At 47.8% G+C, this 113,231-nt stretch overlaps 5 protein-coding genes and 2 long non-coding RNA genes across 24 annotated transcripts; 1 reads left to right on the top strand and 6 right to left on the bottom strand.

The window, feature by feature from the left end:
• Positions 1-22,075: 22,075 nt before the first annotated feature.
• LOC147257978 (uncharacterized) lies at positions 22,076-23,529 on the bottom strand. The gene is made up of 3 exons (XR_015117655.1): positions 23,242-23,529; positions 22,423-22,561; positions 22,076-22,200 (listed from the first exon to the last, which is right to left on the bottom strand). It is a non-coding gene; the product is annotated as an uncharacterized LOC147257978 (long non-coding RNA).
• Positions 23,530-26,926: 3,397 nt separating this feature from the next.
• ncf4 (neutrophil cytosolic factor 4) lies at positions 26,927-52,143 on the bottom strand. Of its 3 annotated transcripts, none has more exons than XM_086212265.1 (11): positions 52,012-52,143; positions 50,412-50,496; positions 50,144-50,303; positions 43,878-43,948; positions 43,090-43,217; positions 39,987-40,035; positions 32,645-32,743; positions 29,825-29,976; positions 29,318-29,416; positions 28,649-28,714; positions 26,927-27,485 (listed from the first exon to the last, which is right to left on the bottom strand). In XM_086212265.1, exons 1-11 carry the CDS (start codon positions 52,014-52,016, stop codon positions 27,278-27,280), a joined length of 1,122 nt encoding a protein of 373 aa, XP_086068391.1. In that variant the 5' UTR covers positions 52,017-52,143; the 3' UTR covers positions 26,927-27,277. The 3 variants fall into 3 exon arrangements, with proteins under 3 accessions (XP_086068391.1, XP_086068393.1, XP_086068392.1); XM_086212267.1 differs by lacking the exon at positions 52,012-52,143 and adding an exon at positions 51,765-51,927 and having other exon boundaries at positions 26,928-27,485; XM_086212266.1 differs by lacking the exons at positions 29,318-29,416; positions 52,012-52,143 and adding an exon at positions 51,765-51,964 and having other exon boundaries at positions 26,930-27,485.
• On the top strand, positions 32,666-59,075 carry LOC147257975 (parvalbumin alpha-like). Of its 5 annotated transcripts, none has more exons than XM_086212269.1 (5): positions 32,666-32,850; positions 56,236-56,304; positions 56,590-56,719; positions 57,342-57,451; positions 58,495-59,075. In XM_086212269.1, the coding sequence occupies exons 2-5, from the start codon at positions 56,244-56,246 to the stop codon at positions 58,518-58,520; spliced, it is 327 nt and encodes a 108-aa protein (XP_086068395.1). In that variant the 5' UTR covers positions 32,666-32,850; positions 56,236-56,243; the 3' UTR covers positions 58,521-59,075. The 5 variants fall into 5 exon arrangements, with proteins under 5 accessions (XP_086068395.1, XP_086068394.1, XP_086068396.1 ...); XM_086212268.1 differs by lacking the exon at positions 32,666-32,850 and adding an exon at positions 34,715-35,048; XM_086212270.1 differs by lacking the exon at positions 32,666-32,850 and adding an exon at positions 50,552-50,635.
• LOC147257976 (uncharacterized) lies at positions 54,942-55,879 on the bottom strand. Its single transcript, XR_015117656.1, has 3 exons — positions 55,863-55,879; positions 55,105-55,185; positions 54,942-54,992 (listed from the first exon to the last, which is right to left on the bottom strand). It is a non-coding gene; the product is annotated as an uncharacterized LOC147257976 (long non-coding RNA).
• On the bottom strand, positions 59,074-70,861 carry baiap2l2b (BAR/IMD domain containing adaptor protein 2 like 2b). Of its 4 annotated transcripts, none has more exons than XM_086212262.1 (16): positions 70,627-70,861; positions 70,121-70,388; positions 68,687-69,602; positions 68,293-68,368; positions 67,445-67,531; positions 65,655-65,716; positions 65,278-65,334; positions 64,868-64,957; positions 64,436-64,567; positions 63,579-63,683; positions 63,233-63,335; positions 61,998-62,211; positions 61,668-61,733; positions 61,191-61,533; positions 61,041-61,084; positions 59,074-59,817 (listed from the first exon to the last, which is right to left on the bottom strand). In XM_086212262.1, exons 3-16 carry the CDS (start codon positions 68,738-68,740, stop codon positions 59,742-59,744), a joined length of 1,509 nt encoding a protein of 502 aa, XP_086068388.1. In that variant the 5' UTR covers positions 68,741-69,602; positions 70,121-70,388; positions 70,627-70,861; the 3' UTR covers positions 59,074-59,741. The 4 variants fall into 4 exon arrangements, with proteins under 4 accessions (XP_086068388.1, XP_086068390.1, XP_086068387.1 ...); XM_086212261.1 differs by having other exon boundaries at positions 59,075-59,817; positions 65,278-65,349; positions 70,627-70,859; XM_086212264.1 differs by lacking the exon at positions 65,278-65,334.
• Positions 70,627-99,665, bottom strand: dnhd1 (dynein heavy chain domain 1). Of its 9 annotated transcripts, XM_086212255.1 has the most exons (48): positions 99,611-99,665; positions 98,012-98,450; positions 97,324-97,485; positions 97,050-97,253; positions 96,863-96,973; positions 96,182-96,338; positions 95,701-95,955; positions 94,992-95,135; positions 94,553-94,652; positions 93,837-94,066; positions 93,508-93,751; positions 92,144-92,301; positions 91,537-91,662; positions 90,925-91,201; positions 90,474-90,601; positions 89,235-89,433; positions 89,056-89,147; positions 88,711-88,927; positions 88,161-88,286; positions 87,959-88,056; positions 84,793-87,868; positions 84,536-84,641; positions 84,256-84,415; positions 83,885-84,170; positions 82,351-83,800; positions 81,944-82,037; positions 81,568-81,682; positions 81,293-81,470; positions 80,712-80,814; positions 80,430-80,558; positions 80,064-80,255; positions 79,461-79,880; positions 78,941-79,364; positions 78,747-78,845; positions 78,469-78,645; positions 78,104-78,282; positions 76,170-77,186; positions 75,199-75,364; positions 74,945-75,028; positions 74,309-74,522; positions 73,434-73,525; positions 73,202-73,351; positions 72,011-72,621; positions 71,543-71,902; positions 71,276-71,336; positions 71,104-71,160; positions 70,878-70,959; positions 70,627-70,686 (listed from the first exon to the last, which is right to left on the bottom strand). In XM_086212255.1, exons 2-45 carry the CDS (start codon positions 98,359-98,361, stop codon positions 71,304-71,306), a joined length of 13,293 nt encoding a protein of 4,430 aa, XP_086068381.1. In that variant the 5' UTR covers positions 98,362-98,450; positions 99,611-99,665; the 3' UTR covers positions 70,627-70,686; positions 70,878-70,959; positions 71,104-71,160; positions 71,276-71,303. The 9 variants fall into 9 exon arrangements, with proteins under 9 accessions (XP_086068381.1, XP_086068378.1, XP_086068379.1 ...); XM_086212252.1 differs by having other exon boundaries at positions 71,104-71,902; XM_086212253.1 differs by lacking the exons at positions 70,627-70,686; positions 71,104-71,160; positions 71,276-71,336 and having other exon boundaries at positions 70,897-70,959; positions 71,469-71,902.
• Positions 99,666-100,740: 1,075 nt separating this feature from the next.
• Positions 100,741-107,071, bottom strand: LOC147257972 (uncharacterized). The gene is made up of 4 exons (XM_086210338.1): positions 106,976-107,071; positions 106,281-106,733; positions 105,467-105,642; positions 100,741-100,775 (listed from the first exon to the last, which is right to left on the bottom strand). The coding sequence occupies exons 2-4, from the start codon at positions 106,727-106,729 to the stop codon at positions 100,741-100,743; spliced, it is 660 nt and encodes a 219-aa protein (XP_086066464.1). The 5' UTR covers positions 106,730-106,733; positions 106,976-107,071.
• Between the last annotated feature and the right edge of the window lie 6,160 nt (positions 107,072-113,231).

Genomic DNA, 113,231 nt, shown 5'->3' with positions numbered 1-113,231 from the left:
GGCTCTACAAAGTTTGCATTTGGGGCATTACGGTTAAAAATGAATGTGAGCTCTCACAAGGAGCTGGCGGTTGGCGGCGAGAGCAGCGGTAGAGTCATGTGATCTCCCCTCTTTGTTCCGGCGATGAGTCAAGCAGCAGCAGCTTGACTTGACTGGAGACGGTGTGCAGTTTCAAGTCGGGGTTTGAGGTAGGTGTCGCACGAGAAAACATCTCAACGGTAATCAGGAGAAGCTCGATCGCTTACGTCCAGCGGCGCGGCCGGGTTTGGGAGCGAGAGGCGAGCGTTTGACACGACGCCTGGAGAGTAACTCACCTCACCCAAATCAAAACAGCTGTAAAGAAATGGCAACCTTGTCAGGGTCCGTTATCTCATACCGCCAACAAAGTCGTACCAAATGGTTGACTTGGCTCTCTCAAGGTGCAAATCAGGTAAGAATGGTGTTGAGCAGTAAACAGAGTGATTGAACCCCAGGGCGACTATAAAAAGTTCAGTTGCTCACCGAGGGAGGGGTAAAAATGTGTTTTGCTGACTGTTACATCACTTGGATGTTCGAGCTGCACTGCGCAGGACGATTCACCGCAAGTGCCAAGTTTGAGACCAGAAGGCTGTTTTCACATTCGTCTGCTGAACGTGGGAAGTTTTCTCAGGTTGAAGCCTTTGGCTTTCATGACATCACAACCAGTTAGGAAGGCAATCGTGGCTCCGGTGGAAAAACACCAGACTTTTAAAGAGGAGCCACCTTGCGTCCAGCAGTTTAGCTTAAACCACCAGCTCAGGCATCATTGTGATGATACAGACTTATGACACGTGGGATGGCGCCTCCTTTATGCTTCCGCGCTCTCAGAGTCTGGTTTTCCACTGTGCGATCTAAACTACTTGCGCACAAAACTAGAGAGGCCTTCACGTTCCTGAGGTGAGCTCAAAATTCTTGGTACAAATAGTGACAAGAGGTTCATAGAGGCGACTCAGAAGAGCAGAATGACCCCGAGCGCCTGTGCATGGAGACGGCGACGGCCACAATAACGCGGTAAGTTCATGAGTATGAAAAACGTCCCAGTCGGACCAAACGGCCTTTCACCGTAAAATGAAAGCCTGGGGATTGTTCCTCTCCGGGCCAGGAGGCTTGCTGTCAAGAAAACATCCAGTGAATTTCTCTTCAAATCATGTGACAACAGTGCAGAGCTCTGCATCTGGTTCAAAACTAGACGCTGCAGCTTCACGCTTTTGAAACGTCCCAGAAAGAGTCGAGGCGATCTTGAGGATTCATCTTACTTTTCTGCAGTTAAAAAAAGATCATTCAGAGCCTAGTATTTCATGTCTTAGAATATGTCTTTCTTTATTTTTGATGAGCAAACTACATCCTCCGGGACAGAGTCGAAATGATGAGGTCATCACACACACACACACACACAAAAACAAAAAAGAGAGAGATCGTCAGTTTCTCTTGGTTCCTCTCTCGGTGCTTCTGCAACTCCCATCTATTTGGACTCAAACTGATTCATTTGCTTTGTTTTATTTTGGACTGGTTCAGTTTTACGGGGCACAAATTCCAGGCGACCAAATTGTAGGGGAAAAATATCATTCAAAAAAGTTTGCACTGGGAAATGTGAGTTCTGGGGCCGGGATATCCAGCAAACGTCAGATCTGAGCGGCTTCCTTTCCTGACGGGTTGTGTCGTTCTCTCGGTAGTGGGATGGAAACACGACTATTCAAAAGGTTCGTTATAGGAGAGATTTACTGGAATTCCTGACATAAATTAATCCTTCCAGCTTTTCACATAGCAGCAACGGCGTCTCTCTCATTTATTCTCCTTTCAACAAGCGTATTTTTAATTTTTTCTCTCCTCTCCTCGGTGTCATGACCCTGTCGCTGCTCCGCCAGCCAGGAGGCATCTAGGTGTGAGGTTGTGCGGTGTAATGAACCGTCGAGGGTGAGCCAAAGTTCAGCCGGGTCACTGAGGCCAGACGGGGTCTTTGCTGCCACTCCACTGTCTATAAATGCGTGTGTGTGTGTGTGTGTGTGTGGCTGCCTGCCATACCTGTGGTGTCCATCTGACGAGGGTGCGACTATGCCCGTGTGTTGTGAAACAAATGGAGAGTGTGTCCTCTGGCATGATGTCCCCATGCTAGCTGCTTAATGAGCTGGTAGCTGGCAGCCAATCACGGTCACCGGCAACCTCCAGGGTCACACCATGGCGTCGTGTGTAAACAGTGGGGTAGTCCCGCCTACATTTGACACACACCTGACAAGACGCACACACACACACACTCACGCTTGCAGGACAGGTCATGGTGGTTAGGGCGAAGTTTTAGCAGGTAACGCACACAGATGCTTATGCACAAATGCAGACAGACAAACAGACACGCCTTCATGACTCAACATTGTCTGTGTTTGTGTTTATATGTGTGTGTGTGTGTGTGTGTGAGAGAGAGAGAGAGAGAGAGAGAGATCCCTTTCACCTGAGGGGAGACACATGATTTCCCTGAGAATGACTCATCATGAGCTGACTCCTGCTGAACATGCACTCGCAGCACACACACACACACACACACACACACACACACACACACACACACACACACACACACACACACACACACACACACACACCCTGTTCTGGGTTATAACATTAAAAAAAAAAAGTAATGGAAGATGAAATGTAATCAAACTGATCAGACGCAAGGATAACGTTCCAATGAAGGCACATCCAGAGCAGCTCAAGCAGAGATGAAACCTGTCACATCAAGAGTGTTGTGATGAACATTTGAAATATTAAATTAGATAATAATCAAAAAACAACACAGGAATGATACAATTTACCTCCTCTGAAATACGTGTGGTGCATTATTTTGATTGCGAGCGACGACATTTTACATTGAGTTGCTGGTGAAAACAATTTGAAATTAGAGCCTGAGAGTTTCCCGGCCCAGTCAGTCAAGCGAATTGACGAATTTATGTCAAAATGGGAGAAGAACCATAAAATTCAATAAAAGTTTTAAGATTGAAAAGAGACACAAGCAGCCAGCGGAGAAGTTAGAATAGGAGTACGAATAACTGCAATATTCATAATAAAAGTGATCACTCAAACAAGTCGGGTTGTTTAGACATGACCGACTCAGTTCAGGTCTGATATAATTTAACAGTTATAATAATCAATCAAGGGGTGTTAAAAATTTGAAGTTTGTTTGTCTTTGCGCCAAAATCACGTCCCTGTAAAGACCTGCATGAGCCTGAAAATCACGAAAGATGGTGGCGCAAACATGAGGGTGTCATCAGCATACAGTCGCAGAAACTGCTGCAAACCGTCATCTGGCACGAAGTAGACATTACATTTAAAGTTTTCTTTTCTCAGTTTGATTCCATCTATCATTCTAATAACTAATTATTTAATTATTCATGGATTTGTTTATTCATTACGAGCAAAAAAGAAAAGAAAAGAAAAAGCATCGCCGGTACACGCACTGACACTTGGGTCAAATGAGTTTCCGTAAACCCACCGTCCTTGGCGGGTCAAAGATTCTGACCAAGTCTGCCTCTTATTGTGAAAGACTGTGTCAATATTATCCGTCTCTCCCAGTGGGGAAGTGAATCTGCCTCAGTCTATTTGTTTCACTTACTGGAGGAAACCCAGCTGACCACCCCCCTCTGCTGAAACCACACACATGCACAGGCACCGACTCCCAGTACCACAATGGTGTTGTCATGTGGCGAGGGTGTGTTTGTATGGGCTTGCGTGGTAGTTTGGTCTCTCAGTTGTTTGTTGAGGGGGAGTTGTGGCTCCACAAGAGGCTCCGTCAAACCCTCTACGCTTTGTCCTCAGTCCGCGCTCCGTCTCCGGGCCCAAACACACGCACACCCGTGTGTGCCTGCCAGTTAGAGCCTCAAACGCTGAAGCAATTTGGGGAGAAAAGCAGCAATCATTTGGGCTTTGCTGTGGACCCTGGCTGGAGTTGACCGCATGTCTCAATCCAAGTGTCCGTGGACGTCAAGCTGATACCACCTGACCACAACAGAGCTGTTTATGATCCAATAAAGTTACACGGTTTATTGAAGTGAGTCTCGGGTCAAGTCCATGCAGCTGGAGGACTGCCAGGCTTCTAAATTGTCTGGGAGACCTCATAAGGAGCTTTCATTCTTACTTCTACCCAAATCAAGTGGCTTTACAGGTGAACACTTTTGGAGGGCAAAGGTTTCCCTTACAGATGTCAGAAGAGAAAGTGCTCTTACGTGTACTTTCCAATCCAAACTCATCGGGACCTCCCAAAGATTCTACACACACATTCAAAAGCGCTCGCACATTTTTTAGCTCTTACTTTTGCCCTTATTTGTCAGCGTTCTCCTTCCACACACAATAGTGTGCTGCGTGGCCTTCCCGTACATCGTCCTGCTCAATTTCCTGTTATTATCTTACGACGAACTGAAGACATAATTACTGGATTTTGTGTGTGCGCGTGTGTGTGTGTATGCATGTGTGTGCGTGTGTGTGAGACAGAGAGTAATATGACAGATGGAAGGATAATTTTTGCTTTCATCTACCTGCCATTCTCAGAGTCAGTTTTCTTCCTCCGTTTGACTGTCTTGCCCACATTTCTGCACATTGTTAGTTTTCATCAAAGTGTGACTTTGCTGTGAGGAGTCCGTGTTCACCCTCTCACTCCTCTCTCTCTCACTCGTCTCGACTTTTTTTCAACCAGTTCCAGATCGCACATCAATACTTGAAGTGACAGATTTTGTTCCCTCCTGAACTACTTTCCTGAAGAATAACCTTATATTCTTTAAAACTGGGAAAAGATGTGCAGGATGTGACACAAAAAGACTTTCTTCCCCAGCACAGGCTCATCTTTTTTCCAATAGTTTAGCAGTTCAGCATGCATATTTTTATAGAAACGACAATAATGATAGAAACAAGAGGGCCCTCGCACTGTCGAGTGCTCGGGCCCTTAAAACGTTCATTTTTTTCCCTAAGAAAAACGATGAGATTTGTCACAAAGACGTCAACAAACAGCTGCCGTTTGTTTGCTTCCAGTCTCCGACCCCGCGTTCAAGAACACGACTGAATGAGGATTAAATACCACGAGTGTCCCTGGGATTCTAGTGGAACCGCCACTGCACCTTCAAGCATTACTCCACCCAAAAAATGTCATTTTGATCTCACAGTCACATCCGCCCCCCCAGCACCTCCAGTCTGGCACAAGCGCAGATCAGCGTGACTCGCTGACACGTTCACACTCATCCTCAGAAGTGTTCTAGTTTATTTGCTTTTATCTCAAACAAAGTGTGGAGACCAAAGCTTTGGGCAGGATAAAGCAGAACTGGATTACACTCAAGGTGGAAGAGTTTTTGCTGTTGTTAGTTGTCATCCTCTTTTAGCTTCAAGCTAATGATGTCTCTCACGTTTTCACCGAGTACTGCAGGAGGGAAAAACATCTTTGTGAGTTCGTGACACCTAAATGCGAGTCCTTGAAGGGCAAATTATTCTTTTTGAGTGAAGTAACAGTTTAAATCAAGTCTTCCCCTAATTTTGTGTCACACCTTATTATTCTTTACGTGCTCACTGGAATCCCTCAGTCCGCCAGTGCTCTTGGAAGGGTATGATGCACAGTGGATAATAAAAAGATTTATGACCCGAAAAAAATGGCATGAATAATCCAAGTCCAGGCACTCAAGAAGGTATGAAAAGGGTGTAATGACCCTGAAGAGGGTGCAGGAGGACACGCGTTCTGGGTTCTAAGCCCATTGAATTAAAGACCTTTTATATTTTTCATACCTCCTTGAGTGCCTGGATCTGGATTATTCATGCCATGTTTTTGGGTCATATGTCCCTTTTCTGTTCAGTGATTTGTAACAGTTCCGAAAGGCACAAAAGCTCGACGCGAGTCACATGACAAGGTGTGAATAAACAGCCGCTGAAAATGACATTAAACACCAGCTGAAAATGTGGAAACTCACTCAGCCTCACACGTTTATATGCCGCTTCCTTCTCATACGTGTTATAAAGGCTAATATGTATGAATATTTTGTTTTCCCACTGCACAGAAGTCATCTGTTGCTGATTCGCAGCAGTCTGGTGTCACTTGCCGTCCTGCAGAGCTCAGGCCACAGGGTGTTGACCGTGTCCTCGTTTTAGTCTGAAAATACTTGAAGGGAGTTTATTTGCACTGGGATCCTAAATCAGTTACTCATTAACCCTGGATTTCAGTCTTTGGAATAAAAAGGTAAAGCCCCCAGGACAGCTAGTATTTTAGGAGTGAGTTTAGTTGCCCCTGGGCCCTTGGCTACAGTAACTAGCCACTACCTAATGTCCACATATCCAAGAATAACAGAAATGAAACAAGAAGTGGACGATTGGTGATTCCTTCTTCTTGCCCTGCCGTTCATGAAAAGATCGGAGACAGTTCACCGCGCTCCCCTCATCACGCTGCTCTGCACTTTTCCTTCACATGCAAACGAGAGAAGGAAGCAACACGGAAAGAGGAACAGTTCCTTTTTTTTCCCTGCGCACGTCTATATTTATCTTGTTCTTTGGAAGTGTGGCGTAACGTGGCACCGGCGTTGCAACATTTCATATACTCACATCCTCAAAACACATCATTCCCAATGTTCTGCTGTGAAAATGTGTAATCATTGAAAAGTTTTTGTGACTTATTAACTGAAAACATCCCCGAATAGTGATTCTGTCAGTTAATTGGCTTCCCTCTACAGAAGCAGCATGGAACCTGGCACGTCAGCCGTGGGACTGAGCCTGGACGTTGGCTACAGCCTTGAGTCTCCAGGATTACTGGCCACAGGTTGAGTCCAGGAGCTCCATCACATGAACCCCTGAAAGCTTTAAACTCAGAACTCGGTCGATGTATTTGAGCACGATAAGCAATAAATTAAACACCTTATTCCTCTGATCCAAGAGGAAGTGGACACACTGGGGGCACCTCGCTTCTCAGCCCCTGATTGGCTTGTGCTTTGTGCTTGGAGTGAAATCCAATCAGAGGAGAAACAGGAGCAGGTCAGAATGTAGGCGGGGAAAACTCGAGACGCTTAATCATTCGTAGTTGTTTGGAGCTGCGCCCGCTGGCGTAACTGCGTACCCCTGAGGGAACACCTACCCCAGTCAGGGAGTCACGGCAGGAGAGTGATTCTTTAATGATGCGTGACGCGTTGGTGAAAAAGCCACACCAGCCCAAGGCTGAGAGCCAATCCAGGCAAACCCGTCTTCTGTGTGACTTTCTTTTAACATTCCACCTTCATAGTTTTGTAATGAATGAGAAAAAAAGGTAGGAGGAGTTGAAAACAAGCTGAACTCGAATTGGTGAGTCATTTTTTCCCGGGTGGCCTCTCTGCCCTGTACCCAGAGCAGCAAGGGACAAGTAGCGCCCCCGTCAGGTTGAGCAGAGTAGCTCTTAGTGTCCGATCAGCGGCTGGAGCCTGCTCGTTTCCTCAGCTGGCAGCTCGCTGGAGAAGACAAAAAAAAACAAAACATCCACGTCAGCGGGGCTCCTTGCATGTCATCCCAGGAGCCGTTGCTTCTTTGGCTCTTGTGCCCTCATAAAACACCACAACAGAGAAACAGGGATTAGCATCACAAAAGCTGCCGCTCTCAACGAGCTCCACCCCACAGAGAACAACGTATTTCAACTGTCCATCAATCAATTCGTGGAGCATTTTGCACAAACAAATTCTTGATGTTTCATGTCCTCCAGTGTGACCTGGAGGGCTCGTTCTCATGTTTGTTTCAACCAGACGTCCGAAGCACGCGCACGAGCCCGCCTGCAGCATGTTGTCATGGTTTGGGTTTACGAGACACACAAACGGCACCGCTGTGCTCAAGGAGAGGTCCACGGAGACCTGGACAGTCCTGCTCAGGGCCGTGACCTCCTGGGGATGAACAGGACCGATGAGGGCGAGCTGGGCCTGACCGCCAAACATCAGCTCACTAATACGCTTACGGCCTGGCGGGAGTAAATCCTTGCAGCCGAGGCCCAACGTCTTCCAAGGAGAGGAAGTTGTGCTTGTTGTTGTTTCTGTTCTTTATCTTAATATCAAAAAATAAAACCGTGTGCAGGTGGAGACAAGAGGCCCCGAGGAGCGAAACGAGGACTCTGACCTGAAACGCAGTAAAAGTATTACAGTAAACACGAGAGTACATGCAGAGTACAACATAAAAACAGCCTTAAGACAGTGAGCGATCACAGAACATCAGGATGACACGAGGAAATAATAATATTAATAGCAGATACACATCAGAGGAACAAAACATTAAAGCATCATGTATGTGGTTCTGGGGTGAAATAATCAACACTAGTTCCAAGGATCATGTGACCAGACGCACTGGCGATGCAGCGGGCGTCCGTCAGTACCAGGAGACGCGTTTAAAATCTCTCCTAAACCTCGACAGCACTCTCACTTCTTCAGTGCCTCCCTGCTCTCGCCTTCATTGGTCACTCTTTGCTTTGTTTTGAGTCACTCAGCACTCTCACTCATAATGACCCTGATCTCGCTCGCCCGCCCCCCCCCCCCCCTCTAATCCGTCGCTGTCCTCACTGCCTCTCTGGTTATTATGCTGTACCAGCAGCCATGTCCTACGGAGTCCATACAGGACGTGTGTGTGTGTGCGTGTGTGTGTGCGCGCGTGTGCATATGGTGTCCCATTTTCCCGTGAATGTGTGTGTTTTAACGTGATTAAAGAGTGCTCAGTGCTGACTCAGCACGCCTATTTGGTTAAACCGTCAACTATGAAGTCACACACAGTTTAACAGAAAAAGTAACAAGCGTATCTGACGAACAAGGGACCAGACCAGGCTCTGTATGTCACCAACACCATGGGTTCTCAAGGGGTGTGCGGGGGCCTCCGCTGGTCCGCGAGGGTCTTCCAGAGGGTCCCGAGCCGAATGAGGAAAAGTTCAAGACTGTTTTCTTGCTCTGAATTCCTTGAAGATTTTCAGGTATTTTCTCAAGACATTTTCACAAATCAAGTGAATTTGATGGAGAAAAACACTAAAGATGAAAAGTGAAGGAAAACAGTTGCAACACCCAAAAGAAAAATACCTCCAAATGAAGTTTTTGCCACAAAAAAAGAATTTGCAAACAAAAATAAAAAAGAAGTAGAGAAAACACATTAGTATCATAGTTGTATTGATATATTTGTCAACATAAATTATAGATATTTGTGATATACTCGTGTGTGTGTGTGTGTGTGTGTGTGTGTGTGTGTGTGTGTGTGTGTGTGTGTGTGCACCTGATTGCATGGACTGTAAGATAAAGATAAACTTTATTGTCCGTTCCAAATAGAAAAACAGAAATTCATCTGTAAGGAATCTGTGTGTGTGTGCTTGGTCGTATAAACATTAATATACTTGTGTGTGTGTGTGTGTGTGTGTGTGTGTGTGTGTGTGTGTGCATATTTGCATGTGCCGGCATATCAAGAGTGTGAGGTCACTGCAGTGGAAAGTCTGACAGTGGAGGTGTGCCGCAGCCTTGGAGGCTTTAGCTTATGTAAGAGGCCAGGTGTACTTGTTTATCACACACACCCAACGTGCAAACACACACATACACAAACGCCGATGGGATGAACACACACAGTCAAAAGGCACCCAAACTAGATGAAGACATCAAGGCGTTTTTATGGTTCTTCTGATGTGTGCGGCCTGAGAAAAGCAGCCTGCCTGTCTTCACCCCCCAGCGAGGACGCGATCGTCTGAGTTCCTTCATCAGTGGATCGTTTCTTCAGGAGGATTTCAGTTCAGCATAGAACTGCTCGGGAACCCCGGGTTCTTGGTGCAACACGAGTCCTCGGCTTCCTCCGTTAACCACGTCTGACGGTGATATTTTGGTCGACAAGTTTCCTTCTGCTGTGCACAAAACAATTGAAATGAAAATGAGTGACGTGGCTGCGGCCAACACCACAGGTGTGGAATGACAGCGTGTGTCTCAGTGGCATTATTGCAGTATTATGATGCAATAATTCATCTCACTACATCCCGAATCTGTGAAACTGAAGCTAAACTCCTCAGTGCCCATGTCATTGAATCAGAACTTGACACCTGAGATCAAACGGTGATGACAGCAGGCGGGTCTGTTCCTCCAACCAGGAAATAAAATGTAACGTTGTTTCCTCTGTCTCCTTCCTCGGACGGAGCGCGGGCCATCTGACCCTCGACACCGGACTTATCAGTCCTTCACTTGTTATCTCTCTGTCGCTCTCCATCGCCGACAGTTAAAAAATACGAGGACAGGCTTTTTTTTCACAAAGTCACAAGTCAACACTCAACATCCTCTCTTTCTTCTGCCCCCCCCCCCCTCCTTCAGTACCACTTCGCCCCCCTCGTCTGTTACTCTGGATGTTGACAATGGCATTTGCTGTGACCAAGTGACTCAGACTCAAAGAATGTGAGTCTGTGTGGGACTTTGTGTGTGTCCCTCTCCGTACTGTCACAGGCTGTCGGGGCCAGAAAGAGATGAGTCTGACAAGATGACAGCGGGACTGTATATCAGCCTCCCATTGTGGCCACGTTGGGGTCACGAACTGAGTGTGACTGGCAAAAAAACCCAAGATCACTAAGCAAAGCAAAGCCATTGTGAATCTTTAAGTGTTTGTGAGGGAAAGAACTGCAGGAGGGACATTCACAACACACATCTGACCAACGCTCACCGCGAACATTCCCACATTCTTCTTTCACGTTTTCTGGCCGACGCCAGCTCAGAGGTGCAAGGAGACACGTCAGTTCCTTTAGATTTTTGTCTGCGGAAGAACAAACTGCACCGAGAGGAGAGGGATGGCCAGGGGTTGTGGTGACGAGGGGATCAATGGGGATCAAGCAGAATTTAGAGCCCCCAGAGGTGGATTCATGTGTGCTGGACGCCCTCATTGATGGTAAAAACTCGTGCAAACACAAGAATAACATGTAGACTCGGAGAGGAGCCTGGACGACCTGCTGCTTGCTAACGGGGCTAACCACTGTCCCACCCACCTGCCAGGTGAGAGGGAAGTGAAGGCTGCTGCCAGCTGGGTGATCTGTTGGAGGCTGGACAGAGAGAAGATGGCTGCTCTTGGTCCTGACACATTTTAGGTGTAGAGAAAGGTGCTTCAGCTTGTGTGCATTTGTTCCATTTACTGCTAAAATCCATACCTCAGCAGCTAAAGTATCGGCGTGTGTGTTTTGGCACACATGTTTTATGTATCAGACCCGTGTTTTCCAGCTCCTGAGACAGGAAGTACTACCTTAGCAACATGAGGAAAACACAGGAAGTGAGAACTGCGTGCCTCAAATTCCAGTCTTACACCAGTGATGGGGAAAGAGAAAACAATGAGCAGCACACACAGCTTCACCACACAAGGGTTCAAACTGGAGCGCTGCTGTCACACAGATGGCCAGACACACATAAAAGGTCAATTATGATGCTGTAGAAAGGAAAGACAACTATGGAGGCTAAAATATGCTCGTATCACCAGAAACAGTTGCAGCAAGAATGTCCCTGCGCCCGACCTCGACCACGAACCAGAGCGTGCACATGCACACACATACACGCACGCACATACACACACCTGAAACTCTGCTATTATCTTGACTTCTCTACACCAGGAGAATATTAGATACCCTAAAGATCAGTTTATGATAATCTCCGTGTAGGATAAGAAAGTGTAACAAAGATGAATCTGAGGGTGGGACAGGAAACGCATTTTAGCTCTGATTCCAGGTATTTTTGCAGGTCGACCCGGAAGTTAGCATCCCCATGGTTTCCCTCCAGCAAAAACCAATGAGACTGTGACAGAAAACCTGTGGCAAACTGAAGTTTACAAGTCCCACGTGTTCTTTTGTAAGATATCACAATGAATAGGAAATAAACACGACTTCTCAGATTGTTTTGCAAGTGCGGTCGTAGCATTTTCGCTTACTATTGAAATAATTCAGCAATTTCAGTCCTTATGAATGAGTTAACCCCGATTTTAAATGCTGCAAAACGACAGGAACTAGAAGAAAACAGCAGCATTAGTGTGTGTGTGTTTGTGTGCGTGTGCACTCGTGTGGTGAACAGGGCCTGGTGTTTGTAGAGACGCTAACAACAACCTGCAAGTACACATTTCTCATCGCGTGCGTCCTCCATGTGGTGCCTCTGGTACGTCTCCATGTGTGTCTACGTCAGCGCTGCGACTCAGATAAGTGCATTCCCAGTGAGAGGCGTGGCACAAAGCAGCGAGTTCACTCAAGAAGTTCCAAAAGCTGGAACCAACTTTTCAAACTGTAAATGCTGCAGGGGCGTTTGAACGTCTGAGCGCCTGTGGTTGGGTATCAGCCATCAGTACAGAATTTTAGCATTTTACAAATGCTAACGCTGGCGCGCTAACATTTTTGAGCATGTTATAGGGATGACATCATGCGACAGAAGTCTGAACAGCGGCTGCGCTCACCTAAGTTGTCTTTTTCATGACCTTTTTATATCCGCGCTGTCTCATCCAGCCTCCTCCTCTCCCTCCTCCTCTCAGTGACCTTGCATCACTTGTCTTCTGTCTTTTCCTCCACTGCTTGTTCTCTTTCTCTCCTCCTCTTTCTGCTCTCTCAGCCTTGCCAGACCAGCTTTTCAGAGACGTAATTATTTTTGTGTACAGATTAATAACATTGCATCCGTCTATTCTGTCTTTCAGGATTCTCTCTTTGTGTTCCTCTCTCTACCTTCAACCTTTTCTATTTCTTCCTCTTTTTCTTCTCACCAGCACTCCCTCTCTCTTAAGATCTCACCCCTCCCAACATATTTCTTTCTATTCTGACATTCCCTGCCCTTGCCTCTGTATCCGTCTCTGCACAACGTAGCGACGACAGACAGAATGAACGAGTGAATGTTACGTTCACCCTCCACTCCTCTGGGAAACCTTCACACCAGGGTACCTGGCTGCGGGGATGTGCTCCCAGCCCGTCTTCATCCCAGTTCTGTTGGATGGGGTTAATGAATAGAACTATTCAAACAGGAGACATTCCAGTCTGTTGCCACAAAGATATGATTGTACGCTACATGATTCAGATTTTTCTTCACTGAAAAGAGGAGGCCCGGAGCTCTCCAGGAAGAAGATGCACCCCATTTTAGCTACATGTCTTTATCTTTGGAGAACACGCCAACTATTTAGGAGCTACACTTATTATTCACCGGCCTTACAGTCATCAGCTGACTGCTAGTTAGCTCTGTACAGTGACTGATAGTGAAAGGGAAATGCTAGCTCACCTATTTCTGTAACTTACTCCATTTACCAGATAGTCCCTGCACCGTGCACTCCAGAAGAAGTTTCCAAGTTTGTCTCTGCACCTGCACCCGCCTCTCCTCACACTTCCCTCCCTCCCTTTCTCTCCCTCTCTGTTCTGACAGTGTGATCCATGGGGGCATTATCTTTCCATTATCTGTCCATCCCATAATCGTTTCCCTCACCTCGCCCAGCATCTCTGGAGAATATTAATCAGCTCTCAGACAGGTCTAATCACTGCTCTGAGGCTATAACAGGAGCTGCAGTCCATCAGGCAGAAACCACACACACACACACACACACACACACACACACACACACACACACACACACTGCAGACTCGCAAGAACAGTTTCCAATTAGTTTTGTACTGTCTTCGTCTTACACTTCCTCTCTTAGTACACTCACAGCTGTCATACACAACGTACACACAAGCACTAGTGAGTTGAACACCTGACCTTCACACACACACACACACACACACACACACACACACACACACACACACACACACACACCGGTGCTGTGGTGTGTGTTGTATAAATCAGGCAGCAGACAAACACTTTGAACATGAGGTATATTTGCTCTTAACCACTCATGATAATCCTACATCTGGTCGGAGCGCTGACTGTGCGCGTCCTCACAGATGAACACCATGCAGACTCAAAATTCAATCCTTGCATGAACAGTAGGGGGCAGTGCAAAGGTGACGGGGAGTTTCATGAACGCCCAGTTAGAAAGCAAGTTAGTCTCTGACCCTACAAGCTGCAGTGATGTCAGCCTGACCTTTGACCCTTCAGACATTAAATGCATCAATAATTGGCACTAGATCTTGTGAACGGCTGCCATGTTTTTTGGGGGGCTTTTCATACTGGTTTAATATCTTTATCTGCATTATTAATGTCTTACAACACATCTGCACGTATAAATCCCCAGAAGCACCGCTGGTGTTACAGAACAAGCCACTGGTCTTTTATAGTGTCTCCTTTGTATTTGTGGATGTGAAGGGCTGAGGGTGGAGAGGTGAAGGGCTGAGGGTGGGGAGGTGGGGGTCTGGGTGGGGTCACCATCCAAACGGGTCGACACGTATGCACCAAAAAGAAATTCATTCCATAAATCCAAGTGCGGTGCACCACTGATGAAACGCTTTTAAAAGATGAAAGAATAGAGGGTTTCCTTGTTTCTTCCAGAATGATCCTGATTATGAATGGCTACCCTGAGGAGGAGGAGGAGGAGGAGGAGGAGGAGGAGGAGGAGGAGAGCAGCAAAGAGGCGAAGGAAGGGATGAAAGGAGGAGAAGAGTGGAAGATCAGAGGCCGAGGAATGTTTGCCACGGGGGTGCACGAGTGCTAAACACACAGTCGTGTCTGTGGCGCTGCATACAAACCCGTGAACGGGCACGAAAGACGCTGCTGCTGTTTACCCTCGACTTTATAGAAGCGAGAGGGGTGGAGGACAGGCTGGGGAGGGCTGTAGCGTGAGGTGGGGTGATGTGGGAAGATAAGGGATGAGGGGTTGTGTGTGTGTGTGTGTGTGTGTGTGTAATAAATCCTACGGGGGACTGCAGCAGACACAGCTGTTTCACACTCGTCCAGATGTCAGAGGAGAAGGAGAGACGGCGCAGCGTAGAGAAGTCAGAGACAAGCACAGACCCATGCTGTACACATCAAAGACGCCACAGCAACTCACACCTACACACAAACACACTGGCGTGTACACACTACAGATGGTGTGAGGACTCATTGAGAGCATCAGAAAAAGCTTTGAACTCAGTGAGCGAGTCATTCATCCCGGCTGCAGGAAGCTGGAGGGTAATGATGGAGGACGGAGCGGTTGGCTGTTAGCCAGCGGCCGGCCAGGCGATATCAACGCTAACCAAACTCGAAACGAGTGGAATTCAGGCCGAGTTGGGCAAATCGAGTCGTTCCACTGTTGAAGACGTGAAAACACTCCCCTGGGAACACCAGAGGTCAAATGTTCACTCCGACGACGGTGCGAATTTCCGATACCGTAATACTTCTGTGACTTCCGCCATCCTGTGGTTTGTGGTCTGCTCACACACTGGGAACGGATGGCGGCGACTTTTCCCTGCAACAGAAAGAAAGAGTATCAGAGGAAGAAGACTTGATACTGACGGAAGGCAAAGATGTAGAACTGTGATCAGGCACTGCTCTTGTTGATGTAGAGGTTACAGGGTTTCAGATCAAATCGCTCACACCTGCAGAAAATTCCCAATGCAGTTTACCGATCTAATTATTGCCTTCATAAATGTATTGAATGAGGACAACGGACATTAATCATAAATACCGGAATGATGCGTTGACATACTGTTGGTCGGATTTGCCGCAATTTTATCTGCAGTCCTGAGGAAAGAACTCGCCAACAAAAAAACCTGAAAGAGAATAAACAGTGATGCAGCGCAGCTCGTAGGACGGATGACAAACGAGAACTACAGAAAGTCTTATTCTTTTTTAATTAAATCAACTTAACCTCACTAACAAATCACACGGAGGCCTCGGTGATCCACAGTTCAACGAGAACAACCTTCCTACAAGCACTTCCTGGTTTGTGTTTGGTCAAACAACACGTTCAGTCCTTCATTTGTCTCTTCAAACCACGTCAGTCAACATGGCGGTCGCAGGTCACGCTGGGACCGGGGCCCCGCAGTTGAAAGCCGTGCTGGAAGCGGTGGAAGTGAAAGCGGATCTTCCTCCCGTCAAGTCGACTTGTTGATGGGGGAGCGATGCACTTTGGCTAACGTCTATCCTTCACTCTCTCTGAGCGTGGCTCTTTCTCTTTGCAGGATGTTTTGAAAGTGGAAGTGGAGCCTCTTTTGACTTTTATCTTGTGTGTGCATAGGGGCACAACCGCGCGCGCGCACACACACACACACACACACACGCAGCAGCATCTTCAACTGCATCTGTCGCCTCTTTAAATGGAAATGTGTAAGAGCGGTGCAGGCGCAGCTGCCTGTGGAGAGTTTTGGGCCGACGCTGACAGCTCAGAGGAGCCTCCTGGAATCGTATCCCGCACTTCTGAAGAAGCTCCACTCATATTTGATTTAAAAGACAGAAAAAAGTTCATTTGGAATTTTCTGGTGCAAAGAGCAGAAGATTCTCCAGGCTCCACTTCCAACTTCTCCGTCAAGAAGTTATTAATGTTTACCAAGAGGCAACCCGAGCACGCCACAAAATGAAGAATGTCAAACGAGGAAGGGAGACATTAAAAGGCCTTTCTTAAATCAGTACATTGTTTCCAAAAAATGGCTGAAATACGTTCATCTTCACACAACATCTGGATATTCTGAAGCTCCTGGATGCCTCTTGTTTTTTATTCATTGTCTCTTTTCCAGAACCCGACACAAAAAAAAAAATCAAACATTTCCTAACGTGGAGCAGCCGGTCTTCTGTCTCTCAAGTTACTGAATCAGTATTGAATATGAGAACGTGTTGACAGCAGGATGGTTCGGAGCTAAAGCGGCTCCTGCGGAGGTTAGCGGTGGCGTCACCTCGTTTCCTCGCCAGCAACCACAACAGGAAAAGATGCTCACTGTTCACCAAGTTGTGCGGTTACACGGAGGAAGGAGAAGAAGACGTCTTCAACGACTGGAATAGCGATGAGAGCAGAGGAGAACGCGGTTGTGACCGCTGCTCTCAGTCTGGATGCAGGAACACAATCAGGACTGGTGGGAGAGGATCGCCATGGCGACCTTCGTGGACAAAGACTCTCTCTACACATTCACTTTCACTTTGCAAGCTACATATTTCAGCCCACGGAGTTGCTTGAGTGCACTGGAGACAAATTTCCATTTTAGGGTTTTAGGGTTGCAATCCAATCACAAATGTCAGCTGTAAAAGGGGCCGTTACAAACTCTGCTTATGCGTTGTTTCTGTCTGTCTGTCTGTCTGTTACAAGAGTTTTTAGGAAGTCCTTTTCTTTGTTTGTCTCAAACGTGGTCAAATACTGAACAAAGAGCGTGCCACATTTACAGCGAACGCACCAGAGAGCCGTTTGATGAACGAGGCCGTGAATTCAGCTGCCGCTGTTTGGGAAACCACGAAACCCAAATGAGATACTTGTGGTCTGGCGTGCAGTTTGTCAGCCGCCCAAAAACACAACGCTGGAACTGAGTCTCAGTAGTTTATCCAGTCAAGGCCCATCAAGGGCACCAGCGCATTGTACGGGCAAACCCTAATTACAGTTTGGACTGTCATGAAAAAGCTTCCGCTCTGACATCAAACACAAAGTCACTGAAGTACAAAAGCTTTCATTTGGTGCTTTGTTTCAGATGCCAGCGCAGCAGAAGGACCGAAGGACAGACGCAGCGAGATAATGAGATTTAGAAAGAGCCAGCAGAGGAATGGAATCGGACAATAGCAGAGACAAAGACGGCGCTGCGAGACAAAGAGACAGACGCGACGAACAAAAAATGGAAACGTGATAAGAATGATGGATGGGGGGGCGGGGGGGCGGCATCAGAACAGTGGAATTGTTTTTTAAAGTTTGTGGATGTGGACGAAGCGTGAAGACATGAAGCAGGAGAGAACAATGACATGTAGATACGTCTGCAACTTTCATGGGGAAATTGTCCCAGTTTCTACTCAAAACGTGTGTGTGTGTGTGTGTGTGTGTGTGTGTGTGTGTGTGTGTGTGTGTGTGAGGGACTTTTCCTAATTGTTTTCCTTTCTCTGTCACTTCAGGTTAACAATGGTCTATTCTGTGTTGGACTGGACAGGAGTGTAACACACCCACATCAGAGCGCCGTCCCTGTGTCTGTGTATGTGTGTGTGTGTGTGTGTGTGTGTGTGTGTTTGTGTGTGTGTGTGTCTTTCAGGGGTTATTCTGATGACAGTGAGGGCATCCAATGACGATAACAGTGTATTCTTATGAGTGTGTATCTGTGTTCCTGTTTGTCAGAAGATGGACAGTCAGTTTACACTGCGGATCCTGGGGAGGTGAGGGGTGTGTGTGTGTGCGTGTGTGTGTGCGTGTGTTTTCTTGTACTTGCTACATATTAAGGACTAGAATACGTATTTAACCACCAGAGTGAGGACATTTTAGCAGGTCCTCAGTTCTTCAAGGGGCCATTTGAAGGTCAAGACTTGGTTTTAGGGTGGAGGTTAGAATCAGGTTCTGGTTAGGTTTAGGGTCAGGCAGTCAGTTGAGATGGTGAGGGTGGAATGTGTTACGTCAATGAAAGTCCTCACAAAGATATAAGTACAAGGGTGTGTGTGTGTGTGTGTCTGTGTGTGTGTGTGTGTGTATCTCATATCTGCCTCTAACTTTGCCTCCGTTTCTGTTTTGACTCCAAAACTGGACGAGGACGGAAGCTGATTAACGTCTCATTGTTGAGCTCCGACCGACGATCTTGTGTCCTTTTTATCTCGGAATATTTCTGTTCATTATCATCAAATACAAAATCTCATAATGTCATTTGAAACACACACACACACACACACACACACACACACACACACACACACACACACGACAAATGAATACATGCGAAGCAAAGATTGTGTTAATCTCTAATCCCGTATTAATCACTCTCAACTAATTTGACAGTTAAACTGAAATTGTGAGTGAGAGCAGTCAGATGTCTGCTGAGTCGCTCCTCTGATCGGCCGCTGGTCACTGAGCTCTATCAGGATTTTTCCTTCTTTTTCGTTCAGGTTGCAAGAAAATAAACCTTGCCCAGAGGTCCAGTTCTAATCCAGGCTTCAGAAACTGACATCGTAGGGAAGAAGCAGTCCGGACGGCGGCGCTACAGCCACCATCCAGAGTTAAAAGATTTCAGCATTCATAACAAATCTGTCACATTCCGAGGAACCGACTACTTAGAGACGAAACCTGACCTGAAGTGGCAGAACCTGGCACCAGACCTTTAAACTCCCCTCGACTCTCCTCTTCATGCGATTCAAGCCCAAAAAGTTCTGATTAGACCAATCAGTGTGTCACTCATGGAGCCATCCCTCTTTGCCAAAGCAGAGTCCAGGCGTACGGGGTTGTCCGTAGATGAGCTCCACGCAGGATTTTCTCTTGGCAGCTGAATTTTTGAGTTTGAATTCTGCAGTTACATGCAGCATGACAGAGGGAAACTACAATACCCACAATCCCTCGGCGTGGCTCACCACTCAGGCGGTGCAACAGCACGGCGCATTTATTTACACAGCATCTCATCCTGCACATGGCAACCTGATCATAACAACTCATAACAGGTGGGGGGGTGGAGGTGGCTGCTTTAACCTGCTATGACATCAACACAGTGTGGAACAAGGACTATGATCATGTGACATGATGTGGGACGTGCTACCGTCACGATAGGGTAGAATATAAATATAGAAGTATGTTATTATACTCCCTGACGTCGGCTCCCCCAGTTACCAGCGGCTTCTCGGTCCGGCTGCATTCTTTGGTGTAGTTTCTTTCATATTCCGTGTGAACCAGCGCGGCGTTCCCCGCTGGGCGTCAGCGGAGCCTGTGACAAGTTAACCTGCGTTTGACCCATGTGGGTGCAGCCAACGGTGGCAACCTTCCCTCCATGGCAGCAGGCGTCTCTGCTGGAGTAGTTTTTGGATACCAGAGCCAATCAAAGCGCAGCACATTGTCTCAATAAGTGGGACATTAAGTGGGACACCTGGTCAGCCTACCTGGGGTCCTCAAGGGATTCTGCAGACACACTTTCTTCTACTGGATTTGTAGACTTCAATCATTTCGCCTTTTATTTCCCGGCAGACGTTGATCTTTGATCTGTTTTATGAAAATCCTCAACAACTCATCGACTCACAACACACACATACACACAAACAATTTTCCTGGCTTAGTGTAATCCAGGAGAACCGATTTACTGCTGGGAATCTTCTGGCGCAGCCTTTTTTCATTGTTGTCATCAAAGTACCCCCCCCCCCCGCCATCCTCTCTCTCACACACAACTTCTCTTTTTCTGACTTCTCCCCCTCCGCCCACCTTTCTCGACCTCTCACTAACTCCTCATTCACGTCTTTCATATCTAAGAAACAGATTTAACTCCGTGCAGACACAAACACGCCCCCTGAGTGTCCTCACACCAGCGTCTCAGGCCAAGTTCTTTGACAACAGACTCCCAGCAGTCTCGGCCTCCTCCACACCTTCATCCTTGACCTTCTGTGTGACTCCTGCCGCCCTGTTTGAACATTTCCACTCCGGCTGCTGCTCACTGGACCGTCTCTTTTCTCTCCGTCTTCCGGTCCCCTCCAACCCTGCAAGCATAAATGGAGATGACAGCATCGATCAATTTCGCCCTCAAAACTCCCCCCTTCTCCTCCGTTCTCCCCTGACGGAAAATTACTGCAGCGTCATGCAGTCTTGGCAAGTCATGCCTCTCTTCTGACTGCAATATGACATCAATCATACCCAACCTGGCGTTAAACAGGCTGGACAAAACACAGAAGACAGAAAGAATAAAAAGTGTCAGCTTCAGTTCTTTTATTGCAAGCTGAAGCGAATGAGGCAGGGCTGTCAAAGCTTCTCGCTGCTGAATGAATGGAAGACTCACGATGGCTCGTGATGCTGAGGGATGCTGCTAAATGTCATCACCACAAAGCTCCTGATGCTGATGACCTTGATAATGATGATGATGATGATGATGATGATGATGGACATGCTGGTGTGTCTGCAGCATGCAGTGATGCCACCACAAATCAACAGTGCCCCTCAGTGGTGAAAACACAGAAGTGAAGCAAAATATTGAGGGAAGGTTCTAAAACTGGGCAGCACGGTGGAGCAGTGGTCCTCACGGTGGCCCCCCAGCAAGAAGGTTGTGGGTGGAGCCCCGGCTGCAGCACGGGGTCTTTCTGGGTGAGTCTCCATGTTCTCCCTGTTCCTGCTGGGTTCTCTCTGGTACTCCAGCTTCCTCCACAGTCCAAAGACATCAAGAGGGGACCAGGTTAATCCAGACTCTAAATTGACCGTAGGCGTGGCTGGGAGAGCCAATGGTTGTCTGTCTCTATGTGTTGGCCCTGCCATGGACTGGTGACCTGTCCAGGGGGAAGGCTGCTGGGATAGGCTCCACCCCCACCACCCTCAACAGGAGAAGAGGGAGAACATGGATGGATGGATGGTTCCAAAACTGGAGTTGAAAGAACAAAGGGTCAAAGGTCATCATGTGGAGGAGCCTGGATGAGCTGCGAGATGATGAGCAGATTCAGAAGTTTACCTGGAGTTGAACTTTTTCCCTCCAAGACACAGAAATGAATGAGGGCTCGTTTCCACTGGCTCACTTCAGCTTGGTTCGGTTTGTCCCCGTGTCCACTGGCCCCAACACGGTACTAACCGTTACCATTTTGGTCCCTGCTCCGCTGGGGTTCCAAGCGAGCAGAGCAGGGACTGAAATGTGACTTAAACACAGAGGGGGGCGCTGATTGGGTAACTTCTAGTTTAAGCAAAAACCACTGACTGAGCAACAGGATAATGCTGCCTCCATGTCCTCCATTGTTGTTGTGTCACACAAATTACGCAGCAGATGTTTCTGTCACCTGCTGTCTCCTAGAGCGGTGCAACAGTGCCCCCTTGTGTCCAGTGCTGTTAGTGACACTAACCAGACGAAGCAGGACAAAAATGAAAATCCACCAAGCAAATTTCAGGTTCTGTTCTTACCACCGTGATTCTCTGCAGGCTCACCGGTCCACGCGTCATCCTTGTGTGTGTGTGTGTGTGTGTGTGTGTGTGTGTGTCCGTCTCATAGCCTCCTGCACGATCATAAATGAAGATGAGGAGGAGACACAGGTGGATGGGCTCGTCTCTCTCCTGCCAGCGTGTGGTTTACACACACAGAGAGTGAAACAAGAGAAAACAGATGTCAAAGTCCGATGGGCTCTTCCTCACCATTTAGTGTCTTAAATCCCATCAGCAGAACGTCTCCTCACAGGTTCCCACGGCAACAACCTGAAGTCTATAGGCCGGCAGGGACACGGCGACCAGGGGAGCCCCAACTTCCTGTCTCAAGAAGACCAAACCTGAAACGTAACCCTTCCCACTACAACTCCTCTCGCTTCAAGCGTTGCATCTCACACGCCTTCAACACAGGATATTAACCATACAACCCAGTATCTTCATCGTCTCCACAACACTTTTGTCTTTCCACCATGAAGTGATGCTTTCTACTGCACATCCAAAACCTGAAACTACCACCAACAACAAAAAACAACTTAATTTCACCTGAATGTGTTGCTGGAGTCGTGTATCCACACGAGTCGAGACGTCCCACTGAACTCAGACGTGAATGATTCCACAGGAGCATTGGCATTTCACACCACATCCTTTACACGCTCAACGACGACCTTCCTCCTCAACATCCCTGGAAAATAAATGGTGCTCTTAATTCTTTTAATTCAGGCGTACACTCATCAAAGCCTTTCAACCAGCACACGTGCACGTGTGTGTGTTCAGCGATGTTTTGCCTGCCTCATAAAAAAAGTCCCTTAAGCTGTTTTTCAAAAGCAGCAGAACTCAGATTAATGGCAGGATTTAAGTCATCAAGAAATGGAAATCCTTCTCACCGCAAAGCTCCTCCAGGAGCCATTTGGAACAGAGAGTAATGGGATTTTGGGGGGGCAAAAAATAATCCCCCAAACCAGCTGCAGTAACCTGGTGAGGTTTACGTGCCTGCTGTAGGACTGCTGTTCCAGTAAGAGAGAGGTTTTATTTCAGAAAGCAGGAGAGAAAATATGGCAAGTTTACAAGAAGGTCAGGGAGGTGAAGGAGAAACCAGCGCGGCGCTAAACTGGACGACCAGCATCTCCACGCTTCCCTCTGCTGGAAGCTGATGGGATTTCTCCCACTGGATTGTGAATTACTTCTAACAATGAAGTCCTTAATGTTGAGGAGACTCGCATTCTTTATTAAATAAAATGATCTTTATTACGAAACTCCACTGTGACGACTGCTGAAGTGTAAATGCGGGGACTGGAAGTAGAGACGCACGACATTATCGGCCGTAGGCTTTCTGCATTCACGTCACGTGTTCTGAATCGTTACCTGAGCAGGTAAACATCCTCATGTCTTTGTTAGGTGTGCGATGACACGTTCATCCGCAGCACTGAACACGAACCCGCGCTCGCCCACCGACTGCCTGGACTCCTCGCGGGCTGCTCTCTTGGGCAAACAACTGATCTCCGGTCCCATCACCAGTCACCACGGCACCAGACTGCCCCTCGGACCTCATCAGGACTCCCCCCTCTGCCTTCACCTCCTGAGGCTGTACTGCTGAGGGCTGGGTGTCAGAGGGCCCAGCTCCTGGTCTGGTAGTCTGGCATTCTTCCAGTTTGGGCTCCAAAAAAGGCCTGCAGAGTCTCTGTCACAAGCCCACCCAGACTGGAGCCAAGAGAGAAGAACACCACAGGCGACTCGTGGGAGGGCGTTCAAATGATGAATAACTCAAACTGTAATGGCCAGATTGAAACTTCTCCACTCAGTGATTGTTAATCCAACACTGAGAGGAAAGTTACCCTCAAATGATTTATTGAAAAAACCTGCCAAAGTTCCTGCGTGTGTCTGAGGTCACGATCTGGACTCTGAGCTCACGCTTGCATCACTGATGCGTCAAAACAGGTCAACAAGCTCAGAGCTGTACACTGAGAGGCAATGAGGGGGTTTTGGTTTTGGGGCCTTGAAGGTCTGTGGACCCTCAATTAGCAATGATTGATCAGCATCAGTCAAACCAAGATGAGCCAAGAGACGCCGTCCCGACCAGAGATGGTCTGAAAATAAACCAGGGCCTGGGGAGACCGTGCATATCCGGTGGATGAACCTCCGCAGAGGCCTCCTCGCCGCTCCTGGAGAACTCCTCTCAACTGCTGCGGCATTCAAGGCTCCTCTGATGGAGGGTTCTGATATTGTTCTGACAAGCTGCAAGGACATGTGCAGCATGCTAACCTTAGCTTGTTCTGTTAGCATGGCCTCCACGGTCGTCTAAAGTTCTTTTTCTTTTTTCATTGTCCTGCTGATAAAGGCTCTGGGTTTATGACTCATTCAACAAACCAGCCAAAGTGCAGGCGGCCAACGACGGCTCCATGTTGGACCCCAGCACCCTTCTCCCTCACCCACCTGCTCAAGACAACAACAACAAAAACCTAATTAAAATGTTAAACGTTTGTCCATCTCTCTCCTAGTGCACGCGCTTCACTGACATCCATGACAAACGGCTGGGTCACAGGCCGACTTGACTCCGGCCCCGGCGGTATTCATTAGGAGCTTAGCAGCCAAGACAAATGCCCCGTCAGTCAGTCAGCCCTTTCAAAGAGTCACGAAAGTGACAGGAGGTCAAACATGGACCTGGAAGTAACAAGATTAATGCTTTTTTTCAATCTAAATCAAACTGGAAACACCATCACGAGCATCTCTGACTTGTCAAGAACATCCACTTTGTTCCAAATGTTCCAGAGTGTGCACAGAACAACTTATTACCGTTTGGTTTGCCAATGTTTTCATGCCTCCTACAGATCAATGCAATGTTCACTCTTGAGAACACAAAGCACAGCAACATAACGCGATCTGGAGAGTGAATTTCAGAGCAACGCATCAACCCAAGAGCGATGCAGGCTGATGTCCTGTGCCTCTCAGGATCAGACCATCACCAAAAAAAGAAAACCATTAACACCTGAAACGGCAGCATTTCCACCTCCGTGTGTCCAGGGACTCCAGCTGTAACTGGGCTAGAGGATTAGCCGCCTTAAAATAAAACTTGTTTTGGTTTCCAGTCGAAAATAAGCTTCTCGGGTCCGAGTATATCTGTCCCAGGGGACCATGTGTGTCCCGCAGGCTGGAGCTGAAGTGGATGAAGGCTCAGGTCAAATCAGAGCTCTGACAAAATCTAAAGAACATTTTATAGATTTGATCAAAATGATGTTTTCAAGAGGGCTGCACGGTGGTGCAGTGGTCAGCACTGTGGCCTCACAGCAAGAAGGTTCTGGGTTCGAGTCTCGGCTCGGGCGCGGGATCTTTCTGTGTGAGTCTCCATGTTCTCCCTGTTCCTGCTGGGTTCTCTCTGGTACTCTGGCTTCCTCCCACAGTCCAAAGACATCGATTTGGGGACGAGGCTGATTGATTCTCTAAATTGACCGTAGGTATGAATGTGAGTGTGAATGGTTGTTTGTCTCTGTATGTTGGCCCTGCGATGGACTGGCGACCTGTCCAGGGTGAACCCCGCCTCTCGCCCGTTGACGCTGGGATAGGCTCCACCCCCCCGCGACCCTTAATGTGTAGGAATAAGCGGACGATGGGATGGATGTTTTCAAGAAATAAATAAATCAGACAAAAAGCATACGTTACCTCTGTAGAACGAGTGAGCATCAGTCCGCAGGTGGGTCGTCTCCACGGTAACGAGGGGAGGTTGTCCGGTCAGAGTGAGGAGGAATAATTTGGCATTAAACACAAGGAGAAAAACTGTCCTGCCAGCACCTGAAGCGCCCGAGGTGAAGGAAGCGCGGGCACAGCCATGGAGGGCGCGGTCACTCTTCATCAAACACACCCAACATTAGAAGTTTGTAGCTCATCATCATTACTTTAAAGTAGTAGTAGAAGTAGTAGTAGTAGTAGTAGTGGTGGTGGTAGGAGGAGTAGTAGTAGAACACACAGTATATGCTAGTAGTTGACCAACATTAGCTCCTTGCCAGCTCTGAATGCAAGGCAATTTTTGACAGTTTCTACTTGGCAAAAATTGATGTGAGAGATTGATTGACTGATTGATTGATTGATTTGTTTTCTTGCACCAAACGTGTGCGGGGAGGAGCTGAGCTGCACGACCTTTGCCCGGCGGATGCAGAATAAGTAGTGACAGAAAGGCGTGACTAGTGCGCATCTTCATCAGCTTCATGCTCCCGTCTTCTTCTGCTCGTGCGGCTGACCAGCGATTCTTCACATCGACAAACCCTGTTGACGTCACATCTGACCGCGCCGTTCAACCCCCCCAACAGAACACGTCTGCTACCACGTCACAGCGAGCGACGGCGCCGTCAGATAACAGCACTTCACCGTGAGCTGATTTGAGGTTCTATTTTTTTTTTTTTTTGTTAAAGGGAAATTTTCAACCTGCATCCTTTTTTTCCTGCTTTGGTGCCTGAGTGAGTGATGGACACGATCGTGTCTGCAGCCCCGCAGCAGCGACAACGTGGTCCAGTGGGCAACTGGCGACTGTCAAATTATAGATTTCTTCAGGCTCAGATTGTGATCCAATCCTTCAACAACACAACGGGAAGCAGGGACGGACGCCTGCAGCAGGTCTCTCCCCTCCTGAAGCAGCGATTCATTTTTGGAGGAGGGGATTCGGTGGCTCTCGTCTTGACTGGCAGCGGTCGTCCTGGTGAAAACACGAAGGTTATCGACAGGAACGTTAGCGTCCATACAAAGAAACACGGCGGGATCCAGCTGAAGGTACCGACAGATGTGAATTTCTCCTTCATTTTGTCGGACAAATATAATGAAAATTGGAGTGAAAAAAAAAACAATTCAGGGGGCATAATAGGAGCCCACTGGATCACATGACAGCAGCCTGGGCCGCGCTGTTGGCTGAGTGATTTCAAAATGGTGGTGCTTCATCACTACAAAAATAAAGGAGGAAAATCATCTGAAACGAGTCTTGTAAAGGCTTGAGGGGTCTGGACATTTGTCCCCCCTCAGTCGGAGGCTGGACGAGTCCACAGCAACCACCTTGAGCCAAAGGAACACAAACGTAAAACCCAGCTTTCCTTCTTGTTTTTACTTTGGTAATTAGGTTTTTTTTCCCAGGTGAAATTGTTCATTTTTGTTTTTTTTGTTGGCAAAACATCAGAAAACAGTGAAGGACGGCCGTCGCACCTCACGGGAGCTCAGTGAGACATCTCTGTTTTATACAAGTCAGAGTACAAAACGTACAAATGCCATTAATTTAGTTTGCAGGAAATGTTTGGGCCTTTGACAGAATCAGCAGTGAAGTTCTGACATGAACGTTGCTGACGACTTGGCGTGAGTCCAAACACGCCACATCCGCGCTGACGTTCACCGGCCTCCTCTGCCGCGTCTCCTTCTCTCCACTCCCTCAGGACTCGCAGTTGTAAACAGAAATGTCAGAGGTCATGGTCACATGCAGTTCCCAGGGAAACTGATTGACGGGCCTCTTGACTTTGACCTGCAGACCTCTGCTCTCCCGGATCATCAGCTGGACATCCTCGTCGTCAAGGATACGGATGAGGTCACCCTCGGGGTCGCGGTAGTTCAGGGCGATGTCGTCCACCTGGAAGACGTTCCTGAGACAAACCAACACTCTCGTTCATTCCAGTTCCAGCGTCTGAGCTCGGAACGCCAGCGACGCTGACGCTCGTTTGCAACGGACACTCATCATCTGTTGTTTAGAGCAACTATGATTACACGCATAATTGACAACGTTAATCATGGAGAAGCTCATTCAGTTCCCGGGGGGGGGGGGGGGGGGGGGGCCTGATGAACTCAGCAACAAATCAAAGACCCGCAACACTTCTACCAAAGCTCTTCCCTTTGTTTCAGCGCCTCGTCTGCTGCATCAGATTCCTTCTTCCTCTCTTGTTTTTTTAAGATATGAGCACCTCCACCTCCCTTTATTAACGCTGCACCTTATCAAGCCTCATCCCCTCTCTGGGGGGGGGACTTTAATGAGCCAATAAGCAGCGGAAATGAACTGATTATGAATGGCGAGCCGGTGAATCACCACAGCGCTCACCTTTCTAAATGAGCAGATAATGAGAGCGGAAGCTAGAAACAGATGAACAGAGACGACGGTGTAAGAAGCAAGCGGGCATCAAGTGACGATGCGGGAGGAGCGAGGCAGAAGGTCGAAGGTCCGGCAGGAGCTCATGGATTTCTACTCAAGCAAGTGACAAGTAAACATGCAGTCACTGCGTCTGCAGTCGACACTCCACATGGAAATCTGCCTCTGTGTGCGCAGGGTTGCAACAATGCACTTGGATTTGGAATTTAAAAGATTTAATGAGATCAAATTTATTCAAAAAAAGCTGATGAGGGAAACTACAAGGATGCCTGGAATGAGCCAAAGATTAGCAGTGGAGGATTCGGTGGCAGACACGCCGAGAGGAAGGAAGCTGGCCTGAGCGGATGAGCGTCAGCAATCATCACTGCGAACGTGTCACGTGCCAGCGAGCTTCCATCTCACGTGACACTTTCATTTTCCGTTATCACACTTTTAGGGAATGTGCAGTAAAATCTGAGGTTTCAAACGTTTTCCTGGGAAGCTTCACACCCTAAAATCTGACTCAATCACCTCCCCCCCCCACACACACACACGTCTCCAAAATGGAGGATAACTACATGCAATAAAATAAAGGGGTTTCTAATGTCTGCGAATGTCCATTCAGGCAAAATAGTTAACGGGAGTGTTGTAACTTGGACTTGTGTTCCTTCTGAGTAATCCACCCACCTCATCCGAGACAGCAGGTCCTTGTAGGTGGGCTGGATGGTGAGGTCCTCTTCTACACAAACGTCTCTGGAGGCAGGAAACACAACAATGAGAAAGTTATTGGATCTTGGGCGTCCGTTTCCAAGTGTGATGCTGAACTGGAATCTCGCTCCTGAAGGTGTGACCTTCGCCAAAGTGAAAACCTGTCAATCAATACAGGAGCGTCTGAATCCTCTGGTCTACGGTGCTGCATCGGACTCCTCGTCAGAGGAACGAGCCGAGAACCATGACCCGTGATCATGAATAAGTGGCATATGCCATTGAGTCAACCCCGTATACAGAGGTGGAGGGAGCGGTGGGTGGAGTTTGTCAGTTTTATGTCACGTGTCTAGGAAAGAGAAATAGGACTGTCGCAACAAAATGTGGATCTGACAGTCGAGCACGGACGCGTCTCCCTCAACAAACGCGATCATTGTTGCTGCTGATTGCAATGATTATTGACTGGCACGACGGTCGGCGTGAGGCTCCCGAGCTGCTGCAGCTGTTCTGGAGGCTTTTTGACAGGATACACCGGAACCCTGTAGTGGGTTTGTGTCACCGCTGGCGTGTGTTGGCTTCACATTTCTATCCAAACAGCTGAACCCAAGTCACAATCTTCTCCTAAGACCAAAGACATTTTTCTGCACTTACACCTGATGTGGGTGAGTCCCGGCTGGAGCACGGGGTCTTTCTGGGTGAGTCTCCATGTTCTCCCTGTTCCTGCTGGGTTCTCTCTGGTACTCCAGCTTCCTCCACAGTCCAAAGACATCAAGAGGGACCAGGTTAATCCAGACTCTAAATTGACCGTAGGCGTGGCTGGGAGAGCCAATGGTTGTCTGTCTCTATGTGTTGGCCCTGCCATGGACGGGTGACCTGTCCAGGGGGAAGGCTGCTGGGATAGGCTCCACCCCCACTTAACAGGAGAAGAGGGAGGAAATGGATGGACCTGATCACGGCGTGCTAAGTGTGTCGTATTAGAAGGTCGCACAAACTCGTACAGCTGTGAGTTCTGGAGGGCTGGAGTTCAAGGAAGTGAAGGAATTCCTGCGTTTGGCAGGTGACACTCAGAGGCTCCAAGGCTCCGGTGCGGTGGAGTCTGTATTAATTATCAAGACCCCAAAACACCGGAATGTAAATTTGGTAATGAGATGAACAGACCTGGTGTCGACTCCGGAGGCGGTGAGCAGGTAGCAGCGCAGACAGCTGTAGGTGTGGCGTCCACCCTCACCCTCTGAGTCATTCTCCGGAAGAGGCTTAATGATCTTCACGAAGGATTCTGGGAAAATACCCGTCTGATTGTTGACCGTTCCCTGAGGAGGAGGGAAATTCACAACATTGAGTGATGAGGAGCTGCAGCAGCGCGGACCACAATGATTGGTTTGTTCACCTGCTGCCCGAAGCACTCAGAACAGCTGCCAAGTATCTGACTGACCCCGAGTGTGTGTGTGTGTGAGTGTGTGTGTTCTAGCGGATTTAAACCTGAACAATCAAACACACACTGACTTTTACAGGGTCTTACGATCGTTTTGTCAGGTACACTTCAGAGGATCCGATCCGTCCCTACACTCAGCCTCTTTGTTTAAATGGGATTCCTGTTTTTTTAAAGGTCTCTCATACGTGGAGGAACGTCGGCCGGTTCACGCTCATCAGAAAGGCACAGTTCATCAACTTTAATCGCAACGTGCAATTTTTCAAAACGCAGGCAGGTGCAGTATTTCCTCCGACAGCTGGGTGTGTCCTGGCGCTGCTGCAGAGACGTCCTGCCCACACGTGCCGTTACCTCAAATACCAGGATTCATTTCGCAACTTTGGTCAGAAATGTTCACCATTCGATTTTTTTCCCAAAGCCCGACTTTAGACGGCAGTCGACAGACCAGTTTCAGGTGAATTGTGTATTTTCTTAATTTGAACATTGCTTTTCTAAAAAGAATAAAACGATCTCTTCTCATTTAAACTCTCAACTTGACGCTCCAGTCAGCTGGTCGGACCTCTTCCTCTCGCCGCTGTGTCGTTCACGAGCCAAATTAAAGACTAAATCAAATCTGTCAACATTTGCACAAGTCACCGGCGCTGCGTTCGCCTCCCCCCACCTGGAAAAAACACAAACGGCGAGTGATGCCAGCAAATAACAGCCGAGTTTCCTGAGGATAGACAGATAATTAGTTTTCGCCATTACGCTTATTGGATCTCTCCAGAAAGACAGGCAGGACGAGTGCCTCCTCCACGCTCTCTCTCTCTCTCTCTCTCTCTCTCACCACATCAGCTTCTACCTCCTCCTCTCTCTCTCTCCCTCTCCCACTCCCAGCTTTTCTACCACTCCACATCTCACCGCCTCACGTTTTTATGAGACATGTTTCCTGACCTTTCTTACTCTGAAAACAAAGTGTAATTTCTTTTCTTTCTTTTTCTTGCAGTACACATGTTCGTCTGTGGCGCTTTCATGTTGAGCGGCTGATTAAAATGCTCCACATCCCGTTTTGGATGGCGGCGCTCGACACTTGCGGTGTGTAATCAGCCCGTTTTGCTCATCAAGTGATTGTTCCTGTGAAGGAAACCAGAGCAGCTCAAGTTATTCTGTGGTCACCGGTCCTGCCAGGACTGCGTGGTCGGTGGTTCCCACTGCCGCCGCTGCTCTTTTGCGTGTCTTATTTGTCAGTTTCACACTTCAGCCAGGATGCTCGATAAGAAAGATGCTGACGCAGCAGCAGCAGCAGAAGCAGCAGCAGCAGCAGCAGCAGCCCTGACCTGCAGCGGGAGGAGCCGCCTCCACACACGGCAGAAGGAATTTCTTATTCAAAAATCTATTATTTTTTTAAAAAATCCACTCGTTAAAAAAAAAAAAAAAACCCACGCAATACTTGAGCATAGTAAACCATTTATCAATGCTCTTCGTTAGCATTATTCCACAATGACTCTTCACCCTTTCCCCCGACCCTAAACCCCCCCCCCCCCCCCCCGACGTCCCAACGAGGGTCCCTCCACCGTGAACCAAGCTTGATAATGGACCCTGGTTGCTGTGGAGTATTTGAGGTCTGGTGCAGGACGACCTATCAAGGCTGGGGGGTTCTTCTGCCTGATGTCCCCCTGCTGGCTCAATCAGATCGTCTCACTTTTGGTCTCAAAGGCCAGTTTTCATATTTGGCACTCGGTTGATGAAAGTCTTGGTCTTACAAGCCGAGGTTCAGCCGTAGCCATTAGTGCCACCTCGTGGCCTACAGGAAGTAACCCCCATGGCACGAAACATTATTGGAGCTACATCATATAGAGCTAGTGTGTGTACTCTACCACCATCTAGTGGACGCAGGAAGCCATTTTTCATTACAGTGCAGCGAGAGTCTGCTCCTCCAATCCAAACACTTACAGGTTCCACCTCCCTCTCTCTCTCTACACACCACTGCAAACCACTACTCGTGTGTGTGAGCCTGCGCTCGTCACGCTTTCTTCTCTTGTTGTGTGTGTGTGTGTGTGTGTTTTTAAGGGAAACCTTTATGTATGGAAGTGTATGATGCAAATAAAGGAAACCTGGAATCGATGCCCTGCTGTTCTTGGTCGCTTGTGTTAGTCACTGGCATTAAAAACTGGCTGCGGCTGCGTTCCTAAATTTGAGCCCTGTTAGTAGGTCGCTAGCAGGAATAGCCACATCCCTTCGGCGCTTTCCAAGTCAGTGTTTATTAACTTATCTCCTCCCTTGATCTCCCATCTCTCCTCCCTTTACCTTCCATCTCTCCTATACTTTTTTTGTTGTTGGTTCTTTCTTCCGTCTATCGCTTCCCTTGCTCTTGGCCTGTCTCATCTCCTCTGTGTCTCATTCAAGCTGCCACCTTTGCCCTTTCCCCTTCTCTACCTCTACTGTATCTCTCCATCCCTTACACTCCACTCTTTCTTCCCCCCATCTGCACCTCTCTCTCCTCCACCTTTCTGCCCAGTCTTTTTCTCTCCCGCCTCCCTCCCCTCTTCTCTCTCTCCGTGTGTTCTTACCTCCAGCCAGTCTGCGTTGACGCGTCGCAGCAGGAAGATCAGTTCTCCCCTCTTCAGGTTCAGCTCCGCCTTGCCGCTGCCGCGAAAGTCAAACATAGCCTTTCACACACACACACACACACACACACACACACACAAGTGAGAGGAGACAGTGAAGACGAGAGAGGACAACACCCTCAAAGAGCCAAGACGGTAACAGTGGACAGGTAGGACTCAAAACTCTTTATTAATAAAAGTGTGTGGGGGGGGGGGGGGGGTGGAAGATAAGGACTCATTGTAAAGAGAAGATAGAAGACAACCAGAATGGAAGTTTCATGTCTTAGTGAATGCAGCGGGTTTGTCTATGGAACCATTTTCGCTCTGTAAAAGCAGTTTTTCAGGCTGTAAAAGTGCAATGAAGTCAGGGTGACGACTGCTGGTTTTCTCCACTTTCAATATTGCTTTTATAAAATCTCAGAAAAAAATTCAAAAATGCCAAGGTCAGGGCGGAGCAAGCGCCTGAAACGCAAGGACACAACCTCGTAATCCTCGGCTGTTGTCATTCTCTCCTCATCTCAGATTAGATTTTGGAACTTGGGTGTTCATTATGTAAATGCAGCCAGATGACGCTGTGGTCCTGGATGGACCCACGTACCCGGAGGAACAGGAACAACGACATCACACGCAGCACGTTGCCTAAAAGTAAACACGGAGGGCCCTGAGGGCAGCCTGCACTTCCTGCGCGGATGTGCAGTGGAAGCCAGAGAATTAGTGAGGTGATGGTAACAAGGACGAGGATGAGGAGCAAAAGTTCTCCAGCAGCCACAAGAGATCCAGACGCGTCATGCAAGCGACTCTAAGGGCTGACAGTGGAGTTTACCGCTGAGTCACGGCGAAGCCAGAAGTTTGGGAGTTTGCTTCTCTAACTTGGCTTTGAAAGAAAAGCCAACGTCTTGGGGGATACGCTGAACGTCCATCGTCTCCAGATCCAGAGGAGAAGATCGAGACCCTTCTTTCTTCTGTGCTGCATTAGGGAGCTGGGACTCTCTCTCTACTCGTTAGCTTAGCGCAATGAATGGAAAAGGGTGGGAAGTGTTAGCATCAACGAGCTCAGGTCCAGGATGCTGGTGTGTCCAGCAGTATCCCTCCCCATCCTCACTTCCAAAGCTGACCATGATCAGGAGCAGCAGTCGCTCGTCTGGTCGCTTGCTTTTAATGGCCGAAGTGAAAAGACTGAGGCGCAGCGTCAAATCACTGCGCCTGGTCAGGAAAGTAGATCCGGCTGTGTCTGATTCTAAAAATTGCAATGTCTCGTCATTTTTAAACTATTTATATTTACTACACATATATTTAATGGCAGATGTTTTACAAGACCCTCATTCTATTAATGCAGGCAAAGACCGTGTGTATTAGATGTTGTTTGACAGATGTATGCTAACATTTCCCATCCACTACCACTCACTGTGCTAAGCTAACTAGCGCAGGTAATGCAGAGGAGAGAAAGGTTTCTCTGAGAGGAACGGGAGATGAGCATCAGACCCCATGACCATTTGCTCCAACCCAAACTGGTTCTGCCACAACCACTCAGATTTTGCTTGTACAGAAATGTCCCCCGAGAGGTCCAACACCTCATGTTTCTCCACCTCCATCATCTGGACTCCCAACCTGCACAAAACTGCTGCATTTGTGTGTGTGTGTGTGTGTGTTTTTTTAGAGTTCCGCCATCACTTTTCAGACTGAGGTTAGACTGCAAAATGCTCAGTTCACATAATCTGAATCACATGTGGGGAGGGGGGGGGGGGCAAGTTTTGGGCCACCTTAGTCTGCAGTTTGAACGTGAGTGTGTGAAAGTGTGTGAAGGATGAGGTAAAAGGTTTCTACGAGCGGCTTTCGGAAAGGGAACAGCCAGAGGAGATGCAGCTCAACGCCTGAATTTGCATTTGAAGCACTGACGTGCGCTTTAAACCTCTTCTTGTCCTTTTAGAAAGATACTCATCTAGCAGACAGTGATCAAGTGGCCCCACACACACACACACACACACACACACACTGCAACAATCATATCAGATATTAAAACGTGCCGTGTGCAATAACACACGTTCACGCTCTCAAGAGAGCAGCGTTTCCGTTAGCAATAATGAGAGAAGAGAGCGTTAGCCAGAGAATCCCTGCAATCGCATGAGATGAAGAGAAAAATGCATGGAGGTAGAGTGAGCCCAAAAAAAGAACGAGGAGCGGTTAAAGCAGTAGGAGGGAGGTGAAGAAGAGGAGGAGGAGGAGGAAGAGGAGGAGGAGGATGAGATAAGAAAAGGGAAAGTTAAACAGAGGTGCAGGGCTGCCGAGGACTGACAGATCACTGCTGGCTTTGCTGTCCGGGTTGTTTCACAGCGAGTGAGGAGCCGAAATCTTCACGGGACCATGTGTGGTGAGTGCCAGTCAGCGAGAGAGTGAGAGTGAGAGAGTGAGAGAGTGAGCAGTCAGGCTCTCTTGCATCATGGGAACAGTGAGTGAGATAATCTTGAAGTTAGGATTTGAAAAGCTGCAAAAGTCCCAGTTTTTACATTAGAAATGGAAAAATTGATCCAAGTAGAGAGCAGGACTTCTTTTTTTTTTTTAGGAAGTGACTTCTGACTCAGCTGCTTGGTTTTGCATGTTTGCTTGTGGTGAAAGCGCCGATTGCCTGACCCAGGCTACGTTAGTGAGTCCGGCTCCACAGCGGCTCAGTGGTTGACGACCCACACGCGGCACTCAGGACTCGGTGGAACCGGTGAATAATAGCGTTCAACCCACAGGTGGCCAGAAAAAGAATACTACAAAAACAAGAGAGCACTGCTACTGGGTGTGTGAATGTGTCAGGGCTTGCAAACATCTTGGCCTTAACGTAACGCGCAGGATGTGAATTACAGGCAAGCGAAAGGTTAAGAGTCTATATTGAGACGTCTGGTGGGAGCCTGAATGACTGAGATGAAGACCAAGTGTTTCTACTGATGGAGCTTTCCCAGCTCTGACAGCTCGAGCCCAGCGTCTCAACTGCAGGCTCGGTCGATCCTCTCAGGTGAGGCTCGGACAGTCGAACCTGAGCAGCCCTGCAACTCAAGCCAGAGGGTTCGAATGAAGTCACAGAGGAGAAGAAGCAGCTGAACGAATGCTCACACACACAACCCGAGGAGGAAGAGGTACAGACAGCAAAAACGGCTGATCATGCAGAGCAGCTCGTCTGTTCACCAGCAGCTCACCAGCAGTTAACCAGCAGTTAACCAGCAGCTCACGTGTCCCGTCTGTTCCAAGATGGTGGCGATTATTAATAGCGTTCATTGAAATCCAAACTTTGATGAGCGCTGGTCACCCCCAGAAGATATAAGAAGTCTAGGATGTTATTCAGGGTCAGAGGTCAGGTGAGAAGTTAGGATAAGGACCAGGACCTGAATGTAAGTGTCCAGATGGATTCAAAGCTGTGAGTGAGTGAGTGAGTGTGTGTGCGCGCGAGTGCGTGCACGTGTGTGTCCACGGAAAATGAGACAGAGGCTGCAGTGACAGATTAATGAAGCTGGGGAGAGAGGGAGCTGGCTGGATTAACAATCCGTTGAGATTACCATGACCCTGAGGGCACACACACACACACACACACACACACACACACACACACACTGCTCTTCAGGCATTACTCCAGGCGGGGCTCTGTCGTAGCAGTGGCCTGCCGCTGGCTGTAATGTGTGGATGATGTGAAATTGTGTTGGAGGCGATGAGCTTCTACCTCCAACTCAATCGCCAAATATGATGTGACACGGTAATTCCTCTCCCTCTGCGCGCTTCTCTCGCTCCGCACGCTCGTCCTTGGTATGTTGATGTGTCGGACGCCGCGTGAGCAGGTGTTACACGGGATGCTTCAGCCTTTGAGATGACCAGGATCATTTCTGCCGTAACTAAAACTCCAGTTTTCCTGTGACGTGTATTCAAGCCACACTGGAAACACGATTTTCCACACGTTCCAAAAACGTAATAAATGAAACAAAAACCGTATTTCTCAAAGTGGAGAGACAGAACTAGAGAGCAATCAACATTAAAGCATCACTCTTTGTATTCCACTAGTTTTCATGCAGTTCATATGCAACATTTCCCCAGTGTTTAACGTGGTTCTTCATTTCACGCTAAAATAAATGAAAATCTAAATTAGATCAGTGTGGATCCACCGTGCCTGAATTATCCAATGATCATTATTTAATGTGAGAAATGTGCAGTGTTTCCCATCACTGGCGTGGAGTGAAATTCTGATCCAGCCACACTGCTGTGTTCACTTAGTCGTACCAACTGAGCTGTTTCTATGGTGATCCTGTCAGTTTAAACGCCCGCAGGAAAACAGCGTTGCTCCACCAGAAGAGAAAAATAGACCTGCCCTGAAAAAAACTGAGATTACTACTCTCACGTTCTGCATCAAAGGACCCGCTGTGGTTCTGCCCCTGGAAAACAGCTACACTGTCATTTCAGCAAAAGTCAACGGACTTTAAGAGCAATCCACGGTGGGGATTAGCATTCCTCGCTAGCATGGCCAGATCCACCTGTAGCTCCTCCCCAGCTCCCCCATCACTTCCAGCTCTGGTAGCAAAGACGGTGATGGCCTCAACTTGAGGCTTTAACCATCCACCGGTGACGCAACCCTGGATTTTAAAGGCGAAGCACAGCTGAGAACTCCCTTGATTCTGAGTCACCATTTAGCAGCGTTACTCAACAAAACCCCACAGGAGCACGGAGACGCCGGCGAATGTCTTGGTTCACACGTTTGTCTCCAGTCGTGGGTGAGAAAAACTTTTCCCTGAGCAGCCGTACGAAGTCCACTGATCCTCCTCGTCCTGGCTGTATTTACCGCAGTTTGTGTTGCTGGACCTCAGGTGCCGCTCTCTAAATGTGGACACAACCCTGGGGTTCAACCAGGAACAGGAACAATCATCCTGTACAATTAGACTGGCGCCGACCCGCCTTAATGAGCTTGTTCAACCCTCAGCTCGTTAGTCTGGCAGCAGGGACGTGCAGATGAGATTTGATTTCCCCCCCCCCACGTACAGTGTGTTTTTTTGTTTTTTTTTCTACCCGTGGCCCACTTCAGTGAAGCCTCATAGGACGCCATGCATATAATGAGCGTGACTAAATATTTTTTTGATTTCTAATTAGCTTCTAAAATGATTTCCAGTGGTTTTCCGCCCTGGTGAGAATCTTTTTTTGTTGTTTTTGAATGAATTTAGAAAGGAGCTCTGGTCACAGCAGAAGCCTGGCTGAGCCTCAGTCTATTAGCACCTGCTTGATTGTTTTTATTCTATTGATTTTTCTAGCATTTTTGCGCTCCATCTCGCTGCCCCTTGTCTTCTCCTTCATCCATCGTTTATTTGGGCCTCTTACAGACGGAACAGCCCTCCAGCTGGAGAATCATTAAAACTCATGCGAACCAAGAGAAGCGTGTCCCATTGACCTTGTTCGAAACTTGTAGTGCTGCAGCCAGCAACAATTACTCACCGCGCTGTGTTGATCTAAGCCTGAGCTAACACTTAGTGGAGTGGAACGGAGTGTTGTAGCGTGAGTGCGAACGCTCGCATCAGCAGCGCCGAAGCAAACGCCTGTGCGCTCGTCTCCATCAGGCTCCAAACAACCTTTGATGAATGTTTGGACAAAGTTTAACAGCCCCTTACCTTGGGGGGGGGGGGGGGGGCAGAGGGAGACAGAGACAGAGGTGGGGAGAGAGAGAGCGGGAGAGAGAGAAAGAAAGAGAGAGAATTAAAAAATGTTGAGTAGGCTGGCGGCATCGGGAGTAGAGTACACCAGTCTTTTACTTCTGTGTGGGTGAGAGGGGAGGCAGCGAGAGAGAGAGAGAGAGACTGAGGCTAGTAAAATGGAGAGGTTGTTCTTAATTTGGCAATAAAAGACCACTGGAGTATGCAGAGAGATGGTGTGTGTGTGTGTGTGTGTGTGTGTGTGTGTGTGTGTGTGTGTGTTTATTAGTGTACAAACTGCTGCTTGTCTTGTCTGTGCAGCGAAAGGTTGGGAAAGGTTAACTGCTTTTGCAAAGGGATATTGCACACATAGTTCAAAAGCTGGAGGAACACACTTCACCTGCAGGCATGTCCTCACATTACACCGTGTGCAGGGTAGAGCCACACACACACACACACACACACACACAGCGAACTGCTTATGCTGGCTTATGTCTCTTGAAGTGAGGTCTAAAAGCTTTGCCAGGTCAGTAGCAGCACATCGGCCCCTGACCAACACAAACCCACTGATTCTTCAGGTTTACTTCAAATCACTGAGTTTGTGCTGCGGCTCACTCGTTTCAGGATGTTTCAGTTGCTGTGGCCAGAGAACAAGAAAACAGCCACACGTGTTTAGTAAAACGTGAAGGGCGATCAAGAATGTAAGCAGAAGTGAGAACGTCAGCACCGCGTACTTCCTCCTGTCCTCCACCTTGATGGAAGAGGACTGAACCCAGAGGGGGAGAAGATGACCTGCCGGTTTGTGATGGGTCGTGAGGGTCTGTGGGCGAGGAAACGTCTCGCTGAGATGGACTGGTTTGTGTTTGGCGTATTTGCCCCGAACCTCAACACTGATTGGCTGCTGGCATTTGTGTCAAAGCATAAAAATGCAGCATTGATTCCAACGAGAAGACAGCACAGGAGTCAGCCGAGCTCTGACCAGCTTCAACCATTCCACCGACGACCCGAACCGCCTTTGCTGCCTTGCTTCAGAAACCCAAACCTCCACCAGAGGCACATGACATCAGAGGCCTTCAGCACCCACGCAGACACCGATGACCACACCGCCATCGGTACCTCGAGCAACAGCATCATCGAATAAGAACCTTAAGAAACACACACACGGTCTTAACCTTGGAAGGGACTAATTTAAGGGTTGTCTATGGAGAGGGGGAGAGGGAGGAGAGATGGAGGTGAAAGAGAAGACATAGATTTCAAAATTTAAGAGAAGTGACACGAGGTAGGAGGTAGGAGGGAGGTCAACGAACTCAAGCGGGAGGAAGGGGCGTCACAGAGGACCTGGCGGATTGTCGCCCGCAGCGACTCGTCACCTCCGTCGATACATTTGAGTATGAAAGAAGATATTAAACCCGTTTATTTGAATTGTGAGCGAAACCTCAGAGTTCTGGCTTTTCTCCAAACACTGACTTGAAAGTTAAGTTTGATAAACGTGTGTTCTGACAAACAGACGAGCTCAATCGCACAGCTGTGCTTACGTGGGCTCAGAGAGATCTGATGGCCATCTCCTGTATTTTGAGTGGTGGTTTGACTAAAGAGCGGTAACTTTGTTGGAGATTGTAACCAAAGCAAAAAACACCAACACGACCGTGTGTGAGGAGACAAACCTCGGCCCGGGGGGAGGAGAAGAGGTCCGTCTTTGGTTTCACCGTCTTGCTAAAAGATACAAAGAGGAAGAAAGAAGATTCAGTGACGAAACGTGCAGGCTGTGTTCTTCCCACAGGTGACATCTTTGTGAGGGAGTTTGCTGAGACTATCAGTGACACTGAAGAGGTCAGCGCTGACGCCGCGATCGCATCATTACATCAGACCGTCTTTGAACGAGCGAAGAACGCCAGCGAAGGCTTTTCCTCCGCGGGAACAATGCTTTTGCTCTTCTGCCAACTGGCTCCAGCTTCTATGCTCGCTCGTCCTTTGCAGTCAAATATTAATTCGATATTAAAGCACCATTTCACCCAATTTATTTCCATTTCACGTACTCAGAAACCGGCGCCGTGAACTCCTGGAGACACTTTCCCCCTCCTGCATCCTGACTGCAGAACACAGACGGAGCCAGAAACATTTATCTGGCTGCAAGTGACTGACCACTGATGGGCAACAGCGACAAAACCAATCAGGTGAACAAGTGCAACTACTGCTGCTCAGTGGGCTGCTCAGTCGTCGTGGGCTCAGAGTTGTTGGAGACGGTCAGCAGTGACTCCAATCCACTGGATGGCGATAAAACGCCTGCCGGTTCATTCTTGAAAAGCAAAAGAGGCTCAGCAGAACAACGGAGTCGGACACTTTGGGTTTTTAGCTCTCGTGAGTACCACAAGTGGACTTGAACCGCCGTCAGGTCAAAATCGCTCAGGTGCTTCTCGCAATTCGTTGCAAAAATAATCAGAGAGATGTCTGACAGTCTTCATCAGAGTACATTGAACTGCAATCAAACAGTGTATTGGTGATCAAGAACTACGCCTGTACGTGTCAGGTTATAATTCTAGTTTCTAAGGATTAGAAAAGAAGACAAGAACCGGTTGAATCCAGATGGAACCAGAACAGTAAGGGACCGCGTCCTGCAAAGCTTTTCTCATCTCGAGGGAAACGCCAGCCGCTCTTCTGAAAGCTCACGCTGGAGGCGCAACATTTCTTTCAGCCATGACACTCGCAATGATATAGAAGTGAACAATATCGGCCCGCAGTAGCGTGGCGGTGAATCACGCCATATTTCCTCACACAGATCTCTGGTTGGGGTAATTTTGTCGACTACTTCGGGAGAATTGCCTCTGAGGCCCTCCGATCAGCCCGGGCCGATCATTTTGAGCAGTTTTGGACACCAGATGTGCAAAGTTCTCACTGAACTCTTGCACATCTGGTACTCACTTGTACCCGTCGGCCTGGTTTTGCTAACAAAGCAGCCACAACCAACCTGAAATCTGCAGCAAAGTTTTTCAACACTGTAAAAATACCGGACCGAAGTAAGAGGTCGTTTAAGTCAGGAGACAGGAGGCAGGAAGCTGAGGCCCACGGAGCAGGGAGAGACGCCTGCTCGCCTGTGCCAGGAGACATGGTGGCGAGCGTTTTTATCTGCTGTTTAACGCTCAGAAAAGTGTATTAGACGTTTATTCAGTGCCTGTTTGTCCCGCCTCTCATCCACAGCCATTGGCTGCATCATAACTGACACTGACAAGTGCTGCGTTTCACCTGAAAGTTGAACATTTTTTAACACAGAGCCGACCCTCAACGACTGGTCTGTGATACGGCGTGCAAACCCGGCGCTGCAGCGGTACGGCAGGCCCTCGTGACAGGAGGAAACTCCCGGGGAGGTTAAACACAACTCGGTATGGAGGCTTGGTATTTCACGGTAAAATACCGGATATATAATCTGGTTTCAAAGCGTCAACACATGAACGGTGCCATATTTTAATGAGGAACTGTGAGATTTCCCCTTCTCTCTACTCCTGAGTACAGACGGGTCAGAGCAAGAGAAGAGGAAGAGCTGAAAGTCAAACTTTGCATCATTTCCTGTTATAAAAGTCCTCATTTACCACATCTTCTCCTGGCATAACCTAATATGGGCCAATCGGGGCCCGACTGGTCCTCATGAATGAGGAAGTAAGTCGTCCGCGGTTGTTTGTTTTCTCAATGAGCAGATGGAAGAAGAGCAGCACTGCTGTTTACTCTCGAGTCACTTAGGCGTCACGCCGCCACATCCTCACGTGATCTTCCACCGGAGGGCGCGTTGGTCTTTGCGTTTGGTTCACTTGCATGTCTGAGTGCTGTTACGTTCCGCCATTCTTCAGCTAAGTGCGTATTCTTGCATTTATTGAAGTCTCGTTACATTTGAACAATTTACTGTCTTTTCCACCTGAAATATTAACTCCCATCCTGTTAGGGAGAGCATTTTCTAGACAGGGGAAATTGTCATTAACCCCCTTTTTAAAACATACATTTGCTTCTTCAATTGTTCTAAAATAGTCGCACCACCAGCCCACAGCTGCAGAGGCTCCCTCAGGCTGTTCTCATGATACATTTTGCAGGAAATCGAACAAAAGTAAAGCAGTAAAACTGACGACCCTCACAGCTGCGAGGCAGGAGGAGAGAGACGCCAGAGTTTCTGGTGAATAATTGGTGGTTTTCGGTGAGAAAAGGAGGATGTTTACATGTTTGTTCAGTGGGACGGTCACGACTGCATCATTGTCCTGGTGACGAAACTGGATTTCAAGGACAAGGCGATCAGGCCCCGTGGTTACGTTGTATTGTTTTTTTAAGAGAATGAGGAACGTCTGGCATTGCGGTTGGAATTGCAGACGATTACGCAGTGAAGCCCTGCTCCCTGCAGTCAGACTCAGCCGCACTGCAGCCTCAAACCCTCTCCCACAAAGATGAAGGGTGGCAGGCTAGCTAGCAGCCACACCCCTGCACGCCAGCAGCTGTCACCGGCACAACTGCTGCACAGACTGAATGTAGAGCCACGCGGCTGCTGGGGAGACTCGGAGGCCATGGTGCTGGAGTATGGGAACCTCCCAAATGACTCCGCCTGTGAGAACATTCGTAGGAATCAGCATGAATTCATGGTGCGCAACTTTTTGCGAGATATCCCGCAGGTTTCCGCCCTCGAAAATATGAGAGATTTGTTTTTAAAATCCTTGTCAGAAGTCGCTGACATTTTTCCAGCATCACAACTACCAAGTCTCAATGCTGCTAACGTCATGGGCCGGGGGGGCTTACACTCTGCGCGTGGGTGGGCGGAGACGTCGGAGGGCTTGGGGTTGGTGTTGGCAGTCCTGCTCCGTCTGGTAGAAAAACATCCTAAGAGCTTCGTCGAGCACCAACCATGTTGGCATCCCCAGCAACCTCTGGAGGAGAGAGAGAGAGGGAGAGAGAGAGAGAGAGAGAGAGAGAGAATGGGGCTTTAAAGGGGAAAGGGTTAAAGAGTCGAGATAAGGAGGTAAAATGTACGAAGTAGAATATGATGACAATGATGAGGGAGAAAGAGGGAAATCAGGGCGGATGATGGTCAGCAGAAAAGAGTGGCGTAAGCAGAGTGGGAGTGTGATGGAAGAGGAGAAGGTGAAGTCGGGTGATGGGAGAGTCAAGCGAGAAGGATGGAAGGAGCGCATGAAAAGAGAGGAGATGAAGCGAGCAAGATTAAAATCACAAGGCGAGTGAAGGCGAGCGAGTGTGGCAAAGTGAGAACCACGTAGGTTGCGGGGAGAAAAAAAAAACAAAAAAAAAACAGTGAAGCAGAAGAGAGAAGTGAGTGAGTGGGAGAAAGAGAACCTGGACGTGTTTTTAGCTGTGGAGCAACACTGAAACATGTCAAAAGTCCTGCAACTACAGTCAGTCAGACGTGATGTGGGCACAGGGCAAAGCAAAGAGAGGAGAGGAGCAACGCCTACATGTTGAGCTTCATCTGCAAACTGCAGCTGAAATATCCTCCTACAGCATCGTTCAGCCCACTGAGCTGCAGGCTGGCGCTCACGCACCGGCTCTGCACCGCGCAGCTCCATAATTACCTTCATATAGGTGTTGAGTTCAGGGATTCTGCTCTCTGCGATCTCCTTTTTGTTGCCAATGAAGATTTTTCCTGCAGTCACAACAAAAAGGCGGAATGAGGTCAAGAGCTTGAGTTTAGGACCTGCGGCCAGATTTGCATACTTCTTCTTAATCGTTCAGCCTCCCTCACTGAGGGGGAGTCATTTTTTTTTGGGGGGGGGCAGACTGTGCACCTTATTTAGCTCCATAAACTCAATTTTTAGTGCGATTGCTGAACTTTGCTAAACTTTGTGCTTCTATTTGAGTGCCCTGCTCATGGTGTTTCCCAGCGACCGCGGCCTTGGAAAGTCTTTCCTCCATTGAGAACAAACATTTCGGGCCCGTTTGAAACGGCGGCGACACGAATATGCAGCAGCTTCGGCAAACGTTAGGAATGTGGTCTGTCTTCACGCCAGGCAGTGGAGGTTTTTGACTTCTGCCGGTTGAGCTTTGCTACGTGAGAACAGATCAGGGATGATGATATGAGGATGGTCTCTCTTCTCCGCCAAGAACCTGGTTCAAGTGACATCATAGCGCAAGATGGCGGTTTCCCTCCTGCATGCGGGCTGTGACAGCTGTTGTTTGTACACCGGAAGAAGCTTCACCACCTCTGGTGTATAAAGTCCCAATGTACATATTTCACGAATCTCAGTGACTTTCTCTCAAGCGTCTTTCTCCTGGTGGCGCTGGAGAAAAAAGACGAGGTCGTCGTCCCCGAACCGTTCATGTTTTCATTGTAAAACATTCAAAGTTGTTCAGATATTCAACTCTGCATTGGTGTGGTGGACTGACGGCCAACATTTCAGTCCCCTGAGTCTCCCTGTCAGTGGAGCTAAAAACAGAACCGAGTGCAAGCGCGGTTCTACAAATCAGCGAGAACGAGAGGGCGGATGCGCGTTACTGCGGCGGCTGGCGTGATTCCTCTGAGAGAACAGAGGATCGTCGTAGCAGCACCACTGACAGATGTTGACAGGACACATTTATTAAGTCTCAAACTAGACGAATGCCCCCCCTGGAGAACACCCTCCGCAGAGAGATATTACCCTTCACCCTTAATATCACAGTCCAGCCAAAACGAGGGGGCCCAGCGCCGACTCTGAACGCTCTCAATCAGGCCCCTCCACAACTCATCCAGGGCCATCCAGCACCGCTGTTAAATCAGATTTAGCACAGTCCTAATGGCCCCCGGCCACAATATTCAGCCCACTCCAATTTCTCTCGTCTCAATCACTCTCCAGAGCGATAACTCACTCAATCACTCGCCGACACAGTCACTCATTTACTCGCGTAGTGGTGAAGCGTTCACTCTCCCGCTCACCTCCTTCCATCTCCTGGGGCCTCACCTGACCTTGAATCTACCAGGCAGGACTCTCAAAGGCACTGAAATATTGATGTCAGAGAACACACATCAGAGATAATGAAGCGATACGCATCCACTCAGACGCCGCTGTAATCAGGACTTAAGAGAACAACATCTCGCTCCGTACGCGTCCGTCGCCGCCGCGTCCGTCTCTGTCCTCTCTGCCCTGTTGGTCTTATTCCCTCTCCATCTTGATGAGATCTGGCACCGTAATTAAACCCATCAGGTCTAATATTATCCGGCAGACTCCTCGGTGGCAGACGCTAAATCAGAGTTTGTAGAAAAGTGGAACTTTCCTGATTTAGCGAGTGACATGAGAAACGCCGCTTTGGATCAAATTCCTAATTGATGCTAAAACTTTCACCTCGTGGCCTCGACGAGACGGTCGCTGCCACAGCACCACGAGAGAGGACGAGAGGCGTAACCATCAGTGACGCTGTCGCAGTTTTGGACTTGAACCCTGAGGCCGGCGCGGCTCAGAGGCTGTGTGGTGGCACTGTCGTCCAATAATATCAGCACCACTTTATGTTCATAACAGACAAAATGAGTCCAACACCAAATCCAAAATTTCCATTCCAATTTAAAAACAATATTTCTAAAGTTGCAGGGCTGTACACTTTTTTTTATCATCTTATCAGCTGGAAAAATCAAGGCCATCTAAGTTCTCGTGTCACTCACGGGACGAAGACAGGGATCGGACCGACTCGTCGTGAACGCTCAAGTCTCGCTTTTGCAAATTTTCAAGGTTTTTCTGTGGTAAAAAAAAAAAAAAGTGTTTTAATGTGCAAATCATCTGTTTTAACGGATTTGCTGACCACTTTTTCCTTCACATGATTTCCTATCAAAAAAATCATTTGAGAATTGGCAACAAGAACATGACAAGGAAATGAGCAATTATGAGTATTTTAATTGGGAGTAAAGAACAAGAAGACTACACGTGTGCTGTAAATACATTCTGGTATCAAGTTGACAGATTCAAAATGTCCCATCAGAGGGACACTAAACTCATCCTTCGGCTGAGAACGTCATGGAAGACTCAAGAAACCAGAGTCAGAACCAGCGACACGGACAAACTGAACACAACAAATTCATATTGGTGGACATTTTACAACCTTCCGTAGCAGGAATGTGACAAACTCCGCTCAGCAGAGCAAAGAACGCCAGCCATTTCTAAGGTTCATCCCCTGACGAAGACACAGGCAGAGATCTGAGACGAGAGAACAATAGAACCCTTGTTGAAGGGAACCCAAGTGGGCGAGCTCCAGCCAGAAGCCTGCAGGTGCACCAGGACAACCAGACAAACACACCGACTCCACTCATCTATTGTGGTCCTGGCTGCTAGCGAGCGACGCTGAGCGATGCTAAGCTAGGTGACCTCACTCATGGGGCCCGCATTTTACATCTGACGCTTAGCCACGACAGAGACACGGTAGCCAGCAGCAGACCTTATCATGGCCGCCGACATCAGCTAGCAGGACAGTAGCTCTGCATGCTGACCGTGGTCAGCGCCATCGCATCAGCTGAGACGCTTGCTGCGGGGGTAAATATGAGATACACCCTACTTCTTTTTCATTGACACTGTTAGCGTGAGCTCGCCTCGCAGCTAACGAGCTGCAGCAGCTCGGCGCTGGTCTGAGTTTGCTGTGATTATGACCATAATTCCATCTGCCCTGTCCTGGCGGCCCTGCAGCGCAACCAGAGCCGTTTCTCTGGAGATTCTGTGATTATCAACGACTGACGGACGCCGTTCGTTACGCGATGAGAAAAGAAAAATAGACCTGCAGCGAGAGAAGTGGTGGGGGGGCGTGATCAGCGGGTCTGTTCCAATCGACCAAACGACCACCGGGATGTTTCAGGGAATCAATCCACAAATTTTGATACATAAAAGTATCGCTGGGCAAAACACAACGTTTCTTTTGTTAGCTGAACTCAAGCAACCGAAGCTTGAATGGAAAAATATCTGGATGACAGAAGAGTAATTACAGGGCCGAGCTGTGCGTCTCGCCTCCACACACACACACACACACACACACAGCTCATCTCTCCTAAATCAATGCTCATTCAAAGCCTTCAGCTTTTATTGGTGCAGATGTTGGTTTCCAGCCCCAAATAATCAATAGGGACACTGATGGCGGCTAGCAAACAGACGGACTTATGGGAAAACAATGAGCTTGGGAATGAAATTGGAACCACTGAGCAGATGAGGACAAGAGGACAAACACACACACACACACACACACACACACACACACACACACACACTGCAGCACAGCCACTGACTGCCATTACATGGAGTTTAGTATCCCGTGTTTGTTGTATTTTTGTGTGTGCATCGTATCCTGCGTGCGTGGGGCCCTTTGACCTATTAGTGGCTTCCATGAAGGTGTTTACATGCCTTTCTGGTGAATTTTGACCTCAAATTCCCGTTTACATGCAACACAGCGAAGCCTGAGTGACAAGCGAGGACGTCTGCGCCTGAACTGGAACTCATTCCTACTACGCTGCGGTCGCAGCACATTTGCAGTGTTTTACCTTCTGATAGGCAGCTCAGGCTGCAGGCGATGAAACAGAATGTTTGACAGTTACCACGGTTACCAGTGAGACCACGTGCATCAGCAGCATCACGACGCTGCCGTTGCTGCATTTTTTTTTTTTTCCAACGACATCCAGCTCGCAATGACAGGAACAACCGACCCGTCCGTCTAGATGAGCTCGACAAAGAGCCGACTCATTCCACGTGTGATCGAGGCCTGAAACTGATCTGGGAGAATCCGACCCAACGAGGTTTCTGTTCTGCTTACACGTTCATGATTACCCACCAGACTGACGGAGTCAATGAGGCCTTGAAGGGGTTTTCATCACGGCAGACGAGGCAGGTTCAAGCAAAGATTCTGGCGAGGATGGCGGAGGCACGGCAGCAGATCCGTGTTGCTGACGTTGGTCTAGAAGACACGCGATGAACTCGATGGAGAACTGAGTGGCAACTAGAACAGGAGAGTTTATTCAGTCCTTCGACCAGGATGAGCTGGAGGGATGAACCTCTCTCCCTCACCTCATTCCCCCGGTCTGTGTCCTCCCCGCGGCACTCAGCTGTCCTTCCATCCATCTGCTCTCTTCTGCCTCTCCAACACTCCAGACGATACGTAGAACCGTCCTCCGATGTGGTTCAGACTAACCTTGAGCGCAGCAGAACGACGTCTTATGTCATAACATCTGACTACTATACTGTACGATACGATACTATACGATACGATACGATACGATACGTTACGATACGATACGATACGATACGATACGATACTTCTGTCATAAGATAATTGTTTTATTTCAAAATGCTTCAGAAATTACGAGGCTACGCATTTGGGGCGGTGGGTGCCACTCAAGTTTCAGGTCTGTGACGTTTGGAACACATCACCTCCATTCTTACAAAATGACAAGTCTTCGTCTTCATCATCAGCGTTGTTGTCCTCTTCCTCTTATCCGGTCGGTCCAGCTCGTGGGGGCAGCAGCCTCAGCAAGGAAGCCCAGACTGTCCTCTCCCAGCCACCTCCACCAGCTCTTCTGGGGGAATCCTGAGGCGTTCCCAGGCCAGCAGAGAGATATGATCCCTCCAGCGTGTCCTGGATCGGCCCCGAGGCCTCCTTCCGGTCTGACACGCCTGGAACACCTCCTGAGGGAGGCGTCCTCACCAGATTCCTGAACCGCCTCAACTGACTCCTCCACATGGAGGAGCAGCAGCTCTACTCTTGAGTCCCTCCTGAAGGACTGAGCTCCTCACCCTGTCTCTAAGGGAGAGCCCAGCCTCCCTGAGGAGGAAACTCATTTCGGCCGCTTGTATTCGTGATCTTGTTCTTTCGGTCGTTACCCCGAGCTCATGACCACAGGAGAGGGTTGGAAGGTAGATTGACTGGTGATAAAATGACAAGTTTTTAACTTCATAAGATCCCATAGCAATATTTGGCCCCACCACTAACCATTCAGCAGCAGCAGGCGCCAGAAATGTGCTGCTGCTGCCGTAAACGTGAAAGTGATTTCACAGCAAACGGAAACAACTTTAAATACGGTGAACGCCTCTGCTACCCTGGGACAAAGACCCATGGCTTGATTTGTGTCGGCTGACGTGACAAACCCCAGCATTCATGTTCAGATGTGTTTCAGTTCTCTTGGCAACAGAGAGGAAACAGCTGTCGCCATGGAGCCGGTCTGTTCCTCTTCACGCGCGCGCGCGCGACGGCAGCAGAACGACTGCATCTGATGGTGAAGGTTACAGACTGGCGAGACGGGAAAGTTCCTTCGATTCTCTCTAGAACGCTAAAATAAACAAACATCATTCATGTTCTCTACATGTTGTGTTTGTTTGTCTGCACACACACTGATGTGGGGGGGGGCGCAGGGGTGGAACATCACGTGTGTTGAAATCACGGTGAATGTAACAAGAGCAGAGTGGAGTGTGTGGACGCAGGTTTTCTCGTCAGATTCTTGCGTGCAGCCCCTTGTTTCTAAGTTCTGGTGTGTGTGTGTGTGTGTGTGTGTGTGTGTGTGGAGAAGTTGTAGCGACCCACTAATGGACCTCAGACTTTCAGAGCCTGAATTGTGTGATTGGATCATCAAATTCGTGGATTTCTCGGGCGCTCCAGGCTTCGTGGTGGCCCTCCTGGTCTCTCCCTGACTTTTGCTCCGCCGGGCCGACATCAAGTACCTTCTTCAGTTCAGCCCCTGGAGGTCTTGACGAAATTAAAAATCCCAGACTTTGATCGTTTTCGTCGTTAAATTAAATTAAAAGAAAAAGTAAATCAACCGCTGCGTTGTGGCCCCCTGACAGACACGTATTTGAACTACGTGAAATCGGACACCACGTTGACGGTGGCGACGCGTTGACGGGCTCACCTGGAAGGACGGGCAGGACGCAGGTGTTTGGATCGGGTCGGTCTGGGTCTTCGGGAGAGTACCTGGACTCTAGGACCTGGTGGAGGTTGAAGAACTCTCGGTACCTCCTGTAGATCAGGTACTTACTCCCTCCTTTCGTCTTCACCCCAATCACAAACATCTGGGAGGGAAAACAATCATCACAAATGAAAGCAGGTTGGATTTGTATTCTTGTCCTTTATGTCATCGCGGTTCTTTAAAATGTCTGTCGGCATTTTTTTAAACTTACAAAATAGTCAATGAAGCCTTTCTTCTCCTCGATATCAGCGATGGTGGCACTGGTGGGGATGTTATCAGGCAACTGGTCGAAGTCACTGGGCAACAGAAACGGTTGGTCAGAATATTTTAGACTCCAGAGATCGACACCTCTGGAACTACAGAATGGCGACCTCCAGAGCTCCCAGTCCATCACGTCATTGCTGAGGACTCGCTCTAAATCCTCCACATTACTGGGTACGTTTGTTGTCGAAAGGTTGAAACTGTTGGTAAAAATGCGCGTAAGCTCGGCGGCTTGGAAACCGAGGCTTCTTTCAGACTTTGCAACACCTGAGAGACGCACGACGCGTTTCTGAGCTCCTGCCTGTCCTGTTCTGTCGGCTCAACCGTGACGCTCAGGGTTCGTGTCTGCGTTCCTCACGTATGACCAGACAGTCGCTGTGAGGCTCGACCACCCACCGGCGTGGCTCTGGGGGGTTCGGCTAACGGCCGACGCCACGCTAACTCAACCCAACATCACAACCTCAAAATACCAAACTGAGATGACATCAGCAGACTCGTCCCCTCGCGGCGTTCCTGAAGCAGCAGCCTGGTAGGAGGACGTGAGACTACAGAGGCTGAGCTCAGAAGTCTGAATTTCTCAGATCCTAGTTGTAAATCTCTCTCTCTCTCTCACACACACACACACACACACACACAGTCTACTAAGCTGGTAGATTCGATGTGTATCTTGTCAAAGTCCATGTGACAGTGGGATCACATGACCTGATGAGAGCCTGGTACTACAAACTACTAGAAGGTAACATGAGCTGAACAGGAATACTTCACCGCTTTGTTTTGAGTATCTGTACTCTACTTGCTTCCACACTGGCTTGCGTCCTACTACATTTAGAACACAGGACCTGTACTGGGGCCAGTTTGAGCCTCTCAGTGCCCCAGTTGCATCAGTGGGAGGAGTCATGGCAGACTGAGCAGCAACTGTCTGGAAACAGCAGGAAGAAGCAACCACAGGACTCCTGGGTTGGGAGGCACTCGAACCAGCGTCCGTCTGATGGATCTCCATCAATTCTCCTCCCCCGCCACGTCGAAGCAGCGCAGACGTCACACGCTCACGAGCTTCACTCGGAGCCCAAGATCACGTTCTCAGCTCGAGTCGCACCTGCTGCCTCACACCTCAGGTCAGAGGGCAGAGGTTCACCTTTGAACCCGTCCACTGACGTCACTGAGCGTAAAGGAGAAAGCTCACCGCCGGTAAAACTTTCAGCAAAGATTTCAAAGTTAGGAGGCAGGATCGCTTTTCGCCGTCAAACTGGAAACTTCAGTGCCGCGCTGAGGGTTGTGAGTCGTCTCAGTTCGGCACACTCACCTTTCGTCCCGCAGCTGCTGCGGCAGCGCCATGCTGGACGGAGACGGACGAACTCGAGCGCGACAGACGCGAGTCTGCAGGAAGCAGCAGGCTGCTGCGGAGGACTGCGGGGCGCGACCGTGAGCAGACACGCAACAGGAAGCTGTACACAAACGCACGCGCGCGCGCGCGCAGCATGTGCAGCTCGTAATGAGCGGAAACTGACAGGCAACAGGCAGCGAATAATTTCATCCCGAATTGTTCTTACGTCATAAGCGTCTATGACTTCTTTGCTTCAGCCTCCTTCTCTTCAGTGACTACTTTCCAGTGGTCGTAATTACTAGCCACTAGATGGCGTCAGCAACCGACATGATCAGTCGTCTTCCTTCCATTTTCTAAGGGGTGGTGGTGGGGGGGGGGGGTCTATCCCAGCTGCCTTCGGGTGAGAGGCGGGGTTCACCCTGGACGGGTCACCAGTCCGTCGCAGGGCCATCAGTAATTAGGGGTTCAGTATCTTAGGACACTTGGACAAGGTCACCGGGGGAAGTGGGGATCGAACCAGTGACTCTTCAGATGCTAGACGACCACGCCACCTCTGAGCCACGCCGCCCCCTGGTCGTTTTCAGCTCTTGTATTTATGGTTTATCTGTGAGGGAGGGCAGAGGGCAGGCTTGTTATCAATCACACACACACACACACACACACCCATCAGTATCTTGCAAACAGTTTGTCTAAAGAGGAAAAATTCTCCTCTAAAAAGCCAGAAGCTTCTTCCTGACTTCCTCCCCCAGCTTCCTCTCCTCCCTCCAGTTCAGACGCTGTTGACCTTTCACCTTTCCTCTCTGCTGACATCCAGAAGTGAACAGTAAACACGAGTAAAGAGAGAAAAACAACTGGTGACTGGTCGTCATAATAAAACCCTTTAAGGGTTGGGGGGGTGGGTTAAGTATTACCACAACATGTATTTGTTTATTTTTACATATAAAGTACATACAAATACAACATGTAACATGTTTAATGCCTAGTCAGACCTCTGGGGTTTTTTTGGTCAAAGTAATGCAAGAATAGCATAATCAGTAACTCTTTACACTACAAAAGACGGTAATATTTTAAAGTTACTTCATACTGCCAGTTGAAGTAACTGCTAATGTCTGGTATATTTTTGGAAGTAACTCGTGCAGCACTGCCAATCAGCTGCAGGAGAGGAGCCGTGTCAGTGTCTTAGATTGCGTACTTCTGTCGGTTTACTGCAGTACTACTCCACCACCTCCTCCCCGTCACGGCAGCGAGTGTACTCTACACACCATGTACACGCTACTGCAGTACACACAGATTGGTGCTTCCATATTTATCAGGTTTGCTGTGTGACAGGCAAAACAATGATGTGTATTCCTTCTAAAACACACCGTCTCCCACACACACACGCCGACACACACCAGCAGCAACGCAAGCACTAAATATACCAGGAAAACCGCAGCGGGCTCCTGTGCTATAATCAGACTCTGGTCTTCTTATTAGCCTCGGCTGCAGGACTCAGGAGGAGAAAAATACTCCTTCCTGCGTCTCTGTGTTCAAACTCGTGTCAAAATACAAGCATGAGAGTGTTGTGACACCAAAACCCCTGGCTTTTCTTCTCCTGCTAAAATTCTCTTCTTCTTGAGTCGTACGGGGATCTGGGAGTCGCGATCCTCTCAGAGCTGAGTTTTACTTTTCGTGATTGTGCTTGGTGTGTGTTTGAACTCTGTGGTGCAGGGCGACGTTTGTGTGTGAGAGCCTGGATCCTCGTTGCCCTCCACTGTCACCAGAGCCTGCTGCTGGCCCGGTTAGCTCAGGTACCAGCTCCAGCTCCAGCTCCAGGAGGCCCGATTCAGGCCATTACGGGTTCATGCGAGGTCGCTGCAGAGAGGACAGATGGAGCCTCACATCCCTCCACCTGCGGGGTCACGACCTCTGTGAGGAGGCTGCGTTTCCATCTGTATCTGCTGCTTTGTGGAGCATAAAAGCGTAGAGGCAACAAAACAACACGCAGCAGTTTTGCTCCGCGACTTTGAGCCGGTGATTTGTTGCCCTTGAGAAACATTTGGTGAGTACGGAGCCCTGGAGGGGCCACACAGAGCAAAGTACCCTGTGGCAGTGGAGAGGGAAATCTGCTCATGGCCACAAGATAGAACTTGCTGTTCCTTGGGTTTAATTAGGCAGGTGCGCATCGCCTCATTCAGACGGACAGATTCTCTCTCTCTTTCTTCCTCTCGCTGCCAGTTCTTCCTGCGTACCCCCCCCCCCCCATTCCTCTATATTACTGTAAAGTGCTGACGAGGGGAGTGTCACCTAACGGAGGGTCAGTGAAGGATGTGAAGAAATAGAGGGAGAGAAAGAGAGGGAGAGAGAGGGAGAGACAACTTATTTTTATGCAACTCCTAAATGCAGTTGACTTGTTATGTAATGAGTGCAGGAATCTTTCCTCTTTTTCAGCATCGCGCCGAAGCTTCTACTCTCTCCTGATGGGTTTCATATTCATGCAGCGACAAGGGAGAGTCACGCACGCGGAGACGGAGGCGGACTGTAACTTTGGATGAAATCTGGTGGCATTTCTGTTTTGTTTTGTTTTGAAATGTGAGGCGATAATTAATTCAATACAGGAGAAAAGGAGTTAAATTTGTGTCCGCTGAAGCTTTTCTGGCTGGATGTGTAACCCTCAAAATGGCTTTCAGCTGAAGGCAGTTTGTGTGAAACTAGGAGTCGGTCGTCTGAATGTGAGCGTAATTCTCTTCATGGGAACACAATCAGCCTGAGAGTTGTGGAATTGTCTGTTTTCATAGAAGTCCCTGAGGTCGTCACTGCTGGGGCTTATTTTCACGTCTGAGGTAAAACAGGGCGCAGTTTTGACTCTCCCTGCTTCAACCATGAATCAACCACCGTTTGTCACCGTCAGATTCGCTGCTGATGCTGTAGAATCAAACCTGTGGCTCCAGATTTGTTACTTCCTCTGAGGGGCTTCTTAGCTCAGGGCACATGTGAGGGAGTGTGGCCAGCATGGAGGTGTGTGACAGCTCACACACGGGCCTCCTCCGTTCCGCTGTTCTGACTATTTGTTTTATCTAAAGGGTTGTTTTGTGCTGCGATCCCTGTTTATTGCGTCCTGCCGTGCAGTCAAGCGTTCTGGTATGCGGAGCAGCCGGTGGTCTCGCAGCTGGGAGCTCAGGTGAAGCTCGGAACAGGTTTGGCTGCATGGTAGCCGTGACAGTGCAGCTGTTAAGAGAGATTTTCCAGATGCTCTCAATTGTTGTGGACTGTGAGCCCAGAGGCTACACGGGACAACCAGTTCTAATAAAACACACCGCGTTGCTGTGCTGTGACTCACCAGAACTTCAGTCTGGAGCACTGAGATCCGTCGTGCTGCAGGCGTTCACAACCTGGTTTGGCTTTGTAATGGAACAGCAGGCTACACATGCAACCGCACACACACACACACACACACACACACACACACACACACACACACAAAACAATTGATGTTCTGTCTGCGGGACAGCACAGTGTAGCTCATTCATTAGCTGACATGCTAACACCCCCCATCCCAGCAGCCACGTGTGTTTCATGACAGAAACGTTCCCCTTCTCTTAGAAACACTTTCTCAGAGGCTGAGGGAGCTGAGACGCCCGCGTTTGTCTGAAGGACATCAGGGCTCTGCTGCTGTCAAGGCTGAGGGACGTTAGTGACATCCAGTCAGACCTGAGGGGGGCAGACAGGAGGCCTGAGCTGAACTGGGAGGGCTGAGACACCCGCAGGTGGATCTTCTCACTAAACGAGCAAGAAAACCTCCCGCTTGGCCGTGGCTCCACCACCACTTTGCTTGAACCTGGAGGGAGTCGAGGCTGAGGGTCCGGGGTTTAAGGGTCTAGTCTGAAACCGGATTCTGGACAGATGTGATGCTGTGTGTGTGTGTGTGTGTGTGTGGGGGGGGGGGTGATCAAAGCAGGCAGCGATCAAAGCAGACATGGCCCCGCCCCTGAACCCACAGGTACGACAAGGTATAAAGGGCAGGGGCAGTTGAATGCCTTGTTGCTCGGGGCCCCCCCCAGAGCCTACAACCCCCCAAGCTGCACCTCCTTTACCCACCTCCAAGACCGTGACCCTCCCCTGGTCGGACGTCTCACTCTACGCGCCCGTCGACTCCATGAGTGACAGAGGACCCAGGTGGCGATCCCCAGAGCTCCTCAGACCAGCAGAGTGGGCGGAGCAACAGCCAGGATAGAGGCAAATCAAATGATTGGACAATGGTGGGGGTGAGGGGAAAATTACAAAATAAAAAAAGAACTCTGAAACCAGTTGGGGGGGGGGGGGTCACATTATGGTTGAAAACAGCGAGGGTTAATTATTTCCTTCTTAAACGTGTAAACGGTGAAGTGGACTGATGTTCCGGGTCTGACGGTTCTTTGAAATTTGGTCCATGAATGTCTCACTTTGTACCTTTGACGTTTCCTCTCTGCAGCTGACAGAATGGCGATGACGGATCTGTTGAAAGCTGAGGAGATCAAGAAAGCTCTTGATGCCTTTGCAGGTGTGTAGATGGAACGCTTCCTCAGCAGGAGCCGGCCTGCAAAGTTCTGGAAGTCACCTTTGGATTTGGAGACGCAAAAAAAAAAAAAAAAAAAAAATTCACATACTTTATAATTAATGCAGAAAAAGATTTTCTCCTGCTCTGCTCGTGTCATTTAAATCTCATCAGTCTGAAAGACGAGCTAGGATTCATTACGCCTGATTAGCAGAAAAGGGAGAAGCTGTTTGTCAGTCTGTTCTTCCCTCTCCTCTCTCTCCTCCTCTCTCTTCCATTTTTGTGGAGCAGCAGAAACTTTCAACCCTAAAAAATTCTTTGATTTGGTGGGGATGACGGCCATGTCAGCCGAGGACGTCAGGAAGGTCTTCCAGGTTCTGGACGTGGATGGAAGTGGATTCATAGAAGAGGAGGAACTCAAGTGAGGAACAAATGCAAATAAACTCAGAACAGCACATAAACAGAGCAGCGCAGGAACGAGTCCTGGAACCCTCGTCTCCAGGGCAGTGGGAAGGCTTTTTTCTGTTCCGTGCCTGAATTCAGGCGTGCAGCTGAAGATCTTTGAATGTTTTGTCCTTACAACATCAGTAAATACAACACTGGTGATCTTTGAAAGCTTTTATGTGTCTTAAAAACACCAGTTTCTATCAAGAGTCTAAAGGAGAGGTGGACGAGGTCATTAAAGGTCATCAGGGGGAAAACAGAAGAAGCCTGAAGCTGAGTAGTGGTGACCTTGAAGTCACGTGACCATGGTGTACTTCCTTCATAGACTAACATTAGCTTAGCACTGCTAGCCATTGCATTTGGGCTAAAAGGCGATAAAGTGGCTCATTAGTGACGATGATCTTGACGAACTAAACCTGGAGGTCTCATCTTCTCCTCACCACAGAGCTGATTTACCACAAAAGTCCAGCGTGAGGAACGTCGACACTGCTGGCCTGCAGAAAGACCTCCTCCCTGCGCTGCTCTGTGAGGTCATCCCAGTACTGGATCAGCCCAGTTGGTCACATGACCCTCTACCAGTGTTCTCCATGTTTTCCCAGGTTCGTGCTGAAGGGCTTTTCCGAGGAGGGCAGAGATTTGACAGATGCAGAGACATCGGCATTCCTCAAAGCTGCAGATAAAGATGGAGACGGCAAGATCGGCATTGACGGTGAGAAGAGAGAGAAAACTTTATTTAGTGCAACAAGTTTTATTATTAGATAAGAGGAGGTTGGAGGAGAGAGCGGTGGAGGGTGAAGAGGAGGACAGCTCAGGTGAAGGAGGGCGAGCTCCGCACAATCACGATGAGAGAAAAATAGGTTCAGTGTTTGCTCGGGCGTCTCTAGACTCCGTGACTGAGAGGAAGCTGCAGACCAGCGGGGGTCCAAGACCCTGAGCCTCCCCGAGGTGGATAAGATGCTTTACATGACCTTAAACTACATGAAGTCCACTTTGAGGAAGTCCCGATGACCATGTTTCTGACCGACAAACAGTAAAATGACTCCCAACAAAACCAGCACACGTAGATTTAGGTTGCTCTGCTTAAATCCACTCATGTCACCTTCTCTCACCTCCAGTCACTGAGCTCCAGGATGCACCAGGCCTCCCCTCTCAACCTGCAAAGGCAGTCTTTTGTCTCCCCCCTCTGGCATTAACAGTCACTACAAAATGTGAGGATTTCATAATGTGAATAGACGCCAAAACAAAAATGCAGAGTTTATCACAGAATTATGATCAGAGGAACCTCGACACGCAGTGTGGGGCAGCAGCAGAAACGTCCTCAGGCTCCACTTGTCAAAGTCGAGGGGTTGAAATCAAGTCTGTCAGTTTCAAGCACTTTCCTCAAGATCCGAGTTGGTCCACCTTCTTTTTTTTCCCCCCAAAACCTTGAAAATTCAACATTAAAATTCAAGTACTTTCCAAGGACTCCAGAACCAGTGGGAGCTCTTTGTCTTTTATTAGAAGCGCCTGCGGCCTTTTCCCACCATCGCCGCAGCGGCGCCCACCGCTTCATCGCTCTAGAAAACCAATCACTGCGGGTTGTTGAACCACAGCGGTGCGGCGGCACCACCGGACACATGTATGAGATCTGTACACCGTGAAAGAGACTGAGATGAATCTCTTATCAATGCGTGAACTCGTTTGGCGAGGAAAGTCTCGCACTCCCGTTTTAAGCCGTCGGTCTCATTAATTGCGATCATCTTCTCGTTTCAGAGTTCGAGGCAATGGTGCATGAGTAGAGGACAGCGAAACATCCTCCTCCTCCTCTTCCTCCCTGCATTCATATTTTGTAACTGCCACCTTTAAACTCCTCTCACCTCCCTCGGGACCCCACGCATGGCGTCAGACCAGGCCTGCTCTCTTTACCGGCCGACGGGGACGAACCGTGAGGAGGAACCTACAGGCATAGCGGGCACCAGATGTGGTTTTTAATTTTCCATTTTATATATCTATGTAATCAGAGATGCTGTATTCAGAGTCATCCCTGATGACCTCATGAAGAAGGCGTGCGGTCTCCAGACAGGTGGTTCTCGTGCTGTAGATGGTGTAGATGTACATTTCTTCAGTGTGGTTAGGTTGTGCATTTTTGTTTGATTATTTTATGTTCACATATCAGTGCAACTTCCTCCCACTCCTCTTCCTCCTGCTCCTTCCCTGACCTCACCTCCTCTCCTCTACTCCCCCCTCCCTCCCCCTCACTCCCTGCCTCCCATCCGATGATGTAGTGACTAAAACGATATAAATGGAAAGCTATGAATTGAGAGAAGACTGAATAAGAAATGATAATAAAAAAACTTGAGTAAATATTGGGTTTTTTTACTTGTTGTTATGCACAGCTGACACAAAAACGCACAAAACCTACGACACTAAGCAGCCATGATCCAGTGGAAACTACCAGTGGAACTACAACTGTACAAACTGGTTCTAATGGAATACGACAACATTTTAAGGGAGATCCTCCATCGTCCCCAGAGCCTGACCAGAGGACAGAGACCCTGCTCTCGTCTGTGCTGCATTAAGGAGCTGAAACCCAAGCAGGGGGAGGTATGCTAACGCTTCCCATCCACTGCCATTGATTGTGCTAAGCTAAGGGTCTCCGTCCTCTTGTCTGGCTCTAGGAACAATGGACAGTCAGAGACTTTCCCAAAATGTTGGCATGTTCCTTTAAGTTAAAAAACAGGATTCAAATTATAGTCAATAACATGACAACAAAAAAGTTTTATCAACATAAAAACTACTTGCTGTACAAATACTTGCTAAAACAACGACTCTAAAGGTTTATGGTTTTGATACTGTATGATTTTGGGACTAGAAATGAGTCAACAGGAGAACTTCTCCAACACTGTACAAGTCACAGCTCCTCCTGCATGTCTCAAAGCTTCTCATTGCATTGACTTGAAACAAAAATTGTGTTTGCTGTCCCGACAACCTGATCTGGAAGCCTCCGTTACAGACCCGGATCAGTGGATCCGAGGGGCGGATCTGTCATTGGTCGTGGTGGGCCGGAGCTTTACAGTGGCGAATGGGTTTGTCCCTCTGAAATAAGAGGATGATGGAAAATGTTACACAATACTTCCCGCTCTCAAGAGCTTTCTGCCAACACTCAAAATGTGCACGTACACGCACACACACACACACACACGCACGCACGCACGCACGCACACACACACACACACACACACACACACACACAGGAAACTAACACCAGCCACTGGGCCGAAGGATGATGGATTTGGACTTCAGCTTGTTAATGCACTAACGGAGGGGTCCTTTAGTTTTTTGGATGATGGTTTAGTGTTTCCAAAAACTGGTGTCTGGGGTTACACGGTCCAAACACGGCGGGAAAAAATGCCCAAAATGACCTTAGAGAAAGCTGCAGCTAATTAACTGATGGAAGACTGTAAGAATCCATGCATGAACTCTGGTGAGAAGATTCAGTTAATTATGATTAACGTCATTAAGAGCATCTCAGTTCAGATGTGAAAACCTCTTCATCTGCTGAGAAACCCGTCTGTGGACGGCACCGTCTCTTGCGTTTCACCCTCTTCGGCATGTGAGGAGATGAATTCTAGCAGGTCTGACGATGACCTGGACCAGGCACTTGGTCAGGCTCGCTTCGCGACTGTTTGAAACGTGGAACTAATTTATGATAATTGGCTACAGCCCTGATTACGCAACTGTGCATCTGATGTTGGTGATGTCATATAAGACACAGAGGAAGACTCTGCTAGGAGGGAGAAACGCCTGCTGATTTGCGCGGTGTTGATTTTTGACTCCTCAATCTGTGGAAAATCCACTGAGAGCGCGACAGAGACACTAATAGCCAGTTAGCTCATTTGTAGCCTGTTAGCTTGTTCTTGCTAGCACACCGTCCCCAGTCTCGCTGGAACCTGCACCAAATGTGCATAAAGCAACCGGTGTCACCAAGAGATGCCAGGAGGATCTGCTCCTCGTGTATTTTGGTAAATATTAGCGTCCCAAGGACAAAGTCATTTACAAAAAAGTGAAATTCAAAGTTTAAACTTTTCAGATTAATCGTGTTTACTGCGCTCATCGTAATGTGACATAGTTTGTATCAGGTGGGATCCAGTCAGGCAAAGGGTTTCCCTTCATTCACTCACAGGAATGAAAGAAATGAATCTGAACGCACCATTAAACTTTATGAAAAGGGGCAAAGATCAAGTTGATAGAAAATCCTCAAAAAGGTGATGAAATTCAATGGACACTGAAGACACAAATACAGACACACGGAAAATTACCTGGGAAAAAGTGGGTTTTCAGGTGGTCCGTTGGGTGATAGCGCCTGAGAGCAGAGGGATTTGCAGAGGCCAGTTACTGAGCCAGAACTCTTTCTAGAACAGAAGTTTAAATATTTTCTTCATCAGAATTCTGCGGTCCTCCTCTAGTACCTGTGCATCGGAACCTGACTCGCTCTTCTTGTCGGGGAGCGGAGAAATCAGTCGAACATCTGCAGAGCCCCGCCTGAGATTCTGATTCGGCAGAGGAGGAGGTGGTGGTGGGGGAGGTGGAGGCGTGACCTCACTGTAGCTCTTGGTTTGACTGGGCTTTGCCTCCACGGCGACATCTGCCTTCTTCTCAAGAAGTGGAGAGGTGGGCTGGTCAACAGAGGCCCTCCGGCTCGGCGAGGTCGGCGGCGGGACATCCCCGGGGCTCTTGCTCTCTGACTGCTCGTTGTAGGTGTCCGTGGGGTCCAGCAGGCTGTTCATGCTGTGGCTTCTGACAGATCCGCCACTGAGGGGTGAAAAGTTACAATAAATACATGAAGGGATTTTCGACGTTATTGCCTGGAAACGTTTGAATAAAGATGTGAACGATGCTGGCACAATCACATCTGAGCCTTCTGCTATCAGAGCCACCACGTTTACCTCGTTGCCAAAGTGTTGGAGAAATCTTCTACGGGGCCCACGTAAGCAGCAGGGAACCAGCCCTGACTGGAGGAGGTCAAGGAGACGGGACAGATGAGACAAAGACAAGCAAAACAACTCCAGTGAGGATCAATCGCTGCACAGCACTACCCGCTGGCCACCTTTGCAATTGCACAGCTGGTTGTGTCGTTTGCTGTCATCTAAGTGCCGTTTGAGTACGTAATCATGCCTTAGCTGGCTCATCCTGTTCATGAAAGTGTTTACTCTCATTTGTGTCAGTTTCTGGTTGGTGAAAATGGTCACAAACGGCCGCATCCTTCGTCTACCCACCGCAGGCTGCTGTCGGTGCGCCCGTACAGCCAGCCGTTGCGTGGCTCCTGGACCAGAACCGTGATGATCTCCCCTCTCTTGAAAGGTAGAAGCTTGGGGTTGGAGGAGGACGGGTGAGATACCAGGGCCCTCATGGCCCTCGCTCCTCCCAGACCCAGACACTCTCCCACGGAGCTGGAGCGGGAGCGGGAGCGACTGGGGATGGGAGACGGTGCTGTCGTTGGGAGACGACAGAGGACAAAGACAGACAGGAATGTTCTGCTTTAGGACACTGACAGCAGGGTTAATCAATGGGTGCACATTCATAGGCAAGAGGGCAACTATAACAGCTTTACTTGCCCATTAAACTTTATCCTAAAAGGGTATTTTGACTCAGAGAGTTGTACTGAGCCCACAAAGACACCAGGAGTGAGAAGAAGCATCGATCTGAGTTGAAAGCAAACAACAACACTTGTGATTTGGTGCGACTGTGAACAGGGAGAGCAGCCGGGCTCAGCTGAACGCACCAGCTGGTGAGTTTGTCCATGGTAGCACCGAACAGGTGTCAGGTAGCTTTGTCTTTGGGTTTTCTTTTCTTTTTATATCTCAAATCAAAGTGTTTGTGGACCACAGAGTACAGAGATGGATAAAGGAGACCAGGACTCCACCAGACAGTGCACTTGAGAGTTGGTAAATGGAGATTTTTAGACAGTTATGCTGTCGTTAGCTGTCATTTTCCGTGAGCTTCTAGCTAAATGTGTGTGTTTGGCTCTTTCTGAAGTCACAAAGCAACGATGCTGGAAAAACAAAATCTTTGGGAGCTCAAGACAAACACTGAGTACTGAGTAGTAGAAACTAAGGTATTGGGTGAAGTATCTCGTTAATACGAGAGGTACATGATGGTAATTTGCCACATGACAATACTCAAAGAAGTACTTGTGTTTGTGTGATTGGTACAGACCCTCTAGAGCAGGGGTGGGCAACCACGTGCCATGGAGGGCCGTGTGTATGCAGGTTCTCCTTCCAACCAAACACTTGAACAGGTGCTTCCACTGATTAACACACCTTCAGCAACAGAAGAGTGTTAATCAGTGAGGTCACCTGTTAGTGTTTGGTTGGAAGGAGAACCTGCATACACACGGCCCTCCATGGCACGTGGTTGCCCACCCCTGCTCTAGAGGCAGATACTGCTGATACTGTTGAGGAGTTATTAGACTGCTGTCACATTCATCAAAAGAAGCACTGCTACTGTCCACCTCTAGAGGGCACCCTGCCCAGCGCCTGCTGCTCCCGCCTGGCCCAGGACATGTCCTCGTCTCTGGATACCGTCTGCAGCAGCGAGCTCACTGAACCTCGAAGCTGCAACAACAACAAGTGGGGGTGTCGTTTATTCCTCCAACACGTGACTGAAGCCACTTTAACAACAAAATACAATCCAAGTTTACTGCAGCTGACGGACGCTTTTGAGCAAAAACGGGTCAGCAATGAAGAGCCAGTGTGCGATCGATGAGAATCCTTCCTTGAAATGAAGTATGGCAAACTATTCTGGTGAAGCTCCACGGTACAAATATGGTGCTGAAAATGAGGGTCAAGTGTCGGTACCTGAGCCTCTTGGTCCAAATGGGTGGGAGTTCGAGGTCGAGACCCTCTTGTCTCATTTACTTTCTCCTTCCATCCATCGGCCTTCTGCTGGAGAGACGAACCGGTCTGAAAACAGATGAGAGCGGTGAGTCGCTCTTAAGAGCGCTAACAGCTTTAATATCAGCAGAACGGCTTCAGGGAAAGAGACAAACGATAACGAGGATGTTCAATAATTGCCAAGCCATCACACAAGCACAACAGACGTGACTGTGCTGCTCCCACGACGACTCGCTCCTCGTTACAAGCAGGAATGACTTCCCCGCGCGTGTTCAACCATCATGCGGCCATTAGCGAGCCAGCTGCAAAATCACTTTCGTTGTTTTGGAGTGTTTGAACTTCACTACCCTCAGAAAAATTCACTCTAATCCAACAAAAAGTTTGTAATTAATTATGATTGATGGAATCTTTATTTTGAATTTTGACAATGACATTAAAAATCATGTAAAAATACAATGCAATGAAAAGAACACCTTTGCTGTGCAGAAGGCCAGCATTGGCAGAACGGATGAATTAACAAATAGCAGCAACACTGCGACGTCAGGACACAAACACCTCTCCATGAGCACGTCCCTGGAAGCAGGAGGAGCAACGACGACGTCCTCATCAGCTGCAAATGACTCCGTTTGTTCAGACGCACGCCACAGGAAAGACATCTCAGCCAAAATGGAATTCTTTTTTAATCAGACAGTTTCCACTGGAGCAGGCTCGCCCGGCGGCAGGTAATAACGGTACATGTCAAGACCACTTTCAATAAGACACTGGATTCACCTCCTGAGACGAACCACAGAGGGTGTGTGTGTGTGTGTGTGTGTGTTTACCTTGTTTATTAGGAAGAGCAGCGACTGAGTGAGGCCACAGTGTTTCTCTGCCAGGAAGCGATACCTCCTCTCCTCCTCCTTCATGATCTCCTGCTGGCTCTGTCTCAGGTACACCATGTAGTCACTGTTCTCCTAAAAACACACACACACGCTGCGGTACAGACCCAGTGCTGCTGTGTGTACATTAATGCAGATGTACATCATGGGAACAGAATTTAGTCAGGATGGACACGCTGTGTCTCCAGGGCCGACAGGTGACTAGGAAGGCGAGAAGGCTGGTAACTGATACTCGTGGCTGATATTCAGTTGCAGACAGACGTTAACTGGCTTGTATTGGATACTGAATATTTTCCATCCGTCTTTTCGATGGTTATGTGTTTACTGCGTACCACGCTATTCTTGGTAGGTGTGTGTGTGTGTTTGCAGTGCTACCAGCGAGTCCCTGAAGGCTCCTCGCCTCAGCTGCTTCTCCAGAGCCTCCGCCTGGTTCCTCACCTCCAGTTCATACACTCTGCGACTCCCCTGCAGCACAGAGCAGCAACTTTACGGAAGTATCAGCTTCTACAGAAAGTTCCAACTAACTCGTCTAGTCATGACCAGAATCCTGCACAACTGACTTGGAGAAAATCACTTTATTCCCCCTACGAAAGTAGCTTTTCTTTTTCTAGATTAAGATTCTGAAGGAAAGTGTCTCTCAGCAGCTTTGCCGACAGGTTTGAAGAGGAAACTCTTCACAAGGGAGTCCTAGCGCCATTGCAGCGATTGTTAGTGGTCAGACGAGCGTTTACAGGCCTGGGCTGTTGGAGATGTTCAGTTCAGCAACTTTCCCCTTCGTCACTCACATCGATGTACTCTTCATCCAGCTTGACATTCTTCTCCATGGCTTGCAGCACCTCAATCTGGAACCAGCGAAACTGTAGCAGATGCAAGGAGCATGTGGCAGTGATGCAGCAGAGACCGCCCTCCTCTTGAATCACTGCTTCTAATTATCAGCTGGATTATTTGGTTTGACTGAATCTAAATGCAAATGAGACTCGGGCGAGTTTTTAATCAGAAGCCACGTCTCTCTTATTCACATCACTGGACCGGACGAGCGGCACCGTGAATTTTAAACAAGCGGTGAAACGGATCGTTAAGCAAGCGCGATTTAAAACACGAACACACTGTGACACGACAGATGATTCACAGGCGAGGCTCAACAATGGCGTCGTGTACTGACCACACCCTCCAGCTCAGCGGTGAGTCTCCTCTGGGTCTCTGAGATCTGGATCAGGACGTCTCCTGTTTTCAACAGAAATATTTGAGCAGATTTGACACAAAAACACAGTGAGCACAGAGTTCCTGCAGGGTTCGGCAGGCAGCGCTGCACTTCTCTCTGCTCTGCTGAAGCAGGTTTCACTAAAGTTCGGTTGTGGTCGACTAGGTTCACCAAGTCGACTTGTACGAGCCCGTTACGGGAGGAACTGACACAGCTGTTACCGCACAGCTCAATTTCCAGCCTGGACGTGTTCCTCAAAAACAGAATACAGAGAAGTTAATGAAACTCCCTTCCTGATCCCAAACATCTGTAAGGACGGCAACAATCTCACACACACATCTCAGATCGAACGTTGGAATTGCTGAAGGGACAATTCATGTATGTTTTGAAACGCCATTCCACGGGATGATGATGATGATGATGATGATGAACACACAAAACAGTCTTTCTGAATTTACTCAACACGGCTTCAAGTTCTAGGTATTCCCGCCTAGCTGGGCAGCCTCGATGGTGGAAAGTTAGCCACACCCTTTCTGTTATTGGTGATTTTGATCACGTCTGTTGTCATGGACTGTGGTCCAACTAATGAATTAAGAGCAGCTGAAAGACTCCCGCATCCATAATTTAAGGGGCGTCACTCAATAGGGCTCCTTCTCCCGCCGTGGCTCCCTGACCTTCTCAGTTAGCCGACCTGCGCTGATAGCATTGATGTGTGAGCACACAGGGAGCACATTAGCATAATGCTAACAGCAAAACTCATGCGCATCTCAGTGGGAGTGAAAGTGAGCTTGCGTGGAAAATGCACTCATACGTGCACCAAAACATGCTTAGCACCAGAGCCGTTTGACGGACAGCGAAATCTGCTAATAGAACGATGATGGATAGCAACTGGACTCTGACTTGTTTTTCTTTCCTCGTCATGCAGCGACCCGGTCCGCCAGGCGTCTGACACCAATATGTGTCAGAGCACTTTGAAGAATCAAAGCATTTTAAAGTATGTGGACGGCCATGGAGCAGCCGCCGTCCTGCAACTGATGACTGTCAGAGTGTGAAGACTCGTATCTACAACTGAACGTACAAAAAAAACAGTCATAGATTGAAAACACACACACACACACAATCAGTTCACTAGATTTCTGCACCAGTCTTAATTATCATATTGGTTCATTTTTCTCCCAAGGATCAGGTTCCCTCCTCCAGTGTCCAAGTGTCACTGAGCAAGACACAGAATTCCTGATCCTCCTGGTGAGCAGGCTGGCAGCTTGCGTGCTGGCCTCCACGCCTGCACACGAATGAGACGTGAACACTTCAGCGTATGGAGGTTGAGGCCAAGAGGCCATCCTGGTGTTATCAGCACTGGGTGGATGATCAGGATTCCTGTGTCTTACACTCTCTTAATATTCTAGTCCCTTTTTCATTTAATATTTTGTTTTATTTCTCAGTTTTTCTACAAATTCCATCCAAGCTTGCTGATCACGGACGATGTGTTAACATTAGCTGCATTAAAAAGTGCTACTGATGGAGTGATAGCGCGTGTGTGTGTGTGTGTGTGTGTTTGTAATCTAGTATGTACGATTACACTGGACATCAACTTGATGGAGCACTTGGCCATTTGTAGAGTACAATTGTGTTTGTGTAATCAATGCAATGAATCAAAGGTGAAACTTGTAACAAAAGGACAGAGTAATAAATCAAACTCTCACACACGCACACACACACGCGCACACACACACACACACACACAAACTCACCAAGAGAGCGGGAGGACAGTGTGTGAAGAGCCTGGTCACCCATCTTAGCCACAGCGCTAAAGTAGGCCTCACTGCAGACGGCTAACGCTGTAGAACACACACACACACACACACACACACACACACACACACACACACACACACATCCACTGAGCGTCTGCACAGCAGTAACTCCATAAACGCTCTATAGAGGCTCTGGACATGAGCAACTGCTAATTTGGCGAATTCACTCCTTTCGTATTGACTGGAAACCAAAGCGTCACCGCCCTGCCTGATCTGCAGCTCCGTCATGAAACATGAGGATGTCGTCATCATGAAGACCGTGAATTCGTCACCAAGAGCAGGCCCGGGGGCCAAATTGGGCCGCCATGAGGTTCGATGTGACCCACCAGATATTTTATAAATCCACAAATAACAAACAGGCCTCATAATCAAACATCGAAAAGAACAAAAGTCACAAATTAAGAATGCTCTTCACATCGGTGGATCCCTGGAGAGCCACGATGGCGGTGCTGTGACACCGTCAGAACTCTGAGCTGCAGCCTGAATGGCGGACTGAGGCGATGGAGGCTCAAACCGAGGGTGCTGTCCTGACTTGGGTGCAACTTTCTGTACTCCGAACGCAGTCACACGACCTACAGCAACAACTAGACAGAGGGTTCATCTCAGACACACCAGGCGGTGTCTTCATGTTCGGCTGTCGGTTTGAGTCTTTTCTCTTTCCGGATTCAATTTTGCATTTAGCCCATTGTATTGCTACAGCACCACCAAGATGTCTAAAACACACACACACACACACACACACACACACACACACACACACACACACACGCACGCACGCCACTCACCTTGGAAAGCTTTGACGTAACTGTTTCCTAAAGCAACGAGATTCTGGAGGCCGGGATTGAACTGCTCCATCAGGTTCTACAGTCGGACAGAGGCGCAGTTTAGTGACTCGTCAGGATGATTCATGACGTGTGTGTGTGTGTGTGTGTGTGTGTGTGTGTGTGTGTGGCTGAAGAGACAAAATGGAATTGTGTGTTTTCAAACTGCATCTTGTTGCTGTGGTCACAACAGAGATGTTTGTGCCAGAGTACTGATAATGTGGCACAAGAGGAAGTACTGTGATATTTTGTAGTATCAGTACACTGTCCCACCCCCGTTACGACCCTTCACAGGACTTCGGCTTGTGTTCACACTTGGAACAGGAACCGCAGGGCAAAACAGGAAGTCGCTACTCACTGAATAGATGGCCAAGGTGGATCTGTGCAGCTGGTCACTGCTGGCTGCCGACATCCTGATGACCAGGCTGACCCTCAACCACAGAGACAGACGGAGACGGGGACGGACACGCAGACGGAGACAGACCAGGCCAGGGATGTCTTCCCATTCAAAGTAGTGAGGAGGTTTCTGCAGGCGTCCCCCGGCAGTAAAAGTCCCCCTCACTGTTGTTCCAGTGACCAACGGTTTCCTCCCCCTCTGTTCTCTTCTCCGTCACTCTTCCACGTATCCTTTTACTCCTTTGTCATCGACAGTTCAGCAGGTTTAGTGGAAAGAGTGAGCAAGCAAACGAGGGGAAAAGAAAAGGGAGCGGGTGCCATCGATACCAGCGGCCGGCTAAATTATTGATTGGAGCCGTGAAAGGAAAGGAGGAGGAGGACAGCCAGCTGCCCAACTGGCTGTGACGTCGACTCACACCTGCGGGTCGGAGCTGGCGAGGAGGAGCGTCACCTGAGAAAGTCCTCATATTCATTCAAGACGGAACGACGCGCGCTGACGTCGCGACGCAGATCTCTGGTTCGGATATTCGTTTCTCCTGGAACGTTCCCGCTTCAGCCCCAAGTTTATCAGTGCTTGCAACAAAGGTGCTGTTGTGTCTTTAATTTATTTACCTTTTATATTTCATACATCAACATTTGATCATTCGTTAAACGCTCGACTGAAACATTTGCACAGAAGTTTCGACTAAAATGAGAAAAAAATGACAACATCCTTTAACTTGCTGAGAACGATAAGAAACAGGCAAACGTACTCGGTTACGTCATGGAATTCAGACATTCAGTTCGCAGTGAACGGGCTCTGTTGGTGCTTGTGTCATTATCAGGTTGTGACGTCATCGCTCAGGAACACCGCCGCTGAGAGGAAACGCTTTTTGGCCCTAAATCAGGAAGAAAGAAACAAAAAAAAACAGCTCCCAAGACTGTAATGAGAAGTCTTTTCTAAAAATGTACTTGTGAAATATTTGTATTTGTCCAGGTTATTACAGACCGGGGGACCAGTATTCATGCAAATACTACAGTAAACACACAAAAGACATTGAACACACACACAAATGTTATTTCTTTGTCACATTTCTATGCACAGAGCTGCATTATGGTACAATAATCTATCAAATGCATTCAAATATATGTCGTAAACACGTAAAAGCTGCTGTTCGTTTGCCTCCGTCCTAATTTTCTGGCAAGCTGAAGACAAATTCTCCTCTCTGAAGACGGTTGTCATCAACATTATCCAACATTTTACACACTGCAGCCACTCAACTCTGCCACATCCGTAAAAGCTCGATGGATTTATAGAATATAGCGATGTGACGTGGAAACACCCTCGAAATTCGTTCGACGGGAAACCTCTGGCACGTAACTTTTTTCACAAGATTTCGGAGGTGTGACTGCTCACCCCTGCAGGTGTGAACTCGTGTTTCCAGAAAGCGATGTCGTCATAGATGACCTCATCGCCGCCCTTCTCGCTCTGTTCCTGCTGACAGCGACTTACAGCCTGCAGCACGGCTTTCAGTCTCCTATCAAGCGCGGCGAGGTGCGGCTCCAGCAGCAGCGGGGCCACGCTGTGCAGGGGGTCCTGGGACAGGGACGCCCGCATCACGTCGCTGAGACGATACCGCGGCAGAGACAGGAGACGCAGGCGCAGCCAGGTGGAGCGACGGATTCTACGGAAGGCAAGCAGATGTCAGGGGGATGAGGTGAGGTGACAGAAGGGTTAGAAGAGATGAAGATCAGCAAGAATAATGACGCTGATGACACTGGAGTATCCACAACACCTGACGACCTGAACACAATTCATGCCACCCTTGATGAGAGACAGGCGTCAGGATGAGAAAGTACAGAGGAGAGCGGCAGACAATCCAAGTAAGACGTCACCAAACCGGGGGACGTTCTAGTTTGTACCTGCAACACTGTTCTAAAGGCACCAAGATAGTTGGCTCATCTTTGGAGTGGCGCCCAAACCTGGAATGAAAACAACCACAGCTTTAAAGGAACAATTCTGATCGTTATTACTGTCAATCATCCCTCGGAGCCAGACTAGCCAGGGACCCTCCTCCCCGGCATTAGTCAGCTGAGAGCCACGCTAGTTAGCTTAGCACAGCGAGCGCTCCATGGCGACGCGGCCTGGCCGCCATCACATGACCACTACTCACGCGCGTCCGTTGTCAAGGTGCAGCAGGGACGTGTTGTTGCCGAACTTCTCAAATGTTTCATAGTGGTGTCTGTCCATGTTACCTGGAGGAGAGAGAGGAGAACCCGGTCACTCGCCAGCAAGTGGCAGCCGCCCAGCACCTCCTTCGTATTTGATACACAAACAAAATGTCTGTGTGAGGTCGCAGCGGATGAACTGTTCAGTTCTCCGAGTCAACGTCAGCACACCCAGTACTTCAGGACGACATCTTGATTCACGCTTCTCCTTCCTCCGCCTCGGGCTCTCTGAGATTTGATAAAACAAACTGCCGTCATCCACCCTTTTGACACATTGAAGGATTTTAATCATGAACAACATAAAAAAAAAACAAATTACAAAATTACAATACATGATGCATACAGAGCCAAAGAGTACCGCAAGGATGAGGTCATTTTGTAGTCCAACAGGGAGTTAGCAACTCCTTGGAGAGAGGAGACAAAGCTAATTCTTTTGAAAGCTCACAAACATAAATTAATGTGACCAATAATCCAAAAGACGAATACATGCATGGCATTAATCGCGCTGCATCAATAAAGTACAAAAAAATTCATACATCTGCTCACATTACTGCATATTTCAAAATGTGTCCCCGCGCGTAGCAGCAGCTAGGCTACTCACGAGCCTCACCCTTCTCAAGCTACACAACACAGGATCTAATGAGCTACGAAGGGGAACCCTGGCGATAATGTTGGCCTCAGCCAGTCTCCAGTTCCCCGTGTCCTGGTCCTCCTCCACATAGATGGGGCAGTGGAAGACGGGGAACTGAGGGGACGGCGACGGGGGAGCTTCTGAGACTTGAGCATCGCCGCTTCCCTGCTCTTTGACTCGAGCCTTGACACAAATAAGAGGCATTGCGCAGGGTTGAGGAGAGAGTGTAGGTTTCAGGGCTCCTGCAGTTGAATCCCACGATGCACCTCTCAGCTCCAGGCCGCACAGACACACAGCGCCCAGTGGAAGTGACGCTGGGTACGCACGATGACTCAGAACCTGTCGGCACAGGAAGACTGTTAGTTACGCTGCAGGTAAACGGAGTCCGGCTATCGTTAGTGTTTTAGTGCAAAGCCGTTGGAATATGGTTTGTCTTTAATGCTTTACCTCAAACTGCAGAACAATATCACTGATACATCTGCGATTTATTTGAGCAGCCTGTCTCACGAGTGCCACAAGAATGCCTCTGGCATTTTGGAAAGCAGCCAGGCGGTAGGCACCGCATGGATCTGAAGCGTTGTCGTGCCTGAGATAAGCTCTCAGCAGCTCTGCTCTCCTCTCCAAGTGAGTCAAGTCAGCAAGTCCAAGGAGGGAGGTGAAGGTTGGCGTGCGGTCCTGAACAAGCCGCTGGAACTGTGAGAGGAGTGAAGACACCAACTCATCGAGATCGTCCCACTCAGCCTGGAGGAAGTCACGGACGGGACTGGGAGAAGCTCCTGCACTGGGACGTTCGCTGTCATTCTGGCGAGCCAGGAAACGTTGCAGTTCCTGTAGTCGGTCTCTGGCGTGGTCGTAGTCTGGCCGCTGCCAGTCAGCGCGGGAACACCTGGTTATTCCCTGAGGAGTCTGGGAGGCCCGCAGGAGGACTTTCAGATGATGGCTATTAATCTTGGTCATTTCATCTTCTACATCAGCACCGAAGCCCAGCACAAGGGGGTCACTGGTGTTCACCGAGTCCTGGAGATGTTGTTGCAAAACCTGCAGGAGCTCTGACAAACCTGAGGACAGGAACCAGATGGAGTCAACACAGCCACACCCCTGGGTTCACTGACGAGTGGCGTCTGAGTTGTTGCCTGTTTGCTGATGTTGGACTTCAACCTGATTTTAATGCTGCAGTTCTCTAATTAACAGGTTTTTTTTTTTAAGTCAAAATAAAAGCAAAGTAAAATGTTCCAGCACTTTTCAACCACGTTCAAGTTGGTTAAACCGGGGGTCACACAGATGGGGGTTGTTAGCATCAACAGACATCAATAACAACCCAAAAAATCTTTCAAACATCATTTCAAATGTTTTTTTTTTCCAAAAACATGAAGCGTTCTGTGTGGTAAAACAGCACCGCAGTTACAGCAGTGTGGTCAATATTCATGTGCTCAGAAGCTGTTCATGACCACTGTAGTGGACACTTGAGAATGAAATATTCAAAATATTTGTTTGCGTGCATTCGTGAGCTCATGGAAGTCACGACTCATATCACATGACTCATGTCACCATAACCTGTGCTTTTCGGGAATTTACTTTTGTATTTTTGTGTCCAGACTGCAAACACAACAAAGTGTCATCACAAAGCTGTTTGGTTACCGAAGTGGTCAGAGCTGCTGAGAGTCTTTGAGAGGAGGTGTGGTCCGCTGTCCAAGAGGGGGGGCGCTGAGCCGAGGCAGGCTTGAGCAACACTTTCCACCACCTGCAAATCTGCAGGCTCCAGCACACGCCCACCATGAACTAGGAGAACTACAAACCAAGACACAATCCAGGTTACGTGGCAACAGTCACTGGGTGAGCGGGACACTTCAATCCGTTCCTGCTGCTCCACCTGCTACACGTTGTAAGGTCTCAGTCTTGTCACGGGAGAGACTGGCGATACCAACAAGCGCCTCCGCCAAAGCCAGGAGGTCTGCCTGGCTCCTTCAAAACAACAAACAATTTACAGGACAACAAGCAGAGAGTGTTGGTCCTACAAGTGTTCCTTCACCTGAAAAGTGTCACCGGCCTTTGACATATTCAGTTCCATGTCTTGATCTCACAGAGGTGTTTTCCCTCCCTGCCTGACTTCTTGGTGACTCCATAAGTCAGAAAATATAAGCCACATATGATTAGCTTGAAGCTACTGAAGGCAGATTACTCTGTACTGACTCTCAAACACAGTCCGGTATAATCCACGTCTCCTTTAGACAGTCGTATCCTCAATAATCCACAATGAAAACAGAATACGTTCAGTTCAGTGCGGCTGTGCAGAAGTTCAACGCTCGATCACCATCGCAATCAAATGGAAGTCGTTGCGGATTACAGAACATAAGGCTGAACAAAGGCGATTATCAGATTAACCATCAGATAACCAGATTATCACGGACGACATTTGACTGCGAGCTCATCACATGAAGCTTGTGTTTGTCCCTCCGTGAGTCGGCAGGAAGTCCTGCAGAGATCAGATCAGAACACCAGACTGTGACCGCTTGAAAGGAACGTTACAGTTTTGTGGGTGATGTTTTACTTTAATGAAACATCCACAGTTTGAAACACACACACACACACACACACACACACACACACACACACACACACTGAGATATTCATATTACAAATAGGCATTATGTGATGTCACATTACCACACAAGTTGCGTTTGTTCAAATGATGTGAGTGGATTTGAGGAATCTGGTGTGTACAACCTGAAGTGCCCAGTTTCTCACCAGCTGTCGACGCGAGCCCGGCCCAGGTACTTCTGTCTCTGCAGTAAGACGGAATGGAAGACGACGCAGCGGAGAAGGAGCTCCACGTCGTCGGCTGCGAGACCTGAACTACGTTTCAGGACAGACGCCACCTGACGCAAAGAGCAGCTCAGCTCTTCCCTCACGTCCCACGCAGAGTCACAGACCAGCGGGAGGGCACACAATCGCACGCCCGCTGGAAGAAAACTGCCATGATCGCCATGACCTTTTCTACATTTCATGTACAAAACAAAGCCAGGCTACTCTTTCAACACCAGCAGCTTTTCTTTTGTCGATCTTTTCCTCTGTCCTGGTTGTCGCTCCTCAGACCTTGAACTGAGTGGCATTACTTAGTTGCCCTTTCAAGTTCTGCGTGCACGTCATCAAACTGAGCGTAGTTAGTGGGGCATCGTGGTGACCCAGGAGAAGGGACAAACACGAAAGCTTTTCTCCATCCTGCTCCCGTTTGTTCATGGAATATGCAGAGTTATTGTAAAGGGGGGGGGTGCATGGTATGTTACTGGTTTTGGAAATTATACACAGAATTGAGCAAATGAACCAAAGCAAATCCAACTGAACAGCTGGGAGAGACGAGCGATGGCTGGTCTACAAACCTACCAGGTAAGGAGGGCATGGCGTTTTCCTCAGTTATGAACCACAGTCGGAAGCCCGGGTGAATCCGTCTGTGTGTGTGTGTTGATTCTACATTGACAGTTAGAACATCACATACAAATCAGACGAGTTGATGCTGTGACTGCTTTGCCTTCTCCTGAACATGACACGAGCCTCGGGGACACCAGAGTTCCACCTCTACATTTGGGAGTGCTGCTGAATGACAGAACGAATCAAGCAGTTTTTGATGAACCGCCTACCTTTGAAAGAGATGGACTGATGGAGGCGTTCCACGACTTCCTCGTCCCACCGGTCCACCAGGTGGCAGTCATTAAACACCAACCAGTGGCCATCACGAACTGCTTCATCCAGAGTTGAGAGGATAAAGGCTCTGTCACACAGACCTCCAGAAGAAATCACTTTCACCTGTACCAAAAACAGAATACAGCACCGCGGGTTGAGCTATTTTTCTACTCCAAAGGGAAGCGGGAACCTCAGTGGGTTCCCTCAACCAAAAGCCAGAGGGATTTTAATATTTGATTGTTGCAGAAAATCAATTCTGTGGCGAATTAGAGTTGATGAGATTTACACCTGAAGTTCCCCGGGTCTTTGGCTGGAGCTACGTCTCTCTGGTGTCAGGCACCGTGCTGCAGGATGCTGCAGAGACAAGCTCTTTGATGGAGTTTGTGTTATTTAGGACTAGAGGACCGTGTCCTTGTGTTTAAAAGGAAAATATGCAAGGAAAAAAAAGAAAAAGAAAAGAGATCTGTCCACACCACTGACTTCTACAACCACAGACAGGGTGGTGTTTTTTGGCCATTACACGCTTTGGTTAGCATGATTATCTTTTCCTCTGAACACCATTTGTGAGATTTTTAAAGTTTTCTTTGTGAAGGGTTATAAGTAAGGAGCTAACGTATACACCAAATAAGCAAGACTTCAACATCACCTCAGATCCCTTTAGTGCTGTTTTTTTTGGCAAACCAAAGTTCGTTGAAATTCTTGTTGTGTACTCGTCTGTTTTACGGAGGAGAAAAACCTCAAAGTATCTCCAGTTAGTGTGAACCACAAAACTTATTTGAATCCTTTAGCAGAAAAAAAAAGCCCGGACTTGTCGATGAGGGAAGCAGACATTCAGCTATGATAAATCATTGCCAGCTTGAGGGACTCAGACGTACTTCACTTACAGAATAAATCCAACAATATGTTTATACGTATTTATAGATAATACCTGCTTTGTTTCTGCTGTGCAGCCGGCCAATCGCCTCATCAAGTAAAGAGGCTGAATGCTTGTCCACTTGTGTTGGCATGGATACGGTAATGAAAGAATGACGGGGCCGTCATGTTTGTCTAGTAATCTAGACAGAGCCTCCGGGTTTCCAGAGTGTGGTGTCTCAGTCTGTGCAGGCAGGATGAGCAGGCAGGCGGCCATGTCCTCGGCTAGTCTCTCCAGACAGTGAGGGAGGAGGGTCTTCCACAGGAGAGCCCGCTGTAGCAGGGATAGATGGGAGTGGGAGCGACAGGGAACATTGCCCGCCACAGGTGAGACAGGGAAGCGCAGGTACTCCTGCCACTGCCTGGGCGAAGAGGCAAGAGAGGCTGTCAAACCCCTGAAGGCTGGGAGTCTTTCTAGACAGGTGAGCTGTGAGTGAACATGCGGGGATATCCAACCGGGGAGCGCATCGAGGGACAGTGAAACTGTGGCAGAAGGGGAGCAGGGTTTCCCAGCGCTCTGAATAGCTTCAAAACCCATGAGGAAGGCTGCCCTCTCAGCTGTAGAGCAGAGGTGGTTGTGCTGGAGCACAGCCAGAGACACCAGCAGCTTCAGAATAAGAGCATGGCTTTTGAAGAGGCAAGGCCTGTAGTGGACCAGCAGCTGGGCTACCATCCTGTTTGTGGCCTCTGCTATTATGCCACTTGCCGCTTTCCCAGTGGTGAATAACACAGACGCCCTGCCCTTCTCAATAAAGACCTCTTGTATCACTGTGATAAAGCTGGACAAGGAGAAGTAATAGGCAGGGGAGAGATGAGACACCTCCTGCAAAGCCTGGTAGAGGGCAGCAGCCAGCTGTATCAGCCGCCGAGGAGGGTCCAGCAGGAACTCGTGGTACTCGAGCCCCTCACTCAGCTGCTGGATCTCCGTCTGGAGTTTCTCCATTGCTTCTTGATAAACAGCCACTTGAGGGAGAAAATCCAAGTTGTGCAGCAGCATGGCCTTCGACTGCAGGATGGAGTTCATAAGTGCATCCTGAGAAAAAGAACGATTTTATACAGTCAGCTGATATTCAGCAGCTTTTAATAAAACAGCTAATGACATTATTACATGTCAGGTAGGATTTCTGCACGAGAGCATGAGGATGTGACTCTCCTCCTCTCGATCTATAATATTCATACATAGCATAGTACTGACAACATAGTACCAACCTCCCACAAATGTACTGAAAACCGATGATGAAAGAATGACTAGAAAAGCCCACTTACCCCCTGACCAGGCCACCATGAGCTGAACACATGGGCATCAACTTCAAGGAATTGTGCGTGTGTGTGTGTGTGTGTGTGTGTGTAGCTTGTTGATATATAACGGTGAGGGTCTGTGTCCACCAAAGCATTTGTTCAAGCTAAAAACACCAAGCCGGGAGCTCAAAGAGCAGTTTGGAGGTGCAGCTTCGGTTGACAGAATGAAGAATGTCTGCCGAAGTACAAACGTCGACACGAGGTACTTCCTCCCATCTTTGCTCTGGATGAAAAAAAGACTGAGGGAGAGAAGACAGGACTGCTTCATGAGATTTTGTGGCTGAGGAGACATCTTGACGAGTACAATCGTCCGGCTCCATTTCTTCTCCGACGTTGTTCTCATTCTTCAGCACTCGACTTAACAATGCACAGGATGTGACGGATCGTATTTGTGGTATTTGTCTTGCCCCTTCTCATCGGCGATGACTGGGTAGAGAGTGAACCTTTCTCCAACTCTTGGTGACTTTGAAAATATGCTTAACTCCCAGTACCTCATCCTACTGCTACCGTTAGTAGCATAGCCTAAAAACATGGTGCTCCCACTGAAAACGTAAACTGGTTGCTTGAAAACACCCTTTGGTGGACACAGGCTCTGAGTGCTCAACAGGAAGTCTTTTGGTAGTTATGATGGCCGGTCCTGGTGTAGGTCACCTCTTCTGTGATCAGTTTCTTCTGCAGCAACTGCTTGTCATTCTGTAAGCGCAGGCGCTGAATCAGCAGCTCTTTACTCTCTGACTGCAGCAGCTGTGTCAGCATCACTTCCTGGATCTCCTCTGAGCTCAGAGACAGGTCAACGACACATACCTGGGCCAAGATGGATGCATGGATGTCTGAGGAAGTAGAAGAATACACACATTACAACCAAGCCCTGTAAGCATGATCGGAGGGTGTATGGAGCGTGTCTGACCTGCTCTAATAGTGATTAGTCCGATCCTATCAGTTACCAAGACAAATTTGTGTATGTGCCAACTAAGAGTTTCCCAGTAAAGTTGAATTGTTATCCAGGAGTTTCTTACGACAGCTAAGCAGTCGGACAGGCAGATGTGTGCTGAGGAAGAGGCAGAAATCAGGATGGATCTGCTCAGCATTCTGCTTTAACCCTGGAAGGCCACACCGAGAGGGGCGGGTCAGTCTTGCATGCAGCCACGGACTGATGACTGCTCGCTCCACCTGAGTCACCAGGACTCTCAAACCTCCAAAAACAAAGGGTTACATGGAACGATTACAGAGGTACGTAAACTAAATCAAATAAAACCAAATATCATCAGATTTTGTGTAACCTCATCATAACCACCTTTCTCAGCAGCCTCATCCAACTTGTCCAGCAGCTTGGGATCATTAGCACAGAGCACCAGCTCACACTGTAGCTCCTCCTCAAGCCTGCCACGGTCTCCTGTAAACACATGGGGGAGGGAAAAAAGGCTGGCTACACCAAAATTAGGATGACATAAAATGAACAAAAGGGTCAAACACGAGCCCACTACATACCTGTGACGCACCAATTTTTAGAGTCGATCTCTAGATGATGCTGGCTGTCTGCCAGTAGAAGCCAGCGCTGAACCCACGCCCTCCTGCAGCCCCACAGCAGCAGCTTCACCACCAGCCTGGCAGGAGAGTCATCTCGCAGCTGCCACTCATTCAGACCTAAAGCCAGACTGATAGGCAGCTGCAATCTCTCGGACACGATGAGAGGAGAACTGAGAGCAGGGTGAGAAGATGCCAGGTCGGTGGATGTAACCAGGACCGATCTGGGGTCCTTGGGGTTCATGTTGATGCTCCCTGTCTGACAAAGCTCCCTCCATTTGTTCAGCAGTTCGACACGTACATCAGGTGGAAATGGGCCTAAATATGAGATGGCTGCAGCCAGGATCAGGGCATCTCCCGCTAAGCTTTCTTTTTGACACTTTGATTCCTGAAGAGAAAACACAGCAAAGAAATGTACATTTAATATAAAACAACACAAAAGTATGCTGCTTTCATCTGCAAGCCCAACTTAACTCTGTGTTACCTGAGCAGCAGCCTTCCATTCTCTGACGTGCCCTTCCAACTGCCCTCGCGCAGCAGCAGCTTCTCTCTCCACGCTCTCAGCTCTGCGCAGCTCCACCAGTTGCTCTTCAAGGGTCTTTTTTATCATCTGCAGCTGAAGCTCAATATCTTCCAGACAGAGAGATGCATCCTCCCTGTTAGTCTTGGCCAGGTGGAGTCGATCTTGCACCTCTCGAGCAAGAACCTCCAGCTGCTGCTTTACCAGGACTTGTTGTTGCATGCAACAGCACTCGTACACAGCCTGCACCCACCGGCACAGCGACTCGCAGGCCTTGCTCACCTCTCGTACCGACTCTGGTACGAAGAGGGGGCTCAGAACTATCTGGCCAAGCTGATGCAGCTGCTCGTTCGAAAGCGTGTGGCGCTCAAAAAATTCCATCTCCTGAGAAAACGAGGCATCAGAGCAAAAGTGTCATCAAAAAACAGCTTTCATGAAAGACCTTGTAGAACAGCTGACCGAACTTAGAACCTTGTTATCTTGCATGGAACAGTACTGAATTATGTCATGCAACTTAGTGGAACTACATAGATGTATCTGTTCCAGTATAAAGGCTTTACCACAAACCTGGAAAAAGTTTGGTTGCCCGAGAAGCTGTTTAGCACTTTCCCAGCCTGGTGGACGATCAAAGAGCAAACAAACGGCATCCATGACTCTCACCACTCCCTCAGGCGGGTCTCTGTAGCGGCGCACCTCCTCCAGGTCAGATGGGTTCAGACTATCAAGAATTTTGAGGCCTGAGAGGAACACACTTCGAACCTGTGAAACACATTTACAAAAATGTGGTCAAAGGTCACTGTGACAGACACATTCCAGATGCAAGCGGTCATCTCTCTATACTTCTGCTCATCTGTTAACTGCCGTGTTGAAAATATATACTGCCGTTAAAAACATACAAACTGCCTGCTCCTATTAAAGCAGCACTCTGCTCACTTGTCTTTGAGAGCGACTGATCTGCTCCTCCAGGTGATGCAGCTTCTTCTTCTCCTCCATATATTTCTGTTTGGCTTTCTTGAGTAAACTCCTCTGAGCGTCTACAGCCTTCAGAAGCTCTTTCTCACGCTGCAAAATGAAAATGGAGATGAATGCAGACACTCTTCTCAAAGAAATAGAACGTGAAGGCCAAAACTCCAACATTGATTTTGGTACTGTAGGCAAAGGACAGTTACACCAGGAAGTTTGTAGAATTATGACCCAACTGAAGCTGCAACCTACCTGCTGTGTCTCAGCGACCCTCTTTAGCAGCCAAATTAAATCAGATTTGTTTTTCATCGCAGTTTCGTTCATAACATCCAAATGCGACAGAACAGCGGTGACTCTACAAGAATGAAATAGTTATTGCCATCATGCACAGGTGTTTTATTGAACGATATCTTTCAGACATGAATGATTTAAGTGCCAACTGCAATAAAAAGGCAGTACAACAACCGTTGCCTTTGCCAAAGTCATTGTGTGTATTTTTTTGTTGTGAGTGTGACGATGCCATGTCCAGGATGTAGTCTGGTGCGCAGATGTGTTTTGCGCTGCATGAAAGTTTTTAAGTTTTTCAAACATTTTGTCTGTTGTAGAGCCTGTAAACTAGCCAAGTGTTATGAAATCAAGTATTACGTAATCAAAATATTCTTTTTACTTGAGCAGAAAGACAGCCAGTGGAAACAAACATTCTTCAGATCCAGCACAGAAGAAGCATTTGGCTCAGTGACACTACGTGCTGTATATGTGCGTTAAAGCATGACAGAGACATGTAGAAAAAAATGAAAATGATTCTACTGATCCAGTGGTTGACCACCAGCTACCTGCCAGACTGGACCTGCCATTGCTTGTCCAGGTGAATGCAGAGGTATCTGAAGTGAGTAATGAACTCCAAGTAGGTCTGAGGGCTGAAAGGTTGACCTCTTAGAAGGACTGAGGCATACTGACATGCAGATTGGTGGATTCTCGCCATCGCCAGAGACAGGCCAGCCTGTGAGTCTTCTGGTTTTACCAAATTGGAATAGAAAAAAGAACGTATCCTTGTCCAGTCTTGTCAAAATGAAATGGGTATGAAGTACATATTTTTGGTCTGACTTACTGTCTGGGGGACAGATTTTTAGGCTTTGTGCACCAACGTCCTCTAAAGACTGGATGGACCAAGGCTGGTAGACCTCCACACAACAGCTGAGCCTCAGGGCCTTGGTCATTTGTACCTGGATCACAAAGCCTCACTGAAAATCCCATTAACAGCAACACAGCCTACTCTTGCTGTTGTGGATTCTACATGGTCCACATTCAAGTATACACAACAACTGGAGTCGTCTCCTGATTCACTTGTTGGGTCTTTAGTGTCTAACGTGAGGTGACTTGTTTAGTGTTTGATGACATTTTGCACGACCTGATGACTTTTAATGAAGTGATCTTGAAAGTGATCTGCACTAAAGAAGAAAAAAACAAAACAAACAACAACTAACATTCCGTCTGTGGATTCCGTCGTTTGCGGGTGTCTCGCTGTCGTCTGGCATCAGCAGAAACACATGTACGTTTCTGTGGATTTGGCTCAAGTACCTTTTTTAAAAGATGAGAGGAAACAAGGTCTCAATTATATAGATGGTTTCATTTCCAAGTATTTACTCTTACGTTATCCTACAGATTTTTTCTTATAAGCCTGTCCTTCACATGAATTTAAATAACTGTCATTATCACACAGTAAGGGCAACCAGAGTAAAAATAAACACCCACATCCCAAGTAAGTTAGCATTCCTTCAATTTTGGATGACTGCGTGTCTGTAAAGTTGTGCATTTCTAGGCCAAATCCTTAAAATCAACAACATTATTTAATAATGCTGGAAAACAGAATAAGAGGCTAAGTTGCGCTTACTTTTCAAACATCCAACAGTCCATGCGATATCTTCTGGAGTTTCTCACATCTGAAACTCTTGAAACAAGATTCTTCAGCTCCTGTTCTGTGTGGAACCCTGGGTAGGATCGCTGGGCCATCGCCACCAGGAGGTCATCTCTTACAGACGGGCTTATTTCCTCATGGACCAGTACAATGACACGAACTCCATCCACTCTAGTTCGGTCCCCGGCTTCTTTTAAAAGAGCACGCAACTCATGCTCATTGCCAGGATGTATCTCAATCAAGTGGGAGCCTGTAAGATAGGCGGCTAAACGCACGCTGGTTTTACGGCCTGTTCGTCTCTGGGAGCCAATCAGTAGTCCGTGACCTCCAGGTACTGCCAAAGCCCTGGTGATACGGAGCAGTTGGTGCATCATCTGTCTGTGAACAACATATCTTGATGTAACGTCATGATCAGCTTCCTGTCCTTCTTTGTTTTGGTCCAACAGTGAAGATACCTGCTGCACCAATCCATCGAGGCTTCGCTCCTGATAAGAAGAGCTAAATTTTAAATCGGACTGTCGATTCGTTGAATTCAAGGCCTCAGTAAACATCGGACCGTATACAAGCTTGGCCATGATGTCCTCCAGATGCTGCAGAATCTGTGGTTCAGTCAATGTTCCTTTCTCCAGGTCTGATTGGCCCGCTGGTTCTGGTTCTTGTGCTGAATTTAGTGCATCTGGACTTGTCGAGTTACAGGTGCCTACAGTATCCAAGGGAAGGACGTCAATAGCGATTTTTCTAAGAGTTGGCACAGAATTTAATTTGTCAGGTTCAGTAATCAATCTAATTCCATAGTGCGTTGCAGCTGTCTGGGCTATGAGTGATTGAAGGGTTCTTCTTTGGTTCCCTGGGCACAATCGATCACTGAATGTACGCACGCACTCATGCATCCAGAGATGTACGATGCGGAGCACTGTCGCTGCAGGACCTTGCAGGACTGCATGGTCCTGTAACTGCGTCGGCTCTGTGTTTGAAATGCTGGGCTTCCACAAGCACATCCCATCAAACACCTTCTGCAGGTCATGATGAGAGAACATGAAACAGGGCCTCTGTGCGGTGGGCGGGAATTTTTTGCAAACTTCATCGTACAGATTTTTGGTTGTGGTTATGATACAAAATACCGTATCTGTAACATTCTGGATAAATGGCATGTCTTTGAGCCAAAGTTTTAGCTGAGGAGAATGAATGGACAAAATCGTGTCTATGGTTAAGCTAGGAAGCACAAAGACAGAGAAAAGGCCTGACAGCCGGGAGGAGATGACTTTGTGGTGAGGGTTATCCAGTTCAGAGACACAACAGGCAGCCATGTACTTGACGGTTCCAGGGCTCAGTGACTTGAAGCGGTAGGTGTCGAATGTAAGAATCCCTCCTTTTGAAATACTTTCCCGTAGAGTCTCTAAAAATTTTGACATCTTCCCAAACACATCTATCAAAATGAAAGACATTTAACTGATGAAGCGTCAGATATTCAGATCATATTGGTTTCCTTCAAAGTACTCTTCTTACTCACCGTGCTGGGCTTCATGTAAGTCATCCACAAAAAGCAGGAGCCCCAACTGCCTGGCCATTGAACCTCGGGTATTTTTACAGGTCTTCTGGCAGCTGATGCTGGTCAATATGGTGCGCAGGCTTGTTGCGGAACTCTGGAGCGAACTGGCTAGTAGTCGGATGTGCGGCTTGCCAAAACACAGCAAAGTGTTACACAGGGTGGTTTTTCCAGAACCAGGCTCCCCTGCAAGCAACACTGGCTGGTTCGCCTCCAACATGAGGTTGAGGAGATTGGCATATTTCCTGTACTATATAAAACATGAAGACATTATTTCAGTACTGTACTCAAGCATTAAATTTACCTCCACACTGGGCAGTATGTCCAAGACATACCTTGGGAGAGATGGAATTTGTCAACAACGTGTTCCTGGGTAATATCTTGTTGTCGATGCTAAAGACGCATTCAAACACGGTCTCTTCATCCGGAACCACAACTTTATAACGACTGTTAAAAAGCGCTTGGCGGACGACAGAGTCGAACTGTGGCCAGTGGCTGAAGCAAAAACATGGAGAAAAAAACGAGAAAATTGGAAACCTGTTTTCATGTAGGAGAGATTTTACACGCAAACATACCAGACATATAACAACATAAAATGTTGCTTGCATATCTTACCGAGGATGTAGATGACCACCAAACCCCCAAATATAAGCCACCAGAAAAAGCTCTTTTTTCAGTGTCGCGTCTGTGTCTGATGTGTCAGTTCTTTGCAAGGGAATGTCTGCATGGAAATTCAGTGGTAAAGGGTCATGAGATGACTTTTGGCAGTACATAACAAAAAAAGTTAACACGACAACATGAATAAGTGGCAAATGGAGGGAGGCAAAAAAAAATCAGAGCTATTCCTTAAAGTTCATGAAAAGTGATCATACCTGCTTTAATGGGTTTAAATTCTGTCTGAAAATGCTGCAGAAGGGCGTGCAGGATTCGAATGAATGACGTGATCTCCAGCAGTCCATGTATTGAGCTTTGACAAGATTCCTCATTGGGAATTGCCCGTGTCCTGAGCAAAGTGAGTGTGCAGGAGAAAAGATCTTCAGCCAGTCGATTCCACATTGTCAAGGTCCCTTGATCCAGTCTGTGCTCACTACGCAGAGATTCCATTTCACCCATCCACACTGCTTTCCACTGGTCAGTCCCGGTAAAATTAACAAGGCTGCAACGGGTCACAGCAGAGGGGCTCGCACCACTTAGATCCGTGATCTCCATAAGCAACCTAAGGTGTGACCGGGGTGGCGCGAGCATTTCGCCTGATGACAGGCACAGGCATGGATCTTCAAAATTGTTCAGCGTACTTAAACAATCCAGCCAGCCTGGTCGGCCCACGGGCTCCCCATCCAGCACCAGCCATTTCACTGCCGTCCTCTGATCACTTTCCTTCTTTTTTCGACACGTTTCAGAACTTGTATACCCACGCCTTTCTGAATCTCTCAATACCTTTGCAACAGCTCCATCTCTCCATCCCCTCTTTTCACAAAAGCCGCCAAACAGCTCTTCATGGGACATGGTGTTCGGAAATATTACCACGGTGTCAACAAAGCTCCAGGTTAATGTAGCGATCTGAGGAACTGCCTGTGGGGTATCCTCCTCCACGTCCTTGGCAGCCAGACTATTGAGGGCTCCAGCCAGAACACTGTAACAGGTTGACTTTCCACTCCCTGAAAGTCCAACAAGCACAACAGCCTGAGACAGTTTCATGGTCTGGTAGAGTGTCAGAGCACCGTGAATTATTTCCTTGTCAGGGTGAAACAGTTTCCTTTCTAGTTCTCCGGTAAGTGCTTTTTTGAGCCGGCTCATTTCTACCTCCTCCATACACTGTTGAAAAAGTGGAAACTGCGACGCTAGAGGGAACGTGTCCTTGAAAATGTCATAGAAGTGTGAGGCTTTCTTTGTAACATTCATGACAGGTGAAAGGACAGAATTTATCGCCTGAACAAACACGGTTTCCTCCAGTAATTCCTGTCCAATGGAAAAATGAGAGCTGCTGTACCATCTGAAGGGTTTTTCAGTGTCTTCTTTGTTCTCATCAACTCCAGCAGTCACATTGTGTTGAGATGTAAGATCAGTTTGTTTCGTTGCAGAATTTTTAGCTCCATTCGGAATTTCTCGTTGCCTCACACTTTGTTGCAAGCGCATTTCAGTAGCAGAAATTATCTTTTGCAAGATGATGAGAAAGCCACTCTGGTCTTCTATGATGAAGCCCGGCAGACAGAGGGAATCCTTGGCCAGGCTGATGAAGGACACCAGACGGTGACTTAAAGACACAGCTTCTAAGAAACCAATAGAAGTCAGCAGTACCTCTGCGATGATCCTGTAATCTGGAAGTGTTAATGCAACAGGTCTGGTTGAAAATCGCAGACTTTGAGGAACCTCAGTTGAGTGTCCCTTGGATGAGATGAGAACACATCCATAGCTTGGGCGGGCACAAAGGCTTTTCCCTACGACTGCCAAGTGGAATTCAGGATCAGGAATGCCTTTGAAAGCTGTGACGCCATCAGCAGCCACGTCCTTCAGCTTCTCATTCACATGGTCTCTTTTCTTTCTTGTTAATTCAGAGAAAGACTGGTGGATATCTTCCAGATGCTGTGCCAGTAGTGACTGGACCCCTTGTGATAGTAGGTCCACAGAGTCCAGCAGGAGCCAGGCTCCGGTCAAGAGAGCACCACACAGCCTCCGATGAATGACGTCAGGTCTTGTGCTTGGACAGCACTCGATAATGACAACCTGGCGTCCCAGTGCTCTACCCAACTGGACCACGGTCTTTTTCTTTCCAGACGTACCAGGTCCACTCACAAACCCACCACTATAACTGGTTAGAGCAAGAAGAATCCCCAGTATCCCCCGATCTGTGCTGGGAGTATGCACCATCAACCAGTCTTTTGGACCAAAATACTCATAGCCAAGTTGGAGTCGATGGTCCAAGACATCCACATAACACGCAGAATCAGTCTGTCTTTTCAAACTCGGATGGTCTGAGCTTACATGATACTTTAAAAAACTCAGCCACTCAAAAGACAATGCTGGCTCACGTTGCACCTGCATGAGCTGAGAAAGCTGCTTTATATGTTTCATTGTAAGTTGCACGAATGCACGCAAGCACATCGTTGTGTATTTAGAAGCCAGGGTTTCTATGTTAGGCTCTGTGACTCTGTCTCTTATGGACCGGCTAAGGTTTTCCAGTTTTGCAGAGTTATATGCCTTGATGTCGCTCAGCTTCACTGGGCTTGATTCTTGGAAGGCTTGAAGAGTAACACTGTGCCACACTGTCTCCTCAGCCACCAGAAGGCACTGAAGGGGATATCGAGAAAGCAAACTAAGCACAGGCAGGACATTTTTCTGGGTACCTCCCACTCCTCTATCACCTGCCAAGTCTTGATTGGCTGGTTGCAGTTTGTTCCGTGCACCGGCGCATTGTATCATGAGCTGTTCCATTGTCAACTTGAATTGATTCTCAAAGGTGCAAAGCCAAGCCAAGGGATTATGATTTGGTTCCAAAGGCGCACGAAAGGTGATGTGCTCCTGGAGACTTCCAAACACCCCAAGCACCTTCATCTGTCCATCACATGAAGCACCACAGCCCTTTACATCTGCTGTGTTACATGTTTCTTTACAGTCCATTTCAAACCAACGTACACCTTTAAATAATTTGCGTACAAAGGGCAGCAGTGTTGAGGGCGTTGCGTGAAAAGAGAGTAGTTCTATAACTTCCCTGTCACTTAGGAACCAGAGTCTTGGAAACTGTTCAAAGAGGGAATCCATGCGATCAATCATCTGGATGGAAACAGACTCCATTGCAGAAAGTCCATCATTTAGAATCTGGCAAAGGTTGTGACCATGGAAGTTATCGGTTTTTGTCTTGTGACGAACAAGGTTCAATACATGAGGATGCCTCGATAAATAACGCGTCATGTTCACGAAAGTCTCATCAACCGGTTGGAAAAGCTGCAGCTGTGAAAAAGGAGACAAGCCAGAATCAAAACTGATGACTGACGCTAAAATGAAGACGCTGGTTTGATTTTTGAGTACACGAGGACGTACCAGATCCCCTCTCTGAACACCGAGGGATGATTCACGGAACATCCTGGTCAGGAACGCCCATGTTTGCTGGTATCTTACAAACAAACCAAGCAACCTCTCTGTATGTATTGAAAGAGACAGCTACAGTCAGGATGTTCGAGTTTATCCTCCACAGTATTTGAATGTGCTTCTGCACTTGGATGTGAAGAATGAAAATATTCACCAAGCTCTTGAAATGAGTGCATCCAGTCTTCTGTCTGCCACCTGAGCTCAGAGCTGTGTAGAGACCTCAGCGCGTTTGACAAAGTCATCAAATCATTATCAACATCAGCCAAATGTGTTTCCAGACCTGGCAATGAAAGAAGGTATAGAACGCTGTTTTGTACATTATTCCATTAAGTGTCGGCAAACACAGAAGCATGCGTGGTGGTTAATCGTGGTGACGCTGAAGTCACGCGGCCGTGGTGTAGTTCCGGCCCAGCATCAGTGCTGTGCTTCCGACCAGTGAATTTAGGCTTCAACAGTTATAAAAGTGGAGTTAATTCATGAAGATGATCTTGCTGAACAAAACACGCCAGTCTCACACTCTTGTTTGCCACAGATTTGATTCTTAACAATAATCCAAATGTCCCGTGCAAAACCTAAATTGTCTTTTGGTGGAGGGAGCCCATGGTGATGCTCACTTCCTGCTGGACTACAAAAACACCTCATCCCTGCAGCACTGCACGACGACATCTGCATAACTGAACGACTAACTTATTATTCCGTCTCACCGCTGATGATGACTCTGGTATCACAGGGGGAGTTTTGACGTGCAGCTCTGGTGTTAAAGACAGCTCCATCTGTGGAGGTCTCTGTTAATCCAGGCTCACAATGCTGCCAAACAGCAAATCTGAATTCTTCCATCTGGAAGAGTCTTCCTCTCCATTCCTGTTGAATCTTTAGGAACGTCTCCTCCATGGCACTCTCTGCTCGAGCATCCCTGCATGTCTAAGGGGGTATAAGGAACATGAACTGAAGCATTACAGGGATATGGGAGGATACTTTGTGGAACCTGTTTTGACCTGCAAGAATTATTTAGCCACTGACATAACATGTACAAGTACCACAACTCCCACCTTCTTGATTAGTTTCTGGTGAACCTCTATTTTTTGAGACATCAGTTCACCAACAGTCACGTTCCTCTCTGGATCACACGGTAGACCGACGCCTGTCACATGGAATATATTTTCACCATGTTAGATATGCTGTGCATTCCAGCATGTGACTGCATTCTAATCCAGGGACAATGTCTGACCTTGGAGAACAGCGGTCCAGTGACTGTGTTTGAGTGCGGAGCTCTGCAGCTCTGCCATGATTGCGAGCTGACGGCTTAGATTTCCCAGGGTTTCTAAAGCCTCCTGCAGTACAGCATCATGGGTAGGTATGATGCCTGTTAGACTTTCAACCTGCTGCTGCCACTTCACAATTTTCTCTTGAGCTTGCGATATCACAACCTAGCATGAACACATCAAACAATTAAAACTCAGCTGACACGTGAGGAAATGTATCAATACCACAAGAAGTTGACTTGAAGGTCGTTTCCATTCAGATGGCAAGTTAATTTCAACTTGGCTGCAGAAATGTTGAGACGCACATGAGGTGTGTTTCCATCACCTGGTCTGAAGCCAGTGAAATAGCCAACGGGCAGCGGAAAACAGAAGTAAATCATTTTATCGGTTAAAATATCGAAAAAGGTGTTGAGGAATTACAATCAGTGGGATAGTTTGTAACCTTTATGGTACCAGCTGGAATCAGAGGAGATGAGGACAAAGTTTTGGAATACCGGGAAGGCAGCAGTGAGGGAAACGGCTGGTTTCATTCACTTGTTTTGTGCATTTATTCTTAAAAAAAAACATTTTTTAAAAAAAGGCAAAAATGACCTCAGGGGTAAAAATGTTTTCTTTTTCAAAGATGAGGAAGATTCTTCTTCTTAATGTTGTCATTTCTGTAAACTTTTCCAACACTTTAAAGCAGGGGTGTCAAACCGGTCCAGTAAAGGGCCGTGTGGCTGCAGGTTTTCATTCCAACCAAGCAAAAGCAACACCTGATTCTACTTAAATCAATCAGGCTGTGTCCTCACAGCTCATTTGTTGGATCAGGTGTTGCTTTTGCTGGGTTGGAATGAAAACCTGCAGCCACACGGCCCTCTACTGGATCAGTTTGACACCCCTGCTTTAAAACAATCAAAAATCCACAGCCAGAACCAGACCACAGATTAATTATTTGTTCAAATCAAATGAATAAGGTTGCTCAAGTTGCTCTACAAAAAAATGGATCCCCCCCCCCAAAAAATCAACTTCATCCATCAGAATAGGTTACAAGCAGTGCATAAAAACTGTGGCTGAATATCTTCATGTCCTCCCCGCAAACTGGGGCCGTTGGGAATCTGCACGTGTTGAAAGTTGGCAGACAACTGACGCAACTGATTTCCTGCTTGTAAAAGATGGATTGTTATTTTGTTGATGAGCTGAGACACGTTAATTTGACAGGTTACCTCAGTGAACGCAGTGGTTCTCCACTCTTGGATCCATGTTCTGTAAAGAGCTACCAGCTCCCACAGCTCCCTGCGCGCCTTGATTAGCTGAATGTTTGTTGTCAGAACAGTGGAACCCATCGGGTTTTCTGATGGGAAAAGACAAACATGACGGTGTCAGGAGACGATGGCAGATTTCCTTGTCCTGTTTTTGTGTGTGTGTGTGTGTGTGTGTGTGTGTGTGTGTGTGTGTGTGTGTGTGTGTGTGTGTGTGTGTGTGTGCATAAATTTGAATGACATGAAGCAAGACAATGAATCCCCAAACTTTCACTGGTGGAAGTCTTTCATAATTTAATAAAGTTAAATAATGCATCTTAAAAGTTTGTAACTGTGGCTAATGAACCCCGAGATTTACAACAATGATAGAAACTCATGAATGTTTGTGATTTATTTATAGATTTTCTTGTCTTACCTTGTAGGGCTTCTCTGGTCCTGCTGAACTGTTCCAGCTTTGCTTGGATAGTCTGCCCACGTAGACACATGCAGTTCAGTCTGGAGACCATTTCATCGGCATTCTTGGTTGGATCAAGGAACGGCCCCCCGGTGGCATCAGAGACCAGGTTTTTAAGATCACACACCAAAAATGAGAACATGGTGTCCACTGCATTCGACATGGGAGGAAGAGTGAGGCCCACGCTGCTTTCTGCTTCCCTCAGAAGGCTTAAAAAGCAGTTCCACAAGTCCAGCATCTAAATACAGAATACACAAGCCCACTTTTAGCATCCATATCTAGTTTTTATAACGACTGTTAACAAATTTTTTTTTAATGGTGCTGTTTTACGTGTTCCCATTTACGGATCTTTATTTATGTTGCCTGTTGTATGAGATGTTGTACTTGAAGTCAGGTGTTTCTCTGTCAACCTGCCCAGGATGCAAATTAGCTCTTTGCCATCTCTGGTGCAATAACGGTGAACTGTGTGCTGTACCTGTTCAATAAACAACTCAAAGTAGGTGCTTCTAAGATGCGACGACAGCGATGTAATGTTTTGAAATGATGGCTGAATCGACCTCATTGTCCCCAAACCTTGTGTTTCAGAGTCAGCTCCTCTTCCGTCATCTTTCGATAGTTCCTGCAGACAACATCCTGGAGGGCGCAGGCGTTCTCCAATCGTTCCTGCATGCCAGCCAACGATTTCACAGAATCCTTCACCTGAGAGAGAAGACACATTCTATCTGTGATGAAAGAAACGCGCTTAATCACATTTGGGGGGGGGTTTGTCCAAAAAGGATTTCTAATTTAGTCAATTTTACACCTTATCTTAAATGTAAAGATAAAATCCCATCACTAATGAGGTGTCTGAAGTTGACTAATATATTGAGGAGGACTCAGGAACATAAACTGTACATTTTACTTAAATAAACTGATAGAAAATGCTCTGTAGCACCTGATTATTCTTGGATAATAAAATATGAATTCACAGCACATTTGCTCTGGCATCACAGAGTCCTTGTGATAAATAATTCACGTGAGTGTGGGACCGAGGGAAGCGCTGGGGAGAATCTCAAACTTGGATTTGATGAGATCAAATATATCACGTTCTGTACAACTTGTAATTTACAGACTTTCGCGTATTTACATGATATATTACGCAAATGTACCTTTCATGCAGGAGTTTAAAGAGCATCTTTACCCTGAGAGTGTATTTTGAGAAGTCGTCTAAGTTTCGGGGTTCAGTCTTGAGATCAGCAGCAGTTCTTTCCAAATCAGACACGAGACTCTCGGACTGCAGTTTCATCTGCTCGACGAGCTGCTGCAGCACTTTGTCCTCCATGAGTCTCAGCTGTCGCCCTGGAGAGGAATCAGCAAGGATGAAGAGAATCTTACTAAACCAGTAAAAAAATGAATGTTGCTTAGTTTAAAGTTATAGAGTGGTGCAGAGATGAGTCCAGCCCCCCTGGTCTAGGTTAGCAAAACACAGCATCCAGTTCCCGCGTCTCAGAGTTGATGGGGTTTTTGGTTAAATGACTAAAATACAGCCTGGGGTTCCAAGAAGCTTAAAAAGTTTTAAATGTTTTCTTTTATGACATAAAATACATCATCAAACATCACGGTGATATATTTTGAGGCTTTTTATGTTGTTGCTTGACATTAAAGGTCATCAGGGTGCCGCTGGAGGAGGCTACAGACCAATTTAGCACCTGACCCTTTAGTTGTTCCAGTTACAATGACAATGACACTGAATCTGAACCTGAAGAGGCTCCAGCTGCACCCGTAGCTCCACCTGCTCACGTCCCCGTCTGTCCATCAGTCTCTCCTCCTTTCTCTCCCTCTTTATCTCTGTCCCTCTCTTTCCTTCTGTCTCTCTGTCCTCCTCCATTCTCTGTCTTTGTCTCTGTCCATCAGTCTCTCCTCCTTTCTCTCCCTCTTTATCTCTGTCCCTCTCTTTCCTTCCGTCTCTCTGTCCTCCTCCATTCTCTGTCTTTGTCTCTGTCCATCAGTCTCTCCTCCTTTCTCTCCCTCTTTATCTCTGTCCCTCTCTTTCCTTCTGTCTCTCTGTCTTCCTCCATTCTCTGTCTTTGTCTCTGTCCTGCTCTCCTGCTCTCTCTCTCCGTCCCCACTGATCCTGGATCTGCTCCACCTTCCTGCTGGTAAAGGAAGGTTCTGGTGGCTGCTGTTGCAGGATGTGCTGCTGATGGAGAATTGTTGGGTGGAGGTTCATTGAAGGAGGGAGGTGCTGGACCTGCTCTACTTGGAAAGAGTCAGGAGAGAACCTTTGTTGGGGTTTGGCGCCGTACAAATAAAACTGGCTTGACTTGACTTGACAAGGGTGAAAACAGGAGCGTGAAGCTTCGTCGTGGTGGTGTTGAGGTCAAACATCGTCACAGTGGTGTTCATTAGATTTCAATCCTCAAAGATAGATTCTGACAGGCCTGTTAGGGAACCCATGACCAAAAATGCATCATCCCTGCAACACGATGCAAGAACGACTCAACATACAGGAGTTTTCTGTGGATGCTGTGGAGGTTTGATCGCTGTCCTGTGGCACAGACGTACCTAGATGTTCCTTCAGGTTGGAGCAGCGAATAATAATCAGCTGGTTGGAGGCCAAGATCGACGGGGGAATCGTGTGGACGGTTTCAATCCAGCAGCGCATCTTCTCAATGTGCTCCTGGTACACCAACGCCGGCTGACCCTTCATACCATCTGAAGAGGCAAGACTCCACTGGACAAGGAACTGGTGGATGTCCAGCAGCCATGTGTACCTCTCACACAGCTGCTGGAGCTCTGACTGGGCTTCCTGTCCAAAAACCAGAGACACGAACTATAAATGTGAACAAAAAAATGTGCATTGATGCTGTCGTGATTGTTGCTCAAAGTCTTGCCTGCATGAGCACATTCTGCTGCTGCTCCGCTTGTTTTGAGACATCGTGGACGTGGAGATGCCACAGAAGCTGTCCTCTGGACAGAGGGTAGTAGCAGCCGTGCACTCGCTGGCCCTGGAACGTCGTCCCTGTGGGTGTCAGCAGCAGCCGGCGAGCTTGTTGATCTCTGACCCGCCGACAGCAGCTAAACTCTCGGTGACCACTCCACCCGCTACTCTCTTGGTTTCCTCCTGGTAGTCATCACACAAAACAAAAAGAAAAGCACATGTGCGTGCTGACATACTGACTTTGGTCCCAGTGGTGGTAAATGATGTGGTGCTGAAGTATTTTCACTCAAGTACACTGCTGAACCACCTTTACTTGAGTTTTCATATTTCAGTGGACTTTATACTCTGATGAAGATGATAAACTTTCACATTTGAATCCTTCACTCACAGAGCAGCAACTGTAACACAACACTTTGATACCATCTGGTACTTCAGTAAACCCAGTACTAAGATACTTGCTGACTTTTACTTATGTGGAATTTTGAATGGGTACTTTTACTTTTACCAGAGAATTATTCAATCCGCATTTTTTCTATTTCCACTTCAGTAAAGGAACTTCAGACTTCTTCCACTGCGTTTTTTTTTTCACAATATCAATCTAGTTAGTTGCCAGAGTCCCACCACTAACTTTTGACAGAGCAACAGAATCCTAAACGTGAAGGGTCGTACCTGCAGGAGTCGGACAGGTGTCAGACGTTGAGTCCTGGGCCGACCACCAGCTGGCCAGACGCTCGCTGACCTCCAGGAATAGTCCACACGAGTCACACATCTGCCAGTAAAACTGCGATCAACTCAAAATACTGGCAATGTGGGGGGATGTGATAAACATACTTCCACAATTTTAACAGGTTAGTTTTTTGTCTAGATAGTTGATGCATGTTGAACGTCAGGTTTCTCAGTGTGCCGCACGTTCTGTAAGCCCTAATTGCATTTGTGGTTGTCTGACAGCTGATTTGATGTCTTTTCCTGTTGTCAGTTTTCATGTCGTTGTTGGATTGGGATTCACAAACTGAAGGATTCTTTTTAGCACGTCCAAAAATTCACAAATAATAAATGGATTTAAATGGTGAAATGTTTCTATCTGTATTCATAGACACGTATAAATCACCTGCATGAGAGAGTCTCCAACAGTCAGGAGAGCTTCACTCAGGGTCTCTTGGAACACACGTAGAGGGGGGTCTAGAGTCAGCTGACCACTGCCACTCACACACAGCTCCGTCTGGAAGAGCCCGCCCTCCGCAGACGTCGCCCTCTGACAAATGCGGACACAGCGTTACCTTGATTGTGCTCTTATTTCTGCTTTGTCAGTTTAATAACCTCCATTAATGGGGAGCCTCGTGTATCTCGTTCTGGTTCCATAGCTCACCTCAGCGCTCTTGGGTCACATGTTTACAACGTTTACGTAACAACTTCAGTAATATATAGACTTTGTGGCCACAAGATATAAGTTGGTCCCTCAATGCCGTTCTTCTAGGCCATGACATAAGACGATCATTCTATTCCTTTGTTGCCATAATCTTTAACTTGTTCACACAATTTGAATCCTTCGTGGCCTCTAAATAAGAAGCTAATTTGTTCCCACTCATCAGCCTGAGGAAATCCAAAATAACTAAATTGCTAAAACAAGTTATGTCATATGTTAACTAAATTAAACTGAGGGAACAAGTTCATGTTGTGGCCACAAAATGCACAAATGTATTTTTCTCTCCATGGCCACTTCAGGGTTCTGTATAAATTACAGTGCTATTGCACGTTTTATACCTAATGTTTACGTTGTGGTGGTGGGTGATACATGTCTGAAGTTAAACCCTGGTCACCTTCAGAACGTTGTTGAGGAAGCTCGTCACGTCTCGCCGGGTGATCGTGACGAGACTCTGCACAACCATCTGATGGATGAGAGCAGCAAAGTTGCCCAGTTTCAGCAGGATGTTTTCAGCCCTGGAGAACTCCATCTTCAGCCGCTGCTGGTGCGCCAGGTGGAGGTGGATGGGTTCATGGCGCTCAGGTAGCTTTCCAGCACATTCAAGGTGCAGCTGCAGCTCCTGGTGGGCCTTGTGGCTGTCCTCCCTCACCTGGATCATCAAGGTTCATAATCAGGATAAAATTCTAGACAGAAAAGATTTGCGCACTTATGCCACCCAGAAAACTGACCACATGACCAGGGAGGGCAGAAGAGGACCGCCTGCTTTCTGACTCGTGAAATGTAATTCTCTCAACTTCTCAATCACAGATAAAGACATTCTTTAAACTTGGCGTCGGCTTGACGTAATTTTCATTTATATCGTGCAAAAATAGTACCTTGTTCAGGATGAAAGTGTGACAATGTGATAACTTCCTCAAAACCTGCAGACACTCTTGATTTTTGCTCATCAGAAGATTCTTGAATTCTGGTAACGTGTACGTTGTTGACTCATCCTGTGGCAGCCAGTGTGTCTCTTTCAGTTCTTCAATTATTCTGGAAAAGAGTCATGTGATTACTGAGCGATCCGGGCATTGCATAACACTCCATTCCATCTTTTTTGGGGGGAAATGCTATTGTTATTGTCCATCAACCTCAGAGCCAGATGAGAAGATAGAGATCCCTCCCTCCTCTGTGCTGCGTTAGGGATTGTGCTAAGCTAACTAGCATCATGCAGTCCACCTGAAGTAAAAGGGAATTTTCACATTTCTTCATTCACAGCAGTTTGGTTACTTGATAACTTCCTTTCATCTGTGTCATTCGCACAAGTTCGGATGTTGTCTTGATTGTGTTTATTTACACCACAAGAATTGGAGCCTGCGAGTATTCGCCTCCAGAAAGAGCAAAGGAACACTGATACTGCTGTTGTTGTGCTACTACTCTTTACGAACATCCCCTGCAACTTTAGAGCGAGAACGTTTGGACATTTAATCTGTGAAGACTAGCAGCACCTGAAGCTACTCCTCTTCGTGTACAGTAGAAAAACGGTGACTCAAGACTGAAACGTTGATGTGACGTACCTGGACAAGAGAAGAAGAGAATCTCTGAACTGAGGTACAGTCAGGAGCAGCGTGCTCTGCAGGTGCTCGCACTTGCGCTTAAAAATAATCTTGCGCACGTTTCTATGCCACCTGGCACAAAAACAAACCACAAGGGGTCAAGCATGGAAGAACACGTGAGTCATTAGCGGGACAAAAAGCTACTTACCAAGTGAAAGCTTTCCGCATCCTGAAGTCCTTAAAAAATGGAATTTCCTGCAAAGATTTCCACAGCACAGACTCCCTGTACCACTCCGCCAGACTCACTAGTCCACCGTAGCCCCTCTCGGTCACATGCAGTACAGTGTTAGGAGAGAAGATGTAGTACTCTGATCCAGCTTCACTCGCATGGACCACTCGCAGGTCATAGGGTCTGTTAGAGGAGAGGACAACTGTGTATTTATACCACAAGCTTAATCTGCGTAGTCCTTATCAACATTTACCTATAAGAGTCCCCCTCCACTTCTCTCAGGTAGTAGAGCCTCAAGTCTCCCAGGTCTCGTCTCTTCACGAGTGCCTGAACCACCTCTGTGACTGTGGGAGGAACCGGATTCATCGTCTTCACCGTTTTCATCCCACCAGTCGCCAGTTCTTCATCCGTCAAACTGACAGGAGAGCACGAGTTGAGAGCAGCAGAACAACAGAGCAGCATGAGCACGCTACAGGGTATCAAACAAGTCCCCAAGTCCCGAGTCACTGCTGACGGGACTCCAGCCTCAAGTCCAAGTCAACTCAATGTTTCCGGTCTCAAGTCAAAGTCAAGACCAGGTCAGGTCTCCATTTTTTCTCTGATTTTTGGTCTCTGGTGCAAGTCAAGCATCTCTCATGTTGTCATGTTCTGTAACACAGCGTTGATACGCGACCCGGTGGGTTTGGGACCATCAACACTCTCCTTCTTCAGCCCAATGTTTGGACAGGCGGCTCAGGTTTGGTTCAGGAAGTGACGGACCTACTGGGAGCTACCACGTGTTCAGAGCCAGAGTTTATAATTGATGCGCAGACGCTTGAATGGAACGCAGAGGAAAATCCTCCCTCCCCTGTTATCACGCAATAACCTTCAATGTCATTATTATCAAAAATATATCATCAGAATCAATGACCAGCGTATTGATTAGTGATTATTACATGTACCTCCCGACAGGCATGTCACGGCTCGGTGTTGAGGCCGTGAGTCTTGCAGGTCCTTCTGCTGAGGTCTGTCTTGGCCCAGCCTGGACTGTGAGAGGTGGTAACGGTCCCACTGATGAAGGGCTGTCAGAAGCACCACTATGAAGGATGGCGGCGGGACTGAAAAGGCGCCTGGCCACCACGGCGGCAGAGGGAGAACGTGGCTCTGGCCATAGAGGCGGTAAAGTCGCATGATACCCAGAAGTGGCGATAGGTGAGCGGGCTTTTTTCTTAACCTTTGGATCAAAATGGTCTCTTCCATTTGTCCGAGAGGTTCCACCATGAGATCTTTTCTCTGGAGAAGCGGCAAACATGCTGCCAGTCTTTCCAGGAAGAGCATCAGCAGGTGGGAGGAGCACAGACTAGATCCTCCCGGTCCACATCAGGACTTTTACAGGGATTTCTGGAAGGAATAAAAGACAATTATCTGTGAAATCACACACAATTGTGCTTTGTAATGTAAATACTTCTGACTACATATTACAAACACGTGTACTATATTCACTTGGGTCCATATTCCTGTAGCTGTGATGTACATACCCTCTGCTGTGTTTAAAACATAGATATTCACTTGATATATCACTTGTTCTCTTTAATGTTCTCAAATAAAATATCTAAATCAAAATATGGACTATGACGTATTCATCGGTATCTTACAGATCCTCAGAGTGGCCACAGAAGGGAAGCATATTTTGTTGGCATAAAAAGAAAAAGAAATCTGCAGCCACCAGATACAAATTGTTCCCTCAACTAAATAATTTGTAGCCACGAGATAAAGAGCTAAATTGCTCCTCCGTGTGGTTATTCTGAAGCCAAATGTTCATAAAATCACTTGTTTCCATAATTTGATTCATTTGTGGAAGCCACATAAACCGTTTAGCCACAAAACAGCTAAACTGAGGGAACAAGTCATATTTTGTGGCCAACATTTGCTTTTCTTTCCCTTCTTATGCTTCTCTCTTTGGCCCCTCCAGGACACCGTAGAACATAAAACGCATCTATCATCGCGTGACTCAACGTGACAGCTTTAATTCATCAGTGCACAGTGTATTTATCAAGTCTATTTACCTACTCAGCACCAAATTACATATAAACTGTTCACAAGTCTTTGCCAGCACTTTTTTATACAATTAGCTTTCACCCACAACAACGAACCAGACCTAAAGAACAACATCTAATCATGCAGACATTGAAGTGGCGTCCAGGGTTGTTAGCAAGGACATGAGCACCATGAACTACTGACTACAGTTTATTTCATTTCCATTAACTGCTCCGTTGACACAGTTGGTCAAATCAAGCTCATTTACTCGCCTTCAGTCCACATTTTAATGTCTTTCAATGTCACGTTTAAAACTAGCTGAACAACGCAGTCACCCGTAACTAACTAGTTCAGCGAGTTAACTTCACCAGACGTAGTTTGTTAACCTGATTGACCAACACACACACACACGTGGAAACCCGTCGGTCGCTATATTCACGTTTAAACTAGTGATTACACAACTTTAAGAAAGAATAACTCTCTCTCTCTCTCTCTCTCTCTCTCTCTCTCGGGACCTTTCTTACCTGGCCCGCGAAGTTGACTGCGCAGCCACGGCGACGGCGGGTTGCCATGGTAACGCACAACGGCTTCAGCGGGGTTGTGGAGCGGCTCCGTCTGCTGGTGAAGGTCAAATGCTCCGAGCTCAGAAACACGAAATCTACCGGTGTTTTGTTTTGTTTTGTTTTTTAAATAAATTAAATTAATTAACATAAAATGAAAGAACCTTTTGGAAAAAACCTGCACAAGTTTGCTCACGTTTGTTGTATCAAACCATGGAGCCTCGTACTCATTTTATGGAATTGTACATTGCTCAGTTTTGACACGATTCTTTTCTTCTTCCCGTTTAAACAGATGACTCCAAAGTCATGAGGACCGTCCTCAAAGGTGTGAGAGAAAAAAATATCGTAAAAACAGTGTGTGTGACCTCTGCCAACAGTCATACTTGGAAAAAAAATTAAAAAAAAAACCTCTTAAGTGCTTTGTTGTAGTCAACTGGACTCATTCAGTTCTTGGAAAAGTTTCACTACAACATGGTACTTAGGAGGTTCTATGACCTGGATGACCCAGAACCTTCAGTGACACTTAGGAAGACCGTAACTAGATGTGAGACAGCTACAACGCATCGTATACAGTTTAAATGTGTAGAAATACACCAAATGTGATTATTACATGATCCTTCTTGTAAATAATATCAATGTAACAGTAATATCAGCGATATCATGTAGTATTTTGTATTGCTGATGCTGATACTGGTGAATATGTGAACAAGGGCCCTCCAGGCACTGGCGTAGTTTTATGAGCCAGACGTCAGGGGTTTGATGTGACGTTGACGTTGAGCTCCCTGGACATCAACAACGCCTCAGCCTAGTTACCTTGATCATGTAACTACAAAGTCTTTGACTTGTCATGGCGGCGCACAACCACCAGAGACGGCTACATGATACCTGACCCGCCTCAAAATCAGCGTTGTTATTATTATGGCTGACAAGAAAGGGATGAGTGAGACATCACAAGCCAGAAATTAAAACAAAACCTCGCCGGCCTGGTTTAGAATGTAAATGTGCAGGTGTCGACCTACTCATCAGGAAGTCCAGGACAACCAGATCCATGAGGTCCACCAGTCTTGTTCCTTTGTCGTACGGGGGAGTCTTCTTTATTGTGGAGCAGTAATGGGGGTCGGTCTGCCACCTGAAACACACCATCATGTTGCTGCTGTCAGGCAGCAGAACCCAACAGACATCCGCCTGGTGAGAGTAGAACCGGCCTCAAAAGTGTCAAACTAAAAAGCCCGTTCTGAAAATATAAAGGAGTAAATGTGAAACAAAAATACTTACGCGCGCTCTACGTAAAGTTTAAAGCCACCCTTTCAGGAGATCAAAATACGTCTTCCTAGTTTGAATCCTGCGTCAGCTCTTCGTTCATCTGACAGGTGGCAAGTACCGATCCAAAAACTTCTGCACCAAATTCCTTACTTTTCTACTGCTGTCAAGGTACTCCAAGCATTTTAACCTCTCATGCTGCATCAAGGGCTCTGCATTAACGTTGCATCCAATGAAAATCTGATTTTTTTTAATGCCCCTCCCCCGAAGTCATGTGATGCACCGTGACCCTGAGAGACTCCTCGCCATAGTCATGCATTATAAAAGCAGCAGCAGTGAAACGGTGGGTTTTGCCACTCCAGTCTGCCGTCATGATTCGGTCACGGTTTGATCCCCTTGCATCTGACAACACCTTCAGCTGCACGATTGAACTATTAATTCTCGTCATTTACCCTGAAGTTAGCGGGGTGCTAACCGGAAGAAGCTGTTTTGACCTCTGACATCTCTGTGACAGAGGCTTCAAACTGACAAGGCCAGACATCGGGGTCATGATCGTTTGATATCAAACTGCAACCTGGCTGCTGCTGTGGCTCGGGGCTGTGACCAGTGAACATTCTGGACGGGGTTTTTTTTGGTCACTGTGTTCTCTCGGGTCACACGGTTCCGTGTGTGGCTTAAGACCCACTAACTTTGCCAGTTTACTGCGGCTGTAGGAGCGTCTCCAGGGGGACCTCCAGCTCCTCCGGGCTGCCAGGGACAGGTCCGGCAGCATGACGGCCAGGGAGGCCTCCAGGGTCCTGGGCTGACCGCACACAGCATGTTCAGTGGAGCAGTAGTAGGTGCACTGGCCGTAGAAGCACACATTGCCCACTAGGGGGAGCCAGGGGAGCAAGGAGAGGAGAGGAGGAGAGAGATTCATGTTGATGTTCAAAGCTATTTTAAGGATAAATAAATAATGGATGTGCATTTTCATGAATGCTACCGGGGGAAGTAAAAAAGGTGCGGGCCAGCTTCCGGTCAGTGGTGACGTCTTTGATCTCTTTCACCACGTCCACTTGCCTCCCGACTACGGGGGGGACTCTCCTGTAACCCAAAATCCTGCAGAGAGCCCGGAGGAAAATGTGAGACGAGGACGCAGACGAGCAAAGAGAAGAAGAGAAAACCGGGTGAGGGAAGGGAGGAGGGACGACAACGCAACAGGACGTTATGTAACACGCAGCGTTTACGGGACCACCGAGCGCTGGATTATGGTGGGTTGTAGTTTTCTGGCAAATTCAACTTGAGACCTGTCCAAGTGAAAAGCTGCGATTTCTGCATTGTGCCTCTCAAAGTCGGAGAAGTAGTAGAGGTTGTAGTTGGTTTCTTCGTCTCTCGCCTGCCTGCAAGGAAAGACACAGTAGATCAGCAGTGTTCGTACTACAAAGAAACCTTTTGTACACACTGCAGTACATCAGGCACAGCCCTGGTCATCGTCCCTCCTCTGTCCCTGTGTTCAGAGGGATTATTTCCAGGGCTGTTTGTTTTTTTCACACTCTCTCACTCTAGAACACAAGCAGCGCGTTGCTGGTGCACACTCACTTCTTGGGTTTGAACATGGCTTGTCCATAGTTAGGAAATGACATCACCAGCTTCAGTTGCGTCCCTCCAGACTTCTGCACTGAAAAGCAGGACTGAGAGCGTTACCGTGGCAACAGTGCAAAAAAAAGAAGAAGAAAAAAAACACTAACACATTGTGCCGTGATCAAGTGCACGGCCATTAATGGGGCACACGCATGAAGCAGGGAAGTACGTGCGTCACCACCGGGCTCGAGAACACGGTTAAACCAGTGTGTACATTCACTGCTGTCCACACACACACACACACATACACACACACTGCTTATACTGTTAAATCTGGCAGCATGTTTACTTGAAGTGATACTTTTTCTACCATCATAATACACGGAGGAATAATTCATCCCTAATATTTGTGTGTGTGTGTGTGTGTGTGTGTGTGTGTGTGTGTGTGTGTGTGTGTGTGTCATATCCGCCCTGCTCAATAGATTTCAACAGGTTTTCCTCAGCGTTCTCAGCCTCGATGATCATCTGTTCTAAAACGTAAGCGTTGAAGTTGGCCCACTCTTCTTCATCCAGCTTTTATTTGTTGTTTTTTTTTTCCCTATTTTGTTCGTGCTTTTGTTCTGAAATGAGACATTTTGTCAGCATATCTTTCGTACCATCAGTTGAAACTTTTACTGAGAGCATTTTGTTGACTTGAAAAATGATTTTCGACACATCATCATGACGATGGTTGAGCAGTGATTGGAATACTTTCTGTTGAAATAATCCCCATCAGCTGCGTCTGATCTCCCACCCAGGAAGTCCCCTTAGAGCAGAAATGTCCTCACAACAACAGGAGTTCAACAGGTCGGTCCTCACAAGTTGAGCTCAACTAGAAGACACAGGAACTCTGTTTGCATTTAATTGTCAGTCGGCTTTCAATCAAACGGTGGAAATGTTGCAAAAAAAAAGAAGAAGAACCTTGAGAGCGTTTCCATCATTTGGTTTAGAGTGAAAAAAGGCTTCATAATGAGAGAGACAGAGAGAGAGACAGAGAGAGAAGGAGAGAGGGAGACAGAGAGAGAGAGGAGGGAGACAGAGAGAGAGAGGAGGGAGACAGAGAGAGAGAAGGAGAGAGAGAGAGGAGGGAGACAGAGAGAGAGAAGGAGAAACAGCGAGAGACAGAGAGAGAGCAGCTAGTATGGGACATGTTGCTGCTGTCCAGAAACAAAGACAAAGTTTGGGAAAAATCTGCAAGGATGAGCAGCTGGTCAGTCACAAGAGTCGCCGAGTCTCTAAATCTGAGGTTTGTGATTACTTCAAATTAGAGATTCAAACTTTTCTTTTAATTTGAAAAAGACACAAAAAAAACCTTCGAGGAATTGGAGAACTGAGGGAGTCTCCACTCCCATCACTCTTGTCTCATGTGGTACCTCCCATCCATCCATTTTCTACTGCTCTTATCCTGTTAAGGGTTAGGGTGGATAAAAATAAGTTGCTGGGAAACGGACACACACACACACACACACACACACGCGAGTACACAGCATGCAGTGATGGACAGCTGGATGTTGCCGACCTCCTGTACTCCGGCCCATCCTCTGCTGAGGCCTCTCACAGCATCAGAGGAACTTTCACTTCAGAGAAACATCAAAGTCCTTCTGAATTTGAAAGTCTTGCCCTAAAATCTCAGGGGTCATCGTTTCCACACAATCGCACCCCCCCCCCCCCCCCGCGCCCCCCCGGACCACCACAGCTTGAGGCTGGAACAAAGAAGTTGTTTCATTTCTCAGGTCCCCTGCAGAAGGCAGTCTGACAAGTCTGTCACTGATTTATTCAAGAGGTGGACTGAGTCACCGCCTCAACTGACTCAGATGCTGAAGTGCTTTACTTCCAAACACCTCGCCTGTGCTCGTCTGACACGTTCGCTCTGGCGGCGGCGGTGGGAGTGACGTCGGCAGCAAAAATAGGAAAGATGGAACTGGCGTAGGTCGCCCAGCCACAGCCACAACACCGGCCATCTTATCACTGGACTGGCGCGAGTCCCGGTAACCTCCGTCCCAACCACGGTTACAACAAAGAGGTGGCCAAACGAGGAAGTTCAGCATGCAGACGAGATGAGGGAGACCAGAACTGAAACACAATCAAATCTCACAGGAGGAGATTTTCAGTTCCCTTGTGGGGTTCGTCCTGAGTTAGATTCAGTTTTTTGTTTTGGACAAATAAGAACACATTAAACATTCAAACACAACGAAGCTGCAGGGTTACGTCCCTCGTTGTTGGGGAAAGATCCCAGGAGGACGAGACAGGTGAGACAGGTGACAAGTGAAGACACGATACTGAATAGGAATCAAAAAGACGCATGGACACACAGGAAGGGCGGTCCTGGGTGGGTCGGACGGGGCCCTGGACTCAGAATGCATTGGTTCCAGAGTTCCTGCAGGTTGGTGAGAACCAGATCTGCCCCGTGGCTACCGAGGGATTCAGATATCGAACTGAATATTTTTACTTTCCTATCTTTACATTCAACTCGCCTGTGCTTTTATTTTGTACTTTTTCTGCTCGTCAGGCTGTTTTCGTCTGAATGCTTTCGCTTGTAATTCCGTGCGTGTCCTGAAGCTATTTTCCATACCCATTTTATTTGAGACATTTTTATCGGGTCATTTATTGGCGTTAGTCACGTGTGGTGTGGTTATCGTGGTCAGAATGCCCTTGAGTGCAGAGAAGGACGCCTGTAAATGAAAGGGATCATTATTGTGTTTCGTATTGTTGTTGTTGTCTGAATGACAACAACGTCCGAGGCGGTGGTTTGGCGTTCTTGCTGTGTTTTGATTTCATGGCCTGAATGTGACATTAAAAGTCCTTCATTCATGAGGTTTGTCTGCCTGAACCTGATCTGACTGGTTCCTCCACTGGGAACCAGTTAGAGACTGAAGCGGTGTCAGTTCACTTCTGATGGGAGTGATGGTTAATGAGGCTGGTGAACGGGACCAGAACCCGGAGGGCGGCTGTGTGGCAGACCTGCGCTGACAATGCGGTGCGTGGCGAGCTGCTGGGTCAGGAGCCCCATGTTGGGGTCCTGGTGGGGGTAGAGCTGCCAGCGGGAGATTCCCAGGTGGAAGCGCAGCCAGGGTGGGTGGGTGTTGGTGCTGCTGGTCCACTGGATGTCCTCGTAGCCGTCCCGACTGGCGCTCACCCTGGACAGAGACGACAGACGGGCGTGACGCTGAGAGTGGGAATAACTGGACGTCTGTCATTTGTGTGGTACAGCAGGGAAAGTAAAGAACGTCCAGGGCAGGAATTTCCTTCTGGGGATGCGTTACCATCCCGGGCTAACGACTGAGACACGTCAGGACCAGGTGGGGGGAATTCCTTCACATTTGGCACAAGCGTCCACAGCAGGTCAAAGGTCGCTGCGACAGGAAAACATCACGCTGGCGTTCCACATTTTACTGCGTGAGTTTCTTTTTTGTTTTGCTTTTCAAGACCACTGAACTACACTACATTTTTATCAGGATACTAAATGTTAATAGATGGCGTCCTCGCTAAAATGCCTGAATATTTTCATAAAATGTCCATGTAACATTTCCTGAGACTTAAAATGTGAAGTATATATATATATTTAACAACAATAAACAAAATTATCCAAAAGGTCCTGTGTCTGTTCGAATTAAATTCTCAGATTAAGCTCCACCCCTTTAATGGAAATCAGCTTGGTTTGTTCTTGCGTAATCCAGATGGCGGGGGCGAGGACGTACCGCTGACCTGCGAGAGAACCTCTCTCACGCGACCTCGGGGGCGTTTGTGAATGTTTGAGTTGAGGGTGCACACTGACCACATCTGCGAGCTCCTCTCGCTGGCTTTGGCCTTCGGTTGGACTCTCAGCAGCCAGTCGTCCTCGGCGATGGGCGGGCCGGGAATGTTGTAAAGTGGATGCTGGAAAAGCGCCTCCAGCTTTGAGAGCCCGGACTCCAACAGCTCAGCAGCGCCACCAGCAACGCTGGCCGAGAGGTTTTTACCACCAGGCCTTCCCGTGGGAACTTCCGCATCCTCACCGGCACCTGAACGGGAGGAATCTGGAACTCCTGGACTACTGATCCCCACCGAGGTGGAGTTTGTACGTGCCAGGTCCCTGAGGATGTGTGTCCTCGCTGGCAGCAGGGGGTTGCAGGGCTGCTGGTTGAAGGAGAGCGAGACAAATGACAGGAGGAGGTGGAGGAAAACTGAGACCAGAGCCAAGGACAGACAGATTGTCCTGGAGCGACGGTGCATACGCCACATCATCCTACTGAGAGAGAGAGAGAGAGAGAGAGAGAGAGAGAGAGAGAGAGAAAGAGGAGACAGAAGGAAAAGAAAGAAGATAGAATGGTAGCAGAATATTGAAGAGAGAGAGAGAGAGAGAGAGTCGTGGTCTGATCAATAATGAAGAACACGGCCTTGATAGAGGCACTAAAGTCACATTTGGTTTTCCATTTACTTCAACAAAAAAAAACAACAACACTGTAAATGTGAAAAGAAAAGGCAACTTACAGAGATTTATGTCTCTTAAACTGCTGCCGCTGCTGCTTCCAGTGGTAGAAGACGGTCCAGGGGCTACGCACCCTGGTCTCTCTGTCAGCCGGCTGGGGAAGGTGCCAGGTTAAACTGATCTGCATGGATCAATATGTTTACTGATCCTGATACTGAAGCTGGTCAGGGTTTATTCCCGCTCAAGTCATCAGACACGTGAGGGGTTTCGAAGAACCGTACGCTGCCGTTCCCCCTCTGCCGCCGCCTTCCTCCATCCATGTGCTCATTAAATTGTTTCACATATTTAATCTTAGACAGTAGGTTTTTATCTGTTTCATTAAAATTCTGATGAGATTTTAAACCTTACATTTTGTCACTCACTGTCACTTTAATCACTGCTGGAATTTAAAGTTGCAGATTTCATTCTGCTCATGCGGAAGAAGAACAAGTTTTCAGCGTGACGACGAGTGAACCTTGAGACAGCAGGAATGAGAAACTCCATCTATTCACAGACTGTTTTGCTTCTAAGCTGACAAGTCAGTTGGCCCTCGAGTGCGCGGCGACATCACCACACTGCACACGCACTCTTAGCAGAGCTGGCCACCAGCGGTTAGCCACGTGCTCCTTGAATGCGGATAAATAATTTAAGTCAAGCAGCTGTTGTTAATTTCCAGATGTTATCCGACCATATGGGTCAAAGTGTGACGGAGACAGGAGTCGTTTTACAGGCTTTCAACACGACTCATCCATCGTGCCTGCAGCTGAAGCGGTAGCAACGGAGGCTACGGTGGAGCCTGTGATGTCATGTCCTGCACTATGGCGCTAACATGGAAGCGTGGCATGATGGATAAACTGATGAACAGATTTACACCTGTCCTTAAGTCCAATATTTAATGTAGTGGTGCATCTGTTTATACGGGCTGGAAATCCCTTCTGCGGTGAGCTAACAACCTCAGTTGTTGTAGCCCTGATGCTAATTAGAGGATCTGTGACGTAGGACACGGTGACTCACACGCTGACTAACACGGTCAAATCATAAACACACACACACACACACACTTACATACACACCTTTTTTCAGGGAATATGCTTATTGACATGACAATAGAGATCCCTCTCTCCTCAGTGCAGCATTATGGGACAGAAACCAATGCTAATTAGCTTAGCACAATGAATGGTAGTGGGTGGGAAGAGTGAGCATTGCTCTGTCAATAGGCATCAGATAGACCCGTCTCAGGATGCCCCTTGTTTGTGCTTCTTGTGGCAGTGCAGGCAAAGACCGTTTTTGGAGAAAAGCGCATTTTGAGAGAGGAATGCTAAAATTTCCCAACCACAACCATTCATTGTGCTAAGCTAACTAGCATTGGTCTCCGGTCTCTACTGCAGCACAGCCTGTTCCTGTCTGTACAACAGCGTTACGGGTCTGTGTCTTCATTCCTCCTGTCCATAAAAGTCAAGGGGACAGGAGGCGAGCCTTCTCACCTTGATAAGCACCAATTTAGGAGCTTATATGAAGTTGTGTCAATAATAACAAGAAACCCAGAAGCTGTCTGTGACTACAGATTGTAGTTAATGCGCCATGACATAAACCGCATTCTGTAAGAGGTTTGAGAGACGTGAGCTTCATCAGCAGGCGGTGAGTGTGAGACATATTTCATATTCTGTGTGTGTTGGTGCTGATTCTTTGATTCAAGCACCTCAGACCTCACGGAGATTCCCACAGGACCCCCTTCCTGTGAACTAGAACTCTTTAAAGTGTATATCTACATGTGTTTTATGTGTGTTCCCACAGAGGAATTCAAATGAAAGAGTTTTACAAAATCCATGTGTCATACTGACTAAGAGCAGGATTTTTTTTATTTTATTTTTTTGCACGGCAGCCTGCCTCAATAAAGCGGGTTGAGTGGATTTAGCTTCCTCTCTCTCTCTCTCTCTCTCTCTCTCTCCAAGCAGATGGCCGTACTCACTGATTTATCATTTATTTACTCTAATGAAGGATTCTAGTTAGACTGAAGGAATGTGTAGTATTTTATTCTCTTTCAGGACCAGTCTTTCATAATATTAGCTTTCATTCTACAATGATCTGTGACTAAAGAGAATTAACAAGTATGCCAGTTGGTTTTGGCAGGCGCGATGTCTGCCCGGGTCTCTGAGAGTTCACCCAGACTGATGTGGAGAGGTTCGCGTCCTTCCAGGGCTGCGATTTCGTACCGGCCACGACCGGGTCCCACTCAGCAAGAGATGAGCCAAGAAAACCTCCAAAAAGGAGTTCAGTTTAAAAGTAATGATCCATGTTTGTTACTTTAACTCTGCAAAATTCAGTTTCCACTTGATTTTATTCATTTTTCACACTGCAATTATATAAGAGCACCTAAGGGCTTCACAAGCCGAGGTGCCGTCACCCATCTCACAATACTCCATGCTAAAAGTACTGACAGTAATGAGCAAAGTAATACCAGCAGTACCAGCTTGTAAACTGTGAATGTTCTCGTCATGAATGGTCAGAGGCGGCAGGGGAGAAGATTGCAGGCATGTTTCCTTTTTGCTTCACTAACCATCTTCTCCTTTGTTACGAATGTGACTCGTTCTTTCATTGAGAGCGCAGAACACTCGAGGGGAGGAATGTTAATACGGGTTCTATTGTTGTAGAACTTTTCTAGGTCACCGTTTGTTCTGCTCAGTCAGGACGAGTCAGACGTATTTCTCTGCACGCTTTTGTCCATCTCCAAGATAATCGACTGTCACTCAGTCTTCTTGCTTTGGACCGCTGGTTCTGACTGAGAGGGCCTGATGGTCCTGCAGGATCATGTCTGATCAACATGCGTGTGACTCATCCTGGTCTTGTCGCGAACGCTGACGATCCGTGTGGAAAGCGTTGGCTTCCCTTCCGCTCCATGTGTTACGGCTTCATCTGCAGATGCTGAATTAAATTTACAGAGATTGTTTGACTGCAGCGTTCTTAATATCACCATCACATCTCCCAGTAGGCTCCCAGTAGGCTCCCAGTAGGACGTGACAACTCTCTGTACATGATACAAAAGTATTAAAATCAAAAGTTTTCAGTTTTCTGATTGGTTGAGGCCTGGAGGCCTGCTGTGGGGGATCAGGTTAGCCCTCCGCTAGCATGAACATGGATAAACAACTCTTCAGCTAGAAGCCGACACGTGTTTCATCACGGTGTTTTATTTGCTCTTCTTTCTTAAATTAGCTCACTGATTTAATGAAGCGTCTCGGTTCAGTCTTGAGCAGCTCTCAGAGCTGAAGGCAGCATCACCATCATCCTCTCAAATGAAAGCATACAACACACATGAAGACCCTCAAAGCCAGAATCAAGATTATTATTATTTCATACGTTTTTAGAAGTGAGGCAAAGACGCTTCAGGGCATTTTCAGACTCCAGCGATGAGACTGGAGGAGGTCAGACGATCCGTCTCATCTGCCGTCTCCATGTCTGTCCCTGAAATTACTAATTTCATTTTCAACCTGCGTTCCCTCTGGTCCTTTTACTTACTTTATGGCTGATGCTCCCTCTCTGTCCCTGAATGATTTATCATTAAAAAAAAAAAAAAAAAAAAAAAGCTCTTATCCACAAGTCATATTTTATCCATCTGCACCTCTTTAGTCTTTTCACATCCCCACCCTTGGAACTCTTCTCCAAAGTTCCCCAAAATCATTTTTATTTCAGTCGGGAGACAAGCTAATTGAGTGACACACACACACACTCACACACACACTCACACACTCACACACTCACACACACGCGCGCGCGCGCGTTAATATTGAATTGTATCAACTATTGAATTCTCAGAGTTGTCCGTCACCACACTTTCAGCCTCCTACAGATTCCTCCTCTCTGATACCTCCTGCATCTTTCGCTCACCCACACACTCGTGCACACATTCTTGCTGCCATCCATCGCCACAGGTTTTAAGGAGGTTGCTAAGATACAGTGCCGGGCTTTCATACACAGACATGCTCGGAATAAGAACAATGTATGACAGCGCATAACTGTTTTAAGTTCAAGAGAAAAAAAAAACCCATGAAACTATGAAATCTGCACATTGATAGGAGTCCATTTCAACTCCGGCGCTGCAGCAGCACCCCTTCATTAGCGTTCCACCCCTCCGAGGAGCGGCGCAGGAACAGCTCACAAATCAACAGTATGGAACGACAAAATACGACTACAAAGTGGTTCCGTCATATTCAACTCAAGGCAGAACATTTACGTCAAGCTAATTCTGCTAATCTCTCACAGTGCGTGTCAGCCGCCATGTTTGCTGCAACGTCACATTGGCAAACTCGGGATCCTGCAACCAGTTTCCACGCTGGCGAGCCGGAGACGTCATTGACTCTCCCGAGGCCGACTGGATGCCCCAGGAGCTGAAAACATGCGCGTATGGTTGTTCATGGCGTCACGTTCGCTTGATGCCTCAAACAATTATGTTCATGCTTTAAAAACCAGAAAGATTTCGTTCGTTTGTGAAAATCATCTTTCTTAATTACTTGTTTTAGCCACATTCCTTTTTTTCTGCAATAATCAAAAATCCAGTGTTGGTTTTGTCCAGGGAACCCTTGGCAACTGAACTGGAACCCTCAAGGACAGAGGAAAAGAGGCCCGCCAAAGACTGCCTGGCGACGAGTCCCCAAGCAGATGCACCTGGCACCAGAGAGAAAGATATGCAAAGGACTGAGAACTCTGGAGGACCCTCACCAACGGCCTAAACCCCAGAAGGGGTGTCAGGCTCAAGTAAGTAACCCTCGGCAACGCTATCCTCTGGGCTGGCGGTGGGCAGCCATTACAAAGCGCCCATCTTCAGCAAGGCTGTGGTTCCACTGCAGATGAGACAGATGGACATTAAATTGGAGAACACAAAAAAAACTCCTCCTCCAACTCTGGGTGAGAAAGAAACGGTTTCGCTTTTCTGCCTTCCGCCTTATTTGTGTTTGGAGAACGTAGCAAGCTAACTGAATGATGGACAGCTATCAACAGGCTAATGCTACGTCGCTAGGTAACGTGTCCTTACTGCCTAAAAAGAGAGCTGACACACATTTAACAACTAATGTTCAAAATAGAAATCTACAACTGTCATGATCAACTGGGACTCAGTCTGCGGTGGGCCGGCCCGTCGGGATCAACTGGTTGGGGACTCGTGGCCTAAAATAATCTGTCATCCCTTTCCATGAGAGGGACACAGCAACGTTCTGGTCATGTGACACCTGACTGATCTGACCAACAATAAAACACCAACGTGACTGACAGACTGCAGTCCGAGCGACCAGGGTGAATTAAGAGGATGTCCAACTCTGTTTCAGAGTCCTCCATTCGCATTTGTGCTAATCTGTCCCTAAACGCCGCGTGTGAGCGTCTTGGGGGGGGGGGGGGGGGCCGTCCTCCCCCCGGTCTCAGAGAGGCCTTTCAGTGATGAAGCCGAGCAAACAAGCAGAACCCCGACGCCACACGATGGCTCTTAGTATGAATATTTAACACGGAGGAGACACGGGGAGAGGGAGGAGATATATAGAGAGTGACTGGGGTGAATAATGGATGAGAGGCATCACATGGGAGGACTGTTTACCCACACGGCTCCCGCTGGATTAATCAGACGGTTGTAACGATAAACGGATGAGCAGATTCCAGAATATGAAAGAGGCCAAACCAATGAATGCTGGGCAAAGCTGCCGGTGGCTACGCAGACACAATAATCCCGCTACCTTGATTGTGTTTACGTGAGTTTCTTAGAGAATATCCCCGCTGACGCACGACATTCCACCTCACTCCTGAATTAACCTGAAATCCTTTCTCCCATGTTGCTACATTAATAATGGAGGACCTCAGAGGTGAGTGTGTCACGCCGGCAGGAAGCGGGACCTGCATCGCAGAGCAGTTCGACTGTTGTGCGGGTCACTAATGCAGAGAAAACTCTGCTACGACTTCATGGCGTGATTGAGTTGTAAACACGTCAACGACGCACCACCTCAGCAGGACTTGAATCCGAACACTGTGCACGGATCAGCCTGACAACAGCTGAAAACTCTTCACGTGCAGGTTCTGATGCATGCAAGGTCAAAACTGCCCAGCCAGGGATTTACTGGTGGGTCTCAGTCCAGGTTTACGGGGCGCAGAAGTTTGTAGCAGAGCCAAGCAACATCCCGTGCCGCTGAGAAGGAATATCTCATGAACGCCATCATTCACAAGAACAGAGAAGAATCCCGGCAGCGGCGTCCAGCGTGGGGGGAACCGGCTCCAGAGCGGAGAGAAATTACAAATTAAAATCCA

Source organism: Aulostomus chinensis, chromosome 8 (assembly GCF_037954235.1).
Source record: "Aulostomus chinensis isolate RoL2024-O1b breed Wild chromosome 8, RoL_Achi_v1.0, whole genome shotgun sequence".
Lineage (NCBI taxonomy): Eukaryota > Metazoa > Chordata > Actinopteri > Syngnathiformes > Aulostomidae > Aulostomus > Aulostomus chinensis.
The sequence above is the reverse complement of the archived record's forward strand: the minus strand, read 5'-3'. Positions and strand labels throughout refer to the sequence as shown.

Excerpts from the sequence above, each read along its gene's own strand:
- LOC147257975 (XM_086212268.1), top strand. Across the intron at positions 56,305-56,589 it reads AGCTCTTGATGCCTTTGCAG|CAGAAACTTTCAACCCTAAA; the intron begins GTGTGTAGATGG and ends TTTGTGGAGCAG. Across the intron at positions 57,452-58,494 it reads CGGCAAGATCGGCATTGACG|AGTTCGAGGCAATGGTGCAT; the intron begins GTGAGAAGAGAG and ends TTCTCGTTTCAG.
- ncf4 (XM_086212267.1), bottom strand. The coding sequence starts at position 51,796 with ATGGCGCTGCCGCAGCAGCTGCGGGACGAAAG. Across the intron at positions 43,218-43,877 it reads AACTCAACACCTATATGAAG|AGGTTGCTGGGGATGCCAAC; the intron begins GTAATTATGGAG and ends TCTCTCCTCCAG. Across the intron at positions 29,977-32,644 it reads TCAACGCAGACTGGCTGGAG|GGAACGGTCAACAATCAGAC; the intron begins GTAAGAACACAC and ends CCTCCTCCTCAG.
- baiap2l2b (XM_086212261.1), bottom strand. The coding sequence starts at position 68,740 with ATGTCGGCAGCCAGCAGTGACCAGCTGCACAGATCCACCTTGGCCATC. Across the intron at positions 65,350-65,654 it reads CCGCTGAGCTGGAGGGTGTG|TTTCGCTGGTTCCAGATTGA; the intron begins GTCAGTACACGA and ends CATCTGCTACAG. Across the intron at positions 61,734-61,997 it reads CGCACCGACAGCAGCCTGCG|TCAGGGCTGGTTCCCTGCTG; the intron begins GTGGGTAGACGA and ends GACCTCCTCCAG.
- dnhd1 (XM_086212252.1), bottom strand. The coding sequence starts at position 98,361 with ATGTTTGCCGCTTCTCCAGAGAAAAGATCTCATGGTGGAACCTCTCGG. Across the intron at positions 84,416-84,535 it reads GGTGGTCATCTACATCCTCG|CCACTGGCCACAGTTCGACT; the intron begins GTAAGATATGCA and ends TTTTTGCTTCAG. Across the intron at positions 75,365-76,169 it reads GCACAGCAGAAACAAAGCAG|GTGAAAGTGATTTCTTCTGG; the intron begins GTATTATCTATA and ends TTTTTGGTACAG.
- LOC147257972 (XM_086210338.1), bottom strand. The coding sequence starts at position 106,729 with ATGATGTGGCGTATGCACCGTCGCTCCAGGACAATCTGTCTGTCCTTG. Across the intron at positions 105,643-106,280 it reads GAGAGGAGCTCGCAGATGTG|GGTGAGCGCCAGTCGGGACG; the intron begins GTCAGTGTGCAC and ends GTCTCTGTCCAG. Across the intron at positions 100,776-105,466 it reads GCACCGCATTGTCAGCGCAG|GTGGCAGACCGACCCCCATT; the intron begins GTCTGCCACACA and ends GGTGTGTTTCAG.